The following is a 143,419-nucleotide window of genomic DNA, read 5'->3' on the forward strand; positions in this document are numbered from 1 at the left end:
ACTGATACACGTACGTAGTAGGCAACACGCAGGGCATTTGTACACAACACACACACACTCATGAGCGAGGGCGAAGACCAAAAAGAAGTGGGAAAGATGATGGAGTAACAGAGAGGCGGGGAAGGATGTAAAGTTCTCAGAGACCCCAGGGACAGATGAATGTACAGAAAAGGTTGGTTTGCCCCTAGAGCTTAAAGCAGAGGGAGCCAGAAAGAAATAAGCATGTGTTCATACAGCCTTGTCTGTAATGATGAAAAAGTAGAAGCAATCAAAATGTCCATCCTTGGGGGAAGTGCTAAATAAACTCTAGTGCAGCTCTTCTCTGGGATCCTGTGCAGCAGGTGAAAAGAATTGACTGCAATATTTGTTCTAAGAGGGAAGGGGAGTCCTCAGAGAACTGTTGAGTGTAAATGCCCACTGGAGAATAATATACACAGTACGCGGCAATTTCTTTTAAAAACAAGAACAACAGCAGTATTCTGAGTACTGTTTACCAAGCCATACTCTGCATTTTCTAGAGTCCTATTGTTAACCAATTTTTGTATATTGATTTTTTATCTTGAGACCAAGCTAAACTCACTCAACAGTTCTAGGAGCTTTTTTGTAGATTTCTTAGAAGTTTCTAAGTAGACAATAATGTCATCTGTCAATAGACAGTTTTCTTTCATTCTTTCCAGTCTGCATGTTGTTTCACTTCTTTTTCTTGCCTTGTTGCAGTGGCTAGGACTCCCACTATGGTGGTGAATGGGTGATGATGTCTTCGCCTTGTTCCCAGTCTGGGAGAAAGCAGTCTTTCACCATCAGGTATGATTTTAGCCACTGTTTAAGTGTGTGTGTGTGTGTGTGTGTGTGTGTGTGTGTGTGTGTGTGTGTGATGACTTTTTCCCATTAATCAGATTACTCTAATTTCCTTTTGGGACATGGATTAGGGAACAAGATGTAGGACAAAAGGGACAGTGAAAGAGACTTTAGTTTCGCATGTAATGTTTTAAACTTTCAAGAAGACAAGGTACTTGTCATTGGTGAGATTTAAAAATAATTTTAATTTAAAAAAATTGAAGGGTGGCAGAAAGGGAAGAAAGGGACTACTGATTTTAAAACAAAAAACAAAAAACAAGGAGTAAGAAGAAACCCACAGAGACACAACTTCCATCTATCTCTCCATGCCCCCTTCCTTCCCCAGTCCCAGACAGTCCCTGGCTCCTCCTCTGTGCTGCCATCCAGAGAAAACACCAGATGCAGGGTTCAGTCTGGCGGGGAGAAATGGCCCAGAGCACGGCCCGTCTGGCTGCTCCCAGGGGAGGGCTCCCGGACGTGACGGGGACATGATGGGATATAGGGAGAGGGGCTGTCAAGGGTTTCATCAAAGAGGATGTGGTGCCTTATTCTTGAAAGATGGGTTTGGAAGGGGAAGAGAAAGAGGCCATTGTAGCCTTGCTGACAGTGAGGAGGAGGAACAGGGGCAGATGGACGCACAAAGGGAAAGAGACCATGGATCTGGCAAACGGGTCGGGTGGAGGGCTTTGCCCCCGCGTCACAGTGAGCACAGAGGAAGTGGGGCTGGCGGTGCTGAAGCCAAGGTGAAGCTCCCCAGCTCTTCATGTGATGGAGGGAAAGAGCAGACAGGAGCACACCACGGCAAGATGGAGGGTTTCTCCACAAGTTATAGAGAAGGGGGCACATTCCCCAGCTGAGAGGAGCCTGGAGAGATGGGAGAGGACGGCCACTGCTGGGACAGCCATGTCAGCCGTGAGGACGGGGGGAGCCGTGTTAGCCATGAGGAAGAACGACATGGAAGGCTGCCGAGACCTGTGGGAGGAAGAATGGGCAAAAAAAAAAAAAGGGGGAGTTAAATTGGTGATTGAGGGCTAGGGAGAAGGTGATGTCTGGATTTCTGGTCTTAGAGATGCAATGGGAGCAAGGGATGAAGGTGATGGTAATGGAGAGTTTGGTCCTGTCTTGGTAAGTCTGTGATGTTAAGGCATCCAGATGGGGCTGAGAAGGGACAGCAAATATCCACAGGAGCATCTGCGTGGAGGGTCTCTGCAGCCCCAGGCGTGGACAGTACAGCGCAGAATTCATGCAGATTGCAGCCCTGGGTGGGAATCACAATTCTGGAGTTGGAAAGAGGAAGAAGACCTGAAAAAGTGGCCAAGGTAAATAAGATGTCACACACCCCAAAAAGCACACACATTGTCGAGACAATTACATGAAGTCTTGGGAAAGTCCCATCACACATCTTGCGGTGCTGTGATGACCGGTCTGTCTTCCCCCTGGACTTTGAGTTCCTCTGGAATGTAGGCTGGGGCTCTGGAGTTGGTGTGCTCAGCAGAGACCCAGTGGGTACTCGGGAAAAGTTTGCTGGGTAGGTGGAGGAATGGATGGTTAGGTGGGTAGATGGAAGGACAATGATGGATGCAGTGCTCCAGGTTCCAATTTTCTGGGCCTGGGCCGAGGCAAGAGCTGATAAGGCAGTGGAGGGTGGGTGCTGAGAAGCTTTTGGAGAAAGATTTGACAGGAAGGAGAACAGATGGGCTGTGGGCGGCAGGAGACTGAGGACTCAGAGATGACTCGGGGCTCCTGGCGGCCGACCCAGGCAGGCAATGACACTCAGCGCTAATGAGAAGGGGGAGAGAAACCCATTAGAGGTGCGGAAATGATGTGGTGAGCTTATCATATGCTGGGTTTGAAGTACCAAAGCCAGCTGGGGATTGGCTTCGAGTTTGCAACTTGTGAACAAAAAGGGAGTCTGGCCCACAAGGCTGTCAGCATCAGGGGCAGGATGAGCGGGTGCAGGGAAAGGGGCGGGGCCCAGGACACGGGCTGGGGGGGCGCCTCCAAGGTGTGAAGGCAGGTGAAGGGAGAGGAGAGAAGGAGACAGGTGGTGGGGCAGACAGCCTCACGCAGCACACACGCACACAGCGGACTAGCCCGGGTTTTGGCGTGAAGCAGGTGCTTAATAAACCTCTTGTGGATGAATCAACAAATAGATGGACAAAGTGTGGACGACAGTGACCCAGAGACCGGGAGCCACCTCAGCCCAAGCCCTAGAGGGAAAGACGTGAGAGACTGTCAGATGTCCACACACACACACACACACACACAGTGAGAGGCCACAAAGAAAGAGCAAAACTCCACAAGCCCCAGAGAGAGAGGGAGCTGAGAGGGAAGGTCAGGTGGCACATGCACACACACAGCATGAATGCTCAGACTCAGAGCGAAAATTCAACACGGCTCCTCTGTAGAGAGTAAGGGGATGTGGCTTTGGAGTGAGATAAAAACAGAGGCAGTGAGGGAGGGGAAGGGACCCTCAGACAGACAGCGGGGATGGACACTGGCACACTGCACACACACATTCTCACTGACTGGCACAGAATCTGGCACTTGTTAGATGATGGATGGATGGATGGATGGATGGATGGATGGATGGATGGATGGATGGATGATGGATGGATGGATGGGTGGACTAATCTAGAGATGAGAAGAAAATCTGAAAGAAGACCCAGAATGTGAGTGATTCACATCCATCCACACACACACATCACACACCTACACAGTCTAACACAGCATGTACCACAAGGCATTTAAAGGTGGAATAACTGAATAAAGTAAAAGATTAACAAAGGAATGAAAGAAGGAAGCAAACCAGAAATTTGATCAAAACCCAGTAAGTGAGAGAAGACAGAATATGACCCATGGTATGACAGACAGGCACAGATGCACACACCCAGGCATGGATGTGAACTTACATAATCACACACACACACACACACACACACACACACACACACACACACACACACACATACATACAGGATGACCCACTCACAAAAGGAGGACCAGACCTGTGAGGGTGCGGAGGGAGAACTTAGACGCTCGGAGAGGATGAAGAAGGGAGCGCAGCAGAGGGAGGCCGGGAGGCAGAAGCCTGGAGTGGAGGATACAGGGAAAGAGCCGGCCAAGAACAGACCTGCCCAGACTTGGTCACCAACTGAATTCATGTGCATAATCCATGAGTATACAGAGCGCCTACTGTGTGACAGACACTGCTGGATGAGCAAAATCCAACAGGGAGCAGAACAGACTCAGCCCCTGCTCTCTGCCAGAACTGATCTTCCAGTATAGGAGACAGAAAAAAGGCCAAGTTAAGGAGATCATTTCTGATACTGATTAGATACTGATTAGAACTAAGAGGATGATGAAGTAGGGTGGTGAGACACAGCTTGGAGGGGAGCAGGGGCTGTTTCAGAAAGGATGATCAGCAAGAGCCTCCCTTAGGAGGTGGCAGCTGATCAGCAGCCTGAGAGACAAGAAGGCAGCCTTGAGAATTTCTGGGAGAAGAGGCTTCCAGGCTGGAAGAGCTGCAAGGGCTAAGGCCCTAAACCAGGACTGAGCTTGGCATGTGTGAAGGACAGCAAGAAGGCCACTGGGGCCAGACCTGAGTGAGTGAGAGGAGGAAATGCAGCTGGGGACGCGGTCAAGGTCAGATCATGTCAGATTTTGTTGGGGATGACACAAAACTTGGGTTTTATGCAATAGGAAACCACTGGAGGGTTTTAAGCAAGTTGTGGCCTGATCTGATTTACAAAATCCCTCTGGTTCTGGATGCAGAACGAGTTAGACACAAGAGTAGAAGCAGAGAGCTCGGGAAAAGCGGGGCTGTTGTCCCAGAGGAATGATGGGAGCTTAAGTTAGGATGAAGTTAGGGTGTAGAAAACAGAACGGATGGGGGACTGTTTGGAAGTTACGTCAGTGAGACTTAGCAGTGGATTAGCAAGGGTATGTGTGAGTGACGAAGGCAGCAAGGCAGTCCAGGATGACACTGAGTGAGGGTCGTGCCACCTCCTGACAAGGGGAAGAATTCAGAAGAAGCAGGTTTGCAGGGAAGAGGAATGATTTCAGCTTTGGTCATAGTGAGTCTGAGATGCCTGTCAGGCATCTCAGTGGGGACATTGAATGGGCGCTGGACAGAGTGCAGGTAGAGTCTGGGGGTCTCCAACAGATTGCAGATTGAAAGTATGTCAAACCACTGACCTGGTAAGATCATCTAAGAGTGTGTAGATGGAGAAGAGAAGGGCAAATATTCAGAGGTCAGGGAAGTGGGAGGATCCAGCAAAAGAGCTCAAGAAGGAAAATCAGAGGAGTGTTACATATGAGAAAGCCAAGACAAGTGAAGGTGAATGTCCCCTGAGTAGAGGATGTGCCCAACCACATGTAACACTGCTGGTGGGACAAGGAAAGTGGGGACTGAGAAATCATCGTTAGATCTGAAAACATGGAGGTCACTGGTGATCTTGCCAAAAACAGTGTCAGTAGCAAGATGGGGGGGATGAAAGGCTCATCTGAGGGGGATAAAGAATGGTTGGGGGCTGACTTCCAAGGTCTTGTTGAGATCAAGTACAGGCTTGAGTAGACGAGAGGGTGACAGTGATGCTGGCTGGGAGTAGGATTGCCTGAAATTGTGATTTCAGAGTTGGAGCTGTTACTGTGTTGGCGAGGTCAAAGGTGCGATCATGGTTGAGGTCAAGTGGAGGACAAGATTGTCAGTGCTCTGAGGTCAAAACCATGGTGTTGGCTATAATGTCCATGTGGGTGGTAAAGTCATCAAGAGCAGCACGGGACTAAGAATAGAGAAGACAGAACCGGGGAAATACAACCCTTAGTGACCAAGGGCTCACACTGGGAGACTGGCAAATGACCCCCCCATGAGAAGTACTGGCGGAGTGAGCGCAGCAGAGTCAAGAGTGATGCAGGGCTACCACCCACTATGATAGGGCATGTGGTGGTCTTATTGACCAACCCAGGGACCCCAGCAGGAGGAGTACATGTGGGGAAAGATAATGAGTCCACTTTGGGACACACGGAGTAGTGGGTGCTTGAGGGACCTACAGGTGTACGCATCCAGGAAATTGCTGACCATACAGATCTGAGGCTCAAACTAATGATTAGGCAGGAGATGAAAATTTAAGAGTCATCAGTATTTCAGTGGTCACTGAACCAGTAGGTAAGGCAACAGGTAGAGGGGGAAATGAGCGCTGGGGACACAGTCCTGGAAATAAGGGAGGCTGGCATGTTGGGAGGGAGGCTTTGTTTTTGGGTCATAAGGTAGTTGTGTCAGTTACTGAAGTGAGGGAGGCAGAGCAGGGGCCAGAAGTGGTGCACGCTCATTTGGAGCACATTCAAGTTGAGTGGCCTGTAGATTTCCACATGGGGTTGTCCACAGGACACAGGAATCTGGGTTTCAGGCCCTGGATCAACATGAGGATTGCTGGATTTTCAAGTCATGGGACTGGATGAATCAAGATTCCTAAGGAAATAAGAAGAAGCAGAGGCAGAGAAGAGAGAGGGGTCCATGGACTGAGCCATGGGGTCACTAACATTTCATCAACGCTTACAAGAGGTTGTACAGCTTTTCTCCAGTGGCCAGTCATGGAAGGATAGGAGGAGAGATGGAGAGGATGTACTGGAAACCGAGAACAGCGTTAAAACACTACTAGAGTTGGAATAAGACAAAGACTAAAATGTAAATGCCCATTAAATCTGGCAGCTTGTAGGCCACACCAGTGACCTTCAGGGTTGGGCTGATCTCAGTGGGCACTGGAAATTGGCTAGTGGAGGAGCAATTCCTGCCCCAAGCTTTTCTGAGAAGGAGAGAGGTGGATGTTGGGAGAGAGATGGAGTCACAAGAGGCATCTTTTTCTAGGATGGGAAAGATTTGCCATGCTGGCTGCAGAGACCCAAAAATGTTTCAAAGGGTAGCCATCCTTCCAAAATGCTAAAAAGTACTGCCTTAGAGACAAGGAGGCCAGAGGGGGCTGCAGGTTCTAAGGAGGACAAGGAAGAAAAGAATGGCACACCCACTGGGTCAATCATTCATTCATTCAGAAAAATCTTTAATAACAGCTACCCATTTAATCTTTAATAACAGCTAGGGATTGTGAGCTTGGCCCTACGGGAACAGCTTTTCAAAATTCATCTAATCCTCACGACAACTGGTGAGGAGCATGATGTCGGTGGCTTTGTTTACGGACCAGGGGACTTGAGAAGGTGACAGGTGTTTGAGCGAGAAGTGGAGAGGTGAGTGCAGAGGTGGGGGGCCAGGAGGAGGCTTTGCCACAAGAGGGGCTGAAGCAGGGACTCTGAGGGAGAGTCAGCAGGAAGCAGGGACAGATGGCTGTGGGCGGCAGGAGCTGGAGGAGTCAGCGATGACTCGGGACTCCTGGCTGCAGCCCCGGTGGGCGCTAATGAGAACCGGAGAAAAACATGTTTGGGGGCTGCAGGGACAAGGTGGTGGGTTTGAGGCATCTGTGGAGTGGCCCAGACGGTGCTGGCATCATGTCTTCATCCTTGTGGATAAAGGGAGGGACTTGGGGTGCAGGGTGCTCAGCACAGTGGGCAGAGGATGCACTGCCTGGGGAGAAAGTGCTGACTGAGGGGACCAGGGCCTCTGCACAGGACAGGAGATGCAGAAAAGAGAAAGACTCCAGGGCCCTGTGCACTTGGAGAGAAAAGTGCTTAACATCTATCACCTTATATCACTTAGAGGGTGTCTCTGGAGCCAGACAGCCTGGATCAAATCCCACCTCCACTGCTTATTTGCTGTGTGACTTCAGACAAGTCACTTAACCTCTCTAAGCCTTTGTTTCCCCATCTGTAAACTGGAAATAATACTAGGATCTGTAATCATTTTGTAAGGATTAAGTGAAAAACACATGTAAGGCAGTCAGGACAGTTTCTGGCATGCAGGAAGCACCTCATAAGAATTAGCTGTTATATTTTACTACACTGATGGACAGTGACTGCAATGGGGTGCGTGGGGGGACCTTGATAATATGAATAAATGTTGAAACCACAATTGTTGCTCATGTGACACCTTCCTAAGATTGTGTAACAATGATACCTTAATAAAATTATAAAATTAAAGAATTGCCTGTTGCTGGTGTTTCATGCTGTCTCACTCTGCCCGTGAGCCCCAGCTGCCTCTAGGAAGGCAGATGCGGAAAGAGAAAACAAGGATGTGACCTGCAGTGTGCTTGACAGCCTCATTTATGAGACCCCAAGGAGGAAGCCCTTTACCAACAGGGGTCAGGAAAGGTTTTAGTGAGGAAGGGTCATTTGACCTGGGCCTTGAAGGATGCATACAAGTTAGCCAGGTGGGGAGGGGAGGTCTATTCATTCTTCCAGCTGCCCTCCAACCTTCCTCAGGGGCCTAGCCCTGTGCCAGGTGAGGGAGGCCAAAACTCCAGAGAGGGGGTGGGCCCCTAGCTAGCCCTCATGTCACTTCAAACTTGGGGGGAGGCAGGCATGAAAGAAGTAGATGGTTATGAGAGAACATGGCACCAGCAGTGGCAGGGATGTGCCCGGGGGCCAGGGGATGCCCACTTGGGGGTGATACAAGAGGCACCATGAGAGAGTGGAAGGAGGGAACCAGGTAGAGGGGACAGGAGGGAAGGAGGCTCACATCCCAGGCTGGGGCACAGCCTTAGCCAAGCCTGCAGGTGGGCGCACTGGGCTGCGGAAGGCCACTGGTGCCCTGGTCTTCCCCGCCCCACCCCTGCCCCCACAGGCCTCCATGACTTCTCTCACTCAGTCAGGCCCTGAATACGTCCTGAAGCCCTTGGAAGAGCCACACCGGGTGGACCCACCTAGGGGACCTTCCACCTTCACTTGCTGCCAGAGGGCATGTTTCCAACCCCCGCCACTGTGATGGGATCATTCCCTTGCTCCACCACCTTCGCTAGCTCCCTATGGCCCACAGAGTAAAGTCCAGAATTCCTCCTGGCTGCTCTCACCCCTGGGACCAGAGCGGGTGGGTTGGACCCATCTCTGGGTCCCCTACTCTGGCACAGGACAGCCCCCGTTCACATCTGACAGACGGAATGACTGCACATCTCCATTTTGGGGGCTGACCCTCCCGCCCCAGCCTGCATCCACACACTTACTGCAAACACACACACCCCTGTCCGTTGTGCCCTCTGTGTGGGGGCCCTTGCTCTCCCCATCTCTCTGTCACCCAGACCACTCCCTCACTCGTCGTCTCTCTCTGTCTGTCTCTACATTGTTGCATCTCTCCGTGCCCCTGTTTCTCTCTGGGTCACTGATAGCCTCTGTTTCTAGCCATCTCTTCCTCTCTCCCCCTCTCTCTGTGGCTTTGTCCTTCCTTCCCGCCACCCCTGTCGTTGCGTGTGTCCGTCTGTCTCTCTGCCCTCCTGGAGCCTCCCAGGTGCTCGGGCTCTGCAGCTGGTCGGCTCGCTGTGCAGACCCCCACGCCCCCTGCAGGGCGGGCTCTGTGCCAAGCCCCAGTCTTTGTTGGGCTCTGGGGTGCCCACTAGGGTTTCTCTTCCACACACCCCCAGCTTTTGTTCTCTCTTTCTTGAGGCCTGTCTCTGCAGTTGAATTCAATGGCCCTCCAGCCCACGGTCAGTCCTGCTGCGTGTCTGGCATGTGCATGTTCACACGTGCATCCACAGCTCTGTCCGTCTGTCAGGCCTGGCAGACTTTCCAAGTTACTCTGAGTCACTCATTCAAATGCCAGCCAGGTAGCACCTACTACACTCCAGGAGAGGGGCTGAGGACACAGTCGTGGACACAGGGCCCCACTGAGGAGAGGGACAGTGACAAGGACAGCCATGGGGCAGTTAGAGCACGCACCCACTGAGCACAGACTGCGGGCCAGGCCCTCTCCAAGCCCGTCACATCTATTCTTCAGTCCCCTCCCCTGCCTCTGAAGGGACGCTACTGCTAGTCCCATTTCAGAGATGAGGAAACTGAGGGCCCTGGGGTAAGTGCCAGGGGAAGTCCCTGTAAAGGCCAGCTGGCTGGTTCAGGGTCACAGTTTAAACTGGGAGCTTCATGAAACCCCTACCCTGCTCTCTAGCCCCCCAACCCCAGCCCCTGGGGCCCCTCCGGATGGGGCATGGTCCCTGTGAGCACTGGGAGCCTCAAGGTCAGCCACAGGCTACTGTCCAGGACTGCACCAAGGCCGAGGCCAGGGGGAGGGGCGGGAGACTTCAGGAAGATGTTACTGGGACAGAATCGGCAGAAAGCAGTGACAGCTCAAGAGTGGATGTGGGTAGCCAGGAGGTAAGCAGGGGCCCTGCTGGGTATTGACAGCAAGTGATTGGTGCTGGGAGCCTGGTGAGGGCCTGAGGGCCTGGGGAGACCCAGATGGCTGCTTAGAAAGGAGAAATGAGCCCTAGGGCCTGTAAAGTAGGGGCAGGGCAGACACCTGGGGCAGAGCTCACCTGGGAGGCCCCAAAACCTTAGCAGCTGAACACGTATGTGTGCCCACACCCAGACCTAGCAGAGCTTACAGCCAGGAAAGAAGAGGGCAAGGAAGGAAGGAAGCAAGCAAGGGAGGGAGGGAAGATGCAGATGAAAGGGACCTGCCCAGGGAAGTGAGTTGGGACTCAGAGAATTCTGGCCAGACTAACCAGAACTAACCAGCACATACTGAGCGCCTGCAGCATGCCCAGCTCTGTGCTAAATATTCTTTATGTGATCCATCACATTTGAGCCTCAAAAGTCTTATTATCCCCATTTTGCAGGCAAGGACACTTAGTCTCCAAGCAGTGTCACTTGTCTGAGGACCAAGATGCAGTCCTTAGACGTCACTAAGATGTGAACCAGGTGTCAAGCACCAAAGTCCAGAGGTTTACCAACTATGTTACATTGAAAGACAGCAGAGTAAAATGGACAGGAGAGCCCCAGAGGCTGCAGAGCCCAACGGTAAGACACAGAGGGACCTGGAGGCAGACAGCTTTGTTCTCTGAGCAGAGGTGAGTGGGCCATGGGGAGAGGCTGGGAGGGTCCGTTCCTGTATCCCACGAACCTCATCCCACTTCCCAGCCACAGCCCCTCCAAGGGTGGAACTGGAGTAAGGCCCCCCCACGCCCAGGCCCCTGGGCCTCTGCCCCCTTTATCCCCTGGCTGCACGAGGAGACCTTCCAGAAACACAGTCCCGCTTCCTGCATCCACTCACTGGTGGGGGCTGTGCCCTCCGCTTGCATTATTTAGATCCCTCCCTCCCAGGTCTTCTTCACTCTTAAGGAACCTGAGAACAAAGGGACAGGGACAGAAAAGGGACGGGCAGACACAAGCACGTGGGTTAGCCTGCCTCCTGAGGGAAGCACAGGAGAGAGGATGGGAGGGAGAGGAGATGGGGTCTCTTTTGGCTCCTTCTCCCTCTATTACTTTCTGCTCAGCTTCTCTGTCTAGTTCCTCTGTCTCCTCTCATTGCACGCATGCACACTCACACACACTCATGTATACACACTCACACATTTGACAAAGCCACAGAGAAAAAGAGGCAGGGAGAGAGGTAGGAGACTGTCAGACAGACAGTCCTTCCCAGACAAAGACATTCCAACCATTCAGATGGGCTGACAGAACCATATGGGGGTGTCCCAAGTGGGGACCCCCAAATGCTTTTGAAGGGATGAATAGGTGAGAATAAGGTAAAATGGTATCTGCAGAGAAAGAGGCCCACACAGAGAGAAGAGGATCACAGACACAAGGAAAAGACTGTGCAAAGCCCCCCAAAATGTCAACGGTGGTTCCTTTCTTTCGGGGAGGCAGGTTTACAGGGGATTTTTATTTTATAACCTTCTGCAGGTTCTCTTTTGGTATTTTCCACCTTTTCTGCATGAATGTGTATTACTTCCGAAAGCAAAGGAAAACAATAAATGTCATTTCTAAAAGAAAGAAAACGTCCATGGAGGGGGAACAAAGCCTGCCACATGGCAGAGAAGCAGAGAGAGGCGGGGTGGGTGAGTGAGCACACCCGCACTCTCACACACTCACACGCTCCCTCATGTGCTCACACACCCACACAGCTCGCACCTGTACTCATACCTGCACACTTACACTCACACACACTCACACACATACACACACAATCCAGTTCTTTAGGCTTCACAGCAAGCAGCCAAAGGGCAATTCCAGAAAGTTCCAAGGAAGGAAAGGGGAGGAGAAGAGAAGAAAGAAGAGGCAGACAAGGAAATTGAAGATGAATGGACAGACACACACACACACACTCACCCCGTTCTCAGCTGGGATGGTAACAAAGGGCTTCTCAGGCCCTTGGTGTTCCTATGCGGGTTGTGGTTATAACTTCAGTGGGTTTTTCTTATTACAAAGGTACTAATGTAATTTGCGTTCCTGGCAGACAATTGAGGAAAAATGATGTTCCATTTTTTGAATGAGCAAAAGAAGTTATGAATGGGAGTGGCCAACACAGTCAGGGGGAGCAAACTGTGAGGAAACCACAGAGAGGAAGGAGCAGGGGGGCCATGTGGCGCTCCCCCAACACACACACCCCGGGGGCAAAGAGCAAGATTGCAATTCAAAGCAGCTGCAGGGAGAGGGAGGTGGCAGGCAGACAGAAAGGCAGCCGGTGTCCAGGGAGCCGACCACACGGACACACACCCCAGCAAGCACCTGCAGAGCTCACACAGGGTGCGGGCAAATTTCAGTGGGACCTGAGTGTGGGGAAGGGTGCCACACTCTCCCACAGACACACTAGCCAACCCGGGTGGCTTCAGAATGGATTTTATGAATGAATGAAAGGGGATGACGGTGGGAATCCCCATGGTAAGGGCAGATCTGAGGCAGGGACAGGCACCCAGAGACAGAGGGACAGGCCGAGGCACACAGAGGGGCTCAGAGTCAGGCCAGAGAGACAAGGACGGAGACCAGGAGTGGCAGTTCACCCTGAAAGGAGCAGAGAGCCAGGCGGAGAGGAGGGGACAGCCCGGGGTGTGCAGGAACCCGAGGGGGCAGTGAGGAGGCACCGGGGCATAGTCCACTGTGGGGTCCGCTCCCCAGCACGCTCACAGTGGCCTCTTCTCCTGGGAAATGGGACCAGTAGACAACTTCTACTGTTTTCTCTGTGTTTCTCTGGGGTTTTTTTCTTCTCTGTATTTTCTAAACAGTCTGTCATGAAGATGGATTCATTACATTTGGGATCAGGAAAAAACATGGGCCTGGAAAGAAAAGAAAAGAAAGAAAAATGATGAGAGAGTGAATGAAGATGAAGAGACTAAGCAAGGGGAGTGACCAGGTGCACGTGCCCCCCCACCACATCCTGGCCCCTGAGGGGGACCCGGAGGAGGGGTAGCAGGGAGGCAGTCGAGGGGGCAGGGGAAGTAGGCAAACTGAGGCACCAAGCCCCAGACCTCCGAATACACCCACACTCACACGGAGAGGAAAGCTCTGGAAGGAACCTGGGGGAGCATTTATTGATCACCTTCTGTGTGCAGACTCCTAAGGCTAGCTTGGTCCCCTGAACCTACCACAATCTCCAGGGGCAATTCTGGGCTGACCCAGAGGCCTGGCAGGGTAGGGGTCTCCCACAGGAGGGTCCCAAGAGCTCAAAGCCAGGCCCCAGTGGAGGAACAGATTGGAAAAAGACATGGGGCGAAGGTGGGCGAGGCACCGGGTAGAGGGCAAGGCCTGAGCATAAGGAGGCCGTGTCAGAGGAGCAGAAGTGCATGGTGTGAGAGAGGAGGAGAGACAGGGACCGAGCAGAGCAGAGGAGGCAGGCTGCAGGGCCCGGTAGAGCCCGAGTGTGAGGGCCAGGCAGAGGCACCAAGCTGGCTTTTTTCCTACTTTGCACAATGGGAGGGCAACTGAAGGGCTTAAGGTGTAGGGGTGGGGGTTGTTTCCAACCCCTGATAGGAGCAAAAGCAGAGGTACCGGTGGGAAGACAAGACCTCCAGGCAGTGCCCCCTGGGAGCTCCAGCAGGTTACAGGCAGGCAGAAGGAGTGGGAGGAAACCCAGATGTGAAGACACGCTCACAGACACAGAAACACTTCAGACACACACACAGCACACACAGATGCAGAGACACTCACAGACATGCACAGAGACACAGAGACACACACAGACACACACAGACAGAGACACTTACAGACAAACACACAGATGGAGAGACACTCACAGACACATGCACAGACACAGAGACACTTATAGACACACACACAGATGCAGAGACACAGACAGGTGCACAGACACAGAGACACAGACACACACACAGACACAGAGACACTTACAGACACACACACAAATGCAGAGACACTCAGACACATGCACAGACATAGAGACATTTACAGACACATGCCCAGACACAGACACACTTACAGACACACACACAGATGCAGAGACTCTCACAGACACACAGATACACACACAGAGACACAGACACACACACAGATGCAGAGACTCTCACAGACACACAGACACACACACAGAGACACAGACACACACACAGATGCAGAGACACTCAGACATGTGCACAGACATAGAGACACTTACAGACACACACACAAACACACAGACACACACACAGAGACACACAGATACGCACACAGATGCAGACATACAGACATACAGACGCAGAGACACTTACAGACACGCACACAGACACATGCACAGACACACGCACAGATGCAATCACACTCACAGACACACGCACCGACACAGAGACACTTATAGACATGTGCACAGATGCAGATACACAGATGCAGAGACACTCAGACACTCGCACAGATACATGCAAGACAGAGACACGTAGAACATGCACACAGATGCACACTCAGACACACGCACAGATGCAGAGACACAAACACTCACAGACACATGCACAGACACAGACACACGCACAGACACAGAGACACAGACACTTGCACAGACACAAAGACATTCACACACACACAGATGCAGACCCAGGCACCGATGCAGAGACACTTACAGACACACGCACAGACAGATCAGAGGCAGGGAGGAAAGGGGAGAAGACAAAGCTTGAGAGAGAAGGAGGGAGGGAGGGAAATCTATGGCAGGAGACAGAGGCAGACATGGGCACATCTGGTTAAATCGAGGAGGAAGGAGAGGGAGGCCAAGAGAAAGAGAAAGGGAGAGTGGCGGGAGCATAGACAGAGAAACTGAGAAGTAGAGAGGCAGGTGGTGAGGCGTGGAGGGAAAGGGGTACAGAGTCCGTGAGTGGGGAGGAGAGCAGGACACACTCAGAGGCAGGGGCAGGGAGAGGCCCATAGAGACAGAAAGGCCGCAGAGGCAGGGGTGGGGCAGGAGCACAGAGGCCCCACGTCCGGCAGGTTTCAGTACTGCCTTAGAGACGGCGGGCCAGAGGGCCTCCTTCGCACACACGGCACTGCACACACTGCACATGAGAGGGGTGCAGATTCAATAGCGGGACAAATGCTGGTGACTCACAGACTGTGTGCAAAAGCAAGAACCCTGCAGAGGGGGACAGTTCACTGCGGTGCGCTCACTCTTTCTCTCATCCTGTGTGTGTGTCTCACACACGCTCAAAGAATGACAATGAACCCCAGCGGCTAGAGCAGAAAGAAAGGGGAACTGCATGGTGGGCCATCAGATGGACAGACAGCTCAAGAATGAGAAGACAATGTGTGCGGCAGTCACACACACACACACACACACACACACACACACGGCAAAATGTATGTTGCTCAAAAGGGGCACAAGGCCAGCTAATGCTCCAGAGAAGGTGTGATGGACGGCCACATGGACAGATGTCACCCTCACACAGGGCGAGGGGAAACTGGGCAGGAGCCTGTCAAGGAGGAAGCGGAGACAAGGGAGAGGAGAGGACCAAGGGGCCAGGCCAGGTGGGCCCTCCCGTCTTGCCCCCTTTCATGGGCCCAGGTCCCCCTACACCTGGGTGGGGGTGCCCCAGAGCCTGCGGGAATCAGCACACAGGGCGGTAGGAGCATTCCGGAAGCCCCTTCCTTCCAGAAGCCACAGGGGGTGGGGGGTGACTTGGATGAGATGGCCCAGCACCAAGGCCAGCCAGGCCCTTTGGTCAGAGGAGTGACAGCGCTGGTGGGGGGCTGACTGACAGCCTGGGGGTAATGCGGGAGGGATGAGCCTTGAAAGGCCCTGGGGCTGAGTGGTCTGGACTTGGCCTGGGGGTGGGGTCAGCAGCTGAAGGACAGATGTGGTCAGACACCTGCTTCGAAGCAGCTGGTGCCTGGGAAGGGTGCTGTGGCAGGGGAGTCGGGATGGGTGGCCGGCTGAGGGCCAGCAGGAGAGGGGCTGGAAAAGGGAAGGCAGGAAGTGCAGCCCAGGGTGATCCAGATCATGTCAAGAGCAGGAGATCCAGAGAAGCAAGAGCCCAGGCACCCCACAACAGGGGGCCTTTGAGACTCAAAAGGAGGCATACTGGGTAAATCTGTGCAGTGGAATATTATTCATCCATAAAAGGAATGAAGCCCTGAGACGTGCTACAACACAGATAAACCTTGAAAACATTATGCTAAGTGAAAGAAGCCAGACTAGAGAGACTGCATATCGTATGACTCCTTTTATGTGAAATACGCAGACTAGATAAATCTGCAGTCCAGAAAGCAGATTGCTGGCTGCCAGGGATGGGAGGTGGGTCTGCTTGAGGGTCTGGGATATTATTTGGGGATAATAAAAACATTTTAGAGCTAGACAGAGGCTATACAACATGGAGAAGGTACTGACTGAATGCCACTGAATTGTTCACTTTAAAACATTAATTTTATGTTATTTGACTTTCACCTCAATAAAAGGAATTGAGATGGTGAGGCCAGGATGGACTAAGGAACTAGGTGGGCAGGAGGACGCAATTCCCTGCACCTTGGCTGGGCAGGAGTTAGAAATTAGATTGTTTACGCAGTCATTGGACATGTACCAAGTGCCTTCTATGTGCCAGGCAGTGTCCAGGAGCAGGACACAGCCCCGAACCGACAGACTCTCCCTGCCCTACTGGGGCTTAGAGCACAGTAGCAGAGAGGATGATGTGAGAGACCCAAAATAAACCAATAAATCAATATATGAGATGAAGGCTGGGAGTGATAAGTGCTCTGAAGACAAATACAGTGGGTAAGGAGGGCAATGGAGGACGCTGTTTTAGACTAATAGGACAGGAAAGGCATCTCTAAAAGCAGAGACCCAAAACAGGGGAGCAGGTGCACAGAACCCCAGAAAGAGCAAAAAAATCAGCAAGTGCAAAGGCCCTGAGGTGGGGGCAGCAGCATGTCACATTTAAGGGAAGGCAAGGCCAGGTGGCTGGAGCAGAGGGAGTGGCGGGAAGGGGCTGGAGGGGAGGGAGCAGCATGTGGGCTGTGGATTTGGTTCTATAGTGGGGCACTCCTGGGGGGCGACGGATCCGAGTGAGGACCAGGGGACAGAAGGGAACGAGGAGGCATGTCAGGCCCCCAGCCCACCCCCTCAGGGTCTGTTGATCGAAATGAGTAAACCCTAGAAGTTCCCCCAACAAACTCCTCAGCAGCAGAAAAGCGACAGGAGCGAGCACGAGGGGCTCTTGACAGACACTGGCCTGACGCACAAAGGGAGGAGAAGACAGCTGGGGAAAGGCTCCGAGGGAGAGCGGGGGTGGTGGAGCAAGCCCCCACACCTCCAGGGGCTTGGGAGGGCACGCGCACACGCACACGGGCCCACGCAAGGAGAGCATCTCAGCCAGGCTTCGGCGCAAGGTGTGACGCACGCTGCCTGCTCACGGGCTTGTGAGACTGCCAGGTGCAGACGGCAGTGGTGACGTGCAACCCGACCAAGCCCCCAGAGAAGGAAGAGGAGGGGGAGGAGAGATGTGAGCTGGATAGCCAGGCAGCTGGGTGACATGTGCCCAGCTGGACAGACAGGAGAGGCCGAGACCCCAGAGAGAGACACACACACAGACGAAATCACCCAGGGATACACAGCCAGAGACACAGTAGTCCTCACAACACATGAAGACACAGTCAGGAGGGACCCTCCCTCATATACCCAGACACACATCCCCACACACACTCCTCACTGTACACAAATGAAGTGACCAACAGACACACAGACAGACACACAGACAGATGGCTGCTACACAGTGAGACACACACCCAGACCAGCAGACACTCCATTCACACAGGCAGAAACACTCAGCAACCCAGGTCAGGACACACAGGCTGTCAGAAAACACATCAACACAAAGAGAAAGATACCTGCACACACTAGGATGTCCAGACAATCAAATACACACACAAACTCATCCACAGACACAGAGAGACAGGAAGGCCAGATACGCACCCTGGTGCCCGTGGACAGACAGATAGACCTCACACAGCTTGGCATGAACAGAGACCCCCAGGCCCTCACTCTGAGGCACACACACTGACAATGGGGACAGCCTGTGGGACACCCACAGGCATGATGGAAGGAAAGGGAAGCTGGCCCAAGTGACGTGCAAATGAAGAATATGCGAGACCCTGTGTCCACAGCACAGCCCACCCAGCTAGAGGTCCCCCTCCAGGCCAAGGTTCCAGGCCTGAGGCCTGCCCAGGATAGATATTCAGTCACTGTGCATTGACTGAATGCACAGCCAGATCTGCCTGATGTCAGAGGATCACTCTGGGAGGCCAAGTGCAGGCTGGAGCGCTGTGACAGGGGACAGAGAAGCCAGTGAGGGGACTGGAGCATGTGGCGGGAGAGGGAAGCCCGTGCAAGGCAAAGTGTTGGGAAGGAGAGGCAGTCAAGGGCGAGGCCCATTTGGGGACCATGAGGACTGGAATTGGGCGGGGCAGCGCCGGGAGCAGGGCTGAGCCCGGGGGTCCAACCTGGATGCCCATTGGCAGCAGCGCCTGTATAGTGTCCAGGAGATAGATGGATAGGAGGTCTGCAGATGGAGTGGTCCACACAAAGGGGCAGGTGAGGCCAGAGTGGATGAGACGCTAGGCTCAGGTGTGAGGGGAGAAGAGGGCAAGACACGGAGAAAGAGCCATCCAGGAGGTGGGGGAGTCAGGGGACACAGTGCTACCAAGGCTTGGGGAATGGGCTTGTCCGTAGTCAGAGCCCAGGTTTGCTTGAAGTGGGGAGAGGCCACGGTGGGAGTCACTTCAGGGGTTCAGGAACAAAATGCAGCTGGTCAGGCAGTAGGAAGGAGGTGAAGACAGCCCAGGATGGAGGAGGACAGGGGGAGGTAGGGTCCTAGAGGAGGCGGTTTGCAATGGGAGAGGTGGGCCTTGGTGGGTGGATAGATCTAGGGCTCAGCTCCGAGATCCCAGCTAGAGATCCTGATGGCAGCAGGTTGTCTGTGGAGCAGTACAGCTGGCAAAAGGGGCTGGGGAGATGTGAGGGGTCGGGGGGGCAAGGCCAGAGTGCGGCTGAGGTGGACAGGCCAGCACACACAGCAAGACGGCTCTCACCCAGCCCTCAGAGACGGGGAGGAAGAAAGGAAAGAAAGAAAAAGAACCAGGCTCACCTGGAAACATCTAGATGGAACCCCAAGGAGCAGGAGAGAAGGAGAGGCAGGGGTGGGGGAGGCAGAGAGCAAGGGGGAGGAGGTGGGTGAACAGGGACACACACACACACACACATACACGCATGCACGGATGCACACAGGCTCCTGCAGTGACGCACAGACTAGAAGCAGAATTCAATGACTGGAGATGGAGCTCAGGGAGCGGGAGAGAGGGAGGGTAGGGGACCTGCACAGCCGTCTTCGGAGGCATTCAATAACTGTTGACTGCAGGAAGGAACAAAGACAAGCGCCTCCCACAAAGGAAGCAAAGACCAAGAAAGTTCCCAGAGAGACAGAAGGCCACACGCACACAGTGAGAAAGAGACCCATGGAGCCTGGCATGTGAAGCAGTCACAGAGCCTGAAGGGCTGTGCTCTTGCAGCCAGGGGTGGCCACCAGCGAGGAGGCTGGGGACTCCGGGGGTCCAATTCTTGCTCCAGGAGGTGTATCCACAGGTGTAGACACACGTAAAATTCATCAGTGAGGTTTTTCACTTAAGATCTGTGCATTTGATGGCATGTAAGTTATACCTCAATATTTTTAAATGAGAGAAAGAAGATAAGAGAGGGAAGGAAAGATGTGTGCATCACACAGGGAGAGGAGTGCACACACACACACACACACACACAGGATGCTGCTGGAAAACAGACCCTCACAAAGTCTGATGAGGAAATAAGAAGACAGTGCCACCAAAAGAAAAGCACTAACATGTGAGCCCTCCCACAGAAAGGGAGAGCGCCCCCGAGAGGACTGGATCGGGAGGGGGGTCCACGGGGCAGCCGGGAAATCACCAACACCGGCCCCTTGAGCTGGAGGTGCCAGAGGCTGGGGGCTCCTGAGGCTGGGGGCTCCTGGATCAGGTAGCCACGGCCATGGGAAGGCCTGGCCAGGGAGACCTGCTGGAGCTGGGGGGAAGCAGGCACATGGCAGGAACGGACTGGGAAGGTTCTGCGTCTGGGATGCGCGTTGAGAGTGCAGGCGCCAGGGGCTGGTGAGTGGCCCAGGAGGCGGCTGCGTGAGTGCCCGGGTCTGGAGCTCACCACAGAGGGGCGGGGGACCCGGAGGCCACGTGAGCGGCAGAGATGGCCCCGCAGCCTGCAGGAGGGAGCCAATAGTGGGCCAGGAAGGGGGACTAGGAAAAGGGCCCATGAATAACTCTCAGGCAGACAGATGGATGGGCCCGCAGAGCACCACATGCTCATGGGCTGAGCAAAAGCAAACGCTGGACAGAGCCTCAGGGATGGACGCGGAAGGAGAAGAAGAGAGACTCTGGGTGTAGTGGTGGGAGAGAGACAGATACCAGCATGTCTGGAAAAATCAAGACGGAGCCAAGTGGGGGCCAGGGGAGCAAAGAGCAAAGGGGTAGAGATCTGTCTGTCTCTCTCTCTCGCTCACACGCACACACGCACGCACACACACTCACAGAAGGTGCTCCATGTATGTTGACGGAAAGGAAATTATCCCCCAAAGCGGAAGCAGAGGATCAGGAAAAGTGGCAGCGATGACACGACAGCCTGTCGCACGCCGGTTCACACTCATACCCCCATCCACGCTCCGCGGCTGCCCTGTGCACAGAGCCGGGCAGGTTTCAGAAGTGCCTTAGGGACAAGGCAACAACAGGCGGGAAGGAGCGGGAGACGGAGCCACACGCACTCACCCGCCCAGGGCGCCCGCGGAGGGATTTAGGGGTGTGGACGGGAGAGAGGGTGCGAAGGCAAGTGACTCGCAGAATGAGTATAAAAGCCGAGAATCCGCAGAGAGGGGGCTGGGCAGGGGGCTACACTGGGCAAAAGCAGCTGCTTCATGATCAATGTTCTTAGAAGAGCCGAGGGAAAAGAGGGAACAAACCCCCAGCCGACGGCAGTGACCCCCAGAATGGAGAAGGGTCTCAGCAGCTGCCCCCACTGGAGATCCAAGAAGCCCGCTAAGACAGGCAGGCTGGGCTCAGGGGACGGGGGGGCCAGACCCCATCTTGGCCTCACAGACACATGCACGTGCCTGGGAGACCCCGAACAAGTCGGGGGGGCAAACGGATGGGGGGCACGTGCGGGACACAGGCACACATGCTCACGCACACATACAACAGTCCCATCCCAACAGAAAAGCTAACTAATGCCAGGTAACATGTACCATGAAGCTCAAACTGAGAGGCAGAGACAAAGAAAGAACAAAGCAAAATGAAAAAGAGATGCAGAAACAGAGACAAGGAAAAAGAGGAAAAGAAAGAGGAGAGAGAGACAATGGCAGAGGACACAGTGGAGAGGTGACAGATAGACACAGAGGCCAGAAGGACTCAGAAGTCTAAAACCAACTGCAAAAGTGACCCCAAGACCGGAGTTTGGAAATAGAAAACTGAGATGAAGAACGATGTCAACTGAGGGAGAGAAAGAGATGCACCCACACCACCGGGGTGCAGAAGAACGGCCCCCTTAGGGTTTTACGCAGAAGAACGGCCCCCTTAGGGTTTTAGGATGTAACAAGCGGGTGGACGAAAGGAAGGATCCCTGAGGGCAATGGGGGGGGACCCCCAGGACAGCCTGTGTTGAATGCAGGCAGCAGCGAGGGACACCCACACAGCATGCCACACAAATCACCGCACACTACACATACCACACAACACAATGCCACACACACCACCGCATGCACCACACACGTGTACCACACACACGCGTGCACACACACACACATGCAGGAAGCCCAGAGAAAAGACCAGATTTCAATGAGTCCCAGAGAGAAAAGGAGAGAAACACGGGAAAAGCAGGAGCCTTTCATGCGCCTCTCTCATCCTCTCCCGGTGTCTGTCTGTGCATCTGTCTGTCTCCCTCTGTCGCTCTCTCACACAGTCACACACCCCCACCAGAAGAGGGGAGAATGAGGAGACAGAGAAAAGAGAGAGAGGGATGACCAGATGGCATCCCACCCAGGCTCTGCCCGGCTCCCACCTCCTGGCCTTTGCACCGGAGCGCCCGGCCTCCCCCCACCCCCCACTTGCAGCTCCTACCCCCTCGGGCCTCCCTCAGCTTCGCCTCCTCAGAACAGCCCTCCCAGACCCTCAGCTAAGCTCAGGACCCATCTCTACTCTCCTGGGACAGGGGCCTTTCTGCATCTGTCCTGCCCTGTCTCCTACACAGCAAGAGCCTTGCCCGGGGCTGCTCCCCAGCCACTTCTCCTCCCGGCTAAGCCCATAGCCCCCAGCCAAGGTCAGGCAGACAGTCGGTGCCCAGCGGAAACTTAAAAGAACCAGTGAGTAGATGAATGTTTATACACCTGAGTGAGAGCAAAGCTGCAGTGTCAAGGCTGAATGAGGACCAAAAAGCAGAGGGTAAGAGAGGAGGGCAGAGAAGGGGAGGGAGAGCCCTGGAGAGGGCCGGGAGGCACACCTGGAGTATCAGGACAGAGGTACAGGGTGGCGAGAGCACAGGCAGCCCTGTGGGCCACACACACGCACGCACACACGCAGGCTCTTGGCAAGGCAGGAACAGCTGCCCCTTGTGGTGAGTGTTTATGAGGAGCCTGAGGAGCTGGGTGAAATGGGACACCCCGTCCCCAGCCCCTGGCAAGGGGTAGGGCTGCAGGGAGCACAGCCCTCGCTGGACGGAGGTTCGGCAAGCCTGCGGATCTGGGAAAGGAGAAAGCCTAGCGGACCGATGGGGAGCCAGCCCCCATCCCCTGGCCGCACACAGACACCATGTCCACGCATGTTTCCTCGCAGAATGAATGAATAAACAAGGTGGGAGACCTCAGAGAAAGAGACAAACCTTCTATGGTGAGACAGATGGGCAGGGAGAGACGGAAATGGTGGGGTGGGGAGAGGTGGGTGACTCACACGTCCTCCTGCTTTGATGCTCACAGAGAAGTCAAGGGCGAACCGCAGGGGGCGGAATGGGGGAGAAGAAAGAGAGGGTAGAAGGCACAGAGAACACACAGCCTGCCAGAACAGCTCATGCCCAGCTCGGAGGAGCGCTCAGTAAATCCGCCATCCATGATACCTGCAGGGACCCAGGAAAATGTTTTCATTTTTTTAAATCAAAAATCAACTTTTAGCTCAAAGAAAATGTCTGAATATATACTATTAATATATTCAACTTTATACCAATGTTGTTGCAAAATATAATTTTTAGTATTTTTTATGGAAGAATGGGTCCATGAAAGCAAAGCTGACTAGAGGCCACAAGAATCATAATGGGCCCCCAGCGGGGCCAGGGGGCACGAAGCCACGGTTAGGACCAACCCTGCTGCTGGGAGCACCAAGGGAACCCAGAGGAGGGGAGCAACCCGGGGGTCCCCCCCAGAAAAGATGGGATCTTCTGGCTGCAGGAAAGGAACGACATGTCAGGCAGAGGGAGTGGCGTGGGCAAGGCCAGCAGCCAGGGAGTCAGGGCGCCGCAGGTAGCTGGAGCCAGCCTGGCAAAGGCTGGAATGGCAGGCGAGGGAGACTGGGTTCCTCCACCAGAAATGAAGGATTCTGAGCCAGCCAGAGGGGGAAGAGGAAATGACAGGCCACAGGCGGGCGAGTGTGGGCAGGTGGTGGCTGAGCCTCTTGCGCGGGGCCCACTGCCGGAGGCTGAATAGTGGGGCCCTGCGGACAGGGGGCAGAGTAGACGGGGTGACTGAGTTTTGGGCGGTTTGGTAAAGTATCAAGGGATGGTACCCAGGGCAACCAACTAAGAGAGAGGCCTTGAGGTGGAAGCTGGAGGGAGCATGGGTCCAGGATGGGGGTTGAGCAGACAGTCACCCAGAGGAGCCCCTGCCCAAGGGAAGGGGGGTAGGGGACAGACAACAACCCACCAGAGCCACTCAGCAGGAGAGCAGCGAGAAAGGGAAGGAGAAAGAGGAAGGAGGATATTCCATAGAACTGCAGGGTGGCACAGGTAGGAGGTAAAGACAGACAGACCCACTGGCACAGAGATCAGCCACAGACACACGGACACACAGACACACACCTCACTCTGGGGATGGGATAAACAAAGAAATGGGCATTTAATGAGACCACATGAAATGGGAGGCCAGGGCAGAGGCAGTCAGACGGATGGACACACACGCAGAGCTGGGGGCTGGGGCAGGGAGGACACAGGCCCAGGATCCCACGGGGCACACTCCAAGGGGAGCAAGGGTCTGGGCACTAGGTGGGAAGAGCCCCAGGGAGGGGAGGCTGGGGAGCGAGCGCGGGATGGACCACAGACACGTGGTCAGACTGAGCAACATCTCCCGGCCCCTGCCCTGCCCCTTTCCCTGACTCTCAGGCTCTATCTCTGTTTCTCTGTCAGTCTTTTTCTTTCTCTCTCTCTGCAAAGCATAGCATTTTGGAGCCCAGGAGAGAAAAATCGGAGGAGACAGAGTTGAGAGAAAAACAGAGACGTGTGTGTGTGTGTGTGTGTGTGTGTGTGTGTGTGTGTGTGTGTGTGAGTGTGCGCCTGCTCACCTGCCTGCAGCACCAGGCTGGGCAGGATTCTGAGGGACAGAGGGGACGAGAGGAGCAGCACGGGGCACAGCCTGGAAGGCAGCAGGGAGCAGGGATGTGCACACGCCCCACACACCACACACTGCACCGCGCACTGCACACACTGGCAGTGCAATGCTGGGAGATCAATGAAACAGAGGAGAAAGGGAGGCAGGGAGGGGCTGAGGAAGCCCCCGCACAGAGAGCCTGCCAGATACACAGCAAACATGTCCTCACACATCCACACCGGCCCCCCGTGGCAGGACTACCCAGGGTAGGTCTTCACTATAGTGTTTTGCATATGAATGTGTGAAAGAATGGATGAGGTGGCTGTTGAGTGAGCCAGAGGGTTGAGAGACAGAGACAGAGAGATAAGGAGACACAGAGGCCAGCAGGCAGAGGGCAGGAGATGGGCCTAGACGCACGCCCAACCAGAAACATGTCCCACCTCTCTAGTGGGAAGGACAGGATAGGGGGCACAAACTATCACCTTTTTTGGGGTGTTTTCTGTACCTTTCCTACTCTCCTATAAAAAAATATATATTATTTTTTTCATAGGGAAAAACATCTTATTTTTCTCAAAAAGAAAAAAATATAGGAAGAATAGGGGTAAAACCAGAAAGGGAAGGCGGAGGGGACACAGGGATCCCAGGGTCTCCAAGTGCGGGGCGGGCTGCGAAGGAAAAGCAGGCAGGCGGCCATGAGACGGCGGTCCCAGCAGAGCGGACGTCTCTCCCTCTCCACTCTGTCTCTCTCAGGAAGAGTCCAGCAAAAGCAAAGTGGACAGAGGCCCAGAGGGAGGGAGTCAAAACCAGGGAAGGAGCCAGAGACATGGAGTCGGCTTCCCCGCCTCCCTCCCTGACCGAAGTCACCCATGTGGGCCCATGTGCACGCAGGGTGAGGTTCTCCCAGCCCCTCAAGCTCTCATTCTGGTGGGCGCACGGATGCGCCAGCAGGCAGCAGCATAGACCCTTGGCGTTTCTCAGGGAAAGCTCCCAGAAGGGGTCTGCAGCCTCTGAGATGTGTTTTGAAGGAAGGATAAGTTTTTGAGGTTGGAGGAAAGAAAGGGTGTTCCCTATAGAGGAAACCACCTGGGCAACGGCATGGAGGTGGGCAGGCCTAGTTCAGAGTTCCAGGCTTACAGTGATGGATAGGAAGAAAATCAGAGAGACACAGAGAGAACCAGAGAAACAAAGAGACAGCAGCCAGGTGCAGAGAAAAAGAGGGACTAGCAATAGTGAGAAACAGAGCCATACATACAGAAACAAATAAAATCAGAAGCATACAGAGACACAGAGAAAAAGACCAAAAAGTGGGAGAAGTGGGGGTGAAGGGGATAACGGAAAGGAATAGGAAAAAAAAAACAAAAATGATCAGACTGAGAGCTAGGGCCAGACAGAGAGCTGGGGAGAGTTGGAGAGGCACAGACAAGAGACGGAGAGAGACACACACAGAGAAATGCAAGCCAGAAGGGCAGAGAGGTGGAGAGAAATGTGCTTAGGACCTCTGGGGTGGTGGGGAGCTTCAGGACAGGAGGGAGGCTCGACCTGTGCTCAGCACCACACAGGCGCATTCCTGACCTGCGGCAGCACTGGGGCACACGCCTTGTCCCCTCCCATATGGCTCCTCACACGTGTCCCTGCACCCCGGGGCACCAGTGGGCCCTGTGGGAGTGGCCAGCCCTGTGTGTGTGTGTATGCACTCCAAGCCCCTAGGGACACACGCTGGTCCACAGGACCTAGCTACACACATCGGAGCCCCCTGGTTCACGCAGGAACACCTAAATTGTGTCCATGCAATATACACAAATCCATGTGCACACAGATGGAAAGAACAGACCCACTGCCTTCATACCCTTTAATACTCAGGTGCACACACATGCACACAGGCGCCCATAGCCCACGAGTATATAGACACACAGCCACGGGCAAACAGATGGCCCACAGCTCACTCACACACCCATGTGAACACAGGTTCACACATCTAGGCACACACACCCAGGAATGAACAAACCATCTGGACAGACATCCATTAGCAAACAGGCCCACACACATACCCACAGGAACACAAAGGCACACATCCTAGACACACACACACTAGCAACAGAAGGTACATGTCACAAGTTCATATCCACACTATCTCTGCTCCCAAGATGTGCACACCCATGGGGTCTCAGGGTGTCCATTCTGACCCGGACAATATGGCATTCGGCTTGTGAAAATAATACTGAACAGAAAAATGTCCGGATTTTGAAATTCGTTTTTAATCAAAGTGTTACCAGGGCCAAAGGAAACTCACGAATAGGTATGTAATCTGATGTAAAATAAATTTCTTCATCGCAAATGAACTTCCCAGGTTGGGTCCCTAGATGATGGGGGAGAAGGAGAGGAAGGGTCTTTGGATTTTTCACCAGAGGGCCCAGGGTTTTGTTGATCCAGCCACACACCCCACTCAGCCCAGCACTCCTGGGAAACACACAGATAGCACACTCACAGCCACATCTCTGGCAAGTGCACCACGGGGTCTAACGCCCCTCCTGCCCCCAGAGTATCTACCATCAGCATCCCCCCAGGGCACCTGAGGCCTGAAATGCTCACATGCTGGGCTTTGCCTGGTACATCGCAGACACAAACAAGGCTTCTGCTGGATGCGCTCACACCCTAAAAGCAGGCACAGACATGCACACAGCGCCACATCCCACAGGGGCCATCTCCAACCTGCTCGTGTCACCCCATGGCCTAAAGCCCTTCAGCCACCAGTGCTACGTGCACAAAGGCCCCCCTGACCACAGTCTATCCTCACATCCCAACCCCTCTCACTCTTCAGCACACAGTAGATGCTCAATAAACCACTGGCCAAACTGTGAGGTCATTTGTGTTTAATCAGACAATATGCAAAGTATTTACAACCACTTCTGCGTCCCCCCTCCCCCCAAGCCTGGGCCATGGAATGTGGGACCCCCCGAGGCCCTGCCCAGAGCCGGGGATCCCCTAGGCCTCTGCATAGTCATCTGAAATCTACAAAACACTGTTAAAAAAAAAAAGGGACAGTATTGGGACACCTTATACAAAGGGCCTTGGGCAGTTGGATGGGGATTTGCGAGCACACTGCAGTAAGCGTGCCCAGATTTGACAGGGACGGACAGGAGAAAACTTAGGTAATAAACATGTATGAAAGGAAAAGTTGAAATTTCATAGGCAGGCACCACTTGGCCTCCTTCCCTGCTGGTAGGGCCTGGCCGGCCTGGGAACCCCGGGCAGCAGGAGTGTTATTGCTATGATGAGGGGCTGTGGGTGAAATGTACAACCTGTCCGGGGGACAGAGCAGGGGCATTTTTACATGTTAAATATGGACACACATGGAGGCACACACGTGAACACACACACACACACACACACACACACACACACACACACACACACACACAGAGGCCCTAGGCAACATGCCCATAAACCGTCAGCCACCCCTTTTAATATGGGCACACTGAGTCCCAGGGAGAAGCCACCCCATCACCTAAGGCTGAACAGCAGAGTTGGGGCCAAAATGGTCTCACCACACGCCGCCAGGCCACAGGGTCTGGACAGGAGTGGATGGCCACACGTGGAGGCCGGCACTGTGGCCCAGAGTGGAAGCAGGGGCCACCCGAGGCCTTGCAGCCCGTCCTGGTGCATAACAGCAGACGGTCTCATCCTCTCTCACCCGAGGCTGGACACCGCTTTCTCACTCATGAGCTAAGGGGTGCCAACTTAGGGATGAGATCAGGGGCCAGGCGTTGAAATGACACAAGACAAAACGGGGGAAAGAGGACCTGGGGTTCCCTCCTGAGGCCAGGGCCAGAGCCTGTCAACCACTTGTGTCTTCTACTTCTGCTTGGTTGCCTCCAGAGCCTGGGAGCTCACTCCCTTTCATGGCTGGCTATCTCTGAGGATCAAAAACTGCTAACATTCTCTGGGAAGCCTGTCTCCCCACATCTGCACTCTCACCCCCGGTTCCTTGCTCAGCCCACGTCTGCCTCCACTCTCTCTCACCACGGCCCCACGAGTGCACAGGGGCAAGACTCCCTCTGCCATCTCTAACCCGCCCTCAAGCCCCTCGCTGGGCTGCCCCAGTCTGTCCATGAGCCATGCCTCCAAGGACCATCTTGTTGGTTCCTGAGGAAGACAGGGAGCACCGGGTTCCAGTCAGCCCTGAACTGCTCTGTGGCCCTGGGCCCTCTATGGACTCAGTTTCCCCCTGGGTACTATGCAGACAAAGAATTGATCTCTAAGGGGCCCTCAGGTGTAAGAAGGGCAAGGTTTGCCCACGCCACCCACCATTGAGCCAAGCTGGGGCTCAGGCTACCAGCCTGGGAGCCACGGCAGAGGCGTCTGGACCCAGCAGCCTCCAGCAACAGGTATTTTAGAAACGGAGGGCATGGAGCAGGGTGGCAGGCAGGCTGAGGGCCAGGGCCCATCACTCCTCTTTGGAAAGGCTCTTCGGCCAGCTCCGGAGGTGGACCTGGGCCGTGCGGTGGTGGGAAGGAGACAGCACGTGGAGCAGGTGGAGGCTGGGGAGAGGGCGCCCTCAGCCCCAGCCCGTCTTCCCCGAGCCGAGATACGAAGAGCTCCAGGAAGAGACGAAGGGAGGAGGCATGTGGCTGGAGCGGGAGCCGGGAGCAGTCACTGTGCCAGCCTTGGACCCCACCCTCGGGGCTGTCCCTGGCCCTATGGCCCTCCACACCATGGGAGAGGGCAGGGCCTGGTCACTGGAAGGTCAGCCCCCTAGAGAAGATCAATGGCGGGCCAGCGAGGGCACCCAGGATCCAAGCCCAAAGCCAGTCTGGCTCTAAAGCCTGCTCCCTAGAGGTTCTCTCCGGGCTGGTACTGGGGCTCGGTGGACGTAAAGTAGTCCTCCAGGAAGGCCTGCAGGTACTCAAAGGTGGGCCGCTCCTCAGGCTCCTTCCGCCAGCACTGGCACATGAGATCGTGCAGGGACTCGGGACATTCAGGCGGACAGGGCATCCGGTAGCCCCGCTCCACCTGGTCCAGCACCTCACGGTTCACCATCCCTGTGGGCACAAGGCACAAGGGGCAGGGGAATTGGTGGGGACAACAAAGAGGGCTCCCTGCCTGGGACAGGCAGATGTGACTGCAGGTAAGTCCCCTCCCCAAGGCTGGGAGCCCCAACCAGAAAGAACCAAGATCAGATGCTCAACCTCTTCGTTGTACAGATGAGGAAACTGAGGCCCAGAAGGGGGTGTGTCTGCCCAAAGTCACCAGGGCAGAGGGGTTCAGGAACCAAAGATGAGCTGTAGGGAGCCCCCTTACCAGGGTAGGGCACACGTCCTTTTGTCGTGAGCTCTGTCAGCAGGATCCCAAAGGACCACACATCTGACTTGATGGTGAACCGGCCATAGAGGGCAGCTTCTGGAGCAGTCCATTTGATGGGGAACTTGGCACCTGTAGAAGCAAGCAAGGTCACTCAAGGCTCCACAGAAACTCATGACCACTCTGCCACACAGGCACCATCTTCACCCCCGCTGGACAGATGCAGAAACTGAGGCCCAGAGAAGGGGTGTGGCCTCCCAAGGCCACATGGCATCTGCCCAACCCTGCCCACCTTGCCGGGCTGTGTACTCGTTGTCTTCAATGAGCCGAGCCAGCCCGAAGTCAGCTACTTTGCACACAAGGTTCTCTCCAACAAGGATGTTGGCAGCACGGAGGTCCCGGTGAACGTAGTTCATCCGCTCCACATACGCCATGCCTGAAGCAATCTGCAGCAGAACCCCCAGAGCCCAACTCAGGGGCCGCCCCATGCCTTTCCCAGGTCAGAGGGCACATGCCAGGGGTGGGGTCATCCCCGGGGGTGGAGAACCAACCAAACACCCTCCCCTCCCCACTTCTTCAGACAAGTGAAGTTGGTTTACAATCAACACAGTTGGCGCAAAAAGCAGGACCAGCCCTCAGCAGGAGCAGAGAATGAAGGGCAAAGGGCATGGGGCACAGTGGAGGTATAGGACAAAATGCAGCCAGTATAGTGTGATGACCATGAGAACAAGGCCCCAAATGCCCCACAGACATAGATGAGTGCCAAGTCCTGCCTGCTGCCCCAAAACCCCTTCCTGAACCTCAGTTTTCTCGTCTGTGAAATGGGAATAGTAGCCAGCCTCCCCTGACTGTGATACAGATTAAATGAAAAATGCCTACAGCAAGCAAGTACTAATAACATGTTTGTTGAGTGACTGAATGACCTTCATAGAGAAGAAAACTGAGGCCTGAAGTCCCACAGCAAGTCAGTGACTCCTGATGCCCTTTCCTCTTTCCTCTGCCCAGAACCACCACTCACAGCACCTATAAGTGGTCCCAGTAATACATGTAGTGAGATCAGTAAGTGTGGGGGCAATCAAGGCAAGCTTCCTGGAGGGGGCACTCAGGAGCCTAAAACTGGCTGAGCCAGATAGGTCTGGGTGTTCGAATGCCACAGGTGTGAGAGGCAGAAGGGGCTGACTCACCTGAGCAGCCATGTCCACCAGCTGAGGCAGCCGCAGGTACTTGCCCGTCTCCCCCTTGAGAAAGTCCAGCAAACTCCCTGGGCAGAGAGAAAGCAGCTCTAGCCCTTACTCTCTTCTCCCTGAGCCAGGAAGCAGCAATTCCCAGATCCTATCCACCTGGGCAGGCCAGCCTCATTTGAATCAGCACAGCAGATTTTAGGTAAAACCATCTCTGAATAAAGCCCCACTCAGCACTGGTCACCCAAAGGCAAGCAGGATGGAGAAGAACTAAAGGTCTGCCTCCAGGTGAACAGAGACCATGGTCCATCCACAGGAGGGGCGGCCACTCAGCAATACAGAGGAGCACACTGCTGACACACACAACAGCAAGGATGAACCTCGGATGGCAAAAATAACACAGATGAAGTTCCCAAATAAGCAAATCTGTGATGACAGACAGCACATCAGGGGTTGCCCAGTTTCTGCCCTAGAGGTCTGCAAAGAGGGACAAGGGAGCTTTCTGGAGTGGCAGAGACCTTGGTTGTGGTAAGGGATGCACAGAATATCCATTTGCTAAAACTCATGGAGCTGGACACTTTAAATGTGTGTATTTTATTGTATGTAAATTATACCTCCAAAAAGTGGAACTTTGAAAAATAATTAATTCATTCAAATTTTAAGTAAAGGTCAAGCCAGCAACTCAATGGAAGTGGCTCCTCTTGGAAGGATAGGGAGTTCTCTTTGAGCTCAAGAATGACAAATGGCTTTAGAAAACCAGCCAAATGGGGAGACAAGATGTATGGCGGGAAACTGTCGAAAACAAAATGAAACTAGAAAGGCAACCTTTCATCTAACTTCCCACCAACATAAGAAGTTGGTTCGGGTCCATTCCACCTTCAAAGATGTACATTCTGGACCTGGGGCGAAGGGAAGCAAGTCCCCACCCGCCCCGTTGCGGGTGCCGTCCTCTGGAGGCGGCCGCCCCATCGCTCAAGCCTCACCCTTGCTCATGTACTCTGTGACAATGTAGATGGGCTCCTCCGACACCACCGCGTACAGCTGCACCAGCTTCTCATGCCTCAGCTTCTTCATGACCTGGGCCTCCTGCAGGAAGGCCTCTGGAGACATCGTGCCTGGCTTCAGGGTTTTGATGGCCACCCTGGTGGTGCCATTCCAGGTGCCTGTATGGGCAAGAACACAGGCTTCCTCAAAGGGGGGCCCCCATTCCCATCCTCTGACAGGGTGCCAGGGTCTGCCTGCCTGGGTGCTGATTTCAGCTGGGGCCTCCCTAGCCACAGGACAGGCCAGCCAAAGCCTAGCTCCTTTCTGGCCTCAGGGCCCCCATCTGTAAAATGGGTACAACGACAGGACACTCCTCACAGGGCTGTTACAAGGATTAAATGAATCTTTCGTATAGGTTCAGTAACTGTTGTTACAACTATGATTATTAGAAATGTCCCAAAAAGTAGTACATTTACCTGAGAGATGGGAGACCAGGGTTTCAGCTCAACTGCTCTGCCCTGATGATTACATCCTTCTAGGAAGGAGATCCCTTCTGGGAAGAGCATTGAGGGTATCCCAGGCATTAGCAAATGAATGGGGCTGGGGTTGAGGCAGAACTGGCCTCAGAATGAGAGGCTGTCTCAAGCCACGCTCCCCAAAAAGTAAGGCATGGCACTAAATCCGAAGGCTCAGAGGTCAGAGTGCCTGGAGTTTGACTCCCACCTCTGCCTCTTAAGAGCAGTGAGACTGGGGCAGGTCGGCTCTCTCGGGGCTTCAGTTTCCTTGTCTGGAAAAGGGATGATATGGTGTCTATCCATGGGCTGTTTGAGGATTAAATGAGATTTTAGCCAGCAGGCCAAGTCTGCTATGAGGGCTCAGTATACAATAGCTATAGCTGTCATTTTGTTATTATCTGGTCTTTAAATTGTGAGGTTTGGGGAAGCTGTATTCTAGATTAGCGTGTTTAATCTGAGTTCTTGTCGTAGCTGGCCTGAGGCTACTATGAAGTGGCCTTGGGCTTCTATCTGAGGGTTGCACCATCTGGGGACCTGACACTTCACAATCTATACCTGGAGCATCCAGGGAGAAAGCAAGAACTTCCCCCGTGGACATTACCAAACACCCAGGCCATGAATGAGTTTTGCAGCCAGAACAGCTAACACCATGGGTTTCTCCAGGTTTCGCTCACATCCTCATTTTGCATCCATGCTAGGAGCTGGCTCCTCTTCCCTCTCACCAGCTCAAGGCAACAGCCCCCACTCCTGGTGGCCTGCCTTCCAGCCTCCAAGCCATTGGTCCCACAGAGCCTTCCACCCACCCAACCTCTGAGATTCCTCTGAGTCAGCAGGAACCGGCCAGCAGAAGCTGCCTGGGCTTTGTCAGGGCTGCGCGGGGTTTGTTCCAAGGACAGTTCTGCCATTTCTCCAGGGCTAGACAGGAGATTGTTCACAGGCCCTGAACACACCAGACCCTGGGCTTCCCAGCACTCCCTCTGTGAGCTGGGGCTTCTCTTCCATGGCTAAGAGCTAACGCATGGATGTGCTGAGCCAGTTCTCTCACAGCCCCACGGGTGGGTCCCATTATTCCAGCCCAGTTTACAGATGGAGGGTCAGAGGGAAGCCACCTGGCCCAGACCACACAGCAAGTCACCGGGGAGTCATGATGCCCAGCGGAGCAATGCTGGGTGAACAGGTGCCATGGTCTGCAGAGGCACGGGGCCAGCACCATGGGCAAGTCCAAGGCTTACAACAGGGCCCACTGTTCAGCAGGTGACTCAGATCATGGAGGTGAAGGGCAGGGGGACCAAAGGGGCTTTGAGGAGGGACACCTGCATGGTCCTCAGGTGGGGACACTAAAGTCCCCCCAAGTGAACCACAGTCTCCTCTCAGAGGTCTGGGACAATGCCTTACCCATCCAGACTTCTCCAAAACAGCCCTGGCCCAGCTTGACCTCCAACCGCAGGGACTCCCGGGGGATCTCCCAGGCGTCCTTGGCCAGGCCCTGAGTCTGTGGCTTGGAGGTGGGGCACACGGTGGTGAGGCGGTGGCACAGGCCATCTGCGTGTTCTGAAAAGAGGCAGGGTAAGGGGTGGTTCAGGCCGGGTGTGTGCCCCGGGGCCTCCCTGTCCCATGATGTATATTCAGACCTACGTATTACATACACACAGGTGCTGGGGACATACAAGATGCCCTCGAGGGCATCCACACCTGTGTGTACACACCCTTGCCCTACATAGGTCCACAATGACTCATGCATCTGCTCACTGAATCATTCATTCATTCATTCAGTCATCAGATTTTAAGGGTTGTTAAGAGTTGGCCACTAGATGAGTGCCAGGGACCCAGCAGAGGACAAGCCCAGTGGAACCCCATCCTCAGGAAGCTCACAGTCCAAGGGGGAACCCAATTCCCCCTCCCAGGACCGTGAATGGGACAACAGGAGAGCTGTGCATGCCATAGCAGGGGGTCTGGATGGAGTCCCAGAAGACTCCCCAGAGGAAGTGGTACCTGGGCGTGGGCCCGCAGGAGGGTGAGTGGTTGCCTAGGAAACAGCACTCCAGGCAGAGGGCATACTGCCTCAAGCATTCGTAAAGGCCTTGAGAGAGGAATGAGCTGGGTTGGAGGAACTGAAAGGAGGCCAGAAGGGGTGCAGGGGAGTGCATGGGGGAATGGGGCCCAGGTAAGGTAGGTAGGCCATGTCTCAGTCTTTATCCTGAGATGCTGAACTAATCCCAGGAGGGTTTTGACCTAGGGGAACGGGGTTTTAGAGTGCACCTTACAGTGGTGCCCAAGGGGAGAGTAGGGGTGGCAGATCCTAGAGGGAGCCAGGAGACCCTGCTAACACAGGAGGAGGAGGAGGAACAGGGTAGCTGGTGGTCCCAGGAGAAGCCACACATGCACAGCGCCCACGGCCACACACCAGACACACGGGCACCCACAGAGACTACCCACACGAGGACACACAGGCCTGTGACGCTTTAGTCCACCCAGGCAGCACTGGACATCCACATGGATTGGCCACAGTATCACACACGTGCCCACTGCCCACAACCTGCGCATGTGAGCAGCACAGACCCTCCCTCCCTCTGCCCACTCTCCAGCTTTGCTGCACATCAATCTAGCAGCCCTCTCCTCCTCTCCCAGGAACCGGTTCAGACCGGTCCAAGGGCTGCAGAGACAAATGACACCAGCCTATGGCCCCCTCCCCTGCTCACTCCAGGTACCCCCCCCCCTTACCAGCCAGCTGCAAAGGAGAAAGGAAGGGGGGGAATGGGAGAAAAGGAGAGCAAAAGGAGGGGAGGGTGGGGGAAGGGGCTGGGGGAAAGAATAGGGAGCCCCCCATCCTCAGGGCCAGGCGAGGCTGGCCCCAAAGCGACCTCCTCAGGGTCTGCAGCTGAGGCTGAGACCCCCCAACCCCTCCGGCTGCAGCCCCAGGCCCCAGCAGCCGGCTGGCCCCCGCCCGGCCCCAGGGCACTCACTGGAGTAGTAGGCCACTAGCTGCTGCAGACTGTTGAACTGCGTGCGAGAGGTGATGTAGAAGCCACCACTGTCCAGCTTTCGGATCTTGTAGTGCTTCACATTGAGGCCCTTGGCGTTGTCGAAATCAGACACCGAGAGGCAGTAGGCACCTGTAGGGCAGGGCCAGAGAGGAGCTGGGACTGCCATGCCCCGCACCTCCACAGGCCACCGCGCTAAAGGCAGTCCTAGGCCTGGGGCCTGCCTGACACAGGAGGAAAGGGAGCAGAGCAGGCAGCCCCTGGCCCGGGGCACAGCCAGGTCTGCCCACCTGGTCTCTAAGCACCTGGCTTTGGGGCGGCCATCAAGGCAGGGCTGAGTGAGCGAAGGGGCACCTGACCAGAAAGCCTGGCCATGCACCTTGACCCTGGCATGGCCCCTGAAGCCTGAGTGTATCCGAACTCTGTAACCTGGACAAGTCACTTGTCCTCTCTGGGCCTCAGTTTCCTCCTCTGCACAATGAGGCTACACCCAGGGATGCTGGAAACAGTCAATGAGACCACATTTAAGAGTACCTAGCACGTAGTAGATGCTCAATAAATGTTTGCTAGGAGCCTGGGAATGGCCCCAAGTGCCTGTGTGTCCCTGGTTCCCCTTTCCAGATCTGGCCACAGGAGCACTACCTGTGTCCCACCCTTTTTTGAAGCCTCCGGACTCAGGCAGCAGCAGGTGGGTGGCTGAGGCTGTGGGAGTTATGGGTAGGGGACCCTGTGCCAGGTATGGCCTGAAGGCTGAACCCTGGTGGCCCCCTCCCTGTTGCACCTGAGCCTAGAAAAGCTTTTGGCTGCAAGAGTTTCCTCCTGCCCAGAGGGCCGGGCTAGGAGCCTCTGTAACCTGTGCCCAAGAGACCACTGGGGTAGCACCAAGGAAAAGGCTAAGCCCCAGATACAGGGACAGAGGTCTGGCAGCCAGAGAAAGCCCTTCTCGGGAGACAGTACATGGGACTGTGCCAGAAACCCAGCCCCCAGGGCCCACAGACCCTCTGGACAGTCTTCAGATTGGGGTTATAATCTCCACTGTAAAGCAGGGGAAAATGAAACCCAGAGAGGGAAAGCAGCCAGCCTACGGCCACCCAGCACATCAGGCAGGCACAGAGCTGGACTTGATCCCACACCCAGGTCTCTAAAGCCTGAACTGGGAAACTAAGACTTGCTGCAGGCAGCCCAGGCTATGTGCATGTAGAAGCCACAGGCCTGAGCCTAAAGCCAACCCCTGGCCACATGTGCACACACAGGCAGTACCCAGTGGCTTACACAGGTACACACTCCCCAGGCCCCCAGGCACAAAGACAGGCCCATAATTCACTCCCACGCAGCAACACAGACAATTCCACCCCCACATGGACCCCCGCAGCATGTATGGCCACAATGACTGATCATTAATGCACACACATGACAGGAATGCTCTGCCTTCCCATCTCCCACTGAGCCCCAGGCCCACAGGAAGCGCCCAGCTTCATTGCCATGGTGACGGGGCACTTGAAACCCACTTGCAGAGGAGCTGGAAAGAAATGAAGTGATCTGTGTTCTCTGGCTGGTCTGGCTAGGAGAAGGAACAGGGGCCAGGACTGTTGGGAGAAAGGGAAAACCAGGCCCCAGAACCCAGTCCAGCCCCAGAAGCCCCTGGCGATGGGGATGAAGAGGGGCCCATGTATCAGCACCCACCCTAGGAAGAAGCCTCTTGCCGTATGACCTCTCAGTCCTCCTGACAACCTGTGACCATTTCTCATTGGAGGAAACAGAAGCTAAGTATCTGTTGCTGCACCTCTGGCCACCCCAGGTAATTCAGTGTTCCTCACATGTTCCTCCCTGCCTTTGATCCCACCATTTTCTCCACAGGGAGGGCTCTTCCCAATTCACTCCATATACCAAACTCCTATTCATTCTACAACACCCAGCTCAAACAACCCACAAAGACTCAGTTCCCACTGGTCAGCAGGAGTGCTCGTACCTTTCGTGGTCTCGCTTTCTCGCACTAGGAAAGTCCCTCTTGGGTTCTCCGCATTGAGCAGTAACCGCTCTGACTCCCGTCTGGTGATCTTGCCAAAGTACCACCTTGGGTAGGAGGTAGGAGGATGGTGTTGGTGGTCCAAGCTTCGGCCTGCGCCTCTCCCTGGGATGTGGCTGGGGCCCTCGACAACCGGACCACCCACTCCAGCCCCGGTGAGAGCAGCAGGGACGGTGAGCAAGGGCGGAGCCAAAGTCAGTACTCACTCCTCAGCCTGGATGGAGTCGGAGGGTGCCACATAGTTGCTGGGGATGTAGCCTGTCTGTCCGGTGCTGAGCGAGTGGGCCAGCCACCAGTCTCCCTCTCTGAGCAGGGGTAGAGGAAGGGAACAAAGGAGAAGGGGGCTGTCAGCAGCGGGCCCCGGTGCCTACAATCTTCACAGGTGCTGTGCTGGGGGCCCTCGAGGCCAGGCGAGGCATAGGGAGCAGGGGGCCAGTTTGAGTTCTCTAGCCTGCCCAGCCAGGCTGGCCTGAAATTCTTCCTCTCCTGTCCCCAACCCCTTTTGGCCAAAGCTGACTCAGATGGGCTTTATACGGGACTGCGGCAGGACTGACCCTGGCCAGGCTGAGATCCAAATTCACAGGGGCAGAGTCCTGGGATAGGAAGTGATCTGCATCCCTCTAGACAGACCAAGCTGTCTCAAGATGCCAAAAGCCCCCTTGGGAGGGAGGGAAGGAGCTCCCTGTATCTGGGAAGCAAGCAAGTTGTAACAGGAGAGAAGATTCCTACCTAAATGGATGTCAAATCAGACCATCAAAGCCTCCCAAAGCCCTGAGATTTGGAATTCTGGGAGCCAGTGAGAATGAGCCCTGGTGGCAGCAGGGCGTGGCCCCTTGGGGGTTGGTGACAATCCAGGTGCCAACCCCACACATACCTGCCTTCGTCACAAATCGTAGGTCACACCTAAAGGGCTCCTTGGCTGCCCACTACAGGCCTCCTCTTGCAGCCTACCCACCTACAGGGGAAACTGAGGCCAGAGGGGGCTGGGACTTGCCCAGAGTCACACAGAGCATCATGTCAGGGGGACTGAGGTGGCAGAGCCCCAGTGCCCACGACACTGCTACACTAACTGCCCCACGAGGAGGAGGAGAAAGAGGAGGGAGATGGGCCAGGGGCAGGAGCAGTTCCCCACACAGTCGGGTCCCCTGGGCCTGGGGGGGAGCAGGGAAGGGGCAAAGTACCTTTGCAGCCATCTGAATGTGAACCAGGTCTGGCTGGAGCGGGGGTCCAGAGACACAGAGGAGAGAGGAGAAAGCGAGAGCCCAACAGGAAAGAAGAGGCAGAGATGGGGGTGGTGAGAGAGAGAGGCAGAAAGAGAGGGAGAGGGCAGGAGAGCCAGGCGGTGCGGGGACAGGGGACAAGCAAGGCAGGGCAGCCACAGAGGCCTCACAGCCAAAGCAACCGAAGGGGACAGGGAGAAGCTCCGTGGGGAATGAGGGGATGCCAATGGGAAGGGCTGCCTGGAAAAGGGGCTCCAGCTCCCTCCTATTCCCATTGTGCAGATGTGAGAACTGAGGCCAAAGCAGCAAAGGCCTCTGCTCAAGGTCACACGGCCGGGCCCAGCGTCCTGACTCCCAGATCAGAAGGCTTCTGCCCTACTGGGGCTTGAGAGGCTGCAGAGCTTCTCAGGCCAAGGCTGCGTTTGGACCTCATATGACCCTGAGGAGACAGGCAGCAGGCAGGACGTGCTCCCCTTTCCCGCCATCCAGACCCTCCGAGAAAAAGGTCCCTGCCCACAGGTACACAGACTGGAACCTGGCTTCCCAGCCACTGGTTCTTCTGAGTTGCTCCTGACCCATATTCTTCAGCCCATATTGAAGATGGAGAAGTTGAGGCCAGGAAAAAGAGGGCTGGGGGAGCTCTCCAAGGACCTGTCAGGATACAGATGAGCACCCATACCAAGGGGCTCAGCCAGGGGCCGAGGCTGAACCAGAGGGTGTGAGTCCCAGCTGGATGCTGTGCAGGCTGGCTAGGCCGACGAGTGTGGCACACACCCTCAGGAACGGGCACAAGCCCACCTGAGGGCCTCTGTAGGAAAGGGGGAGCTCTGGAGTAAGGGGGCAGGCCCACCTCAAGGAAAGAAGCCCTGGGATGCCCAGGACCTCTATCCACCTCCCTGTTGTGCACCCACCCAGGAGTATCCACATTTGTCTGTCCCGTTTGACCCTCAAGGCCACCCTGCAAGTAAGGAAAGCAGGCCTCAGACCCTAGATGAGGAAACTATGGCTCAGAGATGTCAAGTGACCAGCCCGAGAACACAAAGCATGCAGGCTGGAGTAATGCAACACTCTCTTTGTAGGAAAAACTGAGGCACAGAGAGGGGCAGTGATTTGCCCAAAGCCACACAGCAAATCAATGGCAGAGCAAGGGTGAGAACCAGGGCCCTTGAGTGCCTGCAGCCTCCCCAGGCCACTCAGAGGCTCAGAGACCCTTGGGGAAGCCAGGGGAAGATACAGGAAGAGGCAGCAGGGCTGGGGACAGGGGACTAGGCCAAGGCCTAGGTCAGAAGCTGTGAAATGAGGCAGATTGACAAAGCTAGAGTCTGCAGGCTGCTGCCCTCTGGGGAGGTGGCAGCCACCCGCTCAGAGTAGAAGATCAGCAGGGAGCATGTTCCCAGAGCCAGTCAAGCAGGGACCCAGAGGCAAGAGGGGTTCAGCCCTGCTGACATTACCCACATTTCAGCCAGGAGAGCCTCCAGCTCCCCAACATCAGCCTATATGTGACTTTGGCATTTCCCAGTCCGGTTCTGGGGTTTCGGTTCGCAAGGGCAGGGATGGAGGTGCACTGCAGAGCCTGAGCTCCAGAGTCAGACCGCCTGGTCGCCACCCCAGCTGACCATTTGCAGGCTGTGTGACCTTGACCCTGCCTCAGTCTCCTTATCTATGGTGTGGGGATACCCATGCCTCCCTCCAAGGATGTAAAATACCAGCACGGGGCCTGGCACATGATAGGTGATCAATGGGTATGAGCTGTTAGTTTCTTGATTTGACTAAAAAAGGAAAAAGAATAAAATCTGTATCTCTCTGGGTCCCTTTCCCACCCTCTAAAATATTTTTAAAAACCAAAGCAGCTCAGTCCCAGCCTCGAATAAGGTTTGCTGTGTGACCTTGAGCAAGTACCCTACCTTCTCTGGGTCCTCATCTTTAAAAAGGAGAATCTCCCTGGCAGGTAAAGTGTGCAGATCAGTCAGCAGCAAGCCGGGCTGAGGGTAAGCTAAAATAATTGCTAAGACTATCATCTGAGCCTCAGTTTGCCCACCTGTGAAATGGAGACGTCAAGCTCCATCTTCCCACGTCAGCGCTCTGGGAGGCTCAAACCTGCCTCGGGTGGCTGCCAAGGGCCTACGGTTGCTCGCACATGAGAGGCCCCTTTGCTTCCCAGATTGTTCCAGTCCTGGAGAGACACCAACCCACGCCTAGTCTCCAAAGTAACAGCGTTAATCTACCAGGTTGAGCAGATTTATTGCATCCAGCACCTTCCTGGGTCCTTGTCCTTATCACATGAGCAGGAAGGAGGGAAGGAAGGAAGGGAATCACACACATTCCCTGCCTGACCCCTCACCTTCCTGTACGTGGCCAAAGGAGAAAGCACTGGACCAGGAGTCCCTGAGCTACAATTTCACATCCTAACTGCTATCCGCTAGCTGTATGACCTCAGGCAACTGACCTTACCTCTCTGAGCCTCAGGTTCCTCTTCCTGGATCCTTGTGCTGACGTGTGGATCAGGGGTATGGCCACTGAGGAACCCAAGAAGTTATGCCCATTGGGTGTTCATATTGAACTCACGTGGGCTGCTGGGACTGGTCAGAGAAGTACTTTGGGGGTTGCAGGAAAGCCAGGGCAGCTGGGCAGGTCCCAGGCAGTCAAGTTTCTGAGCCTTCAGGCCTGGGTACATGGCCGTGAAGAGAAGGCCGGTGAGTCAGAACACTTTCTGTGAGGTGAGTGGAAAGGTACCCCTTGTCCCAGGGTGGGGAGTGCAACTGGAGTGCTCAGAGCAAGGGGCAGAGGTCGGTGCCAGCTAGAGAGCTCCCCAGAAGAAGCCACTGGAAAGGGGCAGTTCGGGGATTACCCGGACTCAGACCCAGAGGACCCCCAGCTCTTGGAGACTCAGACACCAGGCCAGAGGCTCGGGGCAGTCACGCCTCAGGCAGGCCCCACGGGGCTTCCTCAGACCCAGGGCCACATAGCGCCCAGTATTCTAGGATCTAGGATCACCCAGCATGAAGGTCCAGGGAGTGGGTTCTGCAGCCTACTACTGCAAGGACCCTGACCCCGTCGGCCACGGGCTTGGCCTTCAGCTCTCCACCTCCCTGACACCCGGCCCAGCCACAGGCCAAGTGCAGGAAGGCCCTCATACACAGGGCCCGGGCATTGTGGCCGGGGGATGAGGGCACGAATCAATGATAGACCCTCAGCAATAATGGTCAAAGGACATGCAGGATGTCCCCAACTGAGGTATGAGACCTGAGCCCTCCACACTGAGGTGGCTCGCCTTCCATAAAGCCCCCTCAGATCCCTCTATCCCCCCTCCTCCTCTAATGCCACCCCCAACTCTACTGCCACCAACTTCTCAGGCAAAGGAGCAGCGGAGCGTTGTGACATGAGGCAGGGACCCCCGGCCACCCCAACCCCTCCAATCAGGTCACCTCACTGCTATCCGGGGCTTCCCATGAAGAGCCTCCAACACCTCCAGCCCCCCCGGCAGCCCCCGGCCTGGCCAAACTCCCTCAGTCTTCCTCTGGGTGAAAGAGGCAGAACTGGAGTTCCCAGAGCCCTTCCTCCGGCCACGCCTTTGCTCAGGCTGGGACCCCAGCCTGAGAGGCTCTTCCATAGCTGCTGGGGGAGCCCCCCCGGCCCGTACTTCACAGCCACCGACCTGACGCATCCTCCCTCGCTCCCTCCCCTCCTCTTGGCTCCCCTGTACCCCACTGAGCCCTTCCTACAAAGATCATGGGCTGGAGGGCCTGTCTACCCCTCCCAGCTCTGCCACCTAGCTGTGTGACCTCAAGCAAATCACTTCACCTCTCTGGGCCTCAGTTTCCTCATTTACAAAATGGAGCAAGTAAGAGTTTCCACTTCTCAGGGCTGTGGGGTAGCATAAATGAAACAATGCAACTTAAAGCACTCAGCACAAGACCAGGCTCACACACAGTACAATCAGTATTGGCTATTTTATTACCGCTCATTCATTTTGTTCACCAACACCAGCTGGGCACCCCGTGGTGTACTGAGGAACAGGTGATATGGGGACCCAGAGACCCAACAGCAGCCCTCAAGGACTCCCAGCAGTGGGGACGGAGGCGGGGGCAGATGCAAATAACTGGAGCCGTAAGACCCTGGAGTGGCACTAAGACTATGATACACAGGGGTGGGAAGTTGGGGAGAGAGCCACTGCCCAAGTTCCTAAGTGGCTTTGCTACTTGTTAGCTGTGTGACCTTGGGCAAGGGCCTTCACGTCTCTGAGTCTCATTTTCCTCATTTGCAAAATGGAGACAACTCTTCTCAGTCACTACAACCTGGCAGGATTGCAGGAAGGGGTAAGTAAAGGACATGGGGAGAAACACCTGGCACAGCACCTGGCACCTCTCCTCCCTTCTGCCTCACAGGGAAGGCACTCCTGAGCTTGATCTTGAGGGATGAATAGGAGTTTGCCAGGCAGAGGCTGGATAAGAGGCCCTTCAGGCAGAGGGAACAGCATGCGCCAGGGCAGGGAGGCATGAACAAGCATAACATGCTTGGAGATGGTGGAGATGTCCAACCTCCTTAGCCAGGCCTTTGAGGACTCTCAGGGGTCAAATCTCCTCTGCCCTCTAGAACCTTCTTGCCCTTCCACAGCCCTGTACCCTCCCTCAAGCTGCCCCAGTGTGAGAGAGTGCCTTCCACTGCCTCCACCTGCCAAGCAACCTCACTGTTCTTCCTTCAGGGACTTGCTTGAACACTTCGGTCCCTGTGTTCATCCCATAGGGGGCACACAGCAAGGGCCCAAACGCCTGCACTGATCCCGGCCCCACCCTCTGCCTGGCCTGGGGCTGGCTACAGGAGGGCATGGACATGGCCTTCTCCCCCACCAGGCCTCGCCGGACCAGGCCCAGCGCTGCATGCAGCTGGCACTCCGGGTGGGCTGACCAGTCAGAACGGAGAGGGGGTGTTAGCAGGAAGGTGGATGGGGAGGCGGTGTGATGGCGAGTGAAAGGGGTGGTGGCAGGACCCTCCCAAGCTCAGCTTCAGGTTCAAGTTGGGACCCAGGCAAACTGGTTTGGGGCGGGGCAGAAGCTGGGGAAGCTGGGGCGGGGGGCAGCCAGGGGAGCCAGAGGCCACAGGCAAGGACACAGCCTGGGAGCCCATGGGACAGCAGCCCCGCCCCCACCAGTAAAGTGCCCCCACCCAGCGCGCCGCCCACCAAGTGCGTACACACCTGACATCCACCTTCCTCCTAAGGGCCAGCAAGAGAGAAGCAGAAAGAGGGAGGAGCTGAGAGAGGACGGGAGGGAGCAAGCATGGTGCCACGGGCAGGACTGCAGCAGGTGCCAGCTCTGCTCTGCCCTCTGCCGGCGGCTCCTGCAGGAGCGAACCCCACCCTGGCTCCCTGTGAGGTCCCCCACCACCCCTAGGCATATGGCCCAAAGCCTGCCCGGCCCCCAGTGATGGGCACTGCGCCCCACCCCCACTGTACCCTGGGCAGGGAAAGGAGAGCAGGGGTGACAAGGGGACATTTCCCCCTTGCTTTCCTGCCCACAAGGGTCCCAGAGCCTGGCAAGGGACCCCCCACCCCACAGGCCAGCTTGGCTCTTGGACACCCCACCCCAAGGCTGGCCTACATGCCCCCCACCCTATCCCACCATCACATGCCCATGCCCAGTCCTGACCCCTCTCAAACTGGGAGCCCAACATGGGTCCCCTAAACCCTCCCAGTGTGGGCCCTTCCACTCTCTGGCTTAACTTGCTGCCCCAGACCCTCCAGCCCCAGGTCACTAACAAGGGCACCTCTGTGAGCAGAGCCTCCAGCTTCAGGCCCTGCTTTATATAATCCTGGGGCCTGTGGCCTGGGGCCTGGGCCTGGGCCTGGGCCTGCCCTGACCACATGCCCCTCCGTGGAGTCTGAGATCTGGATGCTGTGTGCTGTTGACCGTTAGTGAACCCAGAGCCCCAACCAGCACTACCCGCCTCACCACTCCCACAGGCCTCAGGGCAGCTCCCTGGACCTCGGCCGGCCTTGGCGCTCAGCTCGGCCTGCTGCCCGTCATGCTGTCCTGGCTCTGGGATGCTCAGAGTGGCTCTAGCCCAAGACCATGTCCAGGGGACGGGGCGCCGAGGGCAGTGGGGACAAGGGTCACTCACGTGTTGTTGACGATCTGGAGCCGCTCCCCTTTCTTGAAGGACAGGTCAGTCTCTGTCCGTGACTCATAGTCATAGAGGGCCACAAAGGTGGTCACTCCACCTGCACAGGGGATGAAAGGTGTCAGAACAGCCGGGGCCATGGCCCCAGAGAGGAGTGGACAGGAAGACCCTGCACCCTGGGAGAAGTAGGGAGCTGGTGTCCCACAAAACATCAGAACCCAGCCCAGAGGCATGGTCACATACAGAGGGGGTATGGCTACATGCATGTCCACATGAGGCCATGTGTCTAGGCACCCATGTGAGGGTGTGTAGGAGACACATGTGTCTCTCCATATCCTGAGTGTGCCCAATGGTCTCTGGGTGATGCTAGTGTGGCTTCTGCATTTGGTGCCTGTCTTCCCCATAGACCCAGAAGATTCTGATTAACAGGCATCGTGGTTTTGTTCCCAGAGCCTGGCACACAGTAGGTGCTCAAGAAGCAACCATGGAATGTGTGAACCATTGAATGCAGGCAAGTGTGCCTGTGTAGGTCACTCTGCCTCTCTCTGTGTGTGACTCTGGGTGCTTCTATGCATCTGTGCAGATCTTGGCTCCCGGCAACTCTCCCCTCAAAGACGCCCTCCCTGCCCCTCATTCTAATTACAACCTTCACCCCATGCATCCCCAAGACCCTTCCCTGCCCCTTATGTCCCTTCTGGGCAGCTGTCACCTTCTAATGCTCTACATGCCTTGCTGTTTTTCCTGCTGGGAGTCGTGTCTGTTTCACACCCTGCTGTGTCCTAGCGCCAGAAGAGTCTGGCACACAGCGGGGGCACCACAAACACTTCTTGAACAAATGAATGGTGTATTTGTGGTTCTGTTTCTTACTTGGGGGTGTGTCTGTGTCTGAGGGTCAGTGAGTGTCCATGTGTCAGTGTATTCTCATTGCACGCATCTGTGAGTCTGTGGGGATCGGGATGGTATTTCTAGCTGAGCATGTGTCCGTGTCCTGTGTGTGTCTTTGAAGGGCTTCTGACTATATGTTTGTGCCTTAACCTGGGAGTGGAGGTTATTGGTGTATGTGTGTTTGACTTTGTTATATCTGCACTGGGTGTATGACTGTGCCTAGGGGGTGCACATCCATGTGCCTCTATGCACGTGGCATGTCTACTAGTGTCTGTGATGGTGTCTCCAACTCACCACGTGTACATGCCCTGTGTGGGTGTCTTCGAATGAGTTGCTGACTGTACGTGGCTCTGTCTGAGTGCATGAGTTTGAGCATCGTACGTCGGTGTCCGCATCTGTGCCTCTAAGCATTCCTTGCCTGGGGCTGCCATACCCATTAAGCACCAGAAGAGGGCGCAGGGGCGCATCTATGCATTGGGCCAGAAGCTCCCTTTCTTCCTCTTAACCCGCCCTGCCCCCTGCCACACTTGGCCTTGAGTCTTGACCAATCTGGGCTGAACAAAGCAAAAAGCAAAGCCTCAGACCTGGTCCCTGTGCTGCCCTGAGCAGAGAGCCCCCTGGCTCCCTGGGCCTCGATTCCTCCCTACAATCCCGTATCTCTGGGCCCCTTTATACTCTGCATCGGATTCACCTCCAAAGGCAATGGAATGTGCACTACCCTTTCCCGTTTATAAAGCCCTTCCCCACCCAGAGCCTCCAGGAAATTCCCAACAGTCCCCCAAACCAAGGAACCCACAGACTCTTCCCTTCAGGGAGAGGAAGAGGCAGCAGCCCAGAGAGGGGGTGTTGCTGCCCTGGGGGACACAGCCCTCCTGGCAAGCAGCCTAGGCCCCTCCAGGAGGGGCCAGGGTGAGCCGGGACCCACGCGCCCAGGCCACTGACCAGCCAGGGGCCCCGCTCTCTGCGGGGAGGTGACTGTGTCCGAGGAGTTGAAGCCTCCAAACAGCTTGGGCTCGGCAGCAGTGGGGGCAAAGGCTGTGTTGGGGCCGCGGTGGCCATCAGCAGAGGCCGGCTTGTTGGGGGTCTGTGAGGTGGGGAAGGCCCCACCACCACCACCATGGGCGTTCTCGGCGGGCTCCAGGCTGCGGCGCCGCTGGCTGGCATCTTTGGGCTTGCTCTTATTGCTGCCCATAGTCCTGGCTGGAGACAAGAGAGGACCCTGGTGTGAAGGACTCTAGGAGCAGGCAGGGCTGCCTTGGCCTAGACAGCTTCCGCCCCCGCCCATTCTACAGATGGGGAAACTGAGGCCCAAAGAAGGGTATTAGCCTCTTTGGGTAAGTTAGCTTCTCAGAGCCTCCATTTCCTCACTGCAAAATGGGAATAATGATGAAACCCACCAAGGGCTTTCTTGGTACATGGCCAAACACAGAATAAACACCTCGTAATCAGAAGCCCTAACCTCCTCCACCTTCCTGAGTCATTGTTTCTGCCCCCTGTGGGCAGGGACAGTATCTGAGTCATGTCTCTCTCCCAGACACGCAGCACATAGGAGAGGGCTCACTCAGGGTTTGCTGAGTGAATACCTGACTGACTGAAATTGTCTAACACAGGGAAAGGAGGGATAAGTTGTAACCAAGGCAGATATAGCAGAAGAAATGACTGAGTTCACCCAGCCACAGGGCCTTTGCACATTGCTGCTCACTCAGCCTACATGATCTTCCCTGCCCATTTCACCAGGGTAATTCATGTTTCCTTCAGTTCTTAGCTCAAAAGTCACCTCCTTGGGAAGAGTTTCACAAATCCTTTCACTGGTTTGAGTCCCCCTGACATTTGTGCCTCTCCCAGTTTGTGAGTACATGCATGTGTGACTATATGATTACTATCAAGGGCTTTTGTCTGTCTAGTTCACTGTTGTGTTGCCAGTACCTAGCACAGAGCATGGCACACAGTAGGGGCTCAATAAACTAAGTAAATGAGAGACTGTGTGACTATTCAAGAGTTAAGGGATTTCTGAGCCAGCAATCTGGGAGGTCTAGAAATCAGGAACACAAAATGAAGCTGACACCTCCCCAGTGAGGTCCATTGTCCTGCCACCCACTTCTGTCCCCACCTCCCCATCCACAGGTCCCAAGCCCCAGCTCCTCGAGCCAGGCTAGTGTCTCCCCACCCACCACGGCCACCCCTCCCAGCTCCATCATCTTGGAGGCCTGATGGGCCATCAAGGACCTCACCTGGAAGGCAGGGGCTGTCCCAGAAGCCCTGGGAAGCAGCCTGGCGTCTCAGCACAAACACCAGGTGTGGAGTTTGGGGCCTTGGACTGGAAGCCCTGTTCCTCCTCTCCCCACTGTGTGACCCTAGGCAAGTCACTTCCCCTCTTTGGGCCTCAGTGTCCTCATCTGCAAAGGAGAGATAGAGCAAATTTCTCAGGGCTGTTGTGAGAATATGATTATGGCTGTGGCTCTGACTCTTGGGTCATGATTTCTCAGGCTCTGAATCGGGCAGGCCCAAAGGTAAGAGCTTCCCAGGCCTGAGATAGCCTTCAGCCCTCCCGGAGTGTTTTATGAGCACTAGCGATGCAGAGGTTGGCACAGTGGTTAGGGTGGGCTCTGGAGCCAGACACCCCGAACGCAGATCCCGGCTCTGCCCTGAATGAGCTATGTGACCTCCAACAAGCTACTTCACTTCTCTCGGTGCCCCATTTCTTCCCCTGGAAATGATGGCAGCATTGTGGTGACAGAATGAGGCAAGGTAGAGTGCCAGGCTTACAGCAGGTCACCACGCCACGTCAGCTACTCTGGATAGTGTGTGATTTCGGACACACCCACGAGATGGGCTTGATTATTCCCTAAGGGATGCTGAAGGCCCTGGACTCAGTCCAGAATTTCCTCTGGGAACCCGTGGCTAGGGAAAAGTCCCCTTGACGGGTTGATGTCTCAGGCAAGAGTATCTGTCCCTGAGCGCCAAGCCCAGCTGTGCCTCCCCTCCCTATGGGAACCTCAGCCAGTCCCTGCCCCCTCTGGGCCTCAGGCTACCCAGTGCACAATGCAGGTGTGGCCTGCATGCTCCCTGGGGACCATCCAGCTCAGAGAATGTGGGGCTGGGAAGGCCCTGGGGAGACCTGCTTAATAGCCTGAGGGATCACTGGGGCCTCCTGAGGGACAGGCCAAAAGGCCTGGTGACAAGGAAGGCCAATTCCTATGGCAACAAACCACTGAGGTCACAGTGCCCATCAGCATTCATACAGACCTACTGACCCAGATACCCACAGCCCCAGGCCTGATGGAGGCTGAGCCCCAACCACTGAATCCCCTCCCACTTGCTCCCTGGTACAGCATTTGTGACACCAATTGTGCAAAGATGCTACAGGGAGACACAGAGATGAACTGGCCAGATCCTGACTCAGAGGGTGCATGCTCCAGCAAGGGCCTTATTTGTGAGACTCTAAGAGGAAGTAAACATCATAAAAATGTATTTTTTAAACATACATTTTTTTTTACTTTTAAACAAAGAACTTTCTGGGAACCCAAACATTCTTTAGAATAAACTAAATAATGATTGGTGAGCCCCCTGTCACTGGAGGTAATCAAGGACAGGAGAAAGGACACTAAGCTGATGTGCTGGGGAGTGAGGGCCAGACTGGACCTTGAGTGTACCCTCAGTACTAAGAGGAGGCATGTGCCCGCTTGGGAGGGGGCAAGCGGAAAAACACGGCTCCTGGCCCCTAAATTCTTAAACTAACCAAGAACACCACTCCCCACTAGGGCACACAGGACAAGTGTAAGAGACCTTTCAAGACCAGGCTAAGGTGGCCCAGGCTTCCAACTGCAATGTTTGTTGGTTTGGGGTTTGGGGGTTGGTTTGGTTTGATTTTTGTGGTAGTTTCTGATTATACAAGTAACACGTGTTTGTGGAGAGGCAGGTGGGTAGAGATTAAGAGCTAGCCTACCACAGTAGGTGGACTGTGCTTGAATCCCAGCCCTATCACCACAGCCTAGGACCCTGGGCCTCAGCTCCCTCCTGTCAACTGGGGATGACAACAGTACCCACTGTCATAGGACTGATGGGAGAATCAGAGAGGAAAGTGGGTGGAACACACGTAGGACAGTACAGCCCATCCCGCCCCTGGAAGACCAGCACCTGGGCAGGGTGGTGCATTTCCATCGTGCACAGTAGGAATGTATGACCATAAACAAAACAGATCCATCTAGTGCCCCTGACTGTAGGCTCCCTGCGGGCAGGCCGGGTCAGCTCCATCTCCACATCCCCAGTGACCAGAACGGGCCTGGCACCTACTAGGTGCTCCAGAAATATTTACAGAAAACAAAAGACTAAATGAGCACAGACATATGATTTGCATTCTGCTTTGTTCCTGTAATGCCGCATGGTAGAGACCAAGTATCATTCCTCAATATGCAAACACTCCTAGGGCCTGGACCTCGTACTGGGCCCCTGCTCTAAGCAGTTTGCAAATATTGACTCATTGAATCCTCGTGATAATCTAGAAGATAGATACTAACACCCTATTTTACCAGTGAGGAAGCAAAGGCCCAGAAAGGTTGAGGAATTTGCCTGAGGTCACAAAGTGAAAGAGTGAAAAGAAGAGGGGACCGCAAAGCACATGAACCAGGGGCTACTCGTGCAACCCAGTGGGAGAATTCATGAGCCCAGCTTCCTGCGCTTGGTGAAGGGGACATGAGTGGATAAGGTAGCCCAGCCCTGCTGGAGCCCCAAGTTTTAGGCTTCGACAAAGCAGAATGTGCTTGAAGAAGCACGGGCACATTTACAGAGGGATCTAGTCTCTGTGGGGCTGCTGTCACACTGTGTGACCCCAGGAGAGACCGCCCTCCTGAGCCTTCATCTCCTTTCCTGACCCTGTCTCAGGGCCTCATGATCCTGCGGCCTAAATGCCAGCTCACCATGAGTTGCCTGTTGGAGAAGGGCCAACCCGCATCTCTTCCGGCACTTGCACACTCGAAGGTATAGATAGATCCCTGGGGACAAGGGAAGCAGTGGGGCCTCTGTACTGGGGGTACCCAAGGTTCCCAGAGGAAGATGGCCCCTTTCCTCTGCGGAGCTGCTCCCAACCACAGGCTCTGGCGCTATGACTACCCATGAGGGACGTCAGGATGTGGACCTACAGCACTTCATGCTCAGTGGTCCCAAACTGACTTGGCAACTGCCCCTAAGGCTGCACCCCAGCCCTCGTGTCACCATCTCAGGGCTGGTTCTCCCACATCCCCCAAATCTTCCTCGAATGCATCCCTCCCCCAACCCTATCTCCATCCCCTCAGACCAGGCCCTTGTCATCCTGGGCCTGGACCTCTGAGTGGTGGCCTTTCTGGGGCACCTTCCTCCCTGCAGCCAGAGGCATCTCTGCAAACCACACAGAAAACTGGGGGCCTCCTCCAGTCAACACTGTGCATGCAATACCACAAACAACTGAAGCATTCATGAGAGGGAGACTGGAGAAATAAATGATGGTCTGTTCAAGCAGACATCTGTGCAGCTAATTAAATAGAATGAGAAGTTGGTGTGGCCCGAAAAGAGGCTCACCACAGATCATTAAGCGAAAAGAAAAAGCTGGAAGTGTAGACTGTCCTCTGGGCCTCTTGGGGCCTCAGTTTCCTCATCTGGAAAATGGGGGCAATAATGCTACGTACATCGTAGGGTTCGTGAAAGGATAAATGACAAGTGCAGTGGGCTTAGGGTGGTGCCTGGCATGTAGTACAAAGATTCCTGTAAAGGAAATTAACATGTGTGTGTGTGTGCTTCCACCTGGGCATGTGCAGGTGCATACTTGCACAGTACAGGTTAAGAGAAAGTTCTGGAAGGATTCCAAATTATTCACAAGACTCATTCAAAAGATTTGGGACAGGGAGAGGAACATCCCTTTTTCATTTTATATGTTGTATCCCTTGACATTAAGAAATGACTCTTTCAAGGTTGTTATTTTTTAAAATGAGACTTAAAATATATATATATTAAAGGCTTCCCATGATTCCCCTCTGGACGTGGCCTCAACCTCTCACCTGGGTCCACCTGGCCCTGCATAGCTAGTGCTATCACCCTCTCCCACGACCCCCCTATTAGAGGGCACCACACTCCCTCTCACCCCCTGACCTTTGCAAAAACTAAGCACCCCCCTCCAGGCACACGGATGCTCGCAACATCCAGAAGAATCCAAAAAGAAGACTTGTTCACTCACAACATTCACTCCTTCCTTCCCTACTCTGAAGAACGTTACCTCCACCTCCTTTAAAGAAGGAGCGGAGCCCAGGATCTTAGGAGCTGAAAGTGGGGACTTCAGTCAGGCCTGGGTTCAAATGCTGGCTTTACTGCTTACTAGCTTAATCTTCTTGGGCAAGTTCTTGGTTTCCTTATCTTTAAAATGGGGATAATAATAAACCTAACATCTGAGAATTAAGTGAGAGAGTCCATGTGCAGGCACAGAATAAGTGCTCAGTAAACAGCCTACATGTTGTTTGCCATTCTTATTACCATTGCCTGGAATAAAGGGACAATGCAAGAGGACACAGGAGTTAGGTGGCAGGACCTTGAATGCTGAGGACAGAGCTGAGAACTTTACACACAGTCTATATTCAACTGTCTTGATAGCACAGTGAAGTAGGGACTACAATTGTGCTCACTTTACATCCAGGACCAAGGTTCAGAGAAGCTGGAACCTTGCCTAAGGCCACAGAGCATGTGAGTGCAGCAGAGCTGGGATGCCTGAGGTTCAGGAGAGTGCCACTGAATACACCCCTGGAGCCTTGCCCACTCTGCAGATGGTCCCCACAGCCCCCGGTCATCCCCCACTCCACCATCTCCAACTCTCTGACACAGACGCAACACAAGGGTCAGAGGCCAGCTCTGACACCACCATCCATACCTCTGGACCCTCCAGGGAAGCAGAAGCATCACAGAGGAGTCAAAAATGCAGGCCTGGGGCCAGAATGCCAAGTTCAGATGCCAGCTTGTCACGTCTAGTCATGCATCCTCAAGGGGGCCTCATTTACCCTTATCACAAATGGGAATTGGTATAATTGTTCTTTTATAATTGTGCTTGTCGTGGGGAAAATACGAGACAATCCTTATAAAGTGCCTGGCATATACGAAGTGCCCAATAAATATTAGCCATCGTCATTACTGTGGAAGACTATTTTCAGAACCTTGGTTTTGTTTCTAATCACTCATACAATTAGACAAAGGCCACCAAAATTCCTACAATGTGCCCAGCCCTACTGCATGGCCCTGAAGGGATTATCTGGTGGAGTTGGTTAGGAGCCCAGGTCTACAAAAGCCACTTCACAAGGAAAGAGTCAGTCAGGGTAAGCATGTCCACTAGTTAACCTTGTTCTAAGATACTTGCTGATGGAATGGAATGAGTTAAGAAAAAGAAATGGAAGGAATAAAATGGAATTAGAATAGAGAAGATGAGTATCATAATTTATAGATGTTATCAATGTAGATTTGGGAAATCCAAGAGAATCTACTACAGAACTATTAAACAAAAAAGCAAAAAAACAGAAAAACAATTGAGCGAGGTGGAAGGAAATTGAAACTTAATATCCAAAAAAATAATGTTCTATATACTTACAACAATCAGAAAATAAAATCAAAGAAAGCTTAGCAGTATAAAAATATCAATTCTTCTTAAATTGATCTAAAAATTGAATGTGATTGCAATAGAAACACCAATAGCATTTTTTTTTTAACTAGGCAAGTCAATTTTAAAGCTTACAAATAAAAGTAAATGTATATAAGAACCCAGGAAAATCCTAAGAAAGAAAAGTAAGAGGAAAATAACCCAAACAGATAGTAAGAATTACTATACACGCACAGTAATTAAAATTGTGTGATATCAGCATAAGAATAGACAAATCAATAGTACAAAAGAGGGAGTCAAAAAACTATCCTCAAACACATGGGAATTTAATATATAATAAAGTGAGAAAAAGGAGACTAATTTTAAGGTAGAGTTGGGAATGATTTGTCATCAGGAAACAAAGCTGAATCTCAATCTCACTCCATATGCCTATAAGTTCCAGATCAATCAGATTTAAACCACACAAAAATAAAACCATAATACTCTAAAGTGAAGAGAAAATAAATTCTCTAGTCTCATAATGGGAAGAGCATTTTGAAACAAGGCACAAACCTAAAAATCATTCTCAAAGTGATAAATCAATCTACATAAAAATCTAAATTGTTCGGAATTCAGCAAAGTTGCAGGATACAAAATTAACACACAGAAATCTGTAGCTTTCCTATACACTAACAATGAACTAATACAAAGAGAAATCAGGAAAACAATTCCATTCACAATAGCATCAAAAAGAATAAAATACCTAGGAATAAACCTAACCAAGGAAGTGAAAGACCTATACCCTAAAAACTACAAGACACTCTTAAGAGAAATTAAAGAGGACACTAACAAATGGAAACTCATCCCATGCTCCTGGCTAGGAAGAATTAATATTGTCAAAATGGCCATCCTGCCCAAAGCAATCAACAGATTTAATGCAATCCCTATCAAAATACCAACAGCATTCTTCAATGAACTGGAACAAATAGTTCAAAGATTCATATGGAAACACCAAAGACCCTGAATAGCCAAAGCAATCCTGAGAAGGAAGAATAAAGTAGGAGGGATCTTGCTTCCCAACTTCAAGCTCTACTACAAAGCCACAGTAATCAAGACAATTTGGTACTGGCACAAGAACAGAGCGACAGACCAGTGGAACAGAATAGAGACTCCAGACATTAACCCAAACATATATGGCCAATTAATATACGATAAAGGAGCCAAGGACATACAATGGGGAAATGACAGTCTCTTCAACAGACGGTGCTGGCAAAACTGGACAGTTACATGTAAGAGAATGAAACTGGATCACTGCCTAACCCCATACACAAAAGTAAATTTGAAATGGATCAAAGACCTGAATGTAAGTCATGAAACCATAAAACTCTTAGAAAAAAACATAGGCAAAAATCTCATGGACATAAACATGAGTGACTTCTTCATGAACATATCTCCCCGGGCAAGGAAAACAAAAGCAAAAATGAACAAGTGGGACTATATCAAGCTAAAAAGCTTCTGTACAGCAAAGGACACCATCAATAGAACAAAAAGGTATCCTACAGTATGGGAGAATATATTTATAAATGACAGATCCGATAAAGGATTGACATCCAAAATATATAAAGAGCTCACACACCTCAACAAACAAAAAGCAAATAATCCAATTAAAAAATGGGCAGAGGAGCTGAATAGACAGTTCTCTAAAGATGAAATCCAGATGGCCAACAGGCACATGAAAAGATGCTCCACATCGCTAATCATCAGAGAAATGCAAATTAAAACCACAATGAGATATCACCTCACACCAGTAAGGATCGCCATCATCAAAAAGACAAACAACAACAAATGTTGGTGAGGTTGTGGAGAAAGGGGAACCCTCCTACACCGCTGGTGGGAATGTAAATTAGTTCAACCATTGTGGAAAGCAGTATGGAGGTTCCTCAGAATGCTCAAAATAGAAATACCATTTGACCCAGGAATTCCACTTCTAGGAATTTACCCTAAGAATGCAGCACTCCAGTTTGAAAAAGACAGATGCACCCCTATGTTTATCACTGCACTGTTTACAATAGCCAAGATATGGAAGCAACTTAAATGTCCATCAGTAGATGAATGGATAAAGAAGATGTGGTACATATACACAATGGAATATTACTCAGCCATAAGAAAAAAACAGATCCTACCATTCGCAACATGGATGGAGCTAGAGGGTATTATGCTCAGTGAAATAAGCCAGGCGGAGAAAGACAAGTACCAAATGATTTCACTCATCTGTGGAGTATAAGAACAAAGAAAAATTGAAGGAACAAAACAGCAGCAGAATCACAGAACCCAAGAATGGACTAATAGTTAACAAAGGGAAAGGAACTGGGAGAATGGGTGGGAAGGGAGGGATAAGGGTGGGGAAAAAGAAAGAGGGCATTACGATTAGCATGTATAGTGCGTGGGGGGCACGGGGAGGGCTGCGCAACACAGAGAAGACAAGTAGTGATTTTACAGCATCTTACTATGCAGATGGACAGTGACTGTGAAGGGGTATGTGGGGGGGATTTGGCGAAGGGGGGAGCCTAGTAAACATAATGTTCTTAAAAAAAATAGTTGCTCATGTTTAAAAAAACATCTAAATTGTCTGCATGGCTCAATAAACATCATACACAAATTCAAAAGACAAACTAGGAAAAGTATTTGTAACTCGTGGTAATCAAGGGTTTTTTTCCCTTAATATATAATGAGCTCCCATAAAATAAGAAAAATAACCCCAGATAGTTAACAGCAAACCAGATGGCTCTTAAATATATGACAAGATGTTCAATTTCTCTACTAAGATTAATGCAAAGTAAATTACACAAGCTACCCAACCACAGCAGAATACACATTCTTCTCAAGAGCACATGGAACATTCTCCAGGATAGACTATATGTTAAGCCATAAAACAAGCCTCAATAAATTTAAAAGGAGTGAAATTATACAAAGTATGTTTCCAGCCACAACAGAATGAATTAAATCAGAAACAGAAGCAATTTGGGGAATTACAAATACATGAAAATTAGTATACTCCTCAATGAACAAAATCACCAAAAGAAGTAGAAAATACTTAGATGAATGAACATGAAGACACAACATATCAACATGTATGTGATGTGGAGAAGTAGAGCATGAAGGGAAATTTGTAGCTGTAAATGCCTATATTATAAAAGTAGAAAAATCTCAAATCAGTAACCTAACCTTCCACCTTAAGACATTAGCAAAAAAAGAGCAAACCAGCCCTAAAACAAGTAAAAGGAAGGAAATAAATATTAGAGCAGAAATAAGTGAAATAGAAATAAGAAACAAGAGAGAAAATCAACAAAACCGAGTCAGTTTTTTGAAAAGAACAACAAAATTTACAAACCGTTAGCTAGACTGAACAAAAGGAAAAGAGAAAAGACTCAAATTACTAAAATCAGGAATGAAAGAGAAGACAATATTATCATGTTAGAAAGAAAGACACTTTTTTTTTTTGAGAGGGCAGCTCTCATATTTATTGATCAAATGGTTGTTAACAACAATAAAATTCTGTATAGGGGACTCAATGCACAATCATTAATCAACCCCAAGCCTAATTCTCAACAGTCTCCAATCTTCTGAAGCATAACGAACAAGTTCTTACATGGTGAACAAGTCCTTACATAGTGAAAAGTGCAAGGGCAGTCATATCACAGAAACAAGAAAGACACTTGTAAAGGAATGCTATGATCAATGCTATCTATGTCTGCAAATTAGAAAACCTGGATGAAATGGACAAACTCCTAGAAAAACACAAACCACCCAAACTAAGAAGAAATAGAAAATTTGAATAAAGCTAAAACAAGTAAAGGGATCGAACTACTAATTTTAAAACTTTTTAGGAAGAAAAATCCAGACCCAGATGGCATCACTGGTAAATTCTACTGAATGTTTAAAGAGGAATTAATAATTCTTCTCGAGGGAACACTTCCCAACTCATTCTATGAAGCCATTATTACCCTAATACCAAAATCAGACAAAGGCATAATAGAAAAGCTACAGACTACTATCTCTTATGAATATAAGATATAAAACCTTCAACAAATACTATTAAACTGGATCCAGCAACATATAAAAGGAATCATGACCAAGTGAGATTTACCCCAAGAACACAAGATACATTTGGCTTCTGAAAATCAATTAATGTTTAGTTTATTATCAATAAAATAAAGGGTCAAATAATAATCTCAACAGATGCAGAAAAATTATTTGACCAAATCCAACAGCATTTCATGACAAAAGACATTCAACAACTAAATAGTAGGGAATTTCCTCAACCTGATAAAGGGCATCTATAAAATGCCCATATCTAACATCATACTTCATGGTTAAAGACTGAATGTTCTCCCACTAAGATCAGGAACAAGACAAGGATGTCCACTCTCATCATTCCTATTCAACACTGTACTGGAGGTTCCAAAAATTGTTGAAAGAAATTAAAAGTCTAAACAAATGGAAAGACATCCCATGTTCATGGACTGGAAGACTAAACATTGTTAAGATGGCAATACTTCCCAAATTGATCTACAGATTCAACATAATCCCTATTCAAAATCCCAGCTAGTTTTTTGCAAATATTGATAAACTGTTCCTAAAATTCACATGGAAAGTCAAAGGACTCAGACATAAATTAATATGACAGAATTGAGAGCCCACAAATAAGCCCTCACATTTATGGTTAATTGATTTTTTATAAGGGTGCCAATACAATTCAATGGAGAAACAATAGTCTTTTCAACAAATGGTCCAGAAATAACTGGACATACATATGCAAAAGAAGGTGGACACCTTCCTCAAACCTTATGCAAAAACTAATTCAAAATGGATCACAAACCAAAAGGTACAAAATAAAACTAAAAAAATTCTTGTAAGAAAACATAGGCGTAAAGTTTTGCAACCTTGGGTCACAATGGTTTCTTAGATTTGACACCCAGAACACAAGCAACAGAAGAAAAAATAGGTAAGCTGGACTTCGCCAAAATCAAAAACTTCTGTGTTCCAAAGGACATCATCAAGAAATTAAAAAGAACCCACAGAATGGCAGAAAGTATTTGCAAACCATATATTTGATAAAGGACTTATACCCAAATATATAAAGAACTCTTCCATCTCAATTACAAAAAGACAAATGACCCAATTAAAAAATGGGCAAAGGATCTGAATAGACATTTCTCCAAAGAAGAAATACAAACAGCCAACAACTGCATGAAAAGATGCTCCGCATCATTAGTCATTGGAGAAATGCAAATCAAAACCACAACGAGATACCACTTCACACCCACAAGGATGGCTATAATTAAAAAGACAGATAACAACAAGTTGTTGGCAAGGATGTACAGAAATTGGAAACTTCATACATTGAGGGTGGGAATGTAAAATGGTGCTGCTGTTTTAGAAAACAGTCTGGAATTTCCTCAAAAGGTTAAACATAGAGTTGTCATATGACCCAAAAGTTCCACTCCTAGGTATATACCCAAGAGAAAAAGGAACATACATTCATGTGTACATGAATGTTCACAGCAGCATTATTCATAATAGCCAAAAAGTGGAAACAGCCATACGTCTATCAATTGATGAATGGATAAATAAAATGTGGTATATATTTATAATGGAACATTGTTTGGCAAGAAAAAGGGATGAGGTACTGGTATATGCTACACCACGGATGAACCCTGAAAACAATATCCTAAGGGAAAGAAGCCTGACACACAAGCCCACATTGTGTGTGATTCTATTTATATAAAATGTCCAGAATAGGCAAACCCATAGAGACAGAAAGTAGATTAGCTGTTGCCTGGGCCTGGGGAAAGGATGTTTGAAGGGAAGATGGGAGTCACTACCAGGTACACAGTTTCTTTTGGGGATGACTTAAATGTTCTAAAATTAACTGTGGTGATGGCTGCACAACTCTGAATCGAAAAACCACTGAATTGTACACTTTAAGTGGGTGACATGAATGATGTGTGAATTATATTTCAACAGCTATGATATTAAAAATAAATAAATAACTACACTGAAGGCCACCGCTCATCTATTAGACTGACAAAGATCCCAAAATTTCTCAAGCAGCTCGTTGACGGAAGTGAGGAGAATTAGAGGGTGTGGTGTGAGAACACATCAGTACGACCATCATGAGGGACAATTTGGCAATACCTATTGAGATTACAACCTACATTTGGGATTAATCCTGGAGGTATTCTCACACAAGTATCCAACACTAAGTGCATGATTGAGGATATTCATTGCAGAATTGTCTATAATAAGCAAAAGACTGGAAACAACCGAAGTATTCTTTGCTAATTAAATAAAGTGTGGTTTCCATCCATACGTGGAATACTATGCAACCATGGAAATGCAAAGAGCAACACAAAATGATCTCCAAGGTACACTGTCAAAAGCAAATTAGAGTAGAACAGGTATACCATGTGTTACCATTTGTTTTTTAAACAAAATTTTCTAACATACATGCTTATATGTGTCTGGATCTCCCTGGAAGGGTACACGGGTAACACCTGCCAGTGGAGTGGGTGGCAAGGAATGGGTACAAGAGAGTCTTCCTTTCCTCTGTCTTCTTTTGTACTGTTTGAATTATTGTCTACTCTGTGTGTTAATGTTTCTCTTTTTAAAAAAAAAAAGCACCAGCTTACCTGGTTTCAAATCGTGGCTCTCTCTCCCATAGCTGGGCACATCAGTTCACTTCTCTGAGCTTCTGTGTTCTGTAAAGGGAGAGGTAGTAATACTTAGAAGGTTGCTGTGGAAAATTAAACATAACCCACCATCCCTGGCTCCTGGTGAGTGCTAAGTGCATGGTCCCTGTGTGTTATTAACACGTTACTATGTACAACAAGGTGGATTGTAATAGGTGCCACCAGAGAGCTTCAGGCCAAGTGTTCAGAGCACCAGCAAACCCCTCTGACTGGGAGAAACTGGGAAAGGCTTCCTGAAAAGGGTAGCATTTGAGAAGGGCTTCAAGGATGAGAGGGAGTTCCAACAGCAGAGATGACTGGGGACAATGGGGAAGGGAGCCGTGCAAGCAAAGGCCTGAAAGTAGGAAAGCCCTGGTATTCGTCCAATCGCTACACACTCCCTGGTTCCTTCAACAATGCTTAGCTGAGCAGCTACTATGCTCCAGGCAGTGTAGTGGAAAAGATAAGACAAAAGCCAATTGCTGGACCAGACAAGGAAGGAAGTACAGAGAGCACAGTGACAGGGACAATGGGGGTCTAGGGCCAACCCTTACCCAAGTCCGGGTGCTCACAGAGCAGACCAGGAAAAGGAGGCTCAGAGAGGGAGAGAGGTTGCCTAAGGTCACACAGCAGGTTTTCAACTTCTGAGAAGAGCCTCTCTCAGCTCTGCCCTGTCCTCATTGCACAGTCCTGGAAAAGAGAAAGCCCACAGGGGCTCTCCTGATGTGCAGTCATCAGAAGGTGGACACAGGTGCCATCTAAACTGGAGGCCCCACAAAGAGGAGGGACAATTGGTTCTCAAATGGTAACACAGCCTATTTGATGGGTAAAGCAACTCCTATGTGCCAGGCACCATGCTAAGAAGTATGCAACATATATGAGCCCACTGTAGCCCTATATGGTCAGTCCCATTCTTGCAAATGAGTTAACTGAGGCACAGAGAGGTCAAGTTTCTTGCCTAAGGTCAGTCACACAGGTCATAAGAGACTCACAAGCATCAGCAGGCAGACTCAAATTGTCTGGGCGTCACAGCCTCACACACCAGGGCCCATCCCCCAAGGAAGCCACTAGCAGGAACTGTATCAGCGATCACACCCACTCTCAGAAGGGCCTAAGGTGGGAGCTGCTCTGAGCCAGTCCAGGAATTTCTCCTGATAACAGGGGCCCAACCAGGGGCGGGAAGAGTGGGTAGTGGAGGCTGGGTCAGGAATGTGCGGAGGTGGAGAAGGAGGAGGTGGTGGGGAGAGAAACGGCCCATTGGCAGCCATCTGTCTGCCTCTAGAGAGAGGGGAGCAGGAAGGAAGCATCAGGAACCTCCCCGAGCCAGGGTGGGGTATAGCATCGTTGTTAGCAGGGCCCTGTTGTGGCCCATGGGTGGGCTCTGGGCAAGTCAACCAAAGCCTCCTTCAGTACCATGGAGACGCCCACAGTCATCCCTAGGCAGCTGCAAAGCCAGACTGCAAAAGCTAGCCCATGCAAAGCCCTGGGCACACACAGGCCATGCTCGAGAAACGGGGTCCTTACTGTTGCCGCTAACAGTACGGTTTCCACTTTTATTGTTAAGCTCCACGGTTCCCATCAGGACCCTGCTACTCAGGGACGATCAGCCCTGTCTTTCAGAGGGGACAGCGAGAGACTCAGAGAAGCTGAGTCAGGTGCCCAGGCCACCATCCAAGATGGCAGAGAGCCAGCTGGGGATCCTGGCTCTCCTGGCCCCAGGCCACTCTCAGCCCCTGTCCCCAAGGCCAATGGTCCCAGCTGGGCTCTTACAGGGGGTCCTTAACCAGGAACAAAGCAGGGCCCCTTCTCCAGTCCGTTTTCCACAAGGCGAAATGGAGGCTAGGACAGGGACAGTGGCTGTCCCAAGGCCACACAGCCCAAGAAGGACTACTTATGGAGTGAATATGTGACCCCTCTGCACCTCCAAGGGTGGGTCCCCAGCTGACACTCCCACCCTCCTCCCAACAGCCCTGGCCCCGCCTGCAGAGGAGGCTGGAGGAGCACCGCCAAGCGCACTGGCCCAACAAACAGGGGCTGCATCCCTCCCCTGCCTCAGGAGTGGCCTTGCGCACTGCTTCTCCCCCAGCAAAGAGATCTTTACCTGGTTCCCTTTTCTTCCTTCAAACTCTCAGGAGAATTACCTGCCTAACTGCGGCATTTCTGTACAAGTGGTTTCAGAACACAGAAAGAGTATGGAATATGCATAAAAACAGTAGTAATACCTACTATTTATTAAAGACCTACTATGTGCCATCCTTAGTACCCCATTTTACAGATGAGGAAACTGAAGCACAGGTAGGTTAAATGATATGATTAAAATCCCAGCTCTTAGTAGCTTCATGACAAGCCCTCCCACTCTGAACTTCTCCAGGGGGCCACTACCCAGGGCTGCCAGGAAGGCCCGTGGAGGGAATCTGTGGCTGGGCTCTTCTTGCCAGTGCCCAGAACTAACTTGGTCCCTACCCCAGAACCCAAAGCTGTTGGCTGCTCCAGTGCAGGCTAGTAGGATGGAATGGGAGTGGTGATGGGGGGCATGTGGAGACCCACACCTTTCCCCCTCGTGTCCTCTTACCTAGGGTCACACACCCATTCAATGCTCTTAACAGCCCTGGAGTGAGCTGTGGCCACACTCATTTCACACATGAGGACCTGGGGGCTCCAGGAAGCTTCCCCCCCCAGGAAGTAGAGAGCCAGGCTGCCAATCAAGACCCAAGTGATACCAAAGCCCATCCTCTCTCCACTGTACCTGCAAGAAGGCATGGGAAGGGCAGCTTAGCAGGTAGGCACAGCGAGTGCGAAGGCCCTGAGGCAGGAAGGTCAGATGTGCAGCGGTATTACTGAATGAGAGGTCTGGACTGAGGGGGTCCCAGCTTAACTGGGTCATTGCTGGCCTTTGGCCCAGGAGTGAGGAAATCTGAGGGGATCCCAAGAGGGATCTGTCTGGGAATTTAGGTCAGAAAGGCCTGAAAACCCGAGGGCAGGCCACGCAGGTGTTCTCAGGCTCCTAAGGTGCTGGGCAGGACAGGGTCAGGTTACTGAGCATTCATCTCACAGCAGTCCTGTCAGAGCATAGTGGTCTCCAGCTCCAGAGGGCTAGAGAAGCAAGAGCACCCCTAAAGTAAGGTGGACTTCCTAGAGGAGGGGACATCTCAGCTGAGAGCCAAAACCTGGGCAATTTGTGAAACAAGGGAGAGGAGTGGAATCAGACAGAGGGACTGCTTGGGTAAAGGCCTAGAGGTGGGACAAGGGAGCCAGGCCAGTTTAAATCATGCAGCCTCAGTTTCCCCAGCAGCAAACTGGGGGGAAGGGCAAGCACACATGGGTGGCTCCATCTTCCCCACCCCTACCCCAACATCTCCCTCCCTCAAGGCCCACTCCCAGGGGGAGGTCGCTGGAAAGGGGACTGCAGGATCCTCTTCCCACAGAAGTATCTTGGGGCTAGTGAGGTCGGCGGGTAGGGGAGGCTTCACTGACCCCCACCTGACACTGATTTTTACCCTAGAGTCCAAGCTAGACAACTGGGCAGGTATGCAGGCAGCTTACAGGTCAGGAGGCCACAGCCCCAATCTCAGGGAGTCTCTGTGGGATATGCCCCTTCACAGACGAGGAAGCTGAGGTCCAGGGAGGGGACACCCAGCCTCAGGTCACACAAGGCAGAGGCCAGCCCTCCAATGAGGGTGTGGCACTGGGATAAGATTCTCGGGGCACCAGGCCCAAGGGCACGGGGCTGAGGAGGCACTGGAAGAGCAGATGCTGGTCCCAAGGGACCCACAGACCAGACAGGTCTCAGGGACCCAGCCAAGTGTACCACCTGGCCCAGCCAGTGAAGGCTGGCCACCCTCACCAGAGGGAAGGCCTCTGTCAGAACCACTGCGTGACCTCGGGCAAGTCACACCCCCTCTCAGGCCCATGTCTGCACCTGCACAGACACGCTAGCATGCCAAGGATTCCTTTGCAGACCCTATGCCACGCAGGGAGCGACCACAGGGAACACTGAGGTGACAGGTGTTGGTCTCTCCTCGCCTCTCCAACGTCATCTCTCCCAGGGCCCCAGCTACCCCACCCCCGCCAGCTGATGGCTGATGGGCCTTGGGGGGACAGCCGCCAGGTGGCCCCTGCCCACAGTGCCAGCTCCCTGCCAGCAGCTCTGGCCGTTCTCTGCTCTGGGAACACACGGTACCCTTTTCTCCCCGCCCACACCCATGCAGCAACTCCCTCTGGGGACACTGGTAGGCAGGAGCACCTGGTGGCCAGGCCCCTCCACACAGTCAGGCCTGAGTTCAAACCTCTTCCCCTACTACACAAAGCCCCCAGGTGGCCTACCCTGGATGTGTGATCTCAGAAAGGTCCAGGCCTCCCTTTACTCTTTCATGAAATGGGGTCTCTGGCAGATCTCTGAGGCAGAGAACATCAGAGCCTGAAGTGGGGGTCAGTGGTCAGCAAGATGGCCAAAACCCTTAAAGCTCCTGCCTGCTGCTGACAGGATCAAGGCAGGCATGGAGGGGAGCCTGCTGCATGCTCTCCTCCCTACCCTTTGACCCTCCCTTCAGACCTTTGCACATGCTGTTCCCTCCCCTGGAGCTCCACCACCTGCATCCCCTGCCCCTGCTTCCCTGAGAACTCCAGTGCACCCTTTGGGCAGGCCACAGGGGATACCTGACATCACCTACTGCCCAGGCTGAGACAGGTACCCCTCCTCTTCTGGGTTCATATAGTTCCCATCACTTGGGGACTAGGAGTTGGACTGCCTGGGTTCAAAACCCAGTTCTGGCCTTTCCTAGGTGTGTGACCTTGGGAAAGTTACTCCACCAATCTGTGCCGGTTTCCTCACCTACAGAATGGGATAAATAATAACCTACCTTCAAGGATTGCTGTGAGGATTAAATGAATTCAGAGTTGTGAAGTGCTCAGAACAGGGCCTAGCCCCTAGCAAATACCATAAGTTTTGCCATCAGTCAATAATAGTAGCAGCTATTACTTGTTGAGCACCTACTGCATGCCAGGCCCTGTGCTCAGCATCTTACCTAGATTACCTCACAGCAGCCTAGGAGCAGGGAGGCTATTATGAACCTTACTTTGAGGCAAAGAGAAGGAGGCCCAGGACATCAGCTTCACCATTAAAACATACCTGCAGGAGGTGGGGATTTCGGAATCATTGTTCATTTCTTTTAGATGGACTATGGCTTTGTGGCTACATTTTTAACAAAAGAGTCCTTATCTTTTAATGATACATTCTGAAAGATTTACACATGGAATATGATGTCTGAAATGACACCAGATGGGAGGTTAGGATGGGATGGAATGGGTGTGAAGGGGGCCAGGCAGGCTAGCGGTTAGAGGTGCTTGGGGTCCAGTGCTAATATGGCTCCAATATAAAGAGTTTAAAAAGGAAGATGAAATTAAATAACACAGGGGAAAAAAAATGCTTGGCCTCCTCCCCTCCTGCCAATTGCCCGCAGCCTGGGCAAACCCCTCTCCCCACTGCTGGGCTAAGGCAGTAGCCGCCTTGCTGGTCTGCCCACCACCCTTGTTCCCCTAGTCTGTTCACTCAGAGCCCTCCCTTTGCCCCCAGCTCACTCCAAGTCAACAGCCAACAGTTTTAGGTCCAGAGGCCCTCTTTGACATGCCCCTTGATTCTTCTGCCCTTTTCTCCCTCTGTTCTTCCCCTCACTCATTCCATTCCCCAGGGCTCCTTGCTGTTCCTTCAGTACTCCAGGCACGCTCCTACCTCAGGGCCTTTGCACTAGCTGTTCCCTCTATGTGGACTTCCTTCCAACAGGGAGCAACAAGGCTCCTCCCTCCCCCATGGGGTGTGAGTTTCTGGGAGACGGCTTCCCTGGCCACTCTGTCTAACTGCAACCCATTTTCCATGGCCCAGCCAGCATTTCAGCTTTACATCTGACCCTGCTTTAGATCTGACCCATGGAACTACTGCCTTCCTACAGACCACATGTATATTTTCCTTACTTGTGTTTTTCTGTCTCCCCCACTAGAATGTCAGCTCTGCGAGGACAGGAAATTTTGTCTGTTTCCTTGCTCTTACCTCCAGCCCCTAGAACATTGCTGGCACATAGTAGTGCTCAGTAAATATCTCTTAGAGGGACGGATGATGGGAAAGAGGGAGGGAGGGACGGAGGGAGGGAGGGATAAAGGGAAGCAGGGAGGGAAGCGAGGATGCAAGGATGGGTCCCACCCAGGGTCCCACAAGATGCAGAGGTGCAGGTCTCAGTCCCGGGTCTGTCCAGGCCCACAGTCTATTCCCTGACCACTGTGCTCTCCTGCCACTGCCTGGCATGTTCTGGTGGCAAGCAGAGCTTCTGATCACCCTGACTTACACAGAACAGTGTGGAGGTCTGGGACACCCCCAGGCCCCGAGCCCCACCTGGCACAGCCAGGGTGCAGAACTGTACCAGGGGACGTTGCTGAGTGAGCAAGGAATGGGTGAAGAGTGAGCCCAGGGCCATCTGCGGTCCGGGGCAGCCAGAACATGTCTGGTCCCGCATTCATGGAGGGAACACGCTTGGAACTGGCAGGTCTCAAACCGGCTCTGCCAGTGTGGCCAGGGCAGGGTGGGGTGCTGCAGGTTCGGGCTGGCACTGGCCAAGAGACAGAGGGCTGCTGCTGGGGACAGCCAGGTATCAGCTGTGGCCTGCAGCCCAGAGAGGGTGAAGTCTAATAAATAAGCAGACCATGGAGCTCCCACTAACCCCAACCTGCAGATGGAACTGTCCCTGACTCTGAGGTTCGTGGGTTTCTTCCTGGACAGGAAGGGGACATGTTTCCAGACCCCAGCCCTGCCCTGTAGGACAGAGGGCAGGATCCCTTCCTGCTAGGACCCATCCTCAGCTTGGAAGCCCTAGAGGGAAGGGCAAGGCCCGGAAGTGGGTGGCCCAGGGGCCAGACAAGGCAGCAGGTGACCCAGGGCAAATGCCCCTCAGCCTGAACTGCTCCAGAGCCTTGAGTGGGTCCTGTGCTCTTTTGGGCTTGGTTTCCCCTTGGGAAAGCGGTGTTGGGCATGGATTCCAGACACCTTGAATCCAAAGGTGCTGATACACCTGGGAGAGGCCACCTGGTTACAGCAGCCCTGTCCAAAAGCCCGGCTCTGGAGTGTACCTAGCTGGGCCCAGACTTACACAGTTCCTCACTCCCCATGGAAACAATAATAGAAATGCCTGCTGATCACTGAATGCTTACACATCCCTGACACTGGGCTTGGCACTTTACACCACACACTGTTTCGTCTGGCCCTTCCGATAGCTCTGGGGGCAAGAACAGTTACTCTGCTCATTGCCCAGCAGAGGGAACAGAGGCCCAGCTCACATGGCAACTTGGAGTCCAGGCCCGCAGCCCTGAAGTCACACTGGGCAGCCTCCATCTTCCCAAGACAGTTCAGGGCAGGAAAGAAATCTCAGGCACACCCCAAAGTCATTAGCTGGAATTTGGGGGACAGCATCTATATGCCCCAAATCCATAAACACTCTGAGTAATGAGAGGCCAAGCCCCAGCCCTGCCCCAATATGAAATCTGGGCCATGGATATACCACTCTATGCCTCGGTTTTCTCATCTGCAAAATGGGTAGGATTCTGCCAGTTTTGCCAAAGGTATACTATCATTTAACTGCAGGAATTGGAGGACTTCACCCAGCCCTCAGGACAAGGTGGAGAAGTCGCTAGTCCTATGTGCCTCCAGATGGATTAGGGGGTACAGAAGGGAACACATACCAGAAGCCCATGGTGGTCTGTGGGGACGCTTAGCCCCTCATCACCAGCAGCCCCAAAGAGGGAGGGTGATTCCTCCTGTCCATCATGTAACCCAGTTCCAAACCCTGTCAGGCCCACCTCCAAACACATTCTGAATCCACTTCCTTCCCTCCCTCCATGGCCACTCCCTAGTCCAGGCCCAGCCTCCTCCTCCAGACTAACCAACTGGGGGCAGAGAGCCTTTGCGAAGTGTCAGTCTGAACCGGTCACTCCTGCTTAACACCCCTCAGAGCCCCTACGCTCCAAGACAAAGGGCATAGTGCTCGCAGGGGCCTCCAAGGCCCTCCAGTGGACCCTGCCAGCCTGACCCCCTTCACTCTGGTCTACCCACACTGGTGCTTCCTCTTCTCAAGAGCCCAGTTCCTGCCTGCCTCAGGGCCTTTACACTTGCTGTTCCCTCTACCCAGAGCGTACTTCCCCTAGCCACCCACACACCTCACTCTCTCAGGTGCTTTACTCAAATGTCACCTGCTCAGAGAGGCCTTTCCTGACCACCTGTTCAAGTGGCAACACACCCAGCCACCTGTTCCCTCTTTGTCTCATTCCAAATCTACCTCCTCAAAGGAGAGGGGTTCTCTGACCTCCCACAGCCCAAGTGAGGACCTTCGACTTTTCCTCCCTAGCATGGACCACAGCTCTGAAAACATAGCTCACTGTGTAAGTACATGTCTGACGAGGATAGGAGCTACTTCTGTCTCACTCACAGTTGAATACTCTGCAGTCGGCATAATATTCAAAATAGTTAACAGCTGGGACACTTGGGCACCATCTGGTCAGAAAGGACAGTGGCCAGAAGTATAGGGCCTAGCACGGAGTGGGTACTTGGTAATTACTGAATGAATGACAATGACGAATGGATGGATGGATGGACGGACAGATGGACAGACAGACGAATGGATAAGTGAACAGGGCACACACAGTGGGCTGGAACTTCCAGGGCCGCCCAGGGTCCTGAGAAGGCAGCCCAGAGGAGGGAAGGGTCTGGCCGAGCTCCCCAGCCAGGCTCCAGCCTGCACAGCTGCAGGCAGCCCAGCTCTCCTGCTGCACAAACCAACTTTCATTTCCCATCCTTTCAGCCTGAGGAAGCGCCTTCCCCGGGGAACTGGGTGAGGGTGAGGGGCAGGCAGCCCTCTGGTCCCCGAGGAAGGAGGACTCCCAGGCTCTAGCTGTCCCACCACAAAGGGACTTTGTCCTCAGCGCTGAGAGCTCAGAGCCCACCGGAAGCCACCCCCAGCTGCCCAGCAGGTCCCAGCACCCCAGTCAGCTGGGCCCACAGCCTCAAAGCCAGAGCCCAGGGGCTGGCATGGTGTTGGGCACAGCTCTCTAAACTTCATTAATCCTCTCTAGGAGCCTGAGGAGGGAGACTCTAGGGTGACCCCCATTTTTGAAAATGGGGAAACTGAGGCTCAGAAGGGCAAAGTTACTTGGCCAAGGTCTCCCAGCCAGCAAAACACAAAGCTGGGGCTCAAACCCAGGCCCATCTGCCACTGGAGTCCTCAGCCACGGCTCTCAACTCTCCTGTCGGAAGCATGGACCCTCCAGGCCCAAGAGGGGAGACGGGCCGTTCGGGAGATACAAGTGGACAACCAGACCGCTGGCCCTTCACCCAAGTGGGGAGACCTTTCCCTGGGGAGGTTTAGCCAGCAAGGCAGAGAGGCAGGGCCCTGAACCTGGAGCCCTCGTCCCATGCCCCAGGCACCTTCAGAACCTGCCTGCCAGGCCCCAGCACACCTCCCCTTCCTACCAGGCAGGAGTCTGCAGGGAAAGGATGTATGGGCAGTCGGACCAGGGCGCAGAGGCCCCCAACCTCTCATCCCATCATTCCCCTGTCAGTTCCAAACCTGCTATTTGCCTGTCCAGCACCCACCCTCTCTCCAGGCCCATCTCCTCTCAGTGCAGCCACCAGGGCCACCTCGCCAAAGCCACACTGCCAACGGGGCACCTACCCTGAGCCCGGCACCACCCACACTGCTGGGTAAATGAGTCCTGCCGTGCGGTCCCCCCTCACTGCCCAAGGACTGCATGTAGACTCCCAGAGCAGGCACTTGAGACCCTCCCCCAAACAGCTGCCCCCAGGGTAGTACAGCCACTCCTCCCAGTTCCAACGAGAGGAGCTGCCATCCTTCCAGGGATGTCAACATGCACCCTCTTCCTTCGGAAAATCTTCATGACCTACTCCCTCCAAGGCCCCAGACCAGGCCCTCCCTACCTTCTGCCCCAGGCAGAGGTTCTTGATCCCTACCTGTACCCCAGCCTCCATGGGCTGGGTTCACTTGGCAATAGGAACTGAGCACCTTAGCCTGGTCTGAACCTGCTTTTTGTCCTCCCTTCACTGAACCTTCAGCAGGAGGTCTCCGCAGGAGGCCCATCAGGCCTACAGCAGCCCCAGGTCAAAGCCTGGTGAGGGTTTGAGGTCCTGCCTAATGAACCTCATCACCTTCAAGCTACCTGGTACCTGACCTGCTGTGCTCCCCACCTCCCCAGGCTGCTCCTGCACACATGCTATTTCCCACTTACGGGTCTTCGCCCCTGCTGTCCCTTCTTCCTGGCATGACTCCACCCTTCTTTTTGCCTCATGAGCTCCTGCTCACCCTTTAAGTCTCAAGACAGTTATCACCTCCTCTGGGAAGTCCTTGTGGCATTGTCATGGGCTGCCACAGTTCATGTGGCAGGGCATTGATCAGGGCCTGTGTGTGACTCCCCCAGACCCGCTGCTCCCAGCGTGCATCCTTGGGGCCCACAAGATGCAGCACAAGGTCCAAACACCACCAACAGGTAACTGCAAGTCCAGCTGCCCATGCCCTGCCCAGAGGACCCAGAGGCAGAGGCCAGGAGCAACTCCCAAAGGCAGTACTGAGTCCTACTTGCCCACACTGCCTACAGATCTAAGGTACAGGAGAAGGGGGAAGGGGGCTTTCTGCAAATGGCCAACTGGTAGCCAAACCCACATTGTTTCTAAAACTAGGGCACAGGAGAGAAACGGGAACAGCAGAATTGTCCCCAAATAGAACTGTGGTTCATCTGGTTCCAGGGCCTTCGGGAACACCTGGCAGCAATGGGGGTGGGGAAGGCAGGTGGCCACTCTCAGGGCTTCGAAAGCAAATCTAAAGTTGGGAGGGCAGGGAGGTCAACATCACCACAGTGAGTGCCCACACGCTGCCCACTTCCCTCAGGGCCAGCCCAGACCCTGGAAGGTGGGGGTCCTCTCCCCATCAGCCCCACCTAACGACAGGGTGCTCCTTAAGCTGACCCACCTGAGCCTTTGCTCATGTGGATCTCTCTCTGAAATGCTGCTGCCCCTTCTCTCCAGTCAGAATCCTGCCCATCCTTGTAACCTTGACCACTGACTAGGCACTTTCTGTAAGTCTGGCACAGGTGGGTATTTGGGGGAATGGGCTTCGCAAAAGTCCAATGAGGAAAAGACTCCTGCCCCGTCTCATAGACGAGATAATCAAGATTCAAAAAGAGAAGCTATTTGCCCAGGGGACACACAGAGGAGGCAGGTGGACCAGGTGAGGTGGCAGGATCAGGGGCTGGCAGCCACAGGGCACCCAGACATCTGGAGGGGCCTGGTTCAGCCTCCGAGTCAGGCCCAGCCTTGGGAACTTGACATAACCTGGGACGAAGTACACAGAGCACAGCCCCACCAGCCCAGACAGAATAGGATCCCCTACCTCCCCCCAACCCCACCCTTGATGGCTGCTGACTGGTATGGTGTGATTAAATTATCTGCCCTTCAGTATGCATAGACCCATTGCACAGATAGGAAAATTGAGTTTCCGCATCTGGAAAGTGGGGATGTACCCCAGGAACCTCCTAGCTGCAATACCGCCCTGTGGCCTACGAGACACTATTTCCTTTCTCTGAGTCTCAGTTGTCCTATCTGAAGAACGGGACTGTCAGTCCTTTCCTGTCCAGGTTGACACCAACTATAATAAAATAACAGTTAACATTTACTGAGCACTTACTATGTGTTGCCATTGCTGAAGGCGCTGTGCACAGTACCTCACTTAGTCCCTAGAACAAGCCCATGGCACGGATACTGTCATTAGGCCCACTTCTCAGATGGAGAAACCAAGGCACAGAGAGGTGAACTGACTGAGCAAAGTCACACAGCTAGTGGGAGCTAGCAGTTGAGGTAAAGAAGAAGTTCCTGGGATCAGGGGTAGGGCGGCTTCCCGAGGAGTTGCTGGCCTTCCCACCATCCTGAGAGGATCACTGAGGAAGAGCGCTGGAGGAGGGCTCAGGGCTCAGGCAGGAGGTGGAGAAGGGCTCAGCCTGGGTGAGGCAGGACATGCCTCTGGTGTTCAGGGGGCCCTGGGCCCAAATCCATTACTGGGGAAACCTGGGCAAGTCCCTGTTTCCCTGAACCTCAGTTTCCCCTTTGGTGAAATGGGCCCAGAACTACAGCCTTGCAGCAGTGTTATGAGGTCACAAACCCAGCACCGAGCAAGGACTCAACTATGTCCCAAAGGAATGGGTGAGTATTGAAGGAGTCCCGGGGGCTGCGCCACTGTGGCTCACTGTGCCCTCAGGATCTCGGCTGTAGCTGACTCTCCATGCAGAAGGGATGGGAGGTGGGCACAACCTGCCTCTTCTCTAATTCCCACAAGGAACCTTCCCAGCTCTGCCAGCATTCCTGGCTGTGTGACCTCAAGAAAGTCACTTCACCTCTCTGAACCTCCAAACCCTCCTTCTGACAATACATGCAGGCTGAGAAAGTGGTTCCTGCCCCGGGAGACTGGAAGCTCACAGGGGTGGGGGCAGAGTTCAGCGGTATCTGCTCAGGCAGACAGCCCAGGGCTGAGCCTAACCTGAGGCCTGCTTCCCATGTACCAAATGAAGGTTACTCTGATGGGTCCGCCTCCCGCCCAGCCCTGCTGGAGATGCTCAGAGGTGACTGCGGAAAGTGCTTTGTAAACTGTAAAGCGCAGCACCCTTGGGAGTGCTGATTATCGCCGCACTACTGCCTTAGAGGTGAAAAGATCCTCTGCCTTGCCACCTAAGGCAGACTGTGTCAGAGCCATGAGGGAAGGCAGAGAAGGCCCAAGGGGGGTGCAGGGGAGTGAAGTATGGGCTCAGCTGGGGCCAGAGGCTGCTCAGTCACAGCCTGGTGAAGGCACAGGCATTCTAGCCACGATAAGAGTACTGAGAGGGAGGGCGTGCTGGGCAGCGGGACCCGCAGAGGCAAAGGCAGGGACACCCCAGGAAAAGCAGGAAGATAGCCAACGGTTTCAAAAGGGTAAACGCTCACCTGAGCTAAGGGAAAAGTGGGCAGTGATGAGGGCGGCACTCTGGTCAGAGCTCTGGCCCAGACCAATAGCACCTCCAGGAGCCCTGGCCCACCTCTTCCTGAGCCTCAGCTGCCTCCCCCCAAACACACAGGCAGCAACAGCTCCTGCCTCTCAGGCCAAGCAGGCAAAGATGCAAAGAACGCAATGCCACTTTTGGAGAGATGGGCCCATTCAGTGAGGGGGCCTTGAATGCCAGGAATTAGGGCATTGGGAGGCCTTGACAAGTCACAGGTGCCCAAGGGCTGAGGTGGGAGATGGCCTCAGAGAGGCTGGATAGAGCTGGAGACTTCCAATCTGCCCAGCCACCAAACTTGTCTGTCTCTAGTTAACCTTCTCTCCAGCCCTGCCTCATAGGACGATCCTGCCACAGACACAGGTATCCTATCTCAGCCCTAGAGATTCCAGATCAGTTGGCCGGCTGAGGCTCAGAATTCCCACCTTATCAGGGAACTACCTTCATAATCGTAGGCACTCAGAAATATTAAGCACTTACTGTGTGTGGACTCTGAGCCACAGAAGACCTACTTTGGCTCATCTGACCCTTACACCACCTGTCAAAGCTGGTATGGGCACTGTCATCCCCATTTCAAGGATAAGGAAACCAAGGCTCAGAGCAAGCATTTTCCCATAATTATACAAAGGAAATGGTAGAGTCAGGATTCAAACCCAGAACCAACTGTCTCCAAAAGCCTTGTTACTTCTAGTCCCTCTATGTCACAAGCATCCATTAAACACCCCTGATGTGCCAATCCTAGGAGCTGGGGGTTCCCTGCAAAATCCCAGGACTCCAACTCTGAGTGGAGATCCATCAGCCAGAGCTGGAAGCCTACAGCAGCACACCCACCCTATTCCTGGGGAGAGATCTCAGCCAAGCTGGGTACACACTCAGATGCAATCAGGTGCCACCAAGCACCCAGAAGCCAGAAGTCTGGACTCACACTTCACTGTGCTAGGTGACCATGGCCCCAGCCCTTGGCCTCTCTTAACCTCAATCTCCTCTTCGGTGTGAAAGGAACAACATTTCTGCCTACCCCATGATGGGGCAGAAGATAGAATGGTTCACCTTCCTATGCCTGGCTGGAGAGGGCACAATGTGAGGACATCGGCATCAGATGGAGTAAGTCAAGACAACAAACTTGGACAAAGCAGGACGGGAAAAGATAATCAAACCTCGAGGGAGAGGCCAAGCTTCCCAACACACCCAATGCCGACCTCCATCCCCCAGCACCAGGAGTCTGCCTGGTCTCTCGGCCCAGTGGGTCTGAGGATTCAAAGGACCTGTACCCACAATCTCTCAATAACTCCACAGCCCCTCTGACATCCCCAGCATCAAAGAGGACCCCTTCCAGCCTGCCCTTGGAGAACTACCCTGTTAGGACCCTCATCTCTGAGCCTCAATGTACAAATAAGGAAACTGAGGGCCACAGCAGGAAAGGACTTGGCAAAGATCATCTGATTCTCCTCTCCTCTGCTACTCATTTTATTCTGGAACTTCTCTGGGTAGTTCTTGGGGGAGGGAAGGGACTAGGGCCCAGGTTGCAGGGGAAGTCATTTGTTCAATGTCCCCCAGAAAGGAGTGGGGAAACAGGGGTTCTGGCTTTCAGCCCTGGAATCCTCCCCAATCTACCTCCTGACTCTACCCGACCCAGGCTGTACTGTGGGAGAGGGCAGGCTGGCTGGGTAGGGAGAGCCCTGGATCAAAAAATGAGAAATGTGCATTTTTCTCCCAGCTTGGATAATATGTCCTGGGTCTTTCTGACCTCAATTCTACCATTTGTGAAAAGAGGTCAGAATGTATCAGGAATGACACACTCATGGCCCAGGTATAATGCTCTCTAATCCTCTGCCATGGCAGATATTACTAATCTATCAGGGCACTCTTTCCCATGAAGCCAAGACCGGGTCTCCAGGTCTGGGGGCTGTAGGCCCTAAGCCTCCGAGAGGGAGGGGAAGGGAGAAAGAGATACGTAACATTACTGAGCGTCCAGTAAATTCAGGCTGCTGGGAGACATTAGCTGATTCAATCCTCTCAAGGGAGAGGTACAGAGGCTGAGGTTCGGAGAGGCTAAGTGACTAGCCTTTGGACATAGATCTTGGAACAGGGCCTTGAACACAGGGGAGGTGTCTACGGGGCCACCCTCTCTAGGAACAGTGATACAGAGCCAAGCCTCCTGGTGAGGATCTAACCCATTCTCCCCTTGGCCCTATTAGTGTCAGTCCCAGGCCCATTACACAGCCTCAGAAATTGAGTCACAGGAAGAGGGTGTCAGCTGCCAGAGGAGGAAGGACTTGAGTCTGTGTCTGGATTCTTTCCCGCCCTTACTTATTGAGTTAATGTGTGCTAAATACTTTATTTCAGTCCTCTTGGGACATCCTAGGAGCTATGACTCATATTATCCCACTTCACAGATGAGGAAACTGAGGCAGCTCAGAGGAAGTAACTGCCCCCTTCCCACCTAGGGGCTCAAGTGAAAACCAGGGCAGCTTACCATGGAGATAAGGCAGTGGGAGCAGTGGAGGGGAAATAAAGGGCTGTGGGAACCCAACGGGAGATAGAGGCATGAGGGGCACCCGACCCAGGCAGGAAACGGCTGCTCCTCTCTGGGTTTTTAATACTGACATCTGAGAAAAGGGTCAATCTTGCCTAAGGCAGGCTTTCAGGATGCTGTGCTGAGGTAGACCAATAGTGTGCTCTCCCCAGTTCATCCTCCGGGTGCACAGAGAGCAGAACAAGACTCAAATTTCCCAGCACATGCGTGGCCTGGGCTGCCAACATCTTTCCTAGGCCAGTCCTGCCCAGACCAGCACCTTCAGACTCAATAAGGTCAACCACTCAAAGCCTTCACCACACAGCTGGCGAGGCCAGACCCACGGGCCAACCGGCCTGCCCAACACAACACCACTCAAGGCAAGCCCCATGTCCTTGTGGGCCAGGAACTTGTGCCAGGCACAGGGCATCCAGCCCCCCTTTAACCTTTACTGGTCAGGGTGATGTTACTGTCCCCTCTCTCAAAATAAAGAACTAAGTCTCAGAAAGATACAGTAAATGACCCAAAGACACAAGTGGAGATGGTCAGAACTTGAACAGACCTGTCCGCCTCCTGAGCCCTTACCATACCTTTGGTCTCCAGCTGTCCCCTCCCTGCTTCCCACCTCACTCCCCACCAACCTGCCCCCCACCCTGGCATTGCACTTCCCCAACCCATGGCTCTCACCATCTCCTGCCTTCCTGCCAGTAAACTCCTGCTGTCCTTTCAAAGCCCAGCTCAAATACTTCCTCCTCTTGACACCTGATCTAGGCCCCCATAGAATACTTGGGAGTCCGGTCCACAGATGCTTTGGCTGGTCTGTATCCCATGCCTCCAGCGCAGGGTTTCTCACACAAGGGACACCAATCAGCCCCTCCTGTGAAGATGAAAGCCAAACTCTTCCCAGAGGCCCACAAGGCCCTGCATGGTCTAGCCCTGCTGCAAATAACCCCTATTTCCCCTCACACCCATTCCCCTTAACCCTCTATGCTCGACTCACAGGCTTTCCCACTGTCTCTCCAAAACAGCACACATTCCCACACCCCAGAGCCTTTGCACATGAAATTCCCTTTACCTGGCAAGCCCTTCCCTAGCTCCATGCCTGGCCAACTCCTACAAGCTTTCTTCAAGATTCCTCTGCACCCTACGCCTTTTTCTCTGAGCCCTTATCACATCCGTGATTATATATTAATTTATTTGGCAACTTGTTTGCTACTTGGCTCACCCTTGGGTCTCAAACTTCTGGGAAGCCAGGGACCTATTCACGATTCCCCAGCAAGGACCTGCCCAAACTGACCACTCTCCACAATCCCAGGGACCCTGGGAAGTGTCTGAGCAGAAGGGAAGAAAGAGTACCCTCTGCCCTGCTTTGCTGAGCAAACTTCTGCTCCCCCTCAGCACCACCTCCTGGAAGCCTCTCAATGCCCCCTACAGCTCCCACTGCCAAACCCATCACCATACTACTCAGCCTAAATTCAAAGCACATAGCAGGTGCTCAGTACAGGGTCATAGATGTTTAGATCTAGGCAGGTTTGGGAAAATGGGGTCAACTGGATGGATTGTCAACAGGTCACTGAGCCATCTCCTCCCTGGCTCCTAGGGCTTGGGGGAGCTGGACACTCCTTCCCACCCCCAGGGAATGAATCAGGGGAGAAACAATAACAGGGACTGGACTGTGGGCTGGGGATAACTCAGGCTCCAGGAAGAGGCTACAGGAGAGGAGGCGAGAGCCAGGGAGCCTTCCTGGGAGAGGTGGGCCTTAAGCTAAGCCTTAAAGGCAAGAGCAGATAAACAGCTCATGGAGGAGAGGGTACTCCTGGCAGGGACACCTTCAGGAACAGAGCCCCAGGAGTCACACAGGAGGGCGTTGGCAGGCAGTCAGCTGAGAGAGGTGACACACCGTACATCATTTCCCTGGGTGGAAAGATCATATCATCAAGGCACCACTGCACCAAAAGGGCCTCATGGCTTCCATGTAATCACTCGTTAATATAGTCTTTGCCAACACTGTCCTGTGCCTGGTCCCATGCTGGGAACCCCTGCTCCCCTAACCCTGGAGGAGTACAAAGGCAGCCAGACTGGGGTCCCTGAGGCATAGGTTCTAATCCCAGCTTCAAACTGTGTGACCTTGGCCAATCACCTCCCTTCTCTGAGCTTCAGTTTCTCCATCAGCAAAATGGGGATAAACAAGAGTCCCTACCCTACAGGAGCTGCTCAGTAGATGTTAGCAGCTATCACTAACATCGACCCATTTTATACTTAACAAAACTGAGGCCGGACAGAGCAGTGAGTTACCTAAAGTCACAGCTGCAGAGTGACAGGACTGTGCTTCAGCTGTTTCAAGGGGTTATGAAGAGGCTTTTTAGGCACCAATCCATCCGCTTCTGGAGATGTGCCCTACTAAGGACAGCAACCTTACCTCCCACCCATTTTATACAATTCACGAGTGAACTGCTCATTTATTGAGCACCTACTACACGTCCAGCCCCTACATGCAGAAGTGCATACATTCTGCCCTGAGGATCCCCATTTCACATATAGAGGCTCAGAGGGGCAATCCCTTGGCCTAGGTCACCCAGTGAGATGAGAAGACTAGGTGTGTTGCCTCCCTAGGCAGGAGGCTAAGAAAAGGGTCGGCAACAGGACCAGCCTGGCCCATTCTTGAAACCATGTCCGATCTCAGCTGCACTGTGTCTGTGCCTGGACTCACCCCACGTGACTCAGGGACCACTTGCCCCAACTGTACAAAGTCCCTAAAGCCCAGGAAGCTTCACCCAGGGCTACACACTTGCTCTGTCCACTAGCAAGTCAGCCTGAAAGCTCTGTAGCTGACTGATAACCCACAGGTGAGCCCCTTCTGTTCACCCCCATCCTTCCACCAACCCAGCAGGCCCACCTGCCACTGATGAGGATCCCCAGATCAGAGAGGGCAGGCAGTTGTCTGAGGATGCACAGCAAGGCAAGTGGTGGCCTCTGTTGGGATTCAAACCCAACCCTACCCCCAGCCTAGGCAAACAGATAGATGGACCCAGCCTGGTGGTGAAAACCCAAAACTTTTGCCAACTTCTGCGCAGGCAGGCAGCTGGGCCTGCCCAAGGGTGAGGCTGGGGGCTGGGGGCAGTGAGGGCCAAGCACCCTCTGGCCCAATCCTTTCCAGGCCAGAGCCACCAGGCCCTACCTGAAGCCCCACTAAAACAGGGAGGTTCTGGTGCCGCGGCCCCCGCAACCCCTGCCTGGTTTCCCCAGGCCCACCCTGCCCACCCCCTCTCCACCTCCCACCCCAGGCTGGGGGCGCCAGGCCGGCAGCTGCGGCCAGAGGCGGCGCCTACTGGCTCAGATTTCAGATTTGGCCTAGACCTGGCCTGGGGGCTCGGCCCGGCTCGCTACTCTCAGGGGTCTCGTAGGGGGAGGGAGAGGGAGAGGGGGTCCTAGTGGTCAGGAGCCTGGGTTCCCCCCGCCCATCCCCCTCCCCCTGCGGCATCACAACAAAAGGCCGCGCGGGGCACGTCCCTGTGCGCCCGCGCTGTGCTCCGGGATCGCGGCTCAGACCTAGGGATGGGGGTTGGAAGGGTGGGCGAGGGCCCCCGCGGCCCGGCGATCCGACGCCAGGGTGGTCCCCAGGCGGGGGCTCGCCATGCTGGCCGGGACTGCGGGCCCGCGGAGGGGCGAGGGGCTCACCTGGGCTGGCCAGCAGGCGGACGCACCGGCCGACAGACGCCTGGAAGGGCGGACCACCAGACGGCCAGAGGATCCGGCAGACAGCGGCCAGGCCGCTCCGGCTCCCAGGCCGGAATGGATTCCGAGCCGGGAGGGACAGATCGAGAGAGAAAGCGAGGAGGAGGAGGAGGAGGAGGAGGCGGCCCGAGGAGGGGAAGAGGGAGGGAGCGCGCGCGCGAGCAGGGAGGAGGGGCCGGCAGGCCGCCGGCAGGCCAAGGAACGAGGAAGCGTGCGGGCACCGATTCCCCGCCGGTGACCGGGAGAGACCAGTGCGCGGGCCCCTCCCAAACTCTAGCCAGGGGTCCGGAGGGGCGGAAGGGGGCGGAAGCAGGGACACAATAGCCGCGCCCTCGCCCCGCCCCGCCCCTTGAGGAAGGCCCACCCTGTGGGACCCCCGTACACTCTAGGGCCAAAATGCGCTCCCTATCTCCCTGCAACCCACTCACCCTATTCACTCCAAGTCTGTCTTTCTCGCAATTATTAGTAATAATAATAACATTAGCACTAATGGAGCGCTTGCTCCTTGCCAGGCACCATGCTAATCAGCTCAAGTTGACTTTGAGATCTATTCCTAACAACCACCTGGGCGGCGCAGGCCAACGATTTACCCCACTTTACTGATGAAGCAACTGAGGCACAGAGAAGGGAGTCACCTGACAAGAACAAGAACAAGCCTTGGACCCTGGCCTTGACCTGAGCTTCCCAAAGTGGGAACTGAGGCTGAAGCGACCCTGTAGGGCAGAGCAACAATTATTTTGATAGATGTGCTCATTTTAATGTATATATATTTTTAAAGCAACTAAGGAAGCTCATCAGAAGTCATTGAGTTCTGGATATGCTGCTAAGAAGGGGGTTGAAGTGGGTACTTAGTGGTAATCACACTGCCAAGTAAATTAAAGGCAAAGTACATCTGGATGTGGGGGACAGGGAGAATAGCAGAGAAAGGTGACATTGAGGAAATGCCACCTTGGGCCACAAAGCCTTCCCCAATGACCATCTGACCCCAGCTTACCCTGCCACTTCCTGGCCCACTGTTGGGGGTGGCACCCCAGTCTTAGCTCTCCACCTATCCTCCTAGAATCAGGGCACACGGTGAGGTGGCCTGAATCCAGCTTTAAATACCAACATCTAACTCCACTTTATTTCTCTGAAAGTTCTTCCATTTCACAGATGGGAAACTAAGGCCCAGCCAAGTCAAATGACACAAGACCTGGGCTTCTCCTGAGGGAAGCTGGGAGAGGAACACTAATACGGGAGACAAAAGCCTCAGAGTACAATATAGCTTCCAGGAGAACAGGAAGGAGCAAGGCCTAGAGCCAGACTGATCTGGGTTCAAATCTAAGGTAGTTGCCCATCTGCTACACCTTGTACTAGTCCTTCAACTTCCCCAGCCCAGTCCCCTTGCCTGTAAAACAAGAGTGAACATGGCCACAGAGGATTCCTGGGAAGATTAGCAACTTCTGGACAAGCACGAGGTTGGCTGGGGCTATGTTCAACGAATGGTAGCTCTTAACATTGGTAAACTGAAGCCAGAGTGGTAGGGGGCTGTTCAAAGTTCCATAGCAAGTCAGCATCAGGGCCAGCACCACAAGTCAGCCTGGGCTGGTGATACGGCTGCACTTCTTTGCAAGACTGGCTTAAAGATTAACTGCACCTTCCCAGGATTCTGGGCAGGCCCCCCTATTGGAGAAGCAGTTTCCTCGGTCCTCATCCACTCTTTAGGCATGTCTGAAGGCTATGTAAGAGATTAATCCAGGGAGTGCTGAAACTGTCACTTCCTACTTGCAACAGCTGATTGTACTCATCTCTTCCCAACTCCAAGCTCAATGATGTCATGTTGGTAGCTTGATATCAGCCACGGCAGGAGTATTTACACCTTGGAACTGGGCAAATGTTATAAACCAAGGCTTTTTTTCCTTCCAGAAAGCTAGTTGTTAAATATTTACCAGCACATCACTAGATCCATCCCCAGGAGTTCAATGGAAAGTTCCAACTTCTGCTAGAGCTGGGATGACAAGAGGGCTTAAAAGCACCAACTTGGCACCCACAGACCTGGGTTCAAGTCCCAACTCTGCCACTTCTTGGTTATGTGACTTTGAGCATACCATTTCTCTAGGCCTCAGTCTGCCAACCTGAAAAATGGGTTAAAGATAGCACTTCCCTCAGAAGGCTCAGGTGAGGATGGAATGAGGTGATGTACGCTCAGTATATGTGAGCCTTCATTCATACCCCTCCACACTCTCCTTAAGGAGTGCAGGCGACTGGGACAAGGCTTGGTTCTGCAAGCACAGAGGCAGCCTTCCACCCGCAGCCACTGCTGGCTTCGAGAGCTAGGCTCAGTGGCTGAGGTTCTCAGGGACACTTCAGGAGGATGTGGCCAGCACAACAGTTTCATTATTGAGTGCTGGAAGCATTCATTATTTTCAACCATCCCTCTGGGCCTTTGCTCAGGCTGTAACTCCCACCAGGAATACTCACTCATATCCCTAGCTTCCCAACCCTTCCTGTCCATTATGGTCCTTAGTAAATGCCCCCTCCTCCAGGACATGCTCAAAACCCTGATGGAGACACACCCCAAGTACATTTGGGATTATGGCCTGGCACATGCCCAGCACAGACCAGATGCTGCCCAGTTGGCTGGACAGAACACACTGGCTAGGGATACCCACATACAAAAGCTCAAGTTCTATGTGAATGAGGCCCTCTCTGAGCTTCAATTTACTCATCAGTTGAGTGGGGCAACAACCCTACCAACTCCCAGGATTATGCAGACGCAAGAATTTGCTGATCTGCTCTGGTGGATAAGTAAGTGTCACTTGGTGCATTACTTTGCTTAAAATATTCTTAGTAAAACATCAACTCATTGCTTAGTACCTGCAAATCATTCATCATTATTAATGAGTAGCAAACATCTATTGACCACCAATGGTGTACACAGCCGAGCCAGGCCTGGAACATAAAGGAGGACATTTTCCCAACCCAAAGTGCCCAGCAGGTGACAGATACTGCTAATGTCAACATCGTTGAGATGGTGAGCACCGATTGTGCACAGTCCACTGTCTCTGGAAACCTCCTCTTCCCCCCTTCCCCCTGTCTGGGTCAAAGCCACAAGGGACGGCTGGAAGGAGAGTGAAGCCTGGCCCCACAAACTAGCAGCAGACCTTTCCCATAATGTGGGATCATGGGTGCTGCCTGCACCTCACCCAAGACGCTGGTGGCTCTGGCTTGATTGCAGCCTGTTGGCTATGGCCATCCTGAGCCCATCCCACCCTTGGAGCAGCGACTCAGAAGCTGACTGATTACAGTCACTCAGAAGGGAAATTCCAGACCAGCCCTGTCATGCCCCACATGGATGCTGCAAGTTGTCTGCTCGAAGCCACCAGCCTCAGGGCTACAGGAAAAGTGGGCAGGCTCCAGCCTGAGGCTGTGGCATGGGCTTGGCACTGCCCATAGCCGTGCACTTTACAGTTTACAGAGAAATGCCCAGCTGGTCAGCACATCAGCCTTATCTGGCACTTGCCAGCCACTCAGATCTCCTTTGCAGAACTTAGTCCCCTTCCCTCCGTGTAAAGCCCACCTCCCTGCTGCCACTCCCTCATAGATCATCCACCCTGAGGCCTCCTCACTCGCTGGTCCCTCTGCCTGGAACGCCCTCCACCCCACCCCCTGTCTAAGCTTTATTCTTCCTTCCTCTGGTCAGTCAATATTTCCTAAGGATCCATGATGTGCTAGGCTCCATGTTAGGTGCTTGGGATACAGTAGCGAAGAAACCAGGTTTAGTCTCGCCTTGGAGTTGCACACGGCCTGCAGGAGCAGGGAAGTGTAACTAGCATGCAAAGCCAGTGGTGAGGCAGGAACCAGGGGCTGGAGGGGCCCCCAGCCCAGCGCTTGTGTGGTGGAGTAGGGGGGCTGGGGAAAGGAGGAGGTTGTTTCTGGAGAGTGCAGAAGCCAGATGAGATGGCTGCAGGTGAAATGGTACAGAGGGAACAGCATGAGCAAAGACACAGAGGCTGAAAACACCATTGTGTTTGGAACTACAAGGATAGCGCTAATGGAGCAAAACGTGACGGGCAGTTTGGATGGGGGGAAGTGAGGTGGGAAGGGTGGCTGCAGGAGCCCTGAAGACCCTTGGATGCCCCACTTGGCTTCTGTACTGGAGACAGTGGGGAGCATGAAGGGTTAGAGCAGAGAAGGGTCTGGGAAAATGAGCTGTCCCTGAGTGGGAGACAGACTGAGGGGCAGAGAAGAGCAGTCTGTACTGATGGCAGCCACAGCTGAGGGCCAGCTGAGGTGGAGCCCCGGCTGACATTTGTGGGTAGGGGGGTGGCTCATACCTGCATTCCAGGACATGAGGCCAGATGGGCCTGAAGGCCTAAAACAGGAGACACTAGAGAACTGTCCCCAGCCCTGGGAGAGTCAGGAGTGAGGAACAGGTGGACATGTTCTCCTTCAGGGGCCACCGCCAAGAAGGGTGGCCAGCCACCAGCAGGCTCCTCCAGCATTCGCCCAGCCTCCAGGGGTGGAGAAAGCAGGCACCTGAATATGCGGGGCCCGAGCAATTACATGCAGATGACAGTGTCAACCACTGAGTGAGGGCCACACAGTCAAAACCCTCATGGCCTCACCTTCTGAGGCTGTGTGGCCAATTCACAGATTGGAAGTCTGAGGTTCAAAGGTACCTCTGCCCAGCCTGGCGTCTGGAGATAAAAAAGGGGTGTCACAGGCAGAAAAGACCTGCCTGTGTGAAAATGGGGGAGACACGTGAAGGCTGAGTGCCAAGAAACAGCCATTTATCCCCTCACTTCCCTCAGGCCCCAGAAGAGGCCCCAAGAGAGACAGATACTCTCCCAAAGTCACACAGAGAGCCACCAGCAGGCAGAGCTGGCCCCCCTCCAGCCCAGGCCTCCTTCTGCCACATCTCAGAGTGTTTGTGAGAAAAGATGAAAGGAGTCAGGGTCCTTGATCTGCTGGCCTGGCAGGAGGGTAGAGGGCAGGGCGGAAATCTGCAGCCAGAGCAGTGACCCCATTGATCAGAGGGCACTAGAAACCTGCTGAGCAGAGGAAACAGCCTACAACAGGAGGGCTTCAAAGAATAACTTGTAAAAATAATCATCACAACAACAGCTCCTGGCCACTGTGTGCAGGGTTCCTGGGCAGTGCCCCATGCTGGGCCTCTGAAGGTAGCATCTTGTTTGTTCTATGTAGTGCTACAAGGTAGACACCATTGCTGTCCCCACTGTACAGACAAGGAACCAGAGGCGAGGCGAGGCGACATGCCACAGTGAAGGAGTACAGACCCTCGAATTCAAACGCAGGCAGAATTCAAGCCCTCTGAGTCTGGAACACAGGCTCTGTGGTTCTGTCCTGCTCAGACCATCTGTGAACCTTGGCCTCCACATATTTCACATCCAAGAGGGAGAGGTGGGATCCACAGGGCCCAACCCAACCTCTGATTCCCCCCACCCTAAGCCTCCGCTGCCACCTCATGGAATGTCTCCATCTCCCACATTTCCCAGGCCTGTTGGGAAGATGGAACGTAGCAATGTTCTGTGGGAGTTCTTTGAAAAACAGATAACGAAAGATACTAAAAGATACTAAAGAAGAAAATACTAATACAATACCCTGCCCTCAAGTTGGGGGGCATAACTCCCTGCTTCTTAAGTGTGGGCTGCTCACAGTGATATCTTCCTTCCAAAGAGGACAGCATGGAAACGGGGAGGGGCAGGGAGGTCACTTTACATGGAGAAACTTGACAAACACTGCCTCAGCCAGTGGTCATCCACAGGGATGTACCCTTGACATGATGTGGTGAGAATAGCACCTCACCTCTGCTTCCCCAGAACTCATAATCTCAATGTAATTATGAGAAAAACATCAGACAAATTCCAATAGAGAGATATCCTACAATATAGCTGATCAGTTCCTATAACTGTCAAGGTCATCAAAAATAAGGAAAGTCTGAGAAATTGTCCTGGCCAAGAGGAACCGAGGGAGACCTGATGATTAGATGTGAAGTTGTATCCTGGATGGGGTCCTGGATGGGGGTCCTGGAACAGGAAAAGGACATCAGGGGGAAAAGTAAGGAAGTCTGCAGATAGTGTGGACATTAATTAATAAGAGTATATCAATAGTTGTTCATTAGTTGTGATAAATGTGCCCTACGAATGGAAGATGTTCGTCCTAGGGGAAACTGGGTGTACAGTGCATGCCATGCTATATTCTAGAGCAAAGGACAGAATTTTAGGATAGGAAGGAAGCCGAGTCTCTGAACATTTCCTTCTAAAGCTGGGGAGACTGAGGACTAAAGAATAGAAGTGACTTGGCAAGGTCATACTGCAAATCTGAGACAGCCTGGACTAGAATCAAGGTTTCTCAATGTCACAAGAATTTATTAAATGCCCTCTGTACGCAAGGCATCAGCCTAGGGCCTTATCATGGTGAAGGCAGGTCGAGAGGCTCAAAGATTTGCCCATGTGTCAGCCCCTGTTCTGAGCCAGGAGTCCAGGGACACAAGCTCCAACTGGGGCTCTCAAGCCAGTAGGGGAAGCAGATGTTGAAACACCCCGAGCAGGATGGCCCAGAACCTCAAACCCCTGGGTCCAGTAGACCCGGCCCCACCATCTGCAACCTGTGTGGCTGTACTAAGTCCCAGTCTTTCAGCTGATGCAATAGAGCTGGAGATGGTGACTCTCAGTGACGCTGAGAAGATCCAATAAGGCGTCAAAGTCGCGAGGTGTCTAGCACAGCGCTTTGTGCACTCTGAGCGCTCAATAACCAGTGATTGTTTTTATCTATTTTTAAGGACAGACTGAGCTCTGGGGGAGCTCCGAGAGGATGCGGTATGTCAGTTTGCCTAGGTGGAGATTTCTCGAGGAGCTTCCCAGATGAGGAATCTTAGGTTGGGTCTTGAAGGGTGGGGAGGAGTTTGCCAGGCAGGGAGGATGAGAGCTGTGTCCCCAGCCCCCAGAGTTCACAGTTGGGTCTGGCAAAGGAGCCTCGTCGGGCCACTCTCCCAGGGCATTCCCACACAACCTCCCCATTTCCTGGCGTGGATGGCTCCTTCCTGGCCTCCTGCCTTTGGAGTTCACCATTACAGGAGCCAAGGGCAGAGACAGCAGGGGATGGGCAAGGGTGGGGGTGGGACCCAGAGCAGAACAACTACAGGACTCTTCTGGAAATGAAACCAAGCCGTGCCTCCCACTCACCAGCTGAGTGTCGCTCATACAACTTCCTCCTTCTGTTCCTGTTCAGTAATCACCCAGGCAGGGTTCTGTGGTGGTTGGGGGACTGCTCAAGGGTGGGCCTGGGCCTCCGTGGGTCTACCCTGGCCACTCAAACACACCCAGACCCTTTGTTTGGCCAGCCCCCTCATCCTCCCATCCTGGCCCCAACACGCCCTTTCTCCATCCTGCCTCCACACACATGCAGTTCTGCCCAAGGCCTCCCCTCTCTGCTTGTCCACACCCACTCACCCTCCTTAGCCCATCCAGGCTCCTCCTGGGAGTCTTCCACAGGCATTGCTCCCTGCCCTAGCCCCTTTATCCTCTTATCCATCACACTTCCTATATGGCAGCCCTGGGCCAGGGCCAGGGACAAATACAGCAGTGACCAGGATTGGCATGGCCTCTGCCCTTTGGAGCTTGGGCCTCTAACGTTTATGTCCTGTGCATCACACATGCTTTGTCCACGCCTTGAGTAGGGAATCAAAAGCCAGGACCCCAGTCCTGTGCAACCTCTGTGCAGTGTGCTCTTGGGCAATTCCCTTCCCCTCTCTGGCTGGCATTTCCATCACTGACATGTCCAGGGAGCTTTAAGGAAATAGGCAGGTGGGCTGGTGAGGATTGCCCCACCCCACCCTGCCAACCCCAATAAAAAGCTTCCTTCAAAATGGAACAGGTAAAATGCATAATTAGAACTCCCAATTCATCGGTAATTCTTGGTGGAAACAAGTATGGGGGTCCAGGAAGGGAGACCCACTAGGTGGCCAAACGTCATGGTTAAGAGCAGCTATGGAAAGCTGCCTGGCTTTGAATCCTGCCTTAATAGCTCTGTGGCCTTGGGCAAGTCATTTGACTCCCCGTCTGCCCCCACTCTTCTCCGTCAACTGGGGAGAACTGTACATCCCTTATATGACTATTTCGTGATTAGCATAACCCACACATGCTAGATGTTCACTAAATGGATATTATTGTTATTATCCTTATTTCTGCTACAGCAGACCGAGGATTCCATTAATAAAGTGGACAACCATGGCAGCCTTAAAATTACTATAGATCTATATATTTTGCCATAGAAAAGACTTTATGGTACATTAGTAAATTAAAATGATATAGTATTACCAACATAATCCTATTTCTGTTTATTAAAAAATGTGGGCCTAGGAAAAGTAAGAGGGATAAAAACTATCATGTTTCTAATAGTTGTCCCAGAGTTGGGGAGATCACAGATGAGCTTAATGGTTTTTTTATTTTGTGCTTGGTTTTATTTTTTAAGTTTTCTATGATAAACTCATATTACTGGGGCAATAGAAAGTAATATATGGTGAAGGGGGGAGTCTAGTAACCATAATGTTCTTCATGTAATTGTAGATTAATGATAATAAAATGAATGAATCAATAAATAAAAGTAATACAGATTTTTTATAACTGATCAAAGTGAGTTGCTGCTCCCCAATGAGTCTGGATGCCCAATACAAGGCCTGATCACAGAGCTCTGCAGCTCAGGGCTCCTGGGCCAACATCCTCAAGGATGAGGTGGTTATGCTCTTGACCTTCCCCAGCCCTGTCTGGGCCGACCCCTGGTGGTGCATCTGCCTGGGCTCCTGTCGCTTATTTCACTGCCGGCCCCGTCTGATGAGGAAGAGAGACTCCAGGAGGAAGTGCCCAGTTCTCCCCTGAGACACTCTGGGACATTGTTCTTCCCCTTCCCCTTGGGCTTGGCGCACCCTGTTTATGTCCACAAACCCTTTCAGGGCAGGCAGAGGCAGGTAACAAGGAGGGCCTGGGCCTGGGTTTGGGGCTGAGGACACAGTTGGTGCAAGCCCCTGGGAGCCCACAGGGGCCCACAGTCCCAATGCTTCAACTAGACTTAATCTCAGGTTCTCCGGAGGCAGAGCCTGAGACCGGCCCTCATTTGGAAGTGATCCCACAAGCCACAGAGACAGGGAAGGAGAGAAGCCAATAGAAGGAGTGTCAGACAGGTCCCTGCTGTAGGCAACAGGAGCTCCATTCCTCTGAGACTTCAGATAAGTTTCAACGTGCCTCCCAGAACTGTCCATCCTAGGGAGGGAGTTTGGAACCTTTGACGCCTATGCCTGTCACCCCTGGTTTCCAGATGCTCCCAGGGCTAACTCTCTCCTGCACCCTGCCTGCTCCCTGCCTCCAGAGAGCCAGGGGGAGACCAGCTGAGAAGGGGCCACCCATCCAGCTTTACCCCCACCCCCCAGCCCTGGCTTCCCTCCAGAGCTTTGGAACCATCTGTCCATCACCCTCTAGAACTTTCCCTAGACAGCTCCCAACCCCCACCTAGGTATCCTGCATATTCTGCTCATCCTAAGCAGACCATATGCTGTGATCCCTGAAACTGGCCAAGTCTTGGGTCCCTGGCTTAGGAATAGCTGTTCCACCCTCTCAGGCACTCCAGCCAGAAACCTGGCATCCCCACCTCACCCCCAAGACCTACTGCCTCTCCACTCCCTCCTGTTGTCCCTCCCACACACTCAGGTGGGGCTGGCTCATCCAGACCCCATCAGGCTCTCCTCATGGTCTTCTGGCCTCTGGGCTCCCCCTCCCCAGTCCATCCCATAACAGACCTCCTGTTCCTCTTTCCACACACAGCTCTGGCCCTTCAGTGGCTCTCTGCAGCCTCAGGGCAAAGCCGTGTGTAGGTGGCCACCCAGGGCCCTGCCCACCTCTGCAGGCCCATCTGTGGCCTCCCCCAGGCCTGAACGCTGCTTACTGCCCACCCAAGCCTCTGTCTCACCTCCAGGCCCTTGCTCCTGCTTTCTTTCCACTTGGGATGTCCCTGTCCCTGCCTCTCCTCCCTGGTTAGTCCTGTCCATTCTTTGGCCTCCCCTGACCCTCCAGCCCCAGCCAGAGCTTCTTGCGCTTCTCACAGGGAAGGCCCATTTTAACCCATCCACCCTCCACCCCTACCCCACCGCCAAGCAGGCCAAGAGCTCCTCGGGGAGGGGTTTGGGCCTGGCTCATCCTTGTGCCTCAGCACTGCCCAGACCAGGGCTTGACACTGAACAGGCCCTGAGCTTGTTGGGACAGGTATCTCGGGCCTGGAATCCCCTGGTGGGCTGGAGCAGGGCCAGGCCTATCCCAGCCCCTGCCTGAGGCTAGCACATTAGCTCAGGCTTCCAGACCAGGAACTGAGCCAGCAGCCCTGCCCCAAGTCACGCCCGGAGCCTGGCCTCACCTTTTCCCCATACCCAGGCCAGCTCAGGGGGTTGGGTATCCCAGCAAGGAAGGAGCCCCATGCTGGCCCAGGCCTCAGTGCCCTGGGGCCACAGTCCCTGGCTGAGGCCTTTCCCATCCACATGGTTGGATGAGGGAGGCCCAGAATTGCAGGGAGGCTCTTCTCCACAATGTGAATTTGAACCAGGCCTCTTGTCAGTTGTGGTCTGTGCTCAACTTCCACAATAGCTATCTACCAAAGAGTAAGCATATTTAATCATCCAATAGTTAAATTAGCTCCCTGGGTCTTGAGCTATCCCTTCTGTGACCTTCTCATTCCAAGGGGTGCTGACATCTGTATTTCCAGGGCCTTGGGGCAGGGCTATTTGATTCAATGAAACTCAGCAAACACTTGCAGAGTGCTGTCTGTGTCAACAAGAGGAAACATACCTGAGCAATATACAGCAGGTGGAAGGGCCAGCCTGGGCAGCTTTCCATCCCCGCTGTACCTTGAGCTAGGGCGAAAAAGAGGAGTCCATCACCAGCCAAGCCCTTCCACCTGCCAGGTACCAGAAACATAAGGCCCAAGAGGGTGAATAACTTTCCTAAGGTCACAGTGCCAAGGTCTGGAGATCTGGTTGAAGCCTTGAGAACTGAAACATTTACTGTCTGGTGGATGCACACTGGTTGATAAAATATGCACAGCTCCTGCATTCATGAAGTTCGGAGGTCAGTGTGAGAGGTGGTTGATAAACCAGAGAATAAACCTATTGATGCCAAAATGCAGTGTGCTATGTGCTAGGGTTGGGGTATATAGGGGACAGGATAGGGAGGAGGTGGGGAGCACTGAGGACGGGAGGTCAGGAGGGCTTCTTGGAGGAGATGAATTTTAGCTGAAGCTCGAAGGATGAAGAGTGGCTATACAAAGATGGGAGGTGGGGGCATTCAGGCAAAGGCCCTGGGGTGAGAACAGGCTTGAACTGGTCTGGGTGGAGCAGCAGGAGATGAAGCTGGAGCCTGGGCAAGCCTGGGGCCTCCTGGGCTGAGGTGAGGGGCTTGAGATTCACTGGAATGCATGGGAGGCCTCTGTGCATGTTACGCAAGGAGGGATAACATGATGCAGTGGATGTTTTTGGAAGATCTCCCTGGCAGCTGCATGGAGGGAGGTTAAGGGGGCAGGTGGAGACAGAGAGACCAGCAAGCAGGCTGGCAAGTCCTCTTGGAAGGGGCGGAAGGAGCTCAGCCCCGGGAGGGGAGGTGGTGATTAGCACAGGATGGGGGCATATGTGGAGGGAGCGCCCCCGGTCCTCTCTTGGATCAGGAGTGTGGGTGTGCAGAGAGGATGGAAATTAGGCTTTTGGGTTGAGTGAATGGAGTTGCCATTTACTGAGATGGGGAAGCCAGGGTGGGAACCCACTGAGGGAGAAAGCTAAGAGTTCCGCTTTGGCCAAATTATGTTGGAGAAACCCTTTAGGAATCCATGGAGATGTTGAAAAACTGAGTAACACGTCAGCCAACACTTACTGAACTCACTCTGCATCAGGCACAAGGTGCCTCATATGTGTTAACTCATTTAATTCCTTCATCAGCCCCTCGAGAAAGGTGCTATTGTTACACCCATTTCACTGATGAGCAAACCAAGGTCCGAGCAAGATATTGTGTGTGAGATGAGAAGAAAGCAGGCAGAGACCCAAGGAGCCTTCACATCTAATAGGCTGTAGGAAAAGTCCTCAAAAGGGGTCTCTGGGCTTCCCAGAAAAGGGTTTTCCTGGGTCAGATGTTGCCAGGAGGCCACGGGAGAGAAGTTGGGGACCGAGGTGTCCAGGGCATTGAGCCACAGCACGGTGTAGCTGACCCCAGGCAGTACAGTTTCAGGGGAGTGGGAAGTGGGAGCGGAAGCTGGATCACAGGAGGCCCCAGAGGGAAAGGAAAGGGGGAGGTAGAGAGAGCAAGCAGGCCTCACACTTTCCAGGAGCTAAGCCTGTCTAGTAAGGGTTGGAGAGAGACAGGGGCAGCTAATGGGATGTGGCTATCCTGCGCATCAGAGACTCTAGCGATTTGTCAGAGGGATGGGCCCTAGGGAATAATTCCTTTTTTGATATCATCCAGCCCGCTGTGCGCCCAAGTCCCTTGTTAGCGTGAGAGCTCTCTCCTGCCTGCAGCAATTCTTCAGTGGGCTGAGGACAGGGCACGGGGTCAAGGGAGGGAAGGGTGACTCATTCCACCTCTCTTAGTTCGGGGTGTTCCCACTTGAGCAGGGGCTTGGTCAGAGCAGAGAAGGCCATAGGGCACCCTGGCAGTGACTGAGGACTGTGGGCCTATAGCAGACAAGGAAGGCTAAGGCCTCAAATACCAGAACAAGGAGTCTCTCCAGCTGCTGGACCAGGCACCCTCCAAGTTTAAACACTAACATCAATACTTTCCCCACGTCAGAAGTCCAGAGTGGGGAAATCACAGCCATCAGCTGAGTCAGCCATTCCCAGAAAGTGTGTTCTGGGAGACTTAGGCCCAGAGTGGGGAAGGGGATTGCTTTCATCAGTGCTACCAGATGCTAATCCCCTGGCATGTCACCTCCACCTGGAAGCCTTCCCTGACTTTCCTCCAGGCTGAGTTAGGGCCCTCCCTCTGTTTTCCCAGTCTCTCAGGCATCATAATGTCACTAGGCTTGCCACCTCAGGCTTCCTGCCCTCCTACGCCAGAGGAGGAAGCTGAACTCAGGGTGATGAAATCACCATCCATGGGCCCGTGATCAGAGGCTTTGGCCCTGCTCCATGGCTTTGGCCCTGCTCCACGGCTCCCCTCCCATAAACGCTAAAGCCTTGGTTTCCTCATCTGCAAAACCAGGTAAGACCCAGCAGTTTCTGAAAGCTCAGCCACAGTCCAGTTCTCTAAACTCAGAGGCCCAAGGCCCCACAGTGGGGGGAAGAGAGACCATTCAAGAGGCTGTTTATCATCTTGTTGTACCCCACTTGAGCTCTTGGAGCAAAACATTCCCAAGAAACAGGGTGATTCATTCACAGCACCATTTGCCAGTTCCAGAGAAAAGGCAGACCATGCAGCACATTCTGCAACCTTTCAAGAGGAGACAGAGGGATTTCAGATGAGGTTTCTCTGGTGGACAGAGGCCAACGGAGCTGGGGCATATATATATTTCTTCCCAGAAAGCCAAGCTTTGGGGGAGGAAACCATCATGGTTTGAGCCAAATTTTCCCAAAACTTAAGGTGGTGCCCTCCAAGAAAACCAAAGACAACATTGCTTTTTAAACTGGATGGCCTGAACTTGACAACAACCACTCTTCATGTGGACTGATGGGATGTGAGTTAAAATCAAGTAAAACTGGCTGACGTTTTGTTGGTGTTGACACTCATCCATGTCAGAATGCCCGGCTGAGGGGAGGACGCCGCCCTCGCGCTCACTCCTCTAAGAAGCAGGAAGCTTGCTGAATGTTTCAGAGGGTTCAGGCCTCTGGCAGGCCAAGAAGACATGGAGGGAGGTAACAGTGAGTCTGGCGGGGGGTGTTTGGGGGTAGTAGCATGGCTTAAACACAGGGAGAGTGAAGGGTGGACCCCCCAAACTCACAGAAAACCAGGGGAATGACTCTAGCAGTACAAAGACAGACGGAAAGCTCATCCTGTCATTCTGAGTCACAGATCTATACCCTGAGTTTGGGTCTCCTATGAGCATTGCACTCAACTCTGTCAAAATTGTACTTTTAGCTCCCACCCCCCGACAGGGCAGAAGTTAGACTGAGCTTGATCTCTCTGCCAGTGAAGGTGTGTGATACATAAGAAAGCGCCAGAGATCTAAGTTCTAGTTCAATTCTGATTCCAAAGAGCTCAGTGGTATCGAGCATGCCTCCAGCCCTCTGAGACTCAATTTCTCCATCTGTAAAATCTTAGGGAAGAGAAGGTATTGAGGGAGAATAGGAGACCCTTGGGGCATGGACTTTTGGAGTCATACACTCTGGGTCCTAATCCAACTTTTCTAGCTGTGTGTCCTGAGGCACCTTGCTTAACCTTCCTGAGCCTCAGTTTTCAGAAACAATATCTACCTCATGTGACTGGCTGACAAGTTAAATGACATAATATATACAAAGCACATAGCTTAGAACCTAGCCCACAGGAAAAATTTTAAGGTGTAATTTATACAGAGTGAAATAATTCTCATCCTAAGCATTCAATTTTGATGATTGCATATCAAGATACAGAATATTTCAATCACCCTAGTTTTCTTGTATTCCTTCTTAGTCAACCAAGAGCAACCACTGATCTGCTTTCAGTCACCACCACAGGTTAGTTCTGTTTTTTTTAGAATTTCAAACAAATAGAAACAGATACTGTATATTTTATTTGTGTTTGTGGGTATGTTTGGCTTCTCTCACTCGATGTAATAGTTTTAAGATTCATTCATATTCTTCTATTGGTAAATCATTTATGGTGTGTGATATTTAATTGTATAAAATATACTACAGTTTATCCATTTTACTACTGATGAGCAGCTGGGCTATTTCCAGTTTTTGCCTATTATGAATAAAGCTGCTATGAATATTTGAATTAGAATTTAGTACAAGACTTCACGGACAATTATTTTCATTTCTCCCGAGTAAATACCGCGAGTAGAATGCTGGGTCATAGGGTGATGCATGGTGAACATCTTAAAGAAAAAAAAAAAGAGGTCCTCAAAAAAATCTCAAATGGTCTTCTAATGTGGTTGTGCCATTTTATTTCTGTGGCCACCAGCCACGAGTGAGAGTCCCACATCCTCTCTCATGCTTAGTATGCCCGGCCATGCTGTTATCAGTGTGGTTTTGATTTGCATATCCCTGATGACTAATGAACTCCTCTCATGTGCTTCCTTAGAATTTTTGTTTAAAGGTAGTTCTTCTCCCTTTTGCTGTCACGTAGCTTTCAACCTCCATGATTTGAATAAATGAGGAAGGGAAAAACTGATGGCAAAATCCACTAGAAATATAAAGAGCTCTGTAAGCACCGAGGCAGGCATGAGCTCGGTGCTGGAACTCCTCTCTTAGGTTTCCCAGGACTGGGGATGAGGACATGCTCATCTTCTGAGGAGGCCAAGATCATGGATAATTTGAGGTCAGAATGTTTTAATGATAAATTTGCCCCTGCTACCACTTATAAACTACCTATTATGCCCCAGGCACCTTATAGTCAGTCATACAGTACATCTGATTTTTACAATAGCCCTGCAAGGTTGTCCTATGATCTCCATTTAGAGGACTCTGAAAATCAGAGATGTGAATTCCTTTGCCTCAGACCACACAGCTACAGCTACATCTCCATGGGATCCAGATTTTAAAATGTGACTGTATAGACATACACACACACACACACACACACACACACACACGGAATATTATTCGGCCATAAAAAGGAATGAAATACAGATACATGCTAAAAGATGGATGAGCCTCAGGAACATGCTAAATGAAAGAAGCCAGACATAAAAAGTTACATATTGTGTGATCCCATTTACACAAAATACCCAGAATAGTAAATCTGTAACTAGAAACACATGGCAGATTGGTAGTTGCCAGAGGTCTGGGGAGAGGGGAATGGGGAGAAATTGCCTAATGGGGGTATGGGACTTTCTTTTGGGGTAACAAAAGTGGTTTGGAACTAGATGGAGGTGGTGGTTGTACATTGTAATTATAATAAATGCCACTAAACTGTACACTTTAAAAAGGTTAATTTTAAATTCAACATCCATTCATGATAAAAACTCTCAACAAAATGGGCATAGAGGGCAAGTACCTCAACATAATAAAGGCCATATATGATAAAACCACAGCTAACATCATACTGAACAGCAAGAAGCTGAAAGCTTTTCCTCTGAGATCAGGTACAAGACAGGGATGCCCACTCTCCCCACCGTTACTCAACATAGTACTGGAGGTCCTAGCCACGGCAATCAGACAAAACAAAGAAATACAAGGAATCCAGATTGGTAAAGAAGAAGTTAAACTGTCACTATTTGCAGATGACATGATATTGTACATAAAAAACCCTAAAGACTCCAATCCAAAACTACTAGAACTAATATCGGAATTCAGCAAAGTTGCAGGATACAAAATTAATACACAGAAATCTGTGGCTTTCCTATACACTAACAATGAACTAATAGAAAGAGAAATTGGCAAAAAAAATTCTATTCACAATAGCATCAAAAAGAATAAAATAGCTAGGAATAAACCTAACCAAGGAAGTGAAAGACCTATACCCTGAAAACTATAAGACACTCTTGAGAGAAATTAAAGAGGACACTAACAAATGGAAACTCATCCCATGCTCTTGGCTACAAAGAATTAATATTGTCAAAATGGCCATCCTGCCCAAAGCAATATACAGATTCGATGCAATCCCTATCAAATTACCAACAGCATTCTTCAATGAACTGGAACAAATAGTTCAAAGATTCATATGGAACCACCAAAGACCCCGAATAGCCAAAGCAATCCTGAGAAAGAAGACTAAAGTGGGGGGGATCTCTCTCCCCAACTTCAAGCTCTACTACAAAGCCACAGTAATCATTTGGTACTGGCACAAGAACAGAGCCACAAACTAGTGGAACAGAATGGAGACTCCAAACATTAACCCAAACATATATGGTCAATTAATATTCGATAAAGGAGCTATGGACATACAATGGGGAAATGAGAGTCTCTTCAAAAGATGGTGCTGGCAAAACTGGACAGCTACATGTAAGAGAATGAAACTGGATCACTGTCTAACCCCATACACAAAAGTAAATTCGAAATGGATCAAAGACCTGAATGTTAGTCAGGAAACCATAAAACTCTTAGAAAAAAACATAGGCAAAAATCTCTTGGACATAAACATGAGTGACTTCTTCATGAACAGATCTCCCCAGGCAAGGAAAACAAAAACAAAAATGAACAAGTGGGACTATATCAAGCTGAAAACCTTCTGTACAGCAAAGGACACATTAGTAGAACAAAAAGACATCCTACAGTATGGGAGAATATATTCATAAATGAGAGATCTGATAAAGGACTGACATCCAAAATATATAAAGAGTTCACACACCTCAACAAACAAAAAGCAAATAATCCAATTAAAAAATGGGCAGAGGAACTGAATAGACAGTTCTCTAAAAAAGAAATTCAGATGGCCAACAGACACATGAAAAGATGCTCCACACCACGAATCATCAGAGAAATGCAAATTAAAACCACAATGAGATATCACCTCACACCAGTAAGGATCGCTACCATCCAAAAGACAAACCAACAAATGTTGGTGAGGTTGTGGAGAAAGGGGAACGCTCCTACACTGCTGGTGGGAATGTAAATTAGTTCAACCATTGTGGAAAGCAGTATGGAGATTCCTCAAAATGCTCAAAATAGAAATACCATTTGACCCAGGAATTCCACTTCTAGGAATTTACCCTAGGAATGCAGCACTCCAGTTTGAAAAAGACAGATGCACCCCTATGTTTATCGCAGCACTATTTACAATAGCCAAGAAATGGAAGCAACCTAAGTGTCCATCAATAGATGAATGGATAAAGAAGATGTGGTACATATACACAATGGAATATTATTCAGCCATAAGAAGAAAACAAATCCTACCATTTGCAACAACATGGATGGAGCTAGAGGGTATTATGCTCAGTGAAATAAGCCAGGAGGAGAGAGACAAGTACCAAATGATTTCACTCATCTGTGGAGTATAAGAATAAAGAAAAAAACTGAAGGAACAAAACAGTAGCAGACTCACAGAACCCAAGAATGGACTAACAGTTAGCAAAGGGAAAGGGACTGGGGAGGATGGGTCGGAAGGGAGTGATAAGGGTGGGGAAAAAGAAAGGGGGCATTACAATTAGCATGTGTAATGTGGTGGGGGGGGCACATGGAGGGCTGTGCAACACAGAGAAGACAAGTAGGGATTCTGCAGCATCTTACTACGCTGCTGGACAGTGACTGTAATGGGGTTTGTTGGGGGGATGTGGTGAAGGGGGAGCCTAGTAAACATAATGTTCTTCATGTAATTGTAGATTAATGATACCAAAAAAAAGGGTTAATTTTATGTTATATGAATTTCACCTCAATAAGATTAAAAAAAAAACACCCTAGAGTCTCTTTCTTATTGAGGAGCATAATTTTACCATGTGATTTAGTCCTTTGGGTAGTGAAGCCTCCAGCACCTGGAGCTGATCTTTTCTTCCCCAGAGAACCCCCTTGAGAATTCTAGGATGGGAAGGAAGGAAACACCAGTATGACTCAGAGAGTGGGCACTGGAGTCAGGCTGCCTGAGTTATTCCAGGCACCCCCATGCCCTCATCTCTTAAATGGAGATGATGTACCAACCTCATGGGGTTGCTGTGAGGACAGAACAAAAGCATGCATGTAAAGCATCAGGGCACATATCATGTCTATTCACTAACAGGACTGTTAGAGCAGGACACCCTCTCCTGTCATCCATGCCACAAACCCTTTTTGAGTACCTACTACATGCCAAGCACTCTTCTGGGCCTTGGGGATTCATTTGTAAGTAAGAACAATAAACGTCCTTTCTTCTTGGAGCTCACATTCCAATTGGGACTAGAAAGACAAAGTAAGCAAAATATATAGTATGTTAGATGTGACATATGGTAGGGAGAAAAAAATAAGGAGTGAGGACTAGGAAGTTTTGGGAGAAGGTTCCAATTTTAAACTGGGTGGTGGTCAGAGGCAGCTTCCCTGCATGACCTGAGGAAAGGAAAGGGTACTCACTCATACCCTACTGCTGCTGTCACATGTGACCACAAACAGTGGCTTAAAACAATGCAGAGGTCTTTATTTTATAATTCTTTATAGTCCAAAATGGGTCTCCCTGGGCAACAATCAAGGTGCTGGCAGAGCAGTGTTCCTTCTGGGGGCTCCAGGGAGGACCTATCCCCTGGCCTTTTCCAGCTTTTAAAGGCACCTGCTTACTCCAACTTCTGCTTCTATCTTCACAGCTTCTTCTCTGTCTTTCCTGCCTCCCTCTTTTCCTTATTAGGATCTTTGTGATTAGAGGGCCCACCTTCCACCTGGATAATCCAGAAAAACCGCCCCATCTCAAGATCTTTAATCATACCTGTAAAGTCTCTTTTGCCATGTAAGGTTACATAGTCACAGGTCCCAGGGATTAGGACCTGGACTGGGATCTTTGGAGGGATGATTGTTCTCTACCACTTGAGGTATAGTATCTTTAGGAAGTGGGAATAGCAAGTTCAAAGGCCCTGAGGCAGGGGTTGCCTGGCATGTTTGAGGAAGATGGAGGCCAGTGAGGATGCAGAAGAGTGGAAAAAGGGGGAGTGGCCTCCCAGGAGGTCAGAGGTGAAGAATGTAGAGTGGCTCTTATAGGCCCTCATGGGTCCCAGTGAGGACTATGACCTTTACCTTTGAGTAAGATGAGAGCAGGTGAGGGATGTGATCTTAACAGGTTTTAACAGGATCCCTCTGGATGCTGTGTCAAGAACAGACTATCCATGAAGAGGCTGCTGTAATATCCAGGTGTGGTGATGGTAGCTAGACCACAGCTACAGAGTGAAGTGGTAAGATGGGCCTCATTCTAGATTCTGGAGATCGAATCAAAGAAACCAGTTAAGGGTCAGAAGTGTAGAGCCACAGAAAGAGGGGACTCGAGGATGACTCCAAGGTTTTTGGCCTGAACAATTGGAAGAATTAAGACGCTCTTTAAGTTGGGGAAGACTGCAACAGGATCAGCTTTGGGACTGCTAGAGAGATCAGGAATTGGCTTTGCGAGGCCTGCTGAGAATCTAGATGGAAATGCCAGGCAGGAAATCAGATACATGGGTGTGGAGTTTAGAAGAGAGGTCTGCAGAGATCCATTTGGGAGACATCAACATGGAGGTGGTATTTAAAGCATGACACTGGAAGAGCTCTCCAAGGGAGTGTGTGCAGAGATGTGAGGACGAAGGGCTGAGACCTGGGCCCCTCTGATGAGGAGGAACCAGGTGAGGGTGGGTTCCTGGAAGCCAAGAGAGCCAAACGCTGCAAACTGTCCATAGTAAGTGGGGAATAAGGGGTTGGTGCAACAAAGGATGACCACCCTTGCTTTCCTAGGGCTGTTCTCTGACAAAAAGCCTCTAAGGGAGACAATTAAAGGAGTCGGACCTACTACTGGTGGGCCTGCTCCTCGAGCCAGAAGCTGTCCTCCCTTCAGGAACCAGAACAGGGCAGCTCCAGAGATCTGGCCCCCACTCCCCCAGCATAATTTCCCTTTGTTCTCAACTCCAGCTGGGCCTTTAGGACTCAGCCCTGTCACCTCTCCTCTGCCAGGTGGCTGTGCTGACCCTCCAAGACTGAGCTGGGTGTTGGAGAACACCCGACACCAAACCTGTCTGAGTCTCCCACTAAGCTGGGCTCACTTTGGGTTTCTGGGAAGCTTCCTCCTTTCTGCATCCTCAATGCCTTGCTGCTGCGTGGCATCTAAGAGACTCCCAGTATATGTTTGTGAACAAAAATACTCCACAGAAAACTCAACCAGGAAGTTGGGAGGGGTGCAAGTTGTAGCACTCCAAAATCTCATGACTATAGACTATCTATGGTTAGAAGAACATATGGGATGTGAACAGATCCCAGAAATGGGCTGCGTTAATTTGTCTGATGGTTCAAGTACAGTTGGACAATATCCATCATATCATAGATAAATTTTCACAAATGCCTAGGGTGCCCAAATGGTTTTCTTGGCTTCACTGGAGATGGATGGTAATTATAGATTTGCTTTGTTTATGTCACCGTATTCCTATTATGTTAATATGTGTGTGCAAATTAGTTAGTAGTTTAAAACCTATACATACTTAAGGTACTATACAAGAAGATATGTCAAAGAAATAATCAATCCTCCCATGTTTCCTTCATATGCTACATCTATAGCTTTTCTTCTTCCTTCCTAATTACAACCCTTAAATAGAATTCGTGCCTCATATCGAATTTACCGAGTATCATAATTCCTCCAGGTGGTAAAGATACCTTGAGACAAGTGCTGGGCATAGAAGCCACAGGGCATAAATCTGCAAAGAAGTAAAAAGCTAACCTTTGCAAACAATATGGCTTCTCTCTCACTTACCAACTTTACATTTCCCTGTATGGCCCCGGAAGATGACTGGTTAGCCAGAGACGGGTAAGATTCCTCAAGGGAGGAACAACCTAAGACAGGCACAGTCGCAGGGGGGCCATCAGGTGAGAATTTGGGGATCAACAGAGGTGAGGCTCAGAACCTCACCCCCCCTGCTTTGAGAGAAATCTTCTGCATCCGTGGATGTCTTGCTGCCCTTGTCTAGCCTGGATTAATACTTAGTCCATAGGCACACACCTGATCATCTGATCATCTACATTTGCCCTCTTACAGCACTAAACTATGTTTTCTACCTTTATCTTGCATCTACCTACCACTTCAGCATTTTATTAAAAATAAAAATAATAATAATAATAGGAGAAATGTGGGATCAACATATAAATCAAGTACAAAAATCAAACGAATATTCATATTTGACCTGATTGTTTATAGGTCATAATGCATGATCAAAACCGAAAGTTTATGTGATGAATGCCCTTGTACTGTTCACCATGTAAGAATTTATTCACTATGTAAGAATTCGTTCACCATGTAAGAACTTGTTCGTTATGCTTCAGAAGATTGGAGACTGACGAGAATTAGGCTTGAGATGGATTAATGATTGTACATTGAGCGTTGACCCCCCTATACTGAATTTTATTGTTGTTAACAACCATTTGATCAATAAATATGAGAGATGCCCTCTCAAAAAAAAAAAAAAAAAATACTCCACAGAAGCCCCTTCTCATGCTAGTGTCTGGCCCCCACTGGACCTTTGTTATGCAGAAGAGCTCCAGTCCCTAGACATCTCCAGAACCGTAAGGGCTGGGAGAGCCTACCATGCTCTGCAGCAGGGCGGAGGCGCCCACTATACCACACCTATGGACACTTACTATTTGTTAAATACCAAGGGCCATAGACCTGAATCCAAACCCGAGTTCTGGAACTTTCAAGCAGTCTGGACTTAAGTCTCCTATGGGGACGATACACGCTCCTTATCAGTTGTGACAACATTTGGAAAAGTGTTTGGCAAACTTAAACCACCTGGGCAAATGGGAGTTACCAGATGTCCAGGCTTATCCTGGCAGTTGCTTCAGGGCACGTGCACTGAACTTGGGGGATCCACCCTGTGCCATATGAAGCCTTCAACATGGTTTTTCTCAGATCATTTTGAGGACAAGCAGCATCTTCCTCCAGCAACAGGAACTGGGGAATGAGTGGGGCCTGGTCCCAGTGGAAACTCTCACACACGCAGGGATGTTCACAAGTGTTTCCAGTGACTAAGGGCCACACGAAGCAGTTGGCTGGACCCTTCCTGAAACTTGTCCCAGAATAGCTCAGTCTGCAGAGTTACTCTAACCAGAACTGCCTCCCGCTCTGGCCATTGTGGCCCCACTGTCCCACTTCTCAGGATAAGCCCCTTCCTTACCCCCAGGCAGGGACCCAGGTTCCCCCTTTCCCCCAGTGGCAGGCAACACACAGGACATTCAGCGTGTGGGGAAGTTTATTGACATTTATTTCCCCAAATCACTTTTCCTCACTGGTCAGGGTTGAAAAAACTGGAGGGGGGTATAAATGGGCACCAACAGGCACACCTTGAATGTGCTATGATAGGTTGAAAAAAGGCTGGTCGGAGCTTGACAAGCCCCCCTTTCAAGAGGCTCAGAGAGTTTGGGCCTGAGAAGGTACACTCATTCAGCCAAATCCCTTCCAGCTGCCGGAGGAGAGCCAGGCAGTGCCCTGGCCGGCATCTTCTGCTAGCTCTCACGCCAGCACCTCTCAGACCTGCCTGTTGCACTAGTGGGCCCCCTAACACTGCAATGGCCATGGCATCTTGACCCAAACAACTGGGAGGCCTGGCCTGGCTCCATCTGCACAAGCAGAGACAAAGGCAACTGATTAGCAGGTCTGCGGTGCACAAATAGTGGCAGAGGGCAGTGCCTGTCAGCACAAGACAAACTCTAATATGTAGTGTAAATCCACAAGGTGGAGGACCCAAGGCTGGACATGATGATTAAGTAAGGAAACGTGACTCTGTGAGCTGACCTGACTTCTGAACAAACAGACTTCTAAGACAGTCTCTGCCCACAGGGTGCTGAGCCCCGCGGCTCTAACGGGTCAAGGAAGCAGAAGGAAGAGGAAGTGGTGGTTTGCCCAGCAGGGGCCTAGGGACTGTCATAAAAATCCAGATCTCTGTGGTCAGAGGGCATCCCAGCCACCTCAGCTCCTGAGCCCGGGACACAGTGAGGAAACAGGACATTAAGTCCCAGGAGGGCTGCCCAGCCCAGGCCCCCACCCTGCCCCACCAGCCCGCTGCTCCGCAGGCCTCTCTTCTACCGCTTCTTCTTGGCCTCCTTCTTGGGCCTCTTGTTCGCAGGAGCAGTAGCCTTGGGCTTCCTCATCACCTCCGTGCTTCTGGGCTCAGATGGTTCTGTCTCCTGCATGGTGACAGAAAGGAGAGTCCTGCTTAGACAAATCATCCTGGCACCAGCAAAATGAGATCATGTCGGAAGGAATTCTGCAAACTGAAGCACGCCACAGAAACACAAGGGACAGGAACCATCACTGCTGGGGCCCAGGATCCACCTGTATGCGGGCTGGCCCCTAGGAGCGTGGCAGTTCTCTGTGAGGAACAGAGGAGGCCCCAAGGGGAGAAGGCAGCCCTTGGAGCCTCAAAGGCCCAGGAGAAATCTGGGCTCCTCCAGATTCCAGCTAAGTGAACTTGTGGGCCAACTTACTTCCTCCTTCTGTGTCTTGGTTTACCCACCTGTGAAATGGAAATAGTGACACGTACCTTCGAGGGCATGATGTGAGGCAGCAAAAATGCATGGGAAGCACCCAGCAAATGTGGCTACACCCAGGGGCTATCTGATCACCCCTGTGCAGGGACTGGGCAGAATTCAGGTGAGGAGCCAGCTACGGGCCCGCCTGCTGTGGACTGCCCTCCTTCCAGCCCTGCTGGTCTCCTCCCATTCAACCTACAGAGCGCCAGGGATGGGAGGGGTGGAGAGCACCAGCCACAGGTGGGCAGCCACCAGACTGTTGTGAGGGGCCTGGCAGAGGTGCCCTGGGAGGGAGGCAGAAGGCAGCCTTGGGACCGAGCTCCACACTCTCCCTACAACTGGGGCAGCTCTGGTTTTCATCTGTCATATATACTGTGATTTATTCCCTGCAAGATTTGGTTTAAACAAAGGTTCTGCTGCTTAAAAAAGGTTCAAAACCACAGATCCAGTCCTGTCCTTAGTTGTGCTGATAAAGAGAATGGACTCTGGGTAAGGTACTTGGCCTGCCCCGGCCCAACGGCTTATGTCAGAGAAGAATCTCGAGTGGACTCAATCCTGTCGAGTGTCCTCTCCTCCCCTAGGTGACAAATCACACCGGGCTGTGCACAGCCAGGCAGGACAGGTGAGGCCCATCTAGCACAGAGAACACTAACCATGGCCCCGGGCCTTACCTGGCCCGTGGACAGCTTTCATTTGGCCTGCAGTGTTTATTTTTAAGGATTTGAGCCAATTGGGAGATTTCTCACTCAATCTGGATTCCTAGCTTTTTCTGAAAACTTTAAACATGTGGGGACACTGGCCTCAAATCCCCTCTTGGAAGAAATGACCTGGGCAGTGGCTGTCCCAAGCACACTGCTCCTGGCACTACAGTAAGGAAATGTTTCTCAGTACCTGTGTTCTTATTTAAAACAGGAAAACAAAAAGCAAACTAAGAATACTAGGAGAGAGCACACTTTTTCTGGAAGAGAAAGGTATTTCTGTGTTTAGCGGACCAACTCCGGGCTTCCAGCTTGCTTTATTCTCTATCGTCCCTGCTCACCAGAGCCCCCAGCCTCCACCTAACAGAAGAGGCAGACCACAGCTGGGGAGGGGCGAGTCCCGACCTCCAGCCAGTCCAGAGGCCTGTCAGCTCCCTCCTATCAGCCCTCATTATCCTCTCCTCACCCTGCCAGCTATCCAGCTGAGACCCCAGAGGTAAAGGCCCAGCTCAGTCCCAGGCATCCCTGGGCGATCCTCCCAAGATAGCAAGCAGGCCAGCTCTTCTCCTGGCTGGGTCCCTGACTGCAGCTCTGGACTTCTCAAGCCTGTCCCCTGGTGCTGATACTGTTTATGTAACTTGGAAAAAAGAAAAGAGAAAAACCCATTAGAAAAACAAACAAACAAAACCTCAGAGGAGCCAGTGTGTCAAATGCACGGGCTGAACGGGCAGTCCGGCAGCAAGGCTACTGTTTAAGGCAAACCCCACAGGGCACCGTGCCTTTAGAGACCTTAGGAGCTAGAAACTGCCCGCATGCAGTACCTGTGAGGCCAGTGGAAAGCAGTCAGCCCCGGGGTGCCCAGGGCAAACAGGCCCTGACAGGTGAACAGTTTATGCACAGTGAACTTGCCAAGGCCTGTTCTCCATCTCCAGGGCTGGAGCCCCACTGCAAGCTCAGAGCTGGGGGCCTTCTCCAGTTCCAGTGCGACCCGGTTCAGAATCCAGAGGGGTGTGACACCCAGCTGCCCTCCCCAGGGCTTCCCTCTCTCAGGCGCACCCCCCTTCCCTGCACTTCACAGACCTCTCCCTCGCCAGACCTCCCTCCGGACCTAGCTGTCTGTCGGATGAGTTTAAATGCAGATCCTTAAGCCTTTCCGTGGCTCTCCGTCACCCACAGCCTCCTGCCCCACACCTGCAGCAGCATCTGAGGAGGCCAACTCTCCATCCCGGAGCACTGGGTCAGCCCCCAAGGCTTACGCTGGCCGTCAGGAAAAGGCGGCCACCCATACAACCTACCTCGGCCCAGCCCGAGAGCACGCTCTGAGCCTTCCTTCTCTGCTCCTCCACCTCCAGCAGGTCACACCCTCTCTGCTCTCTGCCTGCCTGTTCCCCGGATACTGGGAACCTTATAATGTCTCTATTATTTCACCATAGTTAGGTGTTCTCATGTCAGTCTCCCCTACTCGCTGGTGAGTTCCTTAGAACAACTTTAACTGCGGCTGAATGAATGCATGAAGGAAATGAAGGAATAGGCAAGCTCTCCATTAATCATGAGAACTTTACTCTGGTTTCTCATTGTGAAAATACAACACTTAGTACCAGGCCTCACTTTTTCCATGAGCACTCTTCAGAGGACACAAGCAGATTTTAAACCCCACATACACACCCTGAACTATGGCTGGATACAGCCACCAATAAAAGTAGCAGCAACAGAAACAGAGGCCACAGAGCTGCTAATGGTATTTCCACTGGGCAAGGCCCTGTGTTAGGGCATTTGGACATACCGTATTTTTGCCTCACAAGTGTCATAATGAGTCTCATTCTATAGCTGAAAGAGGAGACACTCCAAGAGGCTATATGACTTGCCTAAGGTCTCAGCTGGTTGGCAGCAGAGCCAGGACTTGCACCTAACTTCCTAATGGTAATATGGGCCTCCTGGGCCTCCCCAAGGTCTCCTAGGGACCTCAGGGCTCATGGAGACTGAGACTCCGAGTTAACTGTGAAATCTACTGTCTCTTTAGCACCAACTGGAACCACAGGGACTCCGGAAGGACGAAACAGCTTGTTCTGGATTCTGTCGAGGGGTCAACTCGGAACCCTCTTGTCTGTGACTGAAGTTCCTACAGGGATAGGAGTCAGGAAAGTGGGTTAGTACTCCTGGAGTCATGCTTTATTTTTCACAGTTGAAAGCAGCGCTCTGTGGGTGTGTGTGCATATTACAGTCATGGAGGCATCTGACTGTATTCTGTCTCCTCCTCACACTGGACCTCCCCCTCTCTTCCCCCCCTCAGTTTCTGGCATTGTCACCCACCCAGTTACCCAAGCTAGAAAGCTCCAAGTCATTCCTGAATTCTCATGATTCCCTCATGCCCCCACATCCAATCTGTACCCAAGTCCTGTCCATTCTACTTTCAGGGGGGCTCTTGACTCCTCTGGTCCCCCTGTGCACACACTACTGCACCAGTTCAGACCCTATGGTCCTCTGTCTGCCCTTCTCATTGTAACAGCTTCCCAAGTTTTCCTCACCATCCGCCACATTACTTCCAGAGTCTGTTCTCCTAAAACAACAAAAGGTGCTGCTGGTTCCCCCTTCAGATAAGACAAATCCCAGGAGCCTCCGCATGGCCCCAGGGCCATTCCACTCCAGGCGGGGCCCTGTCTCCCACAGGCCCTCGTGCAATCCACTCTGTCACTATGGACGCCTGGCCAGCCAGTACCTCCCAGAGACTCTGCTCCCGTTCATCCTCGGCACAGGTACTCAGCATTCCATCCCCATCTATCCGCTCCCAGTGCATGCACCACAAGGTGATGAAGAAGAGAATTCACTTAGCAGTGTGCACCATGGGGGTACTTCAAAAACATCAGCTCACTGTGCCTTCCACCGCCCTAACAATCCAGCCCTTTGAGCCCCATTCTACAAACCAGGAAAGGGACTCCCTGCCAGGTCCAGTGGGGCCACAGCTGTTTTGCCCCCGAGCCGCAGGTTAGCAAAGGCAGCTGTTACACTGAATTCAGATGTTGGGGTCCTAGCCACACAGAGCTGGAGCTCCAAATTCTTAACTGGCAAGAATGCCTAAACAAATGGCTCACTTCTAATTTTCTTCAAATGCACAATGTGCTGGTATAAGCCAGGCAGATGGCAGATTTTGACCATTACAGCCCCACCTTTAAATCTGAAAACACCATGCCTTCTCTGAAGTATATTTTAAGTTTCCTCGGCAATCACACTGTCAGAGTAACAGAAAAGCTCCCCCACCAGCAATCCTCCGTGGACACAGGCATCATCAATAATGAAGCAGCTCCACAGCCACTTACGAGGCCAGAAAATTGCTGCTATTCATCAGATTCAAATAATCGAATCCATGCCACAATGCGTCAAATCCCTTCCAGCAGGGAAAGCACACAGAATTTTATATTTCCACTGTATTGTTCAGTGTAGATTTAGTACAATAAATCAGGACAAAATGTCATTCTACACAGGCTGCAACCATTCTTGCCTCTAAAATGGTTCAGAGAAAAAAACCCATTTGTGCTATGCTCAGGCAGCCTCACACACCTTATCGGACTGGATCCTTAAGAACTCTGTGGGTCAGCCATGAACACCCTCCTTTAACACCTCAGGACATGCGTTCAGGGAGGTGAAGGGCAGGCAGCTCTCAGACCAGGAGCGCCCAACACTGAAGCTCTGGCTCTTCCACTGCGCACTCCTGCATGAGGCCCTGGGCAGGTGGGGGCTGAAGAGTCCTTGCAGAGGAGGAACTAGCACTGGCCTTGAGAGGAGGACAGGACTAGCTGAAATCAGGAGCGGGGGAGGCCATCCACGTGGGCTCACCCAGGCGAACAGAGACACAGAGTCCAGGACACGCTTGGCAGGCGAGGAGAACTGTGATTAGCAAGAACAGCCTCAGAAGCCCATTTCAGACACAACTGAGCATGATGGCAGGCCCTTCCCACTGGCTGGTCTGCGGCTCATTGTGTGTTTGGCCATTTCTCCCACCAGCTGGTACACACCTGCAGACCATGTTCATCCCTTCGCCCTGAGCACCACACAGCAATCTCTCAAGAATGGCTCATGAAGAAACACCCTGCTAACTGATTCAACTGCAAACTCCTTCTAAGCTTAGAAAAATACAGGGCAGATTGCATAGCTGGTTCTGCAAGCCTGTTTCCTGAGGTGTTGAGAATGGGTATACACTTGTCCGCGTCAATTATTCACTATGGCAGCCTTTGTTGGCAATCAGGGGCCTAACTTAAAATCAAGGCCCTCATGCAGAATTTTCCCACAGGGTCTTGAACTTCCAGGTCCCTGCCCCACTGCCCCTAGAAAGGCTCCATCCTTTGCAGGGCTCCAAATACTACAGAGCTTTCTGGTTGATAGAGAAGTCTATGTGGGCATCACATTGAAACCCACCACTCCTGCCATCAATTCTGGTGAGTTCTCCACTGGGTCTCAACACTGGCCATCAGTTGTCTTTGTCTGCCCAACACCCCCTTTCCATTGGGACTCTGCCCTTTCCCCATCCTGTATGGTTTTGGGGTGCTCTCAGTCACTGTGGCCACAGGAGTGACCAGTCAAATGTGGCCTGGCCGGAAATGGTACCCATTGCGTCTTCCCACCTGGGGGCTAGGTATGAGCATGTGACCAAGTCAGAGCCAAGCAGAAGCCTTCTATGAACTTGAAAAGTTAGCATAGGCAGAGAATGGCTTCTCTTGCTTGTAAATCATGAACAAAAGGATGCAGACTGAGGCTGCTGTAGCCATCTTTCTGACATGTGCAAGGGCCTAAGAATGAAGCCAAAAGGTAGAGAGAGAAAGCCCTGAAGACCTTTTCAGCCTCTGAACCCAGCTGTGCCTTGACATTCCCGGTTCTAAGAGCCAACAGAATTTCTTTCTGGGAAACTCCTGCAGCCGATTCCAGAACTTTCAACGGAACGAGTCCCCATCAATACAAGGGGAAAGTAGAGATCCACAAGGACAGCTGACTGGAAGTGCAGGTACCTGCCCCAGGGCTCACAGCTGGGGAGGAGTGACATAAACATATGAAGAGATCCGGAGCAGTCAGCATTTCAACTACTAGGAGAGTTTATGATTAACTCCCAGATGAACTCTGCTATGTGAGTTGCTGAACTAAAACACCCACTTGCTTAGAGTTGACTGGATCAACCTTCTGGGTAGAAACTGATCCAAAAGAGGGTTGGGAATAAGCTCAGCAGGCTTAGGGGAAGAGGAAGGAGTGGCTCCCTACCTTTACTTCCTCATTACCTACTCCTTAAACTCCTGGAATTTGGCTCCCACCTCATTAAACTACTGCACATCACTTAGAGAAAAGCTACTGACTATCTTCCCAGAAAATATGCCTTAGCATAAAAACACTGTGTTGCCATATACAATTTCAGCGAGCTCACAGACCTCTGAAGCCTATCTAGGGGTCCCCTAGGGGTCCAGGAACTCCCCAATAAGAACTCTGTTCTACTGAAAGCAAATGCTGAAGGAGAGCAGCGCCATGGCATCGTTGTCAAACTGAGCAGCTTTTCCTCAATCGTTCAATCGTTCTTGTTGCCCAGACTCCGTGGGGACTGGGTTTTACATGTGTTCTCCTTGAATGAACCACTCGGTGGTTTTCAGGGAGACCACAGTCTCCTAGTCTTCTGCCCAGTGCCCTGCCCTGTCTCCTGAGAGGGTGAGAGGAATGGAGCTTTGCACAACACTCCTGCTGCTTTGGGAACTGACCTTCCCCCCCCTACTCCCAGAGGTCACTCCACAGGGCCCTCCCCTCCCACACTAGCCACAGCTGTCCCAAACTAGATCAGCCATAGTTCCTTCCCTGGGGATTCTGGAATTGGGACCAAGTAGGACGGCAGCTCCTTCCATGCTGTAGCTAAAAGATATGAACTTGGAGAACTGTTAGTGGCCATGTTTCATCTCACCACAGGGATAGTGAGTAGAGGAAGTAGTGCCCGCTCAGGTAAGAGAAGTGAAAGACAGGGAGGGGAGACAGGGGATGCAGATGGGGTGGGTGGTGGGGTCCCTGGTTCCCACCCCTTCCAAAGGCCCAGCTGCATCCCTGCTCTGCGACAGCAACTGCATGTTTTCATTGTATCTGTACTGCACAGCAACGACTTCAAGCAGGATGGGCATGTCCAAAGTTCAGGCCTCTTCTGGATCTTAATTTTTCTTGAAAAGCTCAGCAACTCATCCTTAGGGTTTCAAGTAATAATGCTATGTTGACCAAATAATTCCCAGGTCTCTATCCCCAATTTCTCACTGGCTCTTCCTTTCCCACTTAGATGTCTTGCTATTATTTCAAATTTGACACATGTAGAACTGAACACCTTCTGTCCTCCCAAAATTGGTTTGTGCTTCAGGGAACTGGTGTAAGGACTAGACCAGTGATTGCATAACAAAATCATCTGTGCACAGTAAGAAAATATGATCAGAGGCTACACAGAACAACTCAATCAGAATCTCTATGGATGCAGCCCACGCCTTTGAAAATTCCCCAGGTACGTGCAGTCAGATGGAGAATCAGGGGGCCAGTCCAAGGACAGTCAATTTGCATCACCACCTCCTAGCCATTTGCCTATGGTAGCCATCATTGATCCATTTATTTAATTCTGGAGCCTAGAAGAAGGCCTAGAATCCTTTTCACCATGACATCCATACAATGAAGCAAACCTGGCATGAAAGATGAAGTATATCTACCATCCTGGACTAGACAGAAACAGGATAAGGATCTACTATCTTATATTTTAGAATCCAGCCTACAAGAAAATACTTGGATTAAGTGTGGCCTAGGCCTCAATCAGGCTTAAACGTTTGTTTTCTCGAATCTCAGTTTAATGAGGTGTCAATGAGAAAAGGTTCTCGTTTGGCTTAGGATTCTAGGGACTTTGGTTTTGATTTTGGGAATTAGTTCTTGCTCCTATGAAAAGGATGGGGGTGGGGTGGGAAGCATTTGTATGTGTTCCTTTTTTCTTTCCTGATTACCCCCAAAAGAGCTTTCAAATAATCTGCTAAGTATTGAAGTACTGAAGTCATAAACTAGTTGCAAAAAATCAGCTTACTGGAACAACAGGAAAGACATTCTTTTGCTTTCCCATCATCTGGAGCCAAAAATATTATCTTCTGACCCAAAAAGCCACTAATAAACCTTGTTTCTATAGGCCAAGCAAGAAGGATGATTTTGCCCTAGGCAAAACTGCAAAAAAAAGCAAGACTGTTCTCTGGGTCTTCCCACCCCCACTTCTGCCCTCTTCACCTACTGCCACCCTCCACTCCAGGTACTTCCTCCTGCCCTGGGGCTGCCTGGGGTCCCCACAGGTCTCCTTACTCCCAAGGCTCCCTTCCTCCCTAAGAGCTTCCTGGCCCTAGGTAAAACCCCCATTTTTTCCTCCCCATGTAAATTCCAAATCCCAGCACAACCTCTATGCACAGTCTCGGGACTCACCATCTCTTTGTAAGGCTGTTTGTGCCAGAATACTGTGTTTCCTTCCCATTTCTCTGGGAGTTTGGGGAGTGAAAGAAGGCTACCTTATGGGGACACACAGAGGAAAGCTGGCAGTAGAATCCCTGCTTATCGGGGTCCAATTGCTGGCCTGATACTCCAATAAATAAGCAGTAATGTATTTTTTGTTACTGGATCCATCAAAAAGCTTTAAAAAAAAAAAGCCAAAACAGTAAGCTTCAGTTGTGAAGATGTTTCACTTGTGGAGACTTATTCCCCTAAACTGCAAGATAAATTAAAATGAGATGTTACATACTATATTTACATTTTAAAAGATGAGTGTGTTGTCCCAAGTTAAACTCAAAATGACAGAGTAGGGGAGTAGACGGGTGAAAGCATATTGTTGAGCCCTTTGTTGACTGCCTGCCTCAAAAGACATCAACACACTGCACCACTGAAAACCTCAAAGAGATCAGAAGGCACCCTTTTTCTTGAAAGTTTGCTAAAAAAGGCACCCCTTTTCCTGAAAGTTTGCTCAACTGACCCGGGCCTCTGCAGCCAGCCTGAAAGGGTTAAGAATACAATAGGAGGTGAGAGGCTGCAGCTCTCCAAAAGGCCACACACCTCTGACTTGACATCTCTGCCTATAAAACAAGAACATTCATCACCTCCGTCCCTTGGGATTCTCAGCAGGCCTCATCAGTGGCCAATGACAATAAAAATGTTTGTTATTTATAATACCCAATAGCATGCCTTGTCTGTGAGGACAGAGCCCCAGAGCACAGGGAATACGTTTTTATAGTGTGATAGAACTATGGGTGGGAAAAGTACCAATCATGACCTCCTTCTCAAAATACCAGAATAAGAAATGGAGATGGACAGAACAATCCAGAGGCCGTGAGCCTGTCCATGTTCACCAAAGTTTTCTCCATCCTCACTCTCTGCTCCTTCTTCTCTGCCTATTCCCTAAATGCTGGAGCTCTTCAAGGCTAGGGCTTAGACCCTCTTCTCCCCATATTCTCTCCTTAGGACACATCACCCTCTCCCATGGCTTCAATTATATCTTATCAACCCCCACACACTCAGCACAGACCCTCCTCCCACTTGCAGGTCCAAATGCTTACCTGACCAAACCACCTAGGTATTTTCAAGGCATCTGTTTAAAACTAAACTCAGCATGCTCCTGCTCCAGCCCCACCCAAGCCTGCTCCTTTGCCAGGTTCCCCATTGCATCAGTTAATCCCCATCATCATCCCAGCTATATAGGCAGGATTTCTGGTTCACAGTTGTCTCCAGGATAAATGGATCTCCAGAATACTGTATACTGTTGAGTGAAAAGAGAAAGATGTGAAACTATGCTTAATAGTACACTGTCTTTTGTGTGTCAAAGGGGGGCATATGAAAAAAATATATATATGTGTATATATATATGTTATATATGCATATACACAGTACATATATATATGCATTTGCTTATGTTTCCAGAAAGAAACAAAGGAAGGATAAATTAAAATAATAAAAATCATTACCTGTCAAGGGAACGGAGTAGAGGATATTGAAATTAAAGGAAATGTCTATGACTATCATATAGTTTTGATTTTGAGAAATATTTTATATAATTTTTTAATTAATTCAAAAAGGAAAAAGTTCCCTGAGAATAAAAACAAATTGAAGCAAATTAACCTAACTGTATGTCATGATGGGAATATACCTATATGACGAAAAGAATTACTAAACACAGTACACTGGCCATACATTCCTCCTAGGACATATCCTAGGGCCAAAAAGAACAACAGGGAAATCTTAAATTTCATTCTGTGTCTTACTGTTAGTAGTAAAAAGCAGTATTAGTTATTTTAAAATCATAAGATGTACAGTGTAGGTGTGCAGAATAGAGTTAACATTAAAAAAAAAACAACTGCTATCCTTAGAAAAGCCTGCTTGCAAGGTTGGCCCTTGGCTCGCATCTGGGAAACTATACTTGGGGTGGTTCCCACAATTCCCAGAACTGATAAGAATGGATCACTGTAACTAAACTATTTGTACAAACAATATAGTTTATGCTGAATACCTGCTTTCTTCTGGAAGTCTAGAATTCTGGCAAAGGGTGCTTATGTTACCTGTCTCTGATAAAACCCTAGGCAATGAGTCTCTAATGAACTTCCCTCTTAGACAGTATTTCACACAATTTGTTGGGGCTCCCATTGTGACCATTTGAGTATTAAAAAAACTAAAAGTAAAATATAGCAAATATATAAAAATGTATGTTCCAAATGATATATGAAAATCAAAACTTCATTTGTCAACACTGGAGGTTGCTAGAGCCTAAACTCACTACTCTGAAAACTAGTGAAGGGAAGAACCATTTATCCAGCCTTTTATATGAACAGCATTTCAGAGTAACCATATAGGTGATGAGGAAAAGGTCTTCTTCACTGAAGAATTCTAGCTAATAAATGCAGAAGGAAATAATGGATCTAAGCAATGATTATTAATGGATGTCAAAACAATTTAGGTGAAAGACTGATGGGGATTTTATATAGAGGTATAGCTAACACCACCTGAACCCACTGATCAAGCCTAGAATCTCCAAATGTATGACAATAAGATACCACATGCATGATAATGACATACAACAGGAAATAATAGCACCACCTATGAGGTGTTCTCACCAAATAACCTGATCTGAATTGAATCAAGCTTCTGCATCAAATTTCCTGTTGAGAGGAAATAAGGGGAACAGAGAAACATGCTAAATGACACCACGAATGCAATCAGCCAAATCCTGGATTGGATATTTTAGATGACAATGACCTGCTTTCTTCAACAAATCAATGTCATGAGAAAAGGGAGGGTGCTGGAAGGAGGGTGTACAGCTATAAAATAAAGAGGACTTCTGGGAAAATGGTGTAGAGAGATCTTGAACCCACCGCCTCCCATTTCCACACCAATCCACACTTACACACAATTCATCTTGAGTAAGAACTGAGGACTGAGTGCTCACCTTCTGCACAGTGAAGGATAGAAAAAGTGGAAGAAGAGACAGAGGGTAACAGAGGGAACCCCATCCCCACAGCAATGCCCCATAGAGGGGAGGGATATCACTGAGGGACCTGTACACAGATTCCCTAACCTGGGGCATAGAAAACATCTATGCTTTAAAGTGCATGTAGACTATAAGTGAAAAAACCCAATTTATAGAACTAAAGCACCTGCCATTTGGCAGCTGGAACTCTCTCCAGATCAGAATTCTGGCAAGAGCCATTGTTTGCACTCCTTCCCCACATTGATAGTGATGCAGGAAGCAGGGTTAGGGTACACATACTGATTTCAGATTTGGTCTAGGGGCTGCCCAGCCCCTAACCACACTGAGACACATCAGCTAGATACTGCATTCATGCCACAGCTGCCCTGAGGGCACAAGACCAGTCTCCACCAACCCCTGGAGAGTGCACCCTGGCCACCAATGCACCATGGATGCCAACCCAGTAGCTGCAGAGGTAGGGCTTAACCTGGAGCCAGTCCTTGCTACACAACCAAGCCACTGTACACTGCAGACTTGGACATGAAGCCAGTAGCCGTGGGCATGGGGGTTCCCTGGGAGTCGTGCCTGAGCCTGGGACTGAACCATGGGTGCACAGCCAGTCACTGCCCACCCCTGGAGAGCACACCTGAGCCACTACTGCACCATGGGCATAGAGCTAGTAACTGAAGAGGCAGGGCTTTCCTCCCCACCAGCATGGACCCCATCAGTATCCACCTAGGAACCCCTCCAATTGTGCATCTCCAACTGTGCCCCCTCCAACCACACCCTGAGAGCCCTGACACCCCAGCTCATGCTCACAAGGCCTCAAGTCAGCCAGCCAAAACCATCAGGCACACACAGTCTACTAAGGAAAACTTTCCTATATAAGGCCAATCCTTCAAGGCTGGGAGAGGTAGTCCTTTCTACTAATCCATAGAATCAAGCACAGAAAGTCAAACAAAATGAAGAGACAGAGGAATACGCTTGAAACAAAAGAACATGGTAAATCTGAGAAAAAGAACTAAGTGAAACAGGGTTAAGCAATCTACTAGATAAGGAGTTCAAAATAATGATTATAGAGATACTCATCAGACTTGAGAGAAGAGTGTAGCAACTCAGTGAGAACCTCTACAAAGAGACAGAAAATACAATACAGAACCAATCAGAGATGAAAAACACAATAAATGAATTGAAAAATACACTATAGGGAATCAACAGCAGATCAGAGGATGCAGAAAAAAGGATCAGCAATTTGGAAGAATAATAGAAAGCACTCAAGCTGAATAGTAGAAAAAAATAATAATAAAAAGAAATGAGGATAGACTAGAGAAGCTCTGGGACGGTATCAAACATCCAACATTTACATTATAGGAGTCCCAGAAGGAGAAAGAGAGAAAGGAGTAGAAAATTTATTTGAAGAAATACCTGAAAACTTCCCTAATCTAGAAAAGAAAACAGACATCCAGGCCCAGAACGCAGAGAGAGCCCCAAAGAAGATAAACCCAAGGAGGTCCACACCAAGACACATCCTAATCAAAATGTCAAAGATCAAAGACAAAGAGAGAATTTTAAAAGCAACAAGTTACCTACAAGGGAAACCCCATAAGGCTATCAGCTGATTCAGCAGAAATTCCACAGGCCATTAAGGAGTGACATGATATATTCAAAGTGCAGAAAGGGAAAAACCTCCAAGAATACTCTGCCCAGCAAGGTTATCACTCAGAATGGAAGGAGAGATAAAGAGTTTCACAGATAAATGTAAGTTAAAAGAGTTCACCACCACTAAATTGGCCTTACAAGAAATGCTAATGGGTCTTTTTTATGAGGAAAAGACCCTAACTAGAAGCAAGAAATGTATGAAAGCGATAATTTCACTAATAAATGCAAACATATACCAGATGTAGTAGATCAATCGCTTAAAAGTTAGTATTAAGATAAAAAAAACAAAGTAGTATAATACCTTTTAATCCCTATCTCCCTCCCTGCCCCACCTCTCCCCTTTGGTAACTGCTAGTCCCTTCTTGGAGTCTGTGAGTCTCCTGCTGTTTTGTTCCTTCAGTTTTGCTTTGTCGTTATACTCCACAAATGAGGGAAATCATCTGGCATTTGTCTTTCTCTGCCTGGCTTATTTCACTGAGCATAATACCCTCTAACTCCATCCATGTTGTTGCAAATGGTAGGATTTGTTTTCTTCTTATGGCTGAGTAATATACCATTGTGTATATGTACCACATCTTTATCCATTCATCTACTGATGGATACTTAACGTTGCTTCCATATCTTGGCTACTGTAAATAGTGCTGAAATAAACATAAGGGTGCATATGTCTTTTTTTTTTTTTTTTTTTTTTTTTTTTTTGAGAGGGCATCTCTCATATTTATTGATCAAATGGTTGTTAACAACAATAAAATTCAGTATAGGGGGGTCAATGCTCAATGTACAATCATTAATCCATCTCAAGCCTAATTCTCGTCAGTCTCCAATCTTCTGAAGCATAACGAACAAGTTCTTACATGGTGAACGAATTCTTACAGAGTGAATAAATTCTTACATGGTGAACAGTACAAGGGCAGTCATCACAGAAACTTTCGGTTTTGATCATGCAATATGACCTATAAACCATCAGGTCAAATATGAATATTCATTTGATTTTTGTACTTGATTTATATGTTGATCCCACATTTCTCCTATTATTATTATTATTTTTATTTTTAATAAAATGCTGAAGTGGTAGGTAGATGCAAGATAAAGGTAGAAAACATAGTTTAGTGCTGTAAGAAGGCAAATGTAGATGATCAGATGATCAGGTGTGTGCCTATGGACTAAGTATTAATCCAGGCTAGACAAGGGCAGCAAAACATCCACGGATGCAGAAGATTTCTCTCAAAGCAGGGGGGGTGAGGTTCTGAGCCTCACCTCTGTTGATCCCCAAATTCTCACCTGATGGCCCCCCTGCGACTGTGCCTGTCTTAGGTTGTTCCTCCCTTGAGGAATCTTACCCGTCTCTGGCTAACCAGTCATCTTCCGGGGCCATACAGGGAAATGTAAAGTTGGTAAGTGAGAGAGAAGCCATATTGTTTGCAAAGGTTAGCTTTTTACTTCTTTGCAGATTTATGCCCTGTGGCTTCTATGCCCAGCACTTGTCTCGAGGTATCTTTACCACCTGGAGGAATTATGATACTCGGTAAATTCGATATGAGGCACGAATTCTATTTAAAGTTTGTAATTAGGAAGGAAGAAGAAAAGCTATAGATGTAGCATATGAAGGAAACTTGGGAGGATTGATTATTTCTTTGACATATCTTCTTGTATAGTACCTTAAGTATGTATAGGTTTTAAACTACTAACTAATTTGCACACACATATTGACATAATAGGAATACGGTGACATAAACAAAGCAAATCTATAATTACCAGCCATCTCCAGTGAAGCCAAGAAAACCATTTAGGCACCCTAGGCATTTGTGAAAATTTATCTATGATATGATGGATATTTTCCAACTGTACTTGAACCATCAGACAAATTAAAGCAGCCCATTTCTGGGATCTGTTCACATCCCATATGTTCTTTTAACCATAGATAGTCTATAGTCATGAGATTTTGGGGTGCTACAACTTGCACCCCTCCCAACTCCTGGTTGAGTTCCAACAGTACAGATCCAGTCAAATTCGTTGTCTCACTGTATGCACATGCCAGCCTAGACATCTCCCTCCTCCTTCTCATGGCAAGTCCAGGAGATGGTGGGCTGGATGCAGCAACAACCGCAGCATCGTCCAGATCCCTGTGGAGGCTTTTTGATGATCATCCCCCGGCACGAGTCCTCCAGAGAGTGCTGATGCCGGAAGCTCCTCCTCATATCGTATCTTAGTTCATTTTCTGGGTATCCAAGCTAGGCCTTGATCTTCTGCGTAGAAACAAACAGACCCTTTGCCCACACTTTGACATGCCCTCTATACCACTGTGCAGAACTCATTGGAGGTCAGCACACAGTAACTGCTTTTTTTTTTTTTTTTAATTAAGAGAAAGGAATATTATCAGAAAAGAGTACCTCCATAGCTGATCATCTGACACCCTTTAAGTGATCAACATTAAGGATATTTAAAGCATGCGTTGATCTTTGATTTACCAATAGTTTTATCCTGTTAAGGAGTAATCCCCCTTTTCTTTCTTTCTTTCTTTTTTTTTTTTTTAAATTTTTAATCTACACTTACCTGAAGAATACTATGTTTACTATGCTCTCCCCTATATCAGGTCCCCCCTAACAACCACATTACGGTTACTGTCCATCAGCTTAGCAAAATGTTGTAGAGTCACTACTTGTCCTCTCTGTGTTGTGCAGCCCACCCTCCCCTTTCTCCCTCCCCCCCATGCATGCTAATCTTAATACCCCCCTTCTTCTTCCCCCCCCTTATCCCTCCCTGCCCACCCATCCTCCCCAGTTCCTTTCCCTTTGGTACCTGTTAGTCCATTTTTGGGTTCTGTAATTCTGCTGCTGTTTTGTTCCTTCAGTTTTTCCTTTGTTCCTATACTCCTCAGATGAGTGAAATCATTTGGTATTTCTCTTTCTCCGCTTGGCTTATTTCACTGAGCATAATACTCTCCAGCTCCATCCATGTTGCTGCAAATGGTTGGATTTTTCCACTTCTTATGGCTGAGTAGTATTCCATTGTGTATATGTACCACATCTTCTTTATCCATTCATCTACGGATGGACATTTAGGTTGCTTCCAATTCTTGGCTATTGTAAATAGTGCTGCGATAAACATAGGAGTGCATCTGTCTTTCTCAAACTTGATTGCTGCGTTCTTAGGGTAAATTCCTAGGAGTGGAATTCCTGGGTCAAATGGTAGGTCTGTTTTGAGCATTTTGATGCACCTCCATACTGCTTTCCACAATGGTTGAACTAATTTACATTCCCACCAGCAGTGTAGGAGGGTTCCCCTTTCTCCACAGCCTCGCCAACATTTGTTGTTGTTTGTCTTTTGGATGGCAGCTATCCTTACTGGTGTGAGGTGATACCTCATTGTAGTTTTAATTTGCATTTCTCTGATAATTAGCGATGTGGAGCATCTTTTCATGTGTCTCTTGGCCATCTGTATTTCTTTTTTGGAGAACTGTCTGTTCAGTTCCTCTGCCCATTTTTTAATTGGGTTATTTGTTTTTTGTTTGTTGAGGTGTGTGAGCTCTTTATATATTCTGGATGTCAAGCCTTTATCAGATCTGTCATTTTCAAATATATTCTCCCATACTGTAGGGTTCCTTTTTGTTCTATTGATGGTGTCTTTCGCTGTACAGAAGCTTTTCAGCTTAATGTAGTCCCACTTGCTCATTTTTGCTGTTGTTTTCCTTGCCCGGGGAGATATGTTCAAGAAGAGATCACTCATGTTTATGTCTAAGAGGTTTTTGCCTATGTTTTTTTCCAAGAGTTTAATGGTTTCGTGACTTACATTCAGGTCTTTGATCCATTTTGAGTTTACCTTTGTATATGGGGTTAGACAATGGTCCAGTTTCATTCTCCTACATGTAGCTGTCCAGTTTTGCCAGCACCATCTGTTGAAGAGACTGTCATTTTGCCATTGTATGTCCATGGCTCCTTTATCAAATATTAATTGACCATATATGTTTGGGTTAATTTCTGGGGTCTCTAATCTGTTCCACTGGTCTGTGGCTCTGTTCTTGTGCCAGTACCAAATTGTCTTGATTACTATGGCTTTGTAGTAGAGCTTGAAGTTGGGGAGTGAGATCCCCCCTACTTTATTCTTCTTTTTCAGGATTGCTTTGGCTATTCGGGGTCTTTGGTGTTTCCATATGAATTTTTGAATTATTTGTTCCAATTCATTGAAGAATGTTGCTGGTAATTTGAGAGGGATTGCATCAAATTTGTATATTGCTTTTGGCAGGATGGCCATTTTGACGATATTAATTCTTCCTAGCCATGAGCATGGGATGAGTTTCCATTTATTAGTGTCCCCTTTAATTTCTCTTAAGAGTGACTTGTAGTTTTCAGAGTATAAGTCTTTCACTTCCTTGGTTAGGTTTATTCCTAGGTATTTTATTCTTTTTGATGCAATGGTGAATGGAATTGTTTTCCTGATTTCTCTTTCTATTGATTCGTTGTTAGTGTATAGGAAAGCTACAGATTTCTGTGTGTTGATTTTGTATCCTGCAACTTTGCTGTATTCCGATATCAGTTCTAGTAGTTTTGGAGTGGAGTCTTTAGGGTTTTTTATGTACAGTATCATATCATCTGCAAATAGTGACAGTTTAACTTCTTCTTTACCAATCTGGATTCCTTGTATTTCTTTGTTTTGTCTGATTGCCGTGGCTAGGACCTCCAGTACTATGTTAAATAACAGTGGGGAGAGTGGGCATCCCTGTCTGGTTCCCGATCTCAGTGGAAATGCTTTCAGCTTCTCGCTGTTCAGTATAATGCTGGCTGTGGGTTTATCATATATGGCCTTTATTATGTTGAGGTACTTGCCCTCTATTCCCATTTTGCTGAGAGTTTTTATCATGAATGGATGTTGAATTTTGTCAAATGCTTTTTCAGCATCTATGGAGATGATCATGTGGTTTTTGTCTTTCTTTTTGTTGATGTGGTGGATGATGTTGATGGATTTTCGAATGTTGTACCATCCTTGCATCCCTGGGATGAACCCCACTTGGTCATGGTGTATGATCCTTTTGATATACTGTTGAATTCTGTTTGCTAATATTTTATTGAGTATTTTTGCATCTACGTTCATCAGGGATATTGGTCTGTAATTTTCTTTTTTGGTGGGGTCTTTGCCTGGTTTTGGTATTAGGGTGATGTTGGCTTCATAGAATGAGTTTGGGAGTATTCCCTCTTCTTCTATTTTGTGGAACACTTTAAGGAGAATGGGTATTATGTCTTCTCTGTGTGTCTGATAAAATTCCGAGGTAAATCCGTCCGGCCCCGGGGTTTTGTTCTTGGGTAGTTTTTTGATTACTGTTTCAATTTCTTTGCTTGTAATTGGTTTGTTTAACTTTTGTGTTTCTTCCTTGGTCAGTCTTGGGAGGTTGTATTTTTCTAGGAAGTTGTCCATTTCTTCTAGGTTTTCCAGCTTGTTGTCATATAGGTTTTCATAGTAGTCTTTAATAATTCTTTGTATTTCTGTGGAGTCTGTCGTGATTTTTCCATTCTCATTTCTGATTATGTTGATTTGTGTTGACTCTCTTTTTCTCTTAATAAGTTGGGCTAGAGGCTTATCTATTTTGTTTATTTTCTCAAAGAACCAGCTCTTGGTTTCGTTGATTTTTGCTATTGTTTTATTCTTCTCAATTTTGTTTATTTCTTCTCTGATCTTTATTATGTCCCTCCTTCTGCTGACTTTAGGCCTCATTTGTTCTTCTTTTTCCAGTTTTAATAATTGTGATGTTAGACTATTCATTTGGGATTGTTCTTCCTTCTTCAAGTGTGCCTGGATTGCTATATACTTTCCTCTTAAGACTGCTTTCGCTGCATCCCACAGAAGTTGGGGCTTAGTGTTGTTGTTGTCATTTGTTTCTATATATTCCTTGATCTCTATTTTGATTTGTTCATTGATCCAGTGATTATTTAGTAGCATGTTGTTAAGCCTCCATGTGTTTGTGAGCCTTTTTGTTTTCTTTGTAGAATTTATTTCTACTTTCATACCTTTGTGGTCTGAAAAATTGGTTGGTAGAATTTCAATATTGTGGAATTTACTGAGGCTCTTTTTGTGAGCTAGTATGTGGTCTATTCTAGAGAATGTTCCATGTGCACTTGAGAAGAATGTATATCCTGTTGCTTTTGGATGTAAAGTTCTATAGATGTCTATTAGGTCCATCTGTTCTAGTGTGTTGTTCAGTGCCTGTGTGTCTTTACTTATTTTCTGCCCGGTGGATCTATCCTTTGGGGTGAGTGGTGTGTTGAAGTCTCCTACAATGAATGCATTGCAGTCTATTTCCCTCTTTAGTTCTGTTAGTATTTGCTTCACATATGCTGGTGCTCCTGTATTGGGTGCATATATATTTAGAATGGTTATATCCTCTTGTTGGACTAAGCCCTTTATCATTATGTAGTGGCCTTCTTTATCTCTTGTTACTTTCTTTGTTTTGAAGTCTATTTTGTCTGATATTAGTACTGCAACCCCTGCTTTCTTCTCACTGTTGTTTGCCTGAAATATGTTTTTCCATCCCTTGACTTTTAGTCTATGCTTATCTTTGGGTTTAAGGTGAGTTTCTTGTAAGCAGCATATAGATGGGTCTTGCTTTTTTATCCATTCTATTACTCTATGTCTTTTGATTGGTGCATTAAGTCCATTTACATTTAGGGTGACTATTGAGAGATATGTACTTATTGCCATTGCAGGCTTTAGATTCGTGGTTACCAAAGGTTCAAGGTTAGCTTCTTTAGTATCTTACTGCCTAACTTAGCTCGCTTATTGAGCTGTTATATACACTGTCTGGAGAGTCTTTTCTTCTCTCCCTTCTTATTCCTCCTCCTCCCTTCTTCATATGTTGTGTGTTTTGTTCTGTGCTCTTTTTAGGGGTGCTCCCATCTAGAGCAGTCCCTGTAGGATGCCCTGTAGAGGTGGTTTGTGGGAAGCAAATTCCCTCAGCTTTTGCTTGTCTGGGAATTGTTTGATCCCACCATCATATTTAAATGATAGTCGTGCTGGATACAGTATCCTTGGTTCAAGGCCCTTCTGTTTCATTGCATTAAGTATATCATGCCATTCTCTTCTGGCCTGTAGGGTTTCTGTTGAGAAGTCTGATGTTAGCCTGATTGGTTTTCCTTTATAGGTGACCTTTTTCTCTCTAGCTGCCTTTAAAACTCTTTCCTTGTCCTTGATCCTTGCCATTTTAATTATTATGTGTCTTGGTGTTGTCCTCCTTGGATCCTTTCTGTTGGGGGTTCTGTATAATTCCATGGTCTGTTCGATTATTTCCTCCCCCAGTTTGGGGAAGTTTTCAGCAATTATTTCTTCAAAGACCCTTTCTATCCCTTTTCCTCTTTCTTCCTCTTCTGGTATCCCTATAATACGAATGTTTTTCCTTTTGTATTGGTCACATATTTCTCTTAGTGTTGTTTCATTCCTGGAGATCCTTTTATCTCTCTCTATGTCAGCTTCTATACGTTCCTGTTCTCTGGCTTCTATTCCTTCAATGGCCTCTTGCATCTTATCCATTCTGCTTATAAATCCTTCCAGGGATTGTTTCACTTCTGTGATCTCTTTCCTGACATCTGTGATCTCCTTCCGGACTTCATCCCACTGCTCTTGCATTTTTCTCTGCATCTCATCCCACTGCTCTTGCATTTTTCTCTGCATCTCATCCCATTGCTCTTGCATTTTTTTCTGCATCTCTGTCAGCATGTTCATGATTTTTATTTTGAATTCTTTTTCAGGAGGACTAGTTAGGTCTGTCTCCTTCTCAGGTGTTGTCTCTGTGATCTTTGTCTGCCTGTAGTTTTGCCTTTTCATGGTGATAGAGATAGTCTGCAGAGCTGGTACAAGTGACCGCTGGAAGAGCTTCCCTTCTTGTTGGTTTGTAGCCTTTTCCTGGGAGAATAGCGACCTCTAGTGGCTTGTGCTGGGCAGCTGTGCGCAGACAGGGCTTCTGCTTCCTGCCCAGTTGCTTTGGGGTTTATCTCCACTGTTGCTGTGGGCTTGGCCTGGCTGGGGCTGTTCCTCCAAAATGGTGGAGCCCCGTTAGAGGGGGAGCAGCCAGGAGACTATTTATCTCCGTAAGGGGCCTCTGTGCTCCCTGCTGCCCAGGGGGTTAGAGTGCCCAGAGATCCCCAGATTCCCTGCTTCTGGTCTAAGTGACCTGTCCTGCCCCTTTAAGATTTCCAAAAAGCACTCTCCAAACCAAAACAACAACAGCAACAATGAGAGAGGGAACAGAAAGGAAAAAAAAAAGAAAAAACACGCGATTTTTTTTTTTTTTCCTCAGGCGCCGGTCCCAGGCACCCGCGCACTGGTCCTGCTGCCCTGTCTCCCTAGCACCAGGGTCCCTGTCCTTTCAAGGCTTCCAAAAAGCACCCACCCACCGGTCCCGCATGGAAGGAACGCTCAATATTCTTTGTCCTCAGGCACTGGTCCCACGCACCCGCTCACCAGTCCTGCCGCCCTGCCTCCCTAGCACCGGGGTCCCTGTCCCTTCAAGGCTTCCAAAAAGCACTTGGCAAAAAGAGAGAAAAAAAAGGGGAAAAACGCGCGATTTCTTCCGTCCTCAGGTGCTGGTCTCAGGCACCCACCCACCGGTCCCACAGGGAAAAATGCGGGATATTCTTTGTCCTCAGGTGCCGGTCCCAGGCACCCGCTCACCAGTCCCGCCGCCCTGCCTCCCTAGCACCGGGGTCCCTGTCCCTTTTAGGCTTCCAAAAAGCACTCGCAGAAAAGAGAAAAAAAAAAGGGGAAAAACGCGCGATTTCCTCTGTCCTCAAGTGCCGGTCTCAGGCACCCGCCCACCGGTCCCGCAGGGAAAAACGGGGGATATTCTTTGTCCTCAGGCGCCGGTCCCAGCCACCCGCTCACCAGTCCTGCCACCGTGCCTCCCTAGCACTGGGGTCCCCGTCCCTTCAAGGCTTCCAAAAAGCGCTTGCCAAAAAGAGAAAAAAAAAAAAGGGGAAAAACGCGCGACCTCCTCCGTCCTCAGGCACCGGTCTCAGGCACCCGCCCCCAGGTCTCGCAGGGAGAAACGCGGGATATTCTTTGTCCTCCGGCGCTGTTCCCAGGCACCTCCTCACCGGTCCCGCCACCCTGCCTCCCCAGCAACGGGGGCCCGTCCCTCTAAGTCTTCCAAAAAGCGCTCGCCAAAAAAAAAAAAAACTGCTCCGGTTTCTCTCCACCCGCCGGGAGCCGGGGGGAGGGGCGCTCGGGTCCCGCCGGGCTGGGGCTTGTATCTTACCCCCTTCACAAGGCGCTGGGTTCTTGCAGGTGTGGATGTGGTCTGGATGTTGTCCTGTGTCCTGTGGTCTCTATTTTAGGAAGATTTTTCTTTGTTATATTTTCATAGCTCTATGTGTTTTTGGGAGGAGATTTCCACTGCTCTACTCACGCCGCCATCTTGGCTCCCGCCCCCTGCACTCGCATATGTCTTTTTGAATCTGAGAAGTTGTTTTCTTTGGGTAAATTCCTAGGAATGGAATTCCTGGGTCAAATGGTATTTCTATTTTTAGTTTTTTGAGGAACCTCAGTATTGCTTTCCACAGTGGTTGAACTAGTTTACATTTCTACCAGCAGTGTAGGAGGGTTTCCCTTTCTCCGCATCCTCACCAGCATTTGTTGTTCCTAGTCTTTTTGATGGTCATCCTAACCGGTGTAAGGTGATATCTCATTGTGGTTTTAATTTGCATTTCCCTGAAAATTAGCAATGTGCCTGTAGGCCATCTGAATTTCTTCTTTGGAGAAGTATCTGTTATAACCTCTGCCCATTTTTTAAAAGGGTTATTTCCCTTTTGGGTGTTGAGGCATGTGAGCTCTTTATATATTTTGGATGTTAACCCCTTGTTGGATATGTCATTTACAAATATATTCTCCCATACTGTAGGATGCCAATAGACTCATTTTACTTCTGGTACCCCTAAAATGCAGATATTGTTCCTTTTGGATTGATCACACAGTTCTCTTAACATTGTTTCATTCCCGGAGATCCTTTTATTTCTCTCTGTGTCAGCTTCTATGTGTTCCTGTTCTCTGGTTTCTATTCCATCAACGGCCTCTTGCATCTTATCCATTCTGCTTACAAATCCTTCCAGAGATTGTTTCATTTCTGTAATTTCCCTCTAGACATCCCTTAGCTCTTGCATATTTCTCTGCAGCTCTGTCAGCATGTTTATAATTTTTATTTTGAATTCTTTTTCAGGGAGACTGGTTAGGTCTGTCTCTGCAGATCCTTTCTCAGGGGTTGTCTGAACTATTTGGACTGGACTAAATTTTTTTGCCTTTTCATGGTGACAGCGGTGGCTGTAGGCAGGTTGCGGGTATGTCAGCTGGGAGAAGAAAGTCCTTTCCTGCTTGCTGGATGCCTTGCCCTTCTCCACTGCCTGTGTCAGTTACCCGCACTCCTGGACCAGCCACTGGGTTAAACCCCTAAGCTGCTGTGGGCGGGGTCTCCGTCAGAGCAGCGCGGAGCCCTGCAGGGAGTGGCAGGCATGACAGGTGCACTCCTCCACGATAGCGGCGCCCCTGCTGGGAAGCTGTGTACCAGCAGCAGCCTTTGGGTCTGGCCCTGGCGGCTGTGCGTTGGGCTGGGATTCTGGTCAGCTGCTCGGAGCATGGCTGCTCCCTCTGGCACCACTGCAGGTGCAAGCGGGCCTCTCCTGCACGGACCTCTCCCGGGCTCCTCTGGCACCACTGCCACCAGTGCGCACGGGCTGCTCCTGGGCTGTTCAGTCGCCACCGCGGCGGGCTCGCATGAGCTGCTCCTGGTCCCCTCTGGCACAACTGGCGCACGCAGGCCACTCCCGGTCCCCTCCAGCACCGCCGTCCCCGGCACACGCTGCCACTCTCCCACTAGTGGGCCAGTGTGTCGGGGTCCGCGCCAGTTGGGGGCACAACTGGCAGACTGCTTAGTGCCCGTGAGGGGCTTCAGAGCTGCACTGCCACCCAGGGGTTTAGGGTGTCTAAAGTTCCCCGGGATTCCCAGCTGCTGGCTAAGTGTGCCAGGACAACTTTGTCCAGCTGTGGGGTCCCTGTCTCTTTAAAACTTGCAAAAAGCACCCGCACCCACTTTTCTTTTGTCTCAGGGGCACCAGTTGCAGGGACCTGCCCGCAGGTTTTGCTTTTCCATTTCTCTAATATCCAGCACCCCGTGCACCTTGTGTCTACACTCTGGGTGTGGATTTCTAGAGCTGGTTGTTTAGCAGTCCTGGGTTTTCATTCCTTCCCCATTCCGACTCCTTTCTTCCAGCCAGGTTCTGGGGTCGGGGAGCGTTTGGGTCCCGCCTGGCTGCTGCTTGTATCTTACCCCCTTGGTGTGATGTTGAGTTCTCACAGATGTAAATGTATCCTGGCTGTTGTACTGCATCCACTGGTGTCTCTTTTAGGAATAGTTGTATTTATCGTATTTTCATAAATATATATGTTTTTGGGAGGAGATTTCCACTGAACTACTCACGCCACCATCTTCCTGTGACCCTCCCCAATAGACTCATTTTAGACCAAAAGATGCACCCAGACTGAAATGGAAAGGATGGAAAAAAATACTCCATACAAATTGGAATGAAAAAAACGCTGGAACAACAATACTTAGACAAAATAGACTTTAAAACAAAGACTAACAAGAGACAAAGAAGGACATTATATAAAGATTAAGAGCAAGATATAACAATTCTAAGTACCTATGCACCTAACAGAGGAGGACCTCAATATATAAAGCAAATATTAACAGACATAAAAGGAGAGATTGACTAATAAAATGAGAGGCATTTAACATCCACTTACATCAACGGATAGAACACCCAGAGAAAATCAATAAGGAAACAGTGAATTTGGATGACACATTAGACCAAATGGAAATAACAGTTATATACAGAACATTACATCCAAAAACAATAGAATACATATTATTTTTCAGCGCCCATGGAATATTCTCCAGAATGGATCACACTAGGCTACAAAGCAAGTCTCAATAAATTTAAGAAGATTGATAGAGGGCAAGTACCTCAATATAATAAAGGCCATATATGACAAACCCACAGCCAACATTATACTTAACAGCAAGAAGATGAAAGCTTTTCCTTTAAGATCGGGAATAAGACAAGGATGCCCACTCTCCCCACTTCTATTCAATATAGTACTGGAGGTCCTAGCCACAGCAATCAGACAACACAAAGAAATAAAAGGCATTCAGATTGGCAAGGAAGAAGTTAAATTGTCCCTGTTTGCAGATGACATGATATTGTACATAAAAAACCCTAAAGAATCCACTCCAAAACTACTAGATCTAATATCTGATTCAGCAAAGTTGCAGGATACAAAATTAATATGGAGAAATCTGTGGCATTCCTATATACTAACAATGAACTAGCAGAAATAGAAATCAGGAAAACAATTCCATTCACAGTTGCATCAAAAAGAATAAAATACCTAGGAATAAACCTAACAGGGAAGTGAAAGACCTGCACCCTGAAAACTACAAGACACTCATGAGAGAAATTAAAGAAGATACCAATAAATGGAAACACATCCCATGCTCATGGATAGGAAGAATTAATATTGTCAAAATGGCCATCCTGCCTAAAGCAACCTACAGAGTCAATGCAATTCCTATCAAAATACCAAGAGCATTCTTCGACAAACTATAGAAAATCATTCTAAAATTCATATGGAACCACAAAAGACCCCAAATAGCCAAAGCAATCCTGAGAAGGAAGAATAAAGCTGGGGGGATTATGCTCCCCAACTTCAAGCTCTACTACAAAGCCACAGTAATCAAGACAATTTGGTACTGGCACAAGAACAGACCCATAGACCAATGGAACAGACTAGAGAGCCCTGATATAAATCCAACCTATACAGTCAATTAATATATGATAAAGGAGCCATGGACATACAATGGGGAAATGACAGCCTTTTCAACAGCTGGTGTTGGCAAAACTGGAAAGCTACATGCAGGAGAATGAAACTGGATTATTGTTTAACCCCATACACAAAAGTAAACTCAAAATGGATCAAAGACCTGAATGTAAGTCATGAAGTCAGAAAACTCTTAGAAGACAACATAGGCAAAAATCTCCTGAATATAAGCATGAGCAACTTCTTCCTGAATGCATCTTCTCGAGCAAGGGAAACAAAAGTGTGAACTCATGGGACTACATCAAACTAAAAAGTTTCTGTAAGGCAAAGGATACCATCAACAGAACAAAAAGGCATCCTACAATATGGGAGAATATATTTGTAAATGACATATCTGACAAGGGGTTAACATCCAAAATATATAAAGAACTTACATGCCGCAACACCCAAAAAGCAAATAACCTGATTAACAAATGGGCAGAAGATATGAAGAGACAGTTCTCCAAAGAAGAAATTCAGATGGCCAACAGACACATGAAAAGATGCTTCACATCACTAATCATCAGGGAAATGCAAATTAAAACCACAATAAGACATCACCTCACACCAGTAAGGATGGCCAGCATCAAAAAGACTAAGAACAACAAATGCTGGTGAAGATGCGGAGAAAGGGGAACCCTCCTACACTGCTGGTGGGAATGTAATCCAGTTCAACCATTGTGGAAAGCAATATGAAGGTTCCTCAAAAAACTAAAAATAGAAATATCATTTGACCCAGGAATCCCATTCCTTGGAATCTACCCAAAGAATACAACTTTTCAGATTCAAAAAGACATATGCACCCCTGTTTCTCGTAGCACTTTTTACAATAGCCAAGATATGGAAGCAACCTAAGTATCCATCAGTAGATGAATAGATAAAGAAGATGTGGTACGTATACACAATGGAATATTATTCAGCCATAAGAAGAAAACAAATCCTACCATTTGCAACAACATGGATGGAGCTGGAAGATATTATGCTCAGTGAAATAAGCCAGGTGGAGAAAGACAAGTGCCAAATGATTTCCCTCATTTGTGGAGTATAACAACAAAGCAAAACTGAAGGAACAAAATAACAGCAGACTCAAACTCAAGAAGGAACTAGTGGTTACTAAAGGGGAAGGGCGTGGGAGGGTGGGTGGAGAGGAAGGGAGAAGGGGATTGAGGGGTATTATGTTTAGTACACATGGTGTGGGGGATCACAGGGAAAAGAGTGTAGCATAGAGAAAGCAAATAGTGAATCTGTGGCATCTTACTACACTGATGGAGAGTGACTGCATTGGGGTATGGGTGGGGACTTGATAATATGGGTAAATGTAATAACCCCATTGTTTTTCATGTGAAACCTTCATAAGAGTGTATATCAATAATACCTTAATAAAAAAAAATTTTTTTAATTTAAGAAGACTGAAATCATACTAACGTTATTTCTAACCACAGTAGTATAAAACTGGAAATCAAATACAAGAAAAAATTGGAAAAAGCACAAACGGAAGCTAAACAGCATGCTACTAAACAACGAATGGGTCATCAAAGAAATTAAAAAATACTTGGAAAATAATGAAAATAAAAAACAACAGTTCAAAGTCTTTGGGTTGCAGGAAAGCAATGCTATAAGGGAAGGTTATAGCAATATAGCACCTACCTAAAGAAGTAAGAAACACCCCAAAAAACAATCTAACCAAACACCTAAAGGGACTAGAAAAAGAAAAACAAAGACCAAAGTTAATAGAAGGAAATAACAAAGATCAGAGAGGAAATAAATGAAACAGACTAAAAAAATAATATAGAAGATCAATGACACTAAGAGCTGACTCTTTGAAAAGATAAACAAAATCGATAAACTTTTAGCTAGACTCAAGAAAAAAAGAAAACTCAGTAATACCTGAAATGAAAGAAATTACAACTGATACCGCAGAAATACAAATGATTATAAGAGTATTGTGAAAAATTATATGTCAATAAATTGGACAACCTGGAAGAAATGGATACTTAGAAACATACAATCTTAAAGACTGAACCAGGAAGAAATAAAAAATTTGAACAGACCAATTACTAGTAATGAAATTGAACTGGTAGTCAAAAACTACCAACAAACAAAATACCAGGATGGCTTCACAGGTGAATTCTACCAAACATTTAAAGAGTAAGTACCTCTTCTACTCAAACTATTCCAAAAAACTGAAGAGGAAAGAAAGTTTCCAAATTCATTCTGTGAGGTCAGCATTACCCTGGTACCAAAACCAGACAAGGACTCTACAAAAAAAGATAATTATAGAACAATATCCCTGATGAACATAGATGCAAAAATACCTCAATAAAATAAAATGTAAAAATACAGTAAAAAGATCATTTACAGTAAAAAAGATCATACAGTAAAAAAATCAGTAAAAAGAGAATTTATCTCAGGGATACAAGGATAGTTCAATATCTGCAAATCAATCAATGTGATACACCACAATAACAAAAGGAATAAAAACCATATGATCAATAGATGCTTTAAAAGCATTTGACAAAGTTCAACATCCATTCATGATAAAAACTCAACAAAGTGGGTATAGGGGGCACGTATCTCAACATAATAAAGGCCACATATAACAAACCACAGCTAACATCATACTCAATGGCAAAAAGCTAAATGCTTTTCCCCTGAGATCAGGAACAACACAAGGATGCCTGCTCTCATCACTTTTATTCAGCATAGTCCTTTAAGTCCTAGCCACAGCAATCAGACAAGAAAAAGAAATAAAAGGCACCCAAATTGGTAAGGAAAAAGTAAAACTGTCACTATTTGAAGATGACATGATATATATATGCAGAAGACCCTAAAGACTCCACCAAAACACTATTCAAATTAATAAGTGAATTCAGTAAAGTCACAGGATACAAAATTAATGTACAGAAATATGTTGCATTTCTATATACAAATAATGAACTAGCAGAAAGAGAAATTAAGAAATCAATCCCATTTACAATTGCACCAAAAGATAAAATACCTAGGAACAAATCCAACCAAGGAGGTAAAAGAACTGTACTCTGAAAAACAGTGATGAAAGAAATTGAAGATGACACAAATAAGGAAAGTTATTCCATGCTCATAGATAGGAAGAATATTGTTAAAATGGCCATACTGCCCAAAGCAATCTACAGATTCAATGCAATCCCTATCAAAATAACAATGGCATTTTCACCAAACTAGAGCAAATAAACCTAAAATACATATGGAACCACAAAAGACCCCAAATAACCAAAGTAATCTTGAGAAAGAAAAACAAAGGTGGACGTACCATGCTATCTGATTTCAATCTGTAGTACAAAGTTACAGAAATCAACACAATATGATACTGGCACAGGAACAGATACACAGACCAATAGAACAGAACAGAGAGCCCAGAAATAACCCCACACCTATATGGTCAATTTATATATGAGAAAGGAGGCAAGAATATACAATGGGGAAAAGTCTCTTTGATAAATGGTGTTGGGAAAACAGGCAGCTACATGCGAAAGAATGAAACTGGATCATTGTCTTACACCATACACAAAAACTGACCCAAAATGGATTAAAGATGTTGGGTGGATTAAATATAAGACCTGAAACCATAAAACTACTAGAAGAAAACACAGGCAGTAAACTCGAACATCAGCATTAGAAATTTTTCTCTGGGTAAGTCTCCCCAGGCAAGGGCAACAAAAGCAAAAGTAAAGAAGTGGGACTACACTAAAAAGCTCCTGCACAACTAAGGAAACCATCATCAAAATGAAAAGGCAACCTATTGTATGGGAGAATGTATTCACAAATGATATATCAGATAAGGGGCTAATATCCACAATAAAGAGAGAACTCAACACCAAAAAAACAAATAATCTGGCTGCACCTGTTATCATGTCTCCTCTGTGCTCTGGCCACAGTCACTGCTACTCAATTCCTTTAACTAGCCCATTTCTTTATTCCTTGGGAGCTTGGGCATGCAGTTCCCTGCCCCTAGGGGAGGGAGAATAGCCCAGCCCCCACCTCCGGGTAAGATCAGGTCTTCCCCCTTGTTACACACCCTCACAGTACCCTGTACTTCTATCCTGTATGGAAATGTGTGAGTATCTGTTTCCAATCTGACTCTCTCCCAAGGAATAGAAGCTCTTTAAGGAAAGACACCACATCTTTCAGCAGGGTCTGATATGTAGTACATAATAAATAAAAATCTGCTTAACACGTGTGTCATTGCCAGCAGGTGGGAATCTGTGTACACACTAAACCAATAAGCCCAGCACAGTCCCTGCTGATCTTCCTTGCTGTGGTATCTGTTTTTAGTACCTAGAACCCAGCCTGAGTTGCTGAGGCTCACAGGGAAGGACTCACCACCTCGTGGGACTTGGGAACAGGTACGATGATGGCCAGCACACAGATCAGCTGAAAGATGGCCCCCAAGAAGAGTCCATACCGGAGCAGGTTCTCCAGAAAAGTAGGCTCAGGCACCTCAGGAGGTGAGAAGTCCAGGTCGGAGGCCATGGCCTCAGCTGCCTGCTGCCTGGGGTCTCCTCCAACTCACCACTCTCCAGAGCCAGCTTCTAAATACAAAGGATAAGTGTCATGTTTCTATAACTGAACTTTAAAATGGTTCCACTTGCACCAACACACAGACACCAAAAAAGATACAAAGGAACTGTGGCGAAATGTTAATGATTCTTGAATCTAAGTGGAGGATACAAGGATAGTCACTAGACCATTCTTTCAACTTTTTTGTGTGTTTGAAATTTTCCACATACAAAGTTAGGGAAAATAAGTAAATGCAAACACTTTCAACAAAAATCTCCAATCGACACACACTTACGGAAGGCTTATGTTTCAGGTTTTGTTTATTCATTTATTCATTCAATTATTCATTCAACAAACACTGAACACCAAGCACTGAAGAGTGAGCAAGAGAGACAAATCCCTGCTCTCTTGGGGACTACAACTCTGGACAGAGGAGATGAAAAAACACATCCAGATGTGACATGCCAGCTAGGGAAAACTGTTTTGAAAAAAACTTCAGGGGATCATTTTATTTTGTATGGGGTGACAGGAAGGGCTCTCTGCAGAAGAGATGGGGTTGAAGTGGCAGTGATATGAAGTATGAGAGTGAGCCACTGGAATATCTGAGGGAAGCATTTTCCAGGTACAGAAAAAAGCAAGGGTAGAGACCCTGGGCACGGAAGTAAGTCCAAAATGGCTAGACAGGTATACTCAGGAGGGAGAGAGAAAGGAAGATCAGAGAGACGTGACAGCTGACCTCAGAGGACCTGACACTTCCAATTTGACTGAGTAAAATGTAAAGCCACTGAAGGGTTTTGAGCAGAAAAGTGACATGTTCTGATTTTAAATGGGGAGGGGAGGAGTGACAGAGTGAACACAGAGAGACCAGTGAGGAGGCTACTGCCAATAATTCAAGTAAGAGATGCTGGGGACATGGACACAGGGACAGTGGTCACATCACAGCCAGTGGTGGAGGGCCACTGTCCTCAGTCCACTCTAAACTCTCCTTTCACCAGACCCTCCCCGGCCCCCACTCCTAATATCCTGGTCAAGGATGAAAGGCTCTTTCAAAATCCTGGGCCTCTGCCCAAGCTGCACACTGCGAGAATGCCCTCTCCCACTCTGACTGCTTCGTAAAGCCCCCAATCTATGAACAGGCTGAGTCCAAGTGTCACCTCTCCAGCATACCTTCCTTACGGCCCTCCCTCTACCCTGGTATGACGGAACTGCTTCTCCTCTACCACAGCACCCAGGAGTGGCTTCGTTCTGCCCACTCCAGTGAGAAAGGGGCAAACTTACTTTGGAATCAGGCCCACCTGAATCCAAAGCCCTTTGTGTTTTCAGAGATCTATGCCACAGTGCAATTTCCTGCTAAATCTGAGGTGCCCAAAATGGTGGCCATGAGTCACACGTGGCTGAGAATTGAAATACAGCTAGTACAAACTGAGATGGCTATTAAGTTAAATACACACATGATATAGAAGATACTATAAACATAAGAATGTAAAATACCTCATTAATAATGTTTTTAGATTGACATATTGGGTTAAATTATATTAATTTCACCTGATCTTAAAAAAGAGGAACAAGGTGGGAGGATTCACTCTGGTTTCATTAGCTTTTAATACAAAGCTACAATAATTAAAACAGTGTGATACTGGCATAAGGATAAGACCAATGGAATGGAGAACCCAGAAATAAACCCTTACCTATACAGTCAATTGATTTTCAAACAAGGGTGCCAAGATCATTCAATGGGGAAAGATAAGTCTTTTCAACAAAGGATGCTGGGAAAACTGGATATCCACACACAAATGATGAAGCTGGACACCATCATATACAAAAATTAACTAAAAACAAATCAAAGATCTAAAGACCCAAAACCATACAACTTTTAAGGAAAACATAAGGGAAAAAGCTTCATGATATTGAATTTGGCAATGATTTCTTGGATATAACACCAAAAGCACAGGAAACAAAAGAATAAATAAGCTGGATTTAATCAGAATTAAAAACTTTTGTATACTATCACAAGAGCAAAAAGACGAATTGGAAAAAAGTTTGGTGATTTCTCAAAAAGTTAAACATAGAATTACCATATGACCTAGCAATTCCACTCCTAAGTATATGCCCAAAAGAACTGAAAGCAGGGACTCAGACACATGTACACCAATGTTCACTGCTGTATTATTCACAATAGCCAAAAGGCAGAAACAGTCAAGAGTCTATTAACAGTTGAATGGATAAACAAAACATGGCATATACACACAAAGCAATATTATTCAGCTACTAAAAAGAATGAAATTCTGACACAGGATACAACATGAAGGAACCTTGAAAACATTATGCTAATTGAAATAAACCAGACACAAAAGGACAAATACTGTGTAATTCCACTTATATTAGGTACCTAGAATAGGCAAATTCTTACAGAGAGAAAAATAAGAATATAGGTTACAAGGGGTTAAAGGAGGGGGAGTAGGGAATTATTGTCAAAGCGGTGCAGAGTTTCAGTTAGAGATGATGAAAAGGTTCTGGAAATAAACAGCAGTGATGGTTATATCACACTGAATGCCACTGAATTGTACAATTAAAAATGGTTAAAATGGTCAATTTTATGTAATATACATTTTACCACAATAAAAAAAAGTTTTCTTTTCAATTTTTAATTGTGCCCCTAGAAAATTTTAAATTACACACATGGCCAGCATTGTATTCCTATGGCAAAGTCTTGGGCTAAAAAGACTGTCCTAAGACCTCCCTCCACTTTGGCTCTGCTGCAATGCACTGCAAAAATTTTCCAACATGGAGGAGGAGTGGCTGAAGGCTGACAGAAATGACCTTCTGAATAACAGAACGGGACTTACACAAATGGGTATTGTTTCCCTTTCAACCTGGACACTTAGGAAGGTTCAGTGCATGTGACAACAGGGTGGCCACTTTTCACATCACTTGTCTTCTTTGGGAATGGCCTTCAAAGCCTGAGGATGCTTCTAAAAAAAAATAAATCCTCAGAGCTGGCAGTCATCCTCCCAGCGAGGATTTGACTTCTGGAAAGAATCCAACATCATCTGGATCCAAGTGTGGTGAATCAGGTGGAGCCTCAAGCTCAGGAATACCATTTTTGGTCAAATACAAAGTATGACGCTCAGACACCAGGCAGATTGTTTGGGGTGGCTCATAAACTGGCCCTGAAGTGAATTCCAAGGCAGCTGTGAGAACAGCTTCAGCTTCACTGGAGGAAACACAGAGCCCAGACAGGGCACTGCTATGTGGACACCAAGGTGTAAGACAGCTCTCAGCAACTCACAGTTGCAGCTCACACAGCATGCATTTTAAACCATGCCCTTGGTCCCAAGCTTTATACTTAAGGCTTCAAAAAACCTACTGGGCTTACCAAAACTTAGATTAGTTTATGTCACTAACAGCAACATTTTTATGAATATCTGGAGTACAATAAAAAGATGGGGCCCAGGAGTCAGGAATTGGGAGTTTTGGGGGAACGCGAACCCTGACTCTATCAGCAATTAGCTACAGTTTGGGAAGATCCCCTGACCTCCTGGCAACTTGATGTTCTCATGAGTCAAACAACAATAATATCTATTCAAAGCTATAATGCATGTAGGCTTTTTTTTTTTAACAGCAATTAGGCAATATAAAACAAGAGCCATAAAAGTGATTATATCCTTTGACTGAATAACTCACTTCCTAGAATTTACAGTAAGGAAACAATTCAAAAGAAGAAAAAGGCTTCAGGTACAAAAAAGTCCATGGCAGTGCTATTCAAATACTGAAAAACAGGAAACAAATAAAGTGCCCAACAATAAAGTAGCAGTTAACTCAGTTATGAGACATCATGGCATATTCCCCTCCATGAAAAGGGCAAATAGAGTGAACATCAAGTTAGCAGAAAAAGTCTTTGCAAAATAATATTAATGTTTAAAAAACAATTATATAAACACTGTGATTCCAACCATATATAAACTGATTTTATTGGCTAAAGATCAAAAGAGTCTAGGAAAATGTAAATAGTTGCTGTTAAAGTGAAGGAGTCTTGAGTTTTAATTTTGGGAAATACTATTGAAACAATAAATACAATGTAAAAGAAAAATCCATGCCCTCTCTACTTCCTTCACAAGACTTGTTAGGGCCCAAAGTGCCGTCTGCCATGATGGAAATGTTCTGCTTAGTGCTCTCCGGTATAGCAGCCACCAACTACATGCGGCTACTGAGCACTGAAATGTGGCCGCTGAGGAACTAACTTTTTAATTTTACTTAACTTTAAATATAAACAGCCACATGTGCCCAGAGGATTCCCATATTGGACAGCACAGGTATATCAGGAGTATATGCCGGTATAACAGGTTGTAAAAAAGTTCTGGAAAACAAAAATGTTCACACAGACCATGCATGCTCTAGACCTCGGCATTTTCTCCGCACCCATGTGCTTTACTTGCCAGCCTGCCTGCTAGGGTTTCTGGGTTTTCCTTCCTGAGTACAGAAGCCACATGAGTCCTACTCATCTTTCAGCTCTCATCTGGGAGGCAGGAGCCCTCAGGCTCCCCGTGCCAGGCTCTGCTCCTGCCCCCCCCCACCCCTCCCATGCTGCAGCGGTAGCAGTGAGTGAATCATACGCAGATGTGCACAGCACTTTACAGTCAGCCTCTCATTCACTTCACAACCACTGTGGTGGCCAGGATTACTAATGTGGATGAGGAAACCGAGGCTTGGAGAGGTTAATGGCCTACCCTGAGATTATTTGTCTCATAAGTGACAAAGTCAGGGCTCAGACTGGCTGGCTCCTCCAGGGCCCAAGCTCTTACCCAGTAGGTCAATGGTTTTCAAAATGCATGTTGTGACCAATTAGTGAAATGTGGTAACCATTTAGGGGGCTGTAACCAGCACTTTAATTAAACAAATGACAATAGAAAATGTCACATTAGTAAGGGTCACTATTGTGTCCTAAAGCTTTTTTTCAGCTACAGTAGATCCTTGAACATGAGGGTTAGGAGCACCCAACCCCTGAGCAGCTGAAAATTCATTTTGGCTTTTGACTCCCCAAAATCTTAACTACTAAAAGCCTACTTGTTGACTGGAAGCCTTACCAATAACATAAAGTCAATTAACAACTATTTTGTACATTACACATATTATGTACTGTATTCTTACAAGAAAGTAAGCTAGAGAAAAAATGTTTTTTCTAAATGTTGCAAATCTCCAAAAAATTTTCCAATGTATTTATCCAAAGTAATCGGCATGTAAGTGGACTCATACAGTTCAAACCCACTGTTGTTCAAAAGCTGACTGTATATCCATCTAATCCAAATATTTATATTATGGCATCAAATTCGAAATGTATTCCTTACTATTTGAGGACTACTAGATTGGCACCTAATGTTTTGACTTGCTCTGCTGTAAACTCCTGGACAGCAAGGGCCCTGGGTTCATTCTGAGTTTGTTCCAGAGCCTGACTCAAATATATGGCAAATGTTAAAGTTGTTTCCCGTCTTTAAAGCAAAAGCAAATGCCCCAACCAACCGTCTCATTTAACAATGAGGAAAAGTTAAGACGCATGGGGACTGCTGAGGCTCTCTAACTGAGTCTGGGCAGAGCTGACTATCCTGCAATGTCTCTAGACCTACGGTGCTCCAGATTTGCTTGAAAGCAGAGGTTTCTGTACACTGGGAAAATCTCATACCCCTACCAGAATTTAAATAGAAGTACATACACATTTATTATCAAACATGGCAAAGAATTTAATAAGGTTACTAGACCCCTTACAGCTTATCCCTGAGTGCCAGACACCAATAATCTGAGATATTCGTTTGTTGCACACATTCTAATTGAGCAGCTACTATGTGCTGGGCATTATTCTAGTTCCTGCCATGGAGTTTTCAAAATTGGAGGCACTCAAATACACACACACACATATAATGTACCTCAGGGGTGAGTTTTATGAGACAATAAAGAGGGAGCAAAGGAGGTGTATTTTAAATGAAGTGGTCTGGCAAAGGCCTCTTTGAGAAGGTGAAATTTCAGCAGACGTGAGAAAAAAGCAAACGAACAGTCAGAGTACCAAAGGATGGAGTACCCAGGGATAAGGTCCTGAGGCAAGAATGAGCTTTATGATCAAGGGTAACAGTAGACTGCGCAAGCTGCATAGGGCCAGAAGGCCATTATAAAAACTTTGGCTTTTCCTCTGAGTGAAAGGGGAGCCACTGGAAGGTTCTGAGCAAAGAATGACAGGGTCTGACTCATTTTAAAATGGTCCGTCTGGCTGCTGTATTGAGCACTGACTCTAGGGGGATATGAGTGGGAACAAGAAGACAGGAGGCTACCACATCAGTCAAAAAGGATGCTTGCACCAGGATGGAAGCAGTGCAGATGGCAAATTCTCAGGTTATGTATGTATTTGGAAGAGAAAGCCAAGAGGATTGCTAAAGTGAAATCTGAAAGAGTTAAAAATACTCCCTAAAAGTAAAACTTATCTGTATAATACTGTAATGGTGAATACAAGTCATTAAACATTTGCCAAAATCCATAGAACTTAACAGCACAGAGAGTAAATTTTAATGTATGCAAATGCTTTAAAAAATCACTTAGGAGGTCAAGGTATCCCAGGATATGTAGAATGTGACATTCTGAATCTAAACGTATTACAAATGTATTTAAAACCTTCACTGAAGATGTAGGGGAATCAAGTGCTCACTTCAGTAACTTTGGAAATGAATGGAGTCTGTAAAACCAATGACAAAAGGAATGTTGTACTCTAGCTGATAAAGTGTGTGTTGTACTACTGATAAAGTTGTTCCCCACAGGGGATATAGGTTAACAATTCTGAAATCACTACATATTGTATACTGGAATTGAACAATTCCATAAATACACAGAATAAGAGGTTACACAGATAAGCCAGAGAAGGAGACCAGAATGATCCATGTGGAAATGGATGGAAGCTGCAGACATCAGTATGAACTCATATTTAGCTTAATAAAGATACAGGTGACTTCATACAGAACTATTTATAGATATATGTATATATGCAGGTTAATATACACACATATATCACTAGCTGTGTCCCTTGAGAGGGCACATAAGCACGGGCATCCCAGTAGCAATGAACACACATAACACCCAGTTCTTGATGTCTAATACCATTCTCTAATAAAAGGAACCAGGGCTCTTGAAGAAATAGGTAATTTTAGGACTGAAGCAGTAAATATACAAAATTAGTCTGGAGCATAAAGAAAGAAAGAGTTCAAAATACAAAGCAGAACAAAAAAAAACATTTATTGGGTTATGTCAGAGGGATACAGGAGCCAATGGAAGGAGCTCCCAATAGCCAAAACTGGAATACTTTGAATAACAAAATAAAGTAGTACTGGACTACAACCCAAAGTATGAAAAAAATAAGTATCTGAATCCATACTGATACAAAAAATATTTGAGTAAGTAAATAAATGGAGGAGAAAAGACAAATGTCCCACAGAAAAGAATTCCAAATCATTTATGTGCCTTTAAGTGAAGTATAATTCCAAACTCTCAGCCATGGGCTGTTCAGAATAACTTTCTTTCAAGAGCACAATATGGAAAAGGGTGCGGGGAGGAGAGTAACTTCACACCGGAACAATTTGACTACCTCAAACTAGACTGGGCTAATGTCAACACTGGTAACTTATACTGACATCCTGTACCCTTTATGTGATGTGATGAGAATGGCACTTTACCTCCATGGTCTTCCTCCCCACAACCTTCAACTCCAATGTAATCATGAGAAAAACATCAGACAAATCCCAACTGCACATCATTTTACAAAATTTCTCACCAGTAATACCCAAAACTGTCAAGTTTATCTAAAACAAGTCAGGTCTGAGAAACTATCACAGCCAAGAGAAACCTAAGGTGACATCACTTAAACGCAATCTAGTATCCTGGATAGGATCCTGGAACAGATAAGGGACATTCAGAAAAAACTGGGCAAATCTGAAAGCATGGACTTTAGTTAATATTAACTTATCAATACTGGTTCATTAATTGTGACAGATGTACCAAACTAATGTAAGATGTTAATAACAGAGGAAAGTGGGTGTGGGGCATATGGGAACTCACTATGGTATCTTCGCAGTAATTGTGTAAATCAAAAAGTTCTAAAACAAAAAGGTTATTCCAAAAAGTCAAATTTTCAAAATAAATAAATAACCCCTGAAACATGTATAGCTCTCCAGACTTAGCAAATAGAAACGAAATCTCCTACGACTGTAAAACCCATATTCCAACTATGTTGGTAGGGGATTCTTGGCTTCTAATGAATTGATTTTAACATTCTACTCTGAGAATTCCACCGAAGCAGACTGGGGAATAGAAAACCAGTGTTAGGCCTACAGCAATGAGCTGAATGCCCAGACTCGTCCCATTACAACAAATTCCCCAGAACTGCTCAAAATTCTAACCGAATTTTGTCCTTCAGAAAGCTAATACAGCTCCCAGAGCAGTCACAACTGACAGACAGTGGGGCGAAACTGTGTGCAGATGCCCTGCCTGCAAAGTGTAATTATTAAATTCGAATTCGTTGCCACCACTTAAAATATGTGTGGGGTTTCGTATATTCATTTCCCATTTCTCTTAAAAATGAAGTGACCCAACTGTGAGCTTACGAAGCGCTTTACATTCACTGTCTCCTATAATTCTCAAATCACAACTATGCGCCCATTTCACAGAGGAAGCAGAACCGGAGCGGCAGCCAGACTGCCCACGGTTACATAGCAAGGAGGGTACACCAGGATCGAACCCGGCCAGACTTGACTCCGGAGCTCCGGCTCCTCCTAATGCTCCATCGCTGAAGGCACGGCCAGATTTTGGCCTTTAGGAGAGCTGGGTTCGGGCCCGGGTTCCGAACTAAAGCTCTAGGCGGCACCAGGGGAGGCCTTCCGCCTCCCTGGAACTCAGCTTCCCCTCTGGAAGTGACTTTCTAACAAGAGCCACGGGAAGTCATTCACGCCGCGCGCAGAGTGCCGCCGGGCCAGCCCGACCGCGGCGCAGGACAGGTGCCCAAACCCTCTGCTTCCCGCCGTCTCTAAGACTCCGCCCAGCCCCGAATCCCGGCCCGGCAGCCGGCGCCACCGCACTCACCTCCCGCGCGGCCCGGAAGTGGTTCCCTGAGACACCCCCTCCCCCCACCACCCGGATCCCGGAAGTGACGCGCGGAGCAGCCAGCACGCTCAGCTCCGCCCGCGTTGCTAGGTTTGACGGTTGAGGCTACTAGGCTTTGTCAGACGTTTGTTCTTACTCTGCGGGCTGGAGCCGGAGGGAGAGGTCTGGGTAAGTGAGATCCAGACCTCCGCTGTTCTCCAAGCC

At 49.8% G+C, this 143,419-nt stretch overlaps 2 protein-coding genes and 2 long non-coding RNA genes across 8 annotated transcripts in view; 2 read left to right on the forward strand and 2 right to left on the reverse strand.

Moving 5' to 3' along the window:
• Positions 1–27,596: 27,596 nt before the first annotated feature.
• On the reverse strand, positions 27,597–79,807 carry SRC (SRC proto-oncogene, non-receptor tyrosine kinase). 4 transcript variants are annotated; one of them, XM_017667620.3, is made up of 16 exons: positions 79,528–79,802; positions 60,228–60,296; positions 48,182–48,346; positions 46,893–47,150; positions 45,066–45,165; positions 44,143–44,160; positions 38,910–38,942; positions 37,935–38,033; positions 37,672–37,775; positions 35,685–35,834; positions 34,117–34,272; positions 32,206–32,385; positions 31,226–31,302; positions 30,334–30,487; positions 30,042–30,173; positions 27,597–29,782 (listed from the first exon to the last, which is right to left on the reverse strand). In XM_017667620.3, exons 4-16 carry the CDS (start codon positions 47,140–47,142, stop codon positions 29,574–29,576), a joined length of 1,662 nt encoding a protein of 553 aa, XP_017523109.1. In that variant the 5' UTR covers positions 47,143–47,150; positions 48,182–48,346; positions 60,228–60,296; positions 79,528–79,802; the 3' UTR covers positions 27,597–29,573. The 4 variants fall into 4 exon arrangements, with proteins under 4 accessions (XP_017523109.1, XP_036868692.1, XP_017523112.1 ...); XM_037012797.2 differs by lacking the exon at positions 48,182–48,346 and having other exon boundaries at positions 79,528–79,807; XM_017667623.3 differs by lacking the exon at positions 38,910–38,942 and having other exon boundaries at positions 79,528–79,801.
• A 12,621-nt stretch (positions 79,808–92,428) lies between these two features.
• On the forward strand, positions 92,429–106,660 carry LOC118971427 (uncharacterized). The gene is made up of 3 exons (XR_005059847.2): positions 92,429–93,460; positions 94,215–94,258; positions 106,556–106,660. It is a non-coding gene; the product is annotated as an uncharacterized lncRNA (long non-coding RNA).
• Positions 102,541–143,223, reverse strand: MANBAL (mannosidase beta like). Of its 2 annotated transcripts, XM_017667625.3 has the most exons (4): positions 143,195–143,223; positions 133,910–134,118; positions 105,002–105,172; positions 102,541–103,492 (listed from the first exon to the last, which is right to left on the reverse strand). In XM_017667625.3, exons 2-4 carry the CDS (start codon positions 134,057–134,059, stop codon positions 103,388–103,390), a joined length of 426 nt encoding a protein of 141 aa, XP_017523114.1. In that variant the 5' UTR covers positions 134,060–134,118; positions 143,195–143,223; the 3' UTR covers positions 102,541–103,387. The 2 variants fall into 2 exon arrangements, with proteins under 2 accessions (XP_017523114.1, XP_017523115.1); XM_017667626.3 differs by lacking the exon at positions 105,002–105,172 and having other exon boundaries at positions 143,195–143,216.
• A 24-nt stretch (positions 143,224–143,247) lies between these two features.
• The window catches only part of LOC140849471 (uncharacterized), an 8,123-nt gene continuing 7,951 nt past the window's right edge, over positions 143,248–143,419 (forward strand). Inside the window, exon 1 of the long non-coding RNA XR_012131369.1 lies at positions 143,248–143,383. This is a non-coding gene — a long non-coding RNA (uncharacterized lncRNA). The remainder of the gene's footprint in view (positions 143,384–143,419) is intronic.

Source organism: Manis javanica, chromosome 5 (assembly GCF_040802235.1).
Source record: "Manis javanica isolate MJ-LG chromosome 5, MJ_LKY, whole genome shotgun sequence".
Lineage (NCBI taxonomy): Eukaryota > Metazoa > Chordata > Mammalia > Pholidota > Manidae > Manis > Manis javanica.

Bases quoted from the DNA above. Each gene is read 5' to 3' on its own strand.
- SRC (XM_037012797.2), bottom strand. From the start codon at position 47,142: ATGGGCAGCAATAAGAGCAAGCCCAAAGATGCCAGCCAGCGGCGCCGC. The intron at 35,835-37,671 runs GTACGAGCACTC...CCTGCCCTACAG, and splicing joins AGAAAGCGAGACCACGAAAG to GTGCCTACTGCCTCTCGGTG. The intron at 32,386-34,116 runs GTAAGGCATTGT...TTGCCCATACAG, and splicing joins TTTTGGAGAAGTCTGGATGG to GCACCTGGAATGGCACCACC.
- MANBAL (XM_017667625.3), bottom strand. From the start codon at position 134,059: ATGGCCTCCGACCTGGACTTCTCACCTCCTGAGGTGCCTGAGCCTACT. The intron at 105,173-133,909 runs GTGAGTCCTTCC...CTTTTTTCCAAG, and splicing joins TTCCCAAGTCCCACGAGGTG to TTACATAAACAGTATCAGCA. The intron at 103,493-105,001 runs GTGAGGAGAGGA...GTCACCATGCAG, and splicing joins TCAGCTGGATAGCTGGCAGG to GAGACAGAACCATCTGAGCC.